Source organism: Oenanthe melanoleuca, chromosome 1A (genome assembly GCF_029582105.1).
Source record: "Oenanthe melanoleuca isolate GR-GAL-2019-014 chromosome 1A, OMel1.0, whole genome shotgun sequence".
NCBI classification, from domain to species: domain Eukaryota; kingdom Metazoa; phylum Chordata; class Aves; order Passeriformes; family Muscicapidae; genus Oenanthe; species Oenanthe melanoleuca.
The window spans coordinates 7,427,379-7,548,748 of record NC_079334.1 but is presented as its reverse complement, the minus strand read 5'-3'; the positions used below and the strand labels follow the sequence as shown (position 1 = coordinate 7,548,748).

Below are 121,370 nucleotides of genomic sequence, written 5' to 3'. Positions count from 1 at the left end.
GCAATTTTGGTTTTGATTTTGGCTTACAGAAACCGAAGAGGTTGTATGTGTTTGTGAGCAATTGGTTGGATTGAAAGAATAAGTGACCATTTCACAACACCTCTGAGGAGGCATTGGCATGACCCCAGGCCAGCAACAGAGATCATTTCCAATCAAGCAACTAGATCAAAAAAGCTCAAGCTTCCCTGTAAAGCTTTGACTGAGCAGGCTTAAAGCTTAGTTTCAATGGTGAAATGCCTTCAGCAGAATAAATAATGTATTTCAAGTCAAATAATGTTCTGACAAAAAAGGCCTAGATCCAAATTTTAAAAACAGCTCTCCAAATACCTAATTATATGATGGAAATTATGGCAATTTGTGAACACAAGGCTGATTGAATAATGAAGCATCTTCAGTAGAAAGACTATGTTGTCAATGTCTTTGCATAATCAGGTTGGTTTTATTTGTGAGGGTGTTTTTAAATCTAGCAAAGGAGAACAGAAAATCTTGAAAAAGGAACATTGCTAAACCAGGCAAGCCAGCAGATGAGTTAGGGAAAACAAAAGGATCTGAAATTTACTTCTAGTTAGTTCAATTAGATTTGCTGTAAACAGATTTTAAGACAGATACAATGATTCTTTAGTATGATCCACTGAATGCATTAATTATAGTTTCTATATTATCCTTATGTATTCTACAACTTATCAATGCAGTTTATGTGCACTTTGTCGTATGTATACAATCTTACATATTTTATGCAGCTGTGACACAGTAAAGCTATAAATAATAACAATATATGATTTACTATGCTTTAAAACTGGTTATGAAAACAGAAAACCACTACTGATTATCTAATTCCAGTGTTCAGGCTCAAGACTCCCAGCACCTGCTTACATAAATATGGAATGACAGACAGGACCCTCGTCCTTTACCCCCACAGTATCAAAGCCTATCTCAAACTGCTTCAGATTCTACCAGCTGCCCATGCAAACTAAATTTAAATGAAAAACAAATAAAGGCTTGGTTGTTTGCATATATATCTTCAATCCATAGCCACCTCTTTCAAAACATGACATCATCCTCACTGCTGCAAGCACAAATCTCTGTGCCATTTTACAAGGACAAGTCTTTGACATAGTGACCGAACATCAAGAGCTAGTTAAGGTTTCAGAGAAACAGGAATATTTGGTAATATATATATATATTATATATATTTTGTATATATACAATATATTTAAAATATCAGGCATTTTTTTGTTTGGTTTTCTTTAGGCTCTCTATGACCTCTGTCAATGAACAGCAGTTGCCTTCTGGCCCTCTTCCCTTGCAGGTCAGATGCTGCAAGCCATGGGCAGCACACAGCCTGTGGGCACCTGCCCCTTCCCTCACAGCTCATGGAACCACCACAGCTCATGGCAAAATGTTGCAGGGTAACCATCAGCAATCTGAGTTTCTCTTTGAAAGATGAGAGGTTCAGTCATCATTACTCACTCTGTGCAGGTTAGTTAACCCCAGGTGCTAGATGAACTCTTAAAGCAGCACCAGGCCAAGGAGCAAAGATAAATTAATTCTTTGTCTCCTACCATGTTCTCAGTCAGCTTAACATCAATGACCTTGGAGACTGTTTACACAAAACACTTCTTAATATTGCCTCAAACAGCCATTAAGGGACACTTGGTAAATCTAAAAAATACATGCTGTAGTTCTTATATTTTACTTCATTTCTGTTTTGATGCTCAGTAAGTTAGTATGACAACATGGCTCCACTGGGAATGTAACAGAGGTTTTCTTACCTCAGAACTTAATAGGAATATTAAAAATTCGATTATATTTAAACATAAAAAATGTGTTCCTTAAGCAAGTTCTGTAACCTCGGCAGCAAAAGAAGCGCATACAGCAGACCTTAAATGGAGGAAACCTTTTACAGCAAAGAGCACATACAGATGTTTTGTGTTTCAGTCTCTACTGAAAATGTTTGAGGGGCTCTGATTGAGTCAAGACTTCAATAATCTCAAGTTTTTTATGTGTCATCAGCATTTCCATGTTGTCTGTTAGAGCACTCAGAGAGCATCAGAACTTACTGTGTCAGAGAACTGTGACTGTAGAGAACAAGAGATTTCCACCTTAAAAAGCAGGTGGCATAGTTATGTCTGCATCAAAAAGCCATCATTTGATAAGCCTGAAAAGTATAATTTTCCTTTAAGTGTCTAGTGATTGCTTCAGTGCTCACAAACCTATTTTAATGGCTTCTAAACTGAAAAAGAAACAAGGGGTGTCTCCTTTTACCAAAATGAACCCACTCAGTTCCCAAGAGGTGTCACAGGAAGAACTAAGAGCATTGAAGAGAAAAATATATTGATACCACAGTGAAACTGTTTCTATTTTAAAAAACCCAAAACCACACACACATTCTGCCAGGTTCTGTTCTGTTTGGGTTTTTTTGTTTGTTTGTTTGTTTGTTTTTGTGACAGCACCACCTATCTCAAGGATATTGCCTTTGCTCTACTTGTTTATAACAAGTTAAGGTTTAGATTGAGTCAGATTCTGCTCTAACATTTACATTTCCTTTTCAAAACATCTTCTGCCCTTTGTACTTCTCTGTCTCACCAAAAGGTCAAGATTCTTACATAATAAATAAGAACTTGCTTAAAATTGATTATTGAATTGCATGGCCAAGTTGTTGGAGGTAAGTATGACAATATATATGGTTCAATAATCTAATGGAAAATATGGAATATTTTGTATGGAAAAATGTTTCTTTGTTCACATTTATTCCAAAATTTTGTGTCTTAGATTTTTGTATTTTTGAAAACTCCTAAAGTATATTATGCAGACAGAAAAGTTACTGGTGTTCAAAAAGTTTGTGCAAAGCTCACGATTATTAATACAGTTACATAGTAAAATAAAAATTCTTAATTTTAGGATGTGTCCCAAAAAATAAAAAATATTAAAATCTGATTTACTTAAGAGACCTTTTTTGACCACCCCATCCACTTGGAGGGTAAAGTACCTGCAGAGAACCTGCTGGCATCCTCAGCAGGCAGATGATGGGATGCATGCCTTGATATCAAAAGTAGAATTCAAGGATGCTGGTCACCAAGGTCATAACCTATAAAAACTCTGAGGCAGATGCTGAGCTTCAGTGGACCAAATAACATTTTAAATTTAAACCTGATAATTCCTGATATTTAAAAGCTGGCACACCTGGGAGAGCTATGGACTGTGTTTTCCCTCACCTGGTCCCCTTGGCACAGCACAGCACCCACACTGTCACCTTGCACCTCCAGCCTGTCCCATTTATTCACTGGACTTATGGTCAAAAAACCTCATCTTCTGTGACCTTTGGTGGCATCTTCTACAGCTGCCTCTGGAATCTGTTACTGCTGCCACATTGGGAAGGTGAGAGAAACAATATGCAAGAACAGCATGACTGTGAGTCAAAGAACTCAAATTTACCTCGGTGTTGATGCTGTCCTTGTTCTGAACATCAGTATAGAGAATTAAAATGTCACACTGTTTGCAGTTTTACTTAGATTTCCTGTATTGGGTCAAGCTCACAGTTCCTATTCTACTCCCACCAGCTCTTGCTTTGCCCAGCAGGCTGTTAACCCTGCAGAACCTGAGTGCATTCAATTGTTTTTAGTCTGATCTAAATGATCTTATAATCAATGGCCTATTGATACAGAAATAATTAAAAAGACTACCACAGACACCTACCAAACAGGAGAAGTAGACAATTTTGTTAAATTTCTTCTTTCAGAGAGACCGTGTCTCTATAAAGGTGACATTTTTACACCAGAAGATATCAAACGCCTCGCATAAACACTGATTTTCTTCATTATACTCAGTGCTGACATGCATTAAATGACAAAAGAAATTAATGTGCCCACAATACTTTAATTCAAAATAACTTTGTCCATGTACCTGTGACAGAAAATGACAATGGAGTCTTCTCTATTTTCCTGTTATACACGTGTCTGCCTTTCTGCTGTGGGCTTGAGAAACAATCTCAGGCTAATGCTTTCCACTTAAACACCTCGAAATTTGTTTAATCACAGAACTCACCACGCTGATGAAATCACTCCCTGCGAAATGACTTAAACATTACGGAGTATACGCTGCTGTGCAGATTTCTGTATCTATCTCTGCTGTTGCAGATCATTCCTGTTATCAACAGCAGAGATGGATACAGCATCATTTGCAAACGACTTATTCAGGGATTTTTTTTTAACTCTGGCACATTTTGCTACATATCTTGGACTGATTTTGAGGGCTTATTTCCTGCTTTGCTAAGAGTGAAATTACACGCACTCCGCTCCTCCTTTGCTTAAGAGTCCCGTAGCTGAGTACGAAGCGCACGGGTGCTCGCAGCATCCTTCGGAAGGGCACGGGTCCCTGCCGGGGCTGAGCAGCCGGACGCTCCGGGCGTTCACCCCCGCCCGCCGCCTTGTTCCAGGACATCAATCCCGCCTCCCGAAGCCGAATTCGACGGCGGTGCTGCCCGTGAAGCGTCCCGGGACACGCCGCGGGGCCGGCGCGCAGGTGAGGCGGCGGGTCCCGGCAGCGCCAGCAGCGCTCGGCGCTCCGCAGCGCCCCGGCGGCGCCGCCTGCGTCTGCCCGCAGAGCCCGGCCGGGTTCGCCCCGCTCCCCCCGGGACCCCGCCGCTCACCTGGGCCCGGAGTCGCCGCCAGGTCACGGGCGCTCGGCAGCGTCAGCAGAGGGGGCTCCCCGCGCCCCCCGCGCCGGCCACTCACGGCGGCGATCCCGCCCGACTGCCCCTTTTGTCCGCCCGCGCCCCGCCCCGGCCCGGCCGCGCCGCCCCGCCCCGCCGGGGACACCGCCGGAACCGCGGCCACCGCCACCGGCACCTCCGGCACCTCCGCCCGCCCGCCCGGGCGCTGCCGCCACCGCGGGGGGAGCCGCTGGGCGGGATGGCCCCGGGCGTGGACCACCCCTCGGTGGGACAGCAGCCGTGGAGGGATGGAACCTTGCGTGGCCACCACGGCACTTGGTCACCCTGGCACTTTGGTCACCCTGGCACTTTGGTCACCACAGCACTTGGTCACCACAGCACCCCGGTCACCACAGCGTGGTGTTGCGTTGTCAGAGATGGAGATGCCAAGTGACGTGAGCAAGCCCTGCGGACCCCTTTTGGGCTGCCCTTGTCTCTCAGTGGGCCCATGTGGTTTTTTAAGCATGCTGAGCGTGCTGGAGCCCACGCTAGGCTTTGGTTTGGAAATGTGGTAGTGCTGTTCACTTATAAACAGGGAGGAGCAGGCTTTCCTCTTAATTCAGCTTAGCAACAAAAATACACCTGCACCCCCAACTGTCTCCAGGGTATGCGGGGAAAAAGTGTGTGGAGCAGAGAGCAGGAGCAGCCCTGGCAGCAGAGCCAATGCAGAGTTACTGAGGGGTTAAAGAGATCTGCTGAAACGCTGCTGACACCTCGCCCAAAAGGTCTAGTGAGGTCATGGGACTTTCGGTGTTTTTCTTTTGTGCTGGTGATAGCAGTGTTGTGATTCAGTCGGTATCACCCATCACTAGAGAGCACAGTGTACTGCAAAAGAGCTCTAGAGAACCAAACCCGCCTATTGCTCCACACTTTATTGTCATGTCAAACAGGAGACTTCAGCAGGTAATGCTTGAGAGCGGACTTTGCCCTCTATTTATAGTATGATTTCATCTCTCTGAGTGAAGGTAAACACCAGGAGAAGCAGAACAGCAGCATAGCTACAGCACTTCACCTGGAGCTGGGATGTCCTCGAGACTTTCACGGCAAAGTTTTTAAATGTATAAAAGTGTTTGCCTGTTTGTGTGTGTGTGTGTGTCTTATGCAAACCACTTCTTTCAGCACTGTGCAGTACAACCTCCCTTGTCACACCTTTAAGCTCCATACAAGAGGTTTACTCATCTGCAAAATGAACATGGCAAAGCTTATCTTCCAACTCATACCAAGGACTGTGCTGTGTTTACATTTGCACATGCTAGAAGAAAATTGCCTTGAAGGTACAATATAATGAAAGGTAAATTAACCTCTGCAATATCACTGCTTGCCGTGGCTTTCTTCTATTCACCAGTTCTGATATTTCAATTCTTGTATTTACCATTTAAAATCAATAATAGTTCCTCTCCTGAAACCAAGCTGAATTTTGCACATACAGGTAACCTTGTGAGTTGCCTCAAGCTTAAAATAAAATACCCAAATGTCATCATAGGGTCATTTCTGTCACAAAGCACACCAGGGCTGCCACTGCATTTCCTGACACAATAATAGTAAGCATCACCGAGCTGCTCTCAAATTACACCCCACTTCCCCTTTTTTAACAATAATGTTAAAAAGTGGAGATACCTTAATATTGAAAAGTACAGCATCTATTATTAGCTGTGATGTAATACTGTCAATGTAAATTTCAGAGAGACAGCAAAACAACTTTTTATACTATGGAACTGTAGCATCAATTAAGAACTGTTGAATTAAGCTAAAAGACACTTTTATTACAAACAAAACAAAACAAAACAAAACAAAAAACAAAACCAAAATCAAACCAACTATTTCTGTCCTTAATGAAATATTTAATACATTTAAAAAGTGAACTTCCTTTCAGCTTTCCTCTGAGGCATGATGGATGCAGGAACAAAAAAGGATTGACAAGCATGAAGACTCAGGCTCACTTTTCCTGCTGTCAGACATATCTTCTCCACCGAAAGAAGGCTGTGAAGGCTGCTCTCTTCTGCTGCCAGAGGTATTGTTGTTCTAGGAAATTTCCACTGCACGTGGCCACACACGTGACGCTGCATTTTGCAGCTGCTTTCATAGCTAAACTAGGGAATATTTAATAGCCCGGTTATATGAATTATTAAATTAACTCTTTTCTTGCAGTTGCATCCTTGAAACAGCCTATTACTGCACCATCACCCAGCAAGTCATAATGCATACTTATTGTACTCAGATTATTTGGGGAATTAAGGCTCTTAGGAATTTGCTGTACTCCAACATACTGCAAACTGCTTATTTCAGCTACTGTCTTAATGTATCTATTTTTTTGTAATTTATCTTACAGAGACAAAATAAGTATTAGATGTAATTTGTCTTACAGTCTTCCCTCAGAGACTCCTCAGATCTCTGGAGTCCGCTATATATAATCTTATTGTTTTGCATCAAGCCTATCACAGAATGTCAGTGACCTTAATATGGGGCTGGTGTCTTAATAATATTTTATGGAAGGATTTTTGTATGTGTAAATCAGGCTTCCCTGCACAGGAACCAAAACGGTAACTTTTTATGTACTATTCTTCTCACTCAGCTCTCACCATGAATCAGTTGTTGACCACGTTGTTATTATTATCAGCACAGGGTGCCCAGAGCAGCTGTGGCTGCCCCATCCCTGGCAGTGTTCCAGGCCAGGTTGGATGGGACTGGGAGCAACCCGGGATAGCGGAAGGGGTTTTATATTCTGGTAGCATGCAGGAAGGTTTTGTCACGCGAGGGCCTTTCACAAACCCAGCACTCATGGACTGATGTTTATTAGCGCTTGTTTCCCGCCATGCGGCAGGCCCAGACGCACACACTTGAGACCGAAACGTGCCCAGACAGCAGGGACAAGGCTGAGGCGGCTGGGCGGGGTTCGGGGCTTTCCCGTCGCGACTGCAGCGCGTTCGGATCCCTCAGGGAGCTCCAGCCCGGCCCCGCACACAACATGGCCGGCGGCGGCCCCTCAGCCCCGCCCCGGCGGCGGCCGGAACGGGCGGGGCCATGGCGGCGGCCGGCGGGGACGGCCGGCGCTGAGGGGAGCAGGTGAGCGCGGGCCGCGGGGCGGGTCCGGGGTGTCCGTTCCCTCCCCGACATCCTCTCCACACACCCGCAGCCCCAACCCCTTCCCCTTCCTCCGCAGCCCCGTGCCTGTCCCACATACACCCCGTCATACACACCCCATACACCCATACACGCACAGACACACCCCACACATGCATCCACACACAGACACCCCACACATGCATCCACACACAGACCCCACACATTCATCCACACACAGACATCCCACACATTCATCCACACACACACACCCCACACATACATCCACACACAGACACCCCACACATTCATCCACACACAGACATCCCACACATTCATCCACACACAGACACCCCACACATACATCCACACACACACACCCCACACATACATCCACACACACACACCCCACACATACATCCACACACAGACATCCCACACATTCATCCACACACACACACCCCACACATACGTCCACGCATACACACACCCCACACATTCATCCACACACACACACCCCACACATACATCCACACACACACACACCCCACACATACATCCGCACACACACACACCCCACACATACATCCACACACAGACATCCCACACATTCATCCACACACATTCATCCACACACACACACCCCACACATACATCCACACACACACACCCCACACATTCATCCACACACACACACCCCACACATACATCCACACACACACACCCCACACATTCATCCACACACACACACCCCACACATACATCCACACACACAGACACACCTCACACATACATCCACCACACATACCCACCTCACACATACATCCAACACACAGACACACCTCACACATACATCCAACACACATACCCACCTCACACATACATCCAACACACAGACACACCTCACACATACATCCGCACACACACACATCCCACACATACATCCACACACACACACACCCCACACATACATCCACACACACACACCTCACACATACATCCACACACACAGACACACCTCACACATACATCCGCACACACACACCCCACACATACATCCACACACACACACACCCCACACATACATCCACACACAGACACCCCACACATGCATCCACACACAGACACCCCACACATGCATCCACACACACACACCCCACACATACATCCACACACACAGACACACCCCACACATACATACGCACACACACACACCCCACACATACATCCACACACACACACCCCACACATACATACACACACACACACCCCACACATACATCCACACACACACACACCCCACACATACATCCACACACACAGACACACCCCACACATACATCCACACACAGACACCCCACACATGCATCCACACACAGACACCCCACACATTCATCCACACACAGACAAACCCCACACATACATCCACACACACACACCCCACACATACATCCACACACAGACACACCCCACACATACATCCACACACACACACCCCACACATACATCCACACACACACACCCCACACATACATCCACACACACACACCCCACACATACATCCACACATATACAAATCCCACACATGCACACAGACACATCCCACACATGCATCCCTAAACACAGACTCCCCACATATACAAATCCCACACATGCACACAGACACTCCACCCACACATTCCCACACATGCACACAGACACACCCCACACATGCATCCCCACAGACCCCACAACAGACACGCACCATATGGACATCCCCACACAGACACCCATACGCAGACACACCCTTTATATACATCCACACACACACATCCTCACACATAATGCCTCCACACACAGACACACCCACAAATACACACCCTACACACAGAAATAGACACCCCTCCATCACCCACGCACACACAGCCATGTGTCTCTTTCAGCCTTGGGCTCCTTCCCCTCCCTAACGCTTCGGGAATCTCGCAGCAGGCCCTCCTGGCCTCCTGGTGGCACAGCCCAACTGGAGTTTCCAGTAGTAAACTTAATAACGAAGCACAGTTACATCTCGTACTGTTAGAAGGAGGTAGAGGCTGCTGGGTTGGGTGCTGGAAGTTTGAATGTGTAGCTGTCTTGTGCAATCTCATCAGGTTATCTAGAATACCTATTTGCAGATTAAATGATTCCTCTAGAAAATTACATTGTATTACAATTATACTATTTTTTGCACATTCTTGTTTGTGGGTTTCAGCAATCAATTTATACAAAATTGGAAGATTTTGTTTACAGGCTGCTTAAACATCATCTGAGATTGATCAAACTCTGCAAAAACCAAGGAGGAATTTTCAGTTTGTTGTCGTATTAGTATCCTTTTAATCCTTCTGTAGCAGGAGGGATCTCTAAGCACCAAGTTCCTAAAAAAGAAAAAGAATTGCACTCTTTTATTTTTTTATTTTTTTTTTAAATTTCTGGTAGAAGCTATCTCCATTGTTTAGCTCTGGCTTAATTTTAGCTCAACTTCCTGCATGTGAATTGATCAAGGAGTCAGAGAAACAGATATAATGTCAGGTTTGAATTTTGGTGAATCTCTTGAGGTAGTTTGGAGATGAGAAGAATGTTGGTTTAATGCCTTTTGAAAAGTTTACTTTGTGGTTGGTTAATACTACTGTAGCCTTTAATGCATTTCCTTTTGAAGGGACAATCATATAGCAAGCAGACTAATCCCTGAATTTTTAAAACCACAACAAGGTGGTGTGTGGTATTAGTGAGTCACTGATGGTGAGTCATTCAAACTTCAACACAAATAAATTAATTGTTTCATTTACTTTTGTTCTGGTAATATCTGGAAGGCCCAGAGAAAGATCATGACCTTGTAGAACTAGGGATTGTATAAAAGCACACACAAGAAGACAGACCCTGAGCCTTTGTATACTCTTTTCTATGTAAGCTTGATTTCAGATTGCTTTACCAGCATGAATAAAAATATGTGTGTTACACTTTCTAAAATTGAAGTGCATAAGTGCATTGGCTTTGTAGGATTTGACAGGATAAATAGTCTGTGTGAGATTATATGGGTTATACCTCCCAGAAAGAAACATTTGCTTGGTGGCAAATGTACATCTCCATATCTAGTCCTGGAAAATGAAAATCCCTCCCTTGAATCCCAGTCCAACATGTTGCTTGCAGAAATTGCATTAACATTACATTGAATGCACATTCATTAATTACATTACTACATTTACTAAAGGTGACTTTCTGTTTTAATTTACCTTTTAATGGAAAATTGTATGTAGAAGGGGCAGTAGATGGTGTTGCTTGTGGGTGTGTGGTAACCCAACTCTCCCCCACTCCTCTGCACGGTGAGTTATGTTTTTGGCAAAGTAATGTAAGTAACAATAACAAATGTAGGGAAAATAATAAAAATATAGGGAGAACCACCCCTACCACTACCCCCATTAGGTCAGTGAGGTAGTGGGATGGGGTGGGTTGGGGTGGGATGGGATGGGATGGGATGGGATGGGATGGGATGGGATGGGATGGGATGGGATGGGATGGGATGGGATGGGATGGGATGGGATGGGATGGGATGGGATGCCCAGAGAAGCTGTGCTGTCTGTGTCTTCAGGGCTTTTCAAAACATAAATAGGTAAAGCTCTGAGCAAAATGTCCAGACCTCATAGTCTAACCCTGCACTGAGCAGGAGGCTGGACAGAGGCACTTGCTGAGGTCCCTTCCTGCCAGCATGGTCGAGTGATCCTAACAAAAGGCTGACCTGGGCAAGTGAGAGATCTAATGCAGAAGGTGACATCTGGTGTCAGGAGCTGAAATGCAGTTTGTAAGCACTCTTCTAACAGCTTGACCTTTGGGGAAATCCTCCTGTAGGGGTTTAATGACATCAGTTGCTGGGTCAGTAACTTCAGTTCCCTCCCCTGAGGTCCTGCAAATCTTGATTGTTGATAGAGCATGTAAGGGATTTCTCTTGGAATCATGGGGTTTTATTCTACAGGCACCACATGAACCAGATGAACTTTCCTGCTTCAAAACAAAGCAAAAATACATGTTCATAAATTAGAAACAATACAATGTCTTTATTGGTTCTTTAAACATTACCCAGTGTGGAATAGGGAGGTTCTGTCAGTAGTATATTTAAGGGAAGGTTGCATGCCTATTTATTAAAGGTGGGGAGTTTGAAAACTCTCCCTGTAACCAGTGTCCTTGTGTGCAGTTGTCCAGCTGAGAAATGCAGGGTTTCAGTCTGAGCCTAGATGTCATTTCCTTGGGTTTTAAACTAATATACTTATGTGAAAGCATTTTCTAGGTGCCACTTTACTTCTGCTTTTACTTCCCTGTATCCTCCCCTGTTTTCAACTTCAAACTTTTCTGTGCAAACAGGTTGATTCCACTTTAGGATAATGGCAGGAAAAGTGAAGTGGGTAACTGACATAGAAAAATCTGTTCTAATAAACAACTTTGAAAAAAGAGGATGGATTCAGGTGGCAGAAAATGAAGACTGGAATTTTTATTGGTAAGTACCCTACAATTACCAGTTTCTTCTATCAATGTTATGGAAGCTTGCCCTATTTCCAGAGTCCAGACTTCAGTAATACACTGTATTTTCCTTCTCTTCATGATAGTAATTTTTTTTCAGCCTTATTTTCAACATTTCAGTACTGAGAGTGAATGAAAAATTAGATCAAGGTTGTGGTAAAAGTAGGAGAGTTAATAATCTTCTCATTTGGTGTTTGTGTAATATAAGACCATGAAATGCTGTCCTAGAATGCAGTAATCTATTAACTGGCAGAAACAGTACTCTTTCAGTAAACTAAACAATTTATGATGTTCCTTTCAAATACATCAGAGTGGCAATTTGTGCTGCCAAATGTACCCTTTGTGACCCACTTATTGAAATGGACAGGAATCTAAATGGGCAGGAATCTAGTAATCTCCTCATGCTTTTGGAATGCAGTTGGGAGAGTGGGGAAACAGTCATGGAAGTTGCTGTGTGACTGGTTTTATTGTTTTGGGTTAGTCTTTTTTTTCTTCCTGAAATGATAATATAGCAGATTGGTGGCTTTCAAGAAATATTCTTATATTTTCACATTGAGACATCTAATATGGAAAATTCTTTGCATTTTTACTCTTCTGTGAAAAGCATAGTTGGTAATTGACTTGATGACTCTGCAGCACTTTCATCTGGTATATAACTAAACGTCACAGGTGTTTTTAGCAAGACCTCTTAGCCAGTTTTCAAGTCATATGTTTGAATTCCTTTGTAACCCAAGTAGCAAGGCAATCAGCAGGAGGTTGGATTTGTGGCTTTTTTGAAGAGGAAGGGTGAGTTTCAAGTGTGTGACATAACAGATTTAAGAAGAGGATTCTGTAGCATTTGGGTGCACTTCAGTCATTTTTAGGCCCTGCTGGGGATTAACCTATCACCAAGCCAGAGTCGAGTAGGACCCATTTGTCATCTTTCTGTCCTCACTTCCTGCACCAATTTCAGCAGTAGTAGAGGGACTGATTAACCTTCAGCAGGATTTCATTTGCTTTGTTAATAGAACTTCAGGATATGTTGGATTGCTACTGCAGCAAAATATTAAATATAAAGAGAAATGAGAGGGAGAAAAGATGAAGAATTTGGAGGGAAAAGATCTCTAACTTGTTGTCCTGAAGTGTGTTTCTTGAGAGAAATCATTTGGTGTCTGTCTTTGGTTTCAGGATGAGCGTCCAAACAATCAGAAATGTGTTCAGTGTGGAAACCGGTTACCGCCTCTCTGATGACCAAATTGTCAATCATTTCCCAAACCACTATGAACTGACCAGAAAAGATTTGATGGTAAAGAATATCAAGAGATACAGAAAAGAACTTGAGAAAGAAGGAAGTCCTCTTGCAGAAAAGGATGAAAATGGGAAATATATTTATTTGGGTATGTTGTTCTTATTATCAGCATTCAGTTTTTTTTTAGGGAGTCAACTGGAATCAAAGCAGCTTTTTTGTGCATGAAGCACTGAAACTCTGGAGTGTTATGACATTAAAGTGGCTACCTTGAAGTGCTCTGTTCCTCTTTTGGGTTTGATTCATTTGGGGTTTCTCAAAAATTATTTTGGAGAGGGAAAATTGTGAGTTTGAGATACTTTGCAATTAGGTTAGTGATGAAACCAAAGGGATCTGCTAGTTCATATGAGAAAGGGTTGTAGTTTCTTTAATTCAAAAGTGAAAAACCATTATGTGAAAATCTTACAGTGGAGCAAAAGCTAATACTTTTTGCAGAAAGGCTCTAGGTAGAACTGAATGAAGAAACACTTCAGAGGGGAAATTTGGGAGAAGTTGGGGAACTAATAATAAAAAGCAAACCAGACAAAAAAAAGTTACCCAACAAACCCAAACCCCAAAACTAAGCCAAGAATAGATCAGGAATGAGGAAATCAGAGTTGGTTTGGAGGTCAGAAAGCATTGAAATGAAACAGAGTGGGATATGTGGAGTTGAATTTCATCTTGGAAGAGTGAAATGAAAGCACTTCATCCATGTAAGAAGGCTGTTCTTTAAGGATGGAAGTGAAGATAATTTAATAGCAAAAAATGAAAAATGTTTTTCTGTAGGTTCCAGTAATGGTAAAGCTGAGTGTGGGAGCAAAGAAGAATAATAGTTCAGAATAAGATATAATAAGAATAATGGGAGTTACATGGAAATAAAAATTACACAGCCAAAGGGGGTTTTTGCCTGCACAGAGCATGATCAAGAATGCTGAAAGTTGATACAGGAAATCGAGACATTTTAATTGTTTAGTTGGCATGGTATTTAATGCTCTAATTGCACAGCATATAAATGGGAGAAGAAAACTATTCACATTAGTTAGAATCTATTAGTATGAAGTTAGCATTGTGCAACATTTTGCCATTGTTTTAGTAAAAACTAGAATGTAAATGAGATAAAAAGCAACATGAGTCTTAATGAAGATGGATCTTGCCAGGCTAGAAAACTGAAAATACAGACCTTTTCTTTTTCAGTGTTTATGTGTCAATCACCTTACCAGAGTGTCTTCAATTATGCACCTTTTTTTCCTCCCTTAATTCAGATTTTGTTCCTGTGACTTTTATGCTTCCTGCCGATTATAATCTCTTTGTTGAAGAGTTCAGAAAGAATCCCTCCAGCACATGGATTATGAAACCTTGTGGCAAAGCTCAAGGAAAAGGAATATTTCTAATCAATAAACTCTCCCAAATAAAAAAATGGTCTCGAGACAGCAAAACATCTTCGTGAGTTCTTAAAGCCTGACCCCTTATTGTTCTTTCTATAATTAGGTGAACTACATCATCATGCTGATTGTCTGGGAAAAGTATTCAATTATTATTATTATTATTGCCTTTTCATTTTATAGTTAGGTTTGCATTTAATCTCAGTTGTTATCTGGTTTCCTCCTTCAACAGGTTATAATACTTGTTTTGGTATGAGGAAGTACCGGGAACTGTTCAATTAATATTCTTTATAAAATTGCCTTCAGTGTTTTTGGGGAAAAACTTGCACAGAAAGAAATTGTTCTGCTTCACAGTATTAAATAACAGGAAGCAAAAGAAAAATCTTCCCCTCGGCAATTTCAATAATTGTTTAATATATATTAAATCTCTTTTTAAATTAGTACAAAGGAAGAAAGCATTTCTGTGAAATAAATGTATTTTCCTTTTACAACATAAAATAATACATGTCATGTTGATGATCTTCCAACTGGATGAAATAGGTTAGCAATTTTGTGTTTTTCTCTAACTAGAAGTTTTGATCACACTACTAATGTTTTTTTCCTGTGATCAAGTGACTGGCTGAATATCACTTGAGTATTTTCCCCGCTGTTTGATTTGGAATCTGGAGAATGTCACAATCTGAAAGTTATATTAACTTTTCACAGTGGTTTGCAATTGCACACCAAGCAGAAATGCAAATATTCCAGTGGTACAAGACCTTGAATAATGAAGGTAGTGCACTACATTCTTTGTGCTTGTCTGGACCTTGCCAAGCTCTAAATTCTCTTCAAGGGAAAAAGGCTGAATTGTAGAGCTGCATTCTGAATGGCTTGGTCAGCTATTGTGTGAATTTAAATGAGTAATTGATTTTGGTCATCTGTACAGTATTTCCAGGTTTTTTTGGTATATAAGGCCTGATTCCAAGTGTGTATTATTGGCCATCACAACTTTATAAGTTGTCCTGGCAAAAGAGGCAAATTTCAGTCAACTCAAGATTTACAGAAGTAAAAGACTTCAGCGATTTTGCTGTTGCAAATATCGTATTGTGAGGCATGGTTTGTGTTTTTCAGGTTTGTGTCTCAGTCTTCCAAAGAAGCCTATGTGATTTCTCTCTACATCAACAATCCCTTACTAATTGGTGGAAAGAAATTCGATCTTCGTCTCTATGTTTTGGTGTCTACCTACCGTCCACTGAGATGTTACATGTAAGGCTGCATGTCTTTGTATTTTGTTTAGAGATAATGTCCAGTGTAGTCAAAATAATGCTGTGCATGTTGCACAAAGAAGCATGACCTGCAAATGGTATCCTAGGATGATCACTTCCTTGCTTCTTACAGGATTTAACACATTTTAATGGCTTTTTGCATTTAAGGTACAAGCTTGGATTTTGCCGGTTTTGCACAGTGAAATACACACCAAGTACAAGTGAACTGGATAACATGTTTGTACATCTAACAAATGTTGCCATTCAGAAACATGGGGTAAGTGTACTGAGTTCTTAGATGCTCTTTTGTAGCAAGAATGATTTTCTTAAATTGTCCCAAAAAATGGGAATCAAAAGGTTTTGTCATACTCTTCATCATCCTGCAATTAAAACACTTCACCTTCCACTCACAAATAAATACATTTTAGAATTTAGAAATTTTAGAAAACCACAAATTAAAAGTCAGGATAATGAGTTGCAGCTCTGTAATAGAGTGTGATATTTTCAGTATTGACTCACAGTAGTTGAGAGCAGGGGTTTCCTTTCATTTAAGAGCCAATATGCTCACTTATGCATTGAACAATGAAATTGATGAGCTTGGATCATGTGGATATGTACTTTATAATAGTGGCTTAATATCTCCTTCCTCATTCTCCATTCCCTCTCTCTCTGGCAGTTAATTCAATTTCTTCTTTCCAGCACTTATTCATTACAGGACTTTCCAGCTTCTTCCAATGTTCCCCCAGCCTCCTGTCCCCTGCCTTCCTTCTGTGGGAAACAAAGGGAATGTGCAGATGCAAACATGAGATAAATAAATGCTGCCTGGCCACCTGGTGGCTTCCTCTTGCATGGACAAAACTGGAGCTCTGCCTGCAGGACAGTTCTGTCCTGTAATTTGCCACTGATGCTCATGTGGAAACATGAGAGCTTTCCCAGCCCTTCCTTATGTCCAAGTAGGCTGAAATTCAGCAGTGAGGAGGGAAGGTTAGTGGGGCAAGGGTGACATAGATGGTCATCAAGTGTCACTTGCCAAGCCTTGTTCCTTCAGAGAATGACTTGATAATGATTGTCCCTTTGGTGTTTTTAGCGGATGTCTGTGATTTACAAACCATGCCTCTGGTACAGTCATTAAAACTCTATTGTTGCACTTCCTAATGCCAGAAGCTTTATTTTAGTGGTATGGAAAATAATATGTATGGACACACACACAAACACATGCTCCTGGTTATATTAATGTAGGTATACATGTGCACTCATACACAAGATATATTCAATGTATCTTAAATTGAAACCTTGTGCCTTCCCTGCTACTGTTCCATAAGAAATGCAGCATAGCAGAGCTGCTTTTGGATATTACTGTAATAACAATGTGAGTGATAATGTTGGTAGTTCTAAACGAGGGTAAGTGGTCAAATATGGCATTTTTCAGTACTACAGACATTTTATTGCTCAGGTGCTGATTTTTGAAGTGCCTCAAACATGTTTGGGTTTGACAGAGCACACTGAGAATTACTTATGATAAAAGCAGGTCCCATAGAACTTAGAGAAAAAATCCTGGTGCTGTTGCCATAGCAGTGAAGATGTGAGACACATTGCCTGCCTTGTTATTATGAACCTTTCCATCTTCTATACAAGTTAAAGAATGGCCTTCAAGATTTTTCCCAAATAAAAGAAGTGACTGTGGTGGTGAGGTCACTTAGAATAAAGGACAACAGAAATGGATGTAGAAGTAGTTGCCTAAGAATGTGGAAGCATTACTAGAATATTTGAAAAGCTTTTTATAAATTGTAAACCACTGATACCTGTTCAGTCTTGCAGAAAGGCAGAAGAGAAGTTTAATGTAAAGCTGTGCTATCCTATTTGTAATGTTTTAAATGTGCCTGTAACTTCAGAGGCATTTAGACTGTACAGTTTTAGTCTTCTAAAACTGTACCTAATTTGAGCTGCCAGTAATTTGTAAAAACGATGATGAGGTGTTGTGTAATATATGTATAATACAAACAGAACAACAATATTTCTTATACATAATTATTTTCACTTTGTTGTAATGTCTTTAATTAAATAACAGTGCTGTGTAAAGCTCTACCCAGGTGCAATCTATTTTGATTTGAGTACTACTTCTGAAGGGCAAAGAGGACTGAAACTTTGATCTGTGTTCCCTTGCTGGAATCTGGTCTCAAGACATTTTTTCCATGGAGCAAATCCTGAGAAACATGTTTCAGGTCTTTATTTGTCCAGTCCAGTTTTCCAAATTTACTAATGGGAGAACTGTAGGAGAAAGCCTAATAATAACACAGATGCTTCTCTGACCTTGTCCTAGAGGACGACAGAATTTGTTCTTCTGAGAACCTTTTTCTACTCTATGCCTTCTGTGTTTTGTAATTTAGCAGGCATACAATTCTCAGAAATGCTCTGAGAAGAATACTTTATAAAGGGACAAAGCATTTGTCCTGAGAGTGCCTTGAGGGCTGAACATGTTTCTTTCCATCACTATGAGCAACCCTCACTTTGCTCTTGTCTTTCCATTTAAAGAGAAATAATTCAGAGCCTTGATGGCCTCTGAAAAGACAACATAAGGTAACCTCCTGTTTCCCCCTGTTCAGTTTCAGTAACACTTGGTGGGGTTTTGTACTGAATTACTTGAAAAATTTAACTTTTGAAAACAATTCAGGTGTCATTTCACTATGTTCTTGAATGTAATGAATGTTATCAGTAGCACCATTAAGAAGATAGCAGGGAACAGACAAGTTGTACTTTAAATAAATAAACACAGACAAACACTTTCAAGGGCTGCATTTTACAAGAGGTACCTACAGTGGAATTCTGCTATTGCTCATTAAATGTTTTTTCCTTATCCCCAAAGGAGCAAAGCATTCAGTTCTTTCACATTTTAAAACTTCTATTTCAAAATCATAACTCATACTTTACTGTAAAACTGTCAAAGTACCCGTTGTTTTTTTCTAAGAAAGATTTATTACTTGATTTGCAATGTGTGATACAAGCATATTAGAACTATAATAAAAGCAGTTGTTTATGTAGAGGGCAGTTCAAAGCTGAGATCTTTATAAACTTGCAAGAGCAATTAGCCAGGTTTGTTTTTAGAGCAGTACTTGTAAGTATAAGGGGACTTTTTGTGGGGATGAAAAAACCTGCTGAACAACTTCAAAATCTTAGACTGAGTGAACTCCTTAACTCTTCAGGATGATTATAACCATATCCATGGAGGCAAGTGGACAGTGAGTAACTTACGCCTGTATCTGGAGAGCACCCGTGGAAAGGAAGTCACCAACAAATTATTTGATGAAATCCACTGGATAATTGTGCAGTCCCTGAAGGCTGTGGCGGTGAGTGCTGCCAGCAATAGCATTTCAGCTGCAGGCTTCCCATAACCATGGATGTGAGCTTGCCATTCAAACCCCTACATCTGTTTTCTGCTCTTTGAAGTGATGGTGTTGATGCTGATTTCTGCAGCTCCCTTATCTCTTGATTTCCTGATACTTCTTGAGATGAAGGAACTGAATCTTGGTTGAGTGAGTGGGTTGAGCTGTCTGTGGGATATTTGAAGGAGCGAATTCCCTCCTTCCTTGGGGGATTTGTGAGCTATTTAATATGACTTGACAGTGCCCTTGTGAATAGTGTTAAGTTCTGCCAGCATGTGTGACGTCATTCCAGCAATAACAAATGTGTCAAAGAAAAAAAAATCTCTGGAGGACAATTTATCAAAGGAAACCTAAGGCTATTAGTTCAGCAGAGTTACATAACGTACTTTCACCACTTTTATACACAAGGCACAGAGTTAACATGAATTTATTTTAGAAAAAAAAGCAACAGCAGCCAGTTCTCTGCTTGAGTGACTTTCTAGTGTGTAGATAATGTTCTCTGATCACATTACAGGGCAGGTATCACTCTGGGACTCAGCAGGGGTAACTGAGGGTCTCGCTGTTGCCAAGGACTTTCCTGGTCCCAAGTACATTGTCTTGTCATCTCTCTTGGGTTGGTCCTGGCACCATTTAGAGCTGAATCAGCTCACTTGTGCACTGACAATTACCTTGCTTTATTGATGGCTTGGTGTTCTGCCAGGGGAATAAGATGAGTCACGGAAGGAGCAGATGAACACCAGAATCAGCACAAGAAACAGGGACAAGGTCGTGCAGCTAGGATCAGTGAGAGCTGGGGAAGCATGGCTTAACCTGGCCTCTGCTGTGCAGTCATATCTGAAGGTACTTGGGAGAAGAAAAGGGATATAATCAAATGTTATCAGAACCTTAGAAAAGTGGTGAGAATGATGGAGCATGAAATTTGTTGTTCCTCTGTCCTGACAATGGCATATGTAATTAGATTCTTTTTCTTCCTTCCCCCTTTTGGTCCCTGAAGAAAGAAAAGCTTCATTATTAGTCATGAGGAAAACATCTCAGAAGCCTTTACAAAATTTTCTCTGAAAGATCTAAGGACATTCATTCACACAGAAGAAAGTATTATACCATGCATATTGCAGATGTTTAGCAGATGCTGGAAAGTTCCTGGTTCTCTAGAGGATGTCCATCTAAGCACAACTTGATTCTTGGTCTCTCTTGGCTTTGGGGTTATAGTTACCTTGAGTAATTATAATTTTAAAATGTATTCTGTAATTGACCTAAAATATCTGCATAGTTAGAGCAGCAGAATAAATGTCTTTGAATTGCTTTTCTAAAGTTTAAAGAATTCACAATTATAAGAAGCTGTAAATTTTCAAACTTCCTGTTTTCTCCTGATGCATGCAGGCTTTAAATATAGTTATTACTTTTGCAAAGTATAAAAACACTTTCACTATGGAAACGTAATGGGAAATTAACATAACTTAATACTTAACATCAATGCAATCATTAGTACTGAAATATTTACAGTCTCAAAAAAAGAAGCAGTGCTGAATCTACTAATTAGCAAGCTTATATTTGAGTTACAACACTGAAAAGTATTGTAGAAGATTCATAATGCCATCACATGGGATTTCTAGCAAAGAAAGTGTGTAATTGGGTTACTTACTGAAGAGTAGATTTTAATAAGTATTACTGTCTTTTCTTTTTCCCCAGCCTGTAATGAATAATGATAAACACTGCTTTGAGTGTTATGGATATGACATTATCATTGATGACAAGCTTAAACCCTGGCTAATTGAGGTAAAGTTTTATAAAATACAGGAAAAAACTGCCTTCTTATTTCACAGAATAAAACTAAGTAGATTTCAATGTAGTCTTTCCTCTTTTTAAACTATACTTTCTATCAGGTAAGTGGATTAAGAAAAAATATTGGAAAGTTCAGATAGGTCATGTGAGCTATCATGTGCTAACTATCAAGCTAGCATGTGCTTTTCTTTCCTATTATTTTGGTGTTTCTATTTGTTTGTGGCTTTCTGTTTTGGTTTCTAAATGCAGTGCATCCATACAACTGCACTTGAGAGTCAGTCTGAATGTTAGTAGCCCTTTTAAATACTGGATCAGTACCTGGAAAATGGGCATTGACTTCATGGAGCGTAATATCAAATTTAATTTTTAAGTGCTGTCGTGGCCTTAATACAGGTTTGAGAGGAAACAAAAGGAGCATACAAAGAATAGTTAGATAGGGGTTAAATAGGGGTTTTTTTGACATAAATTTCTCTTTGGTGTATTAACTTTAGATCTGTATGTTAACACAAATTTTATTCATCCTTCTCCCTTCTCAATCTAATTTAAAGTGAACTTCATTAAAAAAGAAATCATCTGTTTACCGTTCTGATACTACTTCTCCAAAATAAATGTTGAACAAAGTTATGTTAAATGAATGACAGGTTTAATTAAACAAGATGCAATATAGTGCTTTGGATAGAGAGCACTCTCCAGCTCACAATATAATAGGGAAGCTCAGATAAGAACTTTGAGAAAAGTTGTTTACCCAGAATAGAGCCACAGATTTCTGTGTGTAACAGTGGTTCATGTGAACTGGGCAAATTTTAAGTACTCAAATGTATGGGGTTTGTAACCATGTAAAGAGAAAATGAAACAAAAATTCTGTCTTGTATGATTCACCCTGGTGGATCTCATCTCAACAGAAATCTTCAGGCTGACACTGCAGACACTTAACAGAGTGGTACTTTCCTGTCTAACTAAAGAGAAGAATGCCCAGTGGGGAATTCCTTCCAGTGCCTGAGGAACTGAAAGATGTGCTTTGAAGCCACCAAGGCTCAATTTCCCATATGGCACACACAGGCATCACACATGCTGTTTGGAGAACACTCCAAAAACTGATACTGACTGGGATTTTTTTCTCCTTTTGTAGGTTAATGCTTCCCCTTCTCTTACTTCCAGCACCGCTAATGATCGCATCTTGAAATATAATCTTATTAATGACACACTTAACATTGCTGTGCCTAACGGGGAAATTCCTGACTGCAAATGGAATAAATCTCCACCAAAAGAGGTTCTGGGCAATTATGAAGTCTTGTAAGTTTTATCAATGTTTCATATAAAGGCTAATGTTTTTCTGTCACCTTGCTTTTTTTGATGTGTAATGTAGACCAAAAAGATAAGGTGAGCTTCATTCTGATGTGAAAAATGGGCACAAAGTACCACTTCATTTCATTGGAGCTGCATTGGAGTTGGGAGTGTATTAAAGCAGAGTTCCCTTGCCTCATGTCCAGAGAGGATGTTGTCTGAAATGCCCCTCCTTGCACCTTCTGAGCTTCCATCAGAGAGACAGAAGCAATGAGAATGTTTGTCTTCTACATGTGCAGAAGTTTAATTGTATGGAGGCTAATATATACATGATACTTAAACAAGTTAAAATAGTTGATTTTGGTTTAAAAATTATTTGATGCAAATTTTCTCTCAGTTCATAGCAATAATGCCTCTTGAGTCCTGTAATTCATGAATGTAATAATAAATAATAAAATTGTCAGATATTTTTTAAATTCCTTGATCTGTATTATAATGAGAGAAATTAAGGAAACTTAGACTTTTATGTTTGAATATCTACAAGATTTATCTAGGATTGATTGGTTTTATGCAGAAGAGAAGTGATTTGAATACCATATTGCTGACACAGTTTCTCATCTTTTTTGAGAAAATGTGTGGATAAGTTCTGTAGCACTAGAGAATTGCTAGAATTGCTCAGTATGTCAGCAATGCACTTTATGTACATAGCTGATCCACTAGCTCATACTCATGTTAAATACTTTTTACCTATACTAGTAAAAGCAGTTAAATATAAGTGGTCTGAATTAGGATTTAAGATTTAATGAATGTTATATAAATGGTAGCCATGAATATTTATAAAATAGTATAACTAAGTATATATTATGATTTTTCTACAATTTTTTTGGTATTATCTCTTGCTAATTACAATTACCCATCTATAACTAAGTTCTGCTTGGAATTTGCTCAGCAGCTGTAATGTCAGTGTATGCTGAGGTTCTCTGAGGCTATAATGGATTTAGATATTTACAGAACCACTCATCACTGTGGTTAGGTGTTGCCAAATACTGAAGTCGCCAAATGCATTTTGTTTGATCACATGAATGTTTAGTTCACCTCATTCTTTCCCTTCTCTCTCTGTGATGCAATAGGGGAGTTTTAACACTGCAGCTAACAATCCTCCCTTTGAAGCAATAGCTCAGGAGTTATTTAAACTGGCAGCAGTCTGATGTTCTGCTTAACCACAGACCTGCAGAAGTACATGGGGAATTTCACAAGCACAAAATTTCACAAACTCAGAAGTTTAACCAAAGCTGCTGTATGACTTGGTTATTTCAAACAGGAGCTGAAGATATTTCAGATTATCTGTATTGTAAAATTACAGATTCGTAGAATCATAGCTGCATGTCATGCTATGCCTGCATGAAGCTGTGTGTAGAACAGCTTGTATCAAACTCCAGTTCTAGCTAGTAAGCAGAATAGAATGTAGAAGTAGAAAGTGCAGGACCCACTGCTGTTTGTGTAGCAGGACAAGGCACTGAAGGGGTTTTCCTCCCTGCAGGTACGATGAGGAGATGGCGCAGAGCGATGGCACCGACCGCGACCTGCGGGGCCGTCCTGGGCAGCCCACGGGGGTCAAAGGAAGCCGTGCAAGGGATTCAGGAAAGCCTGTCCTCACCACCTGGAAGTGAGGACAGAAAAAACAGCTGCACTCTTGGTAGGAAGACATCAAGAATAACTTGAAGTTTTGGAACAGATTCCTATGTTTTGCTACATTGCATGTAGGAAATACTTACAGAGACAAAACAGCCTTTAAAAAGTGAAACAAACACTCAAAACCCAGGAACTGTACTAGACATATACTGACCTGGTAATTATTACAACAATACATATAGAGTGTGTATGTATATGCAATTATGTTTATATAATTTGTATAAGCTAATTCTCAATAATATCAGGAACTTTATTTATAAAGATGGCAACTCTAAGTTGTATTCTGAAAGAAACTCCTTGCTGTTCTGAATAGTATTTATTTCCTCTAGTAGCCTATCCCTTCCTGCCTATAATAAATGAACTGTGGATTCTATAAAAGGGTGATAGTGGTAAGTATTAATATTTTCACAGTGATAGTTCAGATTCTTTTGGTAAAAGAAGGGCATCTAGAAAAAATTAGCAGTACATGTAATTGAGGCTGTTGTCAGTTAATGCAGCTTTTGATTTATAACCAGTATTAACAAGTTGAAAAGCAAGTCTTTATATGCTGAGGGTTGGGGGTTTTTATTTCCTTTAAGTATTCTGAGCTGGTAATTCTTTAAAGAAGTTTTATGGGAAGTCTTTAGGAAGTTTAATGGACTGAGGGAGTGTTTCAATTGTATATTGATGGACTGTTTCACTAGCCATTAATTTTTATTTTGAGATAGTGCATGTCTGTGAAAAACAGACAGAACAACCAGATACTATGATAAATCTCATTGCTTGAAGCTGATGATAAATTTTTATTTGCACAAGAATCTCTCCATGTATCTATGCATGTATATAAGTCAAATATCTGTATATTTTTGTATATTTTATTTAACAAAAATATTGTTGGACATGGCAAGCTATTTCTGGTAGCTATGATAAGAGCAGTTGTGATGATACCAAAACTAAGATGCAAAACTTAGCTACCAAAACTAAGGAGCAAAAGATAAAAATGGGTATTTCAGTCTTTGAACAGCAAAGCTTATAAATAAACTAGTGGGGTCTGGGACTGGCTGTTGCTTCCACCTTGACTTTCCACCACATATTGGGTGGTTATTCGTAAGTGGTAACATGCATTGGTTGTTTTTATTATCCTTCCCCCTCCTTTCCTCCTTCCTTCTGTTTTTTTTTTTTTAATGTTTACCTTAACTCTCCCAAAAGTCTTTAGTTTCTTGAACACCTAAACCAGATCACCTGCAACTGCACCACTTCACCTGCTTTGGAAGGTCCCCCTAGAAGAGGGCAGCAAACCATGGTCTCTGGGACAGTTGAATACAGTCTGGCAAGAGCAGCATGTGTTGGGGAGAGGGGGCAGATGAGGGCTGGGCTGACCAATACCCTTACACAGAATCTGGTGTAAAGAATGAAATGTGAAGGCTGAGTCATTCCAAGCATAATTCCCCTAAAATGACTGATTCTCTCTCCATCAGACTTGAATCTTCTCACTGGCTTCTACAAAAGCATACTCTAGTTGACTCTTGGAATAAATAAGGCAAAAGCAAGAGGATCACTGCAGGATGGTAAAGCTCACCTAAATTCCAGGTCTCATGTTGGGGTTTTCTGTTTGGGTTTTTTCATGTGGGGTAAATTAGTGGTAGTGGTGGTGGAGGGTTGATTTGGTTTTCCTCACTTTCTAACTGTAAGTCTTGCTTGCATATTTGAGCCTTGAAAGGCAAGCTGCTCTTAAGTAGAGGTGTAGTCAGATGTGTTAATCATGAGTAGTGTTGTTTTAATTACATTATATTTAGTGGGCAGATGTTTCCAGTTTTCCCCCCAACTGCCTGTTAGGGATAAAGTGGGAAGCAGTCACAGCCCTGGGGACTGTGGGCCTGTAGTAAATAGTATTTTGTAGTATGATTATATTTGTGACAGACAGGTAACATAACAAGGGTACTGTGATAGAAGGAAAATTAAGCTTTCTGTCACTGCTTGTGATTAATTTCTGTAGTGGCTGGGACAGAGGATGTGTTGTTGTGGCATTCTTGTAGTGCAACAGTAGTGCTTCTTTCTGGGAAGGCTTAACATGACAACAAAACCAGGTCTGGGTTTTTAGGATTTATTGCTGTGGTAGGCTATGAAGACTGAATGCAGGGGATACTTGCAGGTGTAATTTCACAATGACTCAATACTGAGAGTAGTATCTAAATAATCTTGGTTTTCCAAAGTAGTTTGTTGGTGATATTCTGTGTTGGCAGTGGTGTTATTACAGGTAGGCTATGAGTTGAATCAGAGCCTCCAGAGCATAGGCATTAACAACACAAAATAGTAATGGCACTATCTGTAATAGTACTAATGCTGAATATTCTTATTTAATTGTTTTGGGGTTTTCTGCTGGCTTGGAAAGGGTCAGCTCATTTAAGATTTCATCCTCAGAATTCAGTATTTCAAAAGTCTGGACTGGAAATCTTGCTGTTGCTTTCAAAGATTTCTGTCCCAGTGTATAGCAGATACATTAAGTAAAATAAAGTATTTATAAAGAATTATTTTGTATGTAAGATATTCTTGTAGCAGACCTATCAGTTCTAAACCTGCAAATCCTTCTCTCTGGCCCAGTGTAGTATTGGGAAAGCATATTTCAAACCCTTGAGGATGAAACATCTTTGTAAACTATCTAGTGAATTATCAGTACTTCCTCAAAATAAAAACATTGAAATATTACTTACTAGGGGGAAAAAAGGAAAAAAAAACCTAATGGGAATCTTACACAGCAAATAATCTCAGAACTAGAATTAAGATTGATACCACATTTTAGTTGTATCTCCAACCAATGCATTACTAGTAATTTATCTTGCTGACCCAGACATGAATTTAGTCATGCAATGTTCTCTTAAAAGAGCAAGAATTCAAAGGCACTGCAAGTGCAGTGACCCTCTCTTCCTGATCTCATTCCATTTTCTTTTTGAAAACAATAGTCTAGTGATTATATACATCAGACTGCTTTCTCCTCATTTCCTTTTCTTGACAGGCTTTTTGCAGAGGTTGAAGTTTGAAGGTCTAATTATATTTTCACTTCTAACATATGAAAAACCTATGTATGTAAAGGGAGTTTTAAGGAACAAAAACTGAAATAACATGGAATTCTAATATACTAAGATTGCTTTTCTGATTATCAGTACTAAGCTGTCCTGGTTTCAACTGGGACAGAGTTAATTTCTTCTCTGTACCTGTTGCAGTGCTGTGTTTTGGATTTGGAATAAGAATGATGTTGATAACTCACTGATGTTTTGGTTTTTTACTAAGTTGTGTTTATCCTAAGTCCAAGTCTATTATTTTGTCTTGCCTCATGTTCTGCCAGTGAGGAAGTGCTCAAAAGGAAGAGAGAGGGAGGACAGTTGGGACAGGTGACCTGAACTGGCCATGATATTGCACACCATGTGATGTAATGGCCAGTCTTTCAACTGGGAGAGTTACACAACAGGGATCATTTGGGTTTGGAAAGGGGGATCTACAGGTGGTGAGCAGTTGTATTGTGCATCACTTGTGATTTTTTTCCTATTATCATTATCATTATTATTATTATTATTATTATTGTTGTTGTTGTTGTTGTTGTTGTTGTTGTTGTTGTTGTTGTTGTTGTTGTTGTTGTTATTATTATTATTACTACTACTACTACTACTACTACTGCTGCTGCTGCTACCCATTATTATTGCATTTTATTTTACTTCCAATTATTAAACTATTCTTATCTCAACATACAAGCTCTACTTCAGTTCTCCTCCACACTCCACCAGTGTGGGAAGGGGAAGAGAGGGAGCTAAGCGAGCAGCTGGGTGATGTTTCATCTCCAGCTGGGCTTAAAACCACAACACAAACCCCAGGAAAAGAATCTAAGTGAGCAGCAATTCTTCCTTTTCTATGCAGAACTTGAGGCCTTGTGCACGTAGTGAAATGTTCTCGAGAAACTCAAAATTAGGAAGCTCTGTTGCTACGTAATGTCTGTGTTTAAGACTCTTGAAAAGTTCTCTGAAGGAATTTAAGGAAAGAGTCTGTGTTAGCTAGAATGAATGTGCTTAAAGCAGCTTTTCTGCAGATTTGGAGGGTGCCAAGGAAACAAAAGCAATTATAGCTAAGTTCTAAGGGAGAAGAAAGAGGGTGATATGTGGATATTATGCTGTGAGATGCTGGATGCTGGTTTGTGCCAGGTCTTGAAAGGTAAAGGTAAAGATCAAGTTAGGAGGAAGAGAAACTGAAAAGCAAAACTTTATTTGCTTACTCTGAGATAAAATCTTCACCTTTTCACTTCTGTATCTTTGACTAAATCTCTTGCTGTACTAGGACAGAACTAATGGTATCAAGTGGTGCCCAGGCTGGTGAGAGCTTGGGGCATGCTCTGCTGAGAGCTGGAACTGAGGTAGAGGGAAATGTGTTCCCCACTTGAGGCAGGTATCTGCTGCAGGAGTTAAGGGGAATTTACTACAGGAGTGATGCTGACACACAGAGATCATAAACCTCATGTGGATGCTCTCATTCAGAGGTAAGGTCGCTCTTTTTGCTGGAGTCTGATTCTCCAAAAGGTTAAAGCCTGTTTCAGCTCTGACTGAGAGGGCTTAAATCCCTGTGACTGTGAGCAGACAAGCTCTTAGTTCTGAGTAACTAACTGTGGCTTTGGGCCAGTCATCCTCCAAATGTATCTCACAAAGAAACTGTTTGGCTTTCAGGGGAGCAAAATAAATCAGAAATAACAGTTCTCAAAAGTTCTGACTTTGGCTAGTATAATAACTTACCAGGCAGAGCTGATATAAATATGTGTCTCAGGCCTAAAATACTGTTCTTCATATGCTCCAGTGCTCCCTGGCATAAGGACAGTATTGTATGAAGAATTAAATGGGCAGGCTCTAAACAGCTACAGGAATTGTTATAATGGCATCAGTGTAGAAGAGGTTTATTGTTGGAGTTGAATAGTGGAGCTTGCTTCCTGGGCACTAACCTTTCTCCCTATTAATTCTTTGACATGGAAGGAATTAATAAGATTCCCAGAGAATAGCTTCTGTACATGGCTTGAGGAACTTAATTAGTATAAAAGAAACAGTATTATTCCTAAAGCTACTTCATTGCTGTTGGCTTTACAATAGGACTTTTGCCTAAAATGTCCCTGTCTCCTGATCCACTTCCTGCTATAAACTCTGCAAAACAATAGACATTTCACAGAAGATATATAGCCCTGCATTTCATCAGCAGAACATGTCAGGCAGAGCTCATTTGTCTGTGGTAAAGGAAGGGCTTTACTCTGTCACTATAAACTGGTGCTGTTGCTCAAGCAGTTGCTGTTCAGTTGACTTGGATAGAAATTACAGAAGGGAGCTGACATTCTGTGCCTGCTTTATGACAAGAGTTCACTCCAGCCTTTGGGTCAGTGGGAAGGACTCTGTGCCCTGTGGTGCAGAGGTATCCATTTATGCTGACCTGTAGAGCTTCTTAAAAAAAAAAAAAACAAAAAAAAAGACAAAGAGAAACTTTATTCCTGTCTTCTCTGCAGAAAACAAATGTGGATAGGTGGAAAAAGCTGGCTTTAGGCATAATTTTGTTAAAATTTTTATTATTAAGAGAAAATACGAACATAAATGAGTATCTTGGAAAAACTGGTTGTTTTATACTGAATTGTAGGAAGTTGTGTGGGCTAGACTCTATTTTTTTCCACCTTTTTTAAGTTGCCATCAAAGTCTAGGCAAGTTCCATACTTGAACTATTCCAGTAATGATGCCTTTGCTATTGACAGAAAGTCTGCAATGCCTTAATTGTTCTGCAGTTTTGTACCTGTTAAAAATGAATCATTCACATCTGAGGTAGTCATAGACAACTGCTGTAAAATAGAAAAGTTTGGACAGTATGAAACAGTAATTAAATACACTTGTGAAAAACAAGAAGACAACAAAAATATTTCACACATGGCTTTTATTTGAAAAGTTCTTTCCCAGTCAAAGTTGGGCAGTGAAGCAGTGCAATTGATTGATTTGAGTGGAATTAAATTTAATAATCTGAAATTCCTTGTCATTGGTCGGCATATATAGTCACTAACAGCATTACATTTGCAATGAAAATATGGTTCTTAAATTTACATTCCAAGTGTAAATAAAGATTATAACACATGGAGTTTCTTAGCAAGAGAGAAGGAGTTTGAAGAGAATTCTGAAATGTTATGGCAGCAGTCAAGAAACACAAAATTTGTTCTGAGTGAAGGCAAGAGACAGAATTTCTTTACAGGGAAAGTACTAGTGCCTAAAAGTACACATGGAATTTCTGAGGACAGCAGAAGAACCAAGAAGCATATTTAAAAATAGATTGTGTTAAAAGTAAAAATAACCGTGGGATACTTATCTAAAATGAGAGGATTTATTTTTCCCCACAAACTTCCTGTCCTGTTCCTAACAGTCTGAATCAGATGCTCACCAGGATAGACTGTCAGCTGTTCTTCTAAGGAAAAAGATTATGTTTTGCTGGATGTCACATTTTTAATATAAATGAAAATGTACAGAGAAAACTGCTTTTTAATTCTTGGGAAAAAATATCAAAATGCTAAAATCAAACTAATTAATATGGTAAAGTGTAATTCTCTATGTAAGTAAATTATTTATGGCATCATAATAGTGTCATCTTGCTGAGATCTTGCATCACTTGCATCACTGATGATAATATCTTTGAATTCATTACATGAAAAACTTAATCTTTGAATATACATAAAGTTAATTTACACTTGATAAATTGAAAGGAACAGTACTTTATTAACACTGAGGTGTATTTCCCCAAGCAGTTCTCTGAGTGCATATATGTATTTATTCAGTGCATGTAGCCTCCAGGCCTGTATCTATTTATACAGACATTAAAGTGTGTTACTGTAAGTAATGCAGTCAAATTACTGTACCTGCATATGTATTAACCCCAATTCAGACTAATTCTGCTTTCTTCACAGAAAGAGCAATAGTGTGGATTCCAAAAGTACACTAAGGTGACTCTAATAATGTTGCTTCCAAATTGTTTCTAATGCTGCACTTGGAATGAGGTAAACACTTGGCAGTTAAAAATGTATTTTCAAAACTCTGATAATAGTTATTGTCTTTCTGGCTTCCAAAGGTGTCCAGGCATTTTTCATTTAAGTATCAAAAGGATAGAAAACATCTTGTAACCAGAAAAGAATATTCAGCAGCTCAAAAATATTATTCCCTAAAGTGGCGTCTTGAGAAACCTCCAAATATTAAGTTGTTCATAAAAATTGCCTTTTGGTAAGCTTTATTTTTTCCAGCTAACAGTCCTGCTTTTGTTCTCTTCAAAATTATGATTTCCTAGCATTTATAAATATGTTTCAATGCAGTTATAAATATGCTAGTTGAATTATAAAGATGTTTAAGTGAAACATTAGAAAACAGACTTGTTATTTCTCAGGTTGTACTAAAATCTGAGTCCAGTTGTTTGTACAAAAATGTTGTGTAAATTCCCCATTTCTGATTAATCTCCATTCCCTTGGAAGCCAGAACCAGTTCAAATTCCATATGAAGATAACTCCAAAAATAACACACTGCCTTTCTACTATGACACAACAGCTAAATTTATTGTACCTATATGTCTGTTTGGAGGGGGGGTATTATATATATAAAAAGTATAGTAAGTGTATATATGGAAATTAAGTAAAAATATATGTAAATAGAGTAATAAATAGTATACAATTTGCATATACATATTATAATGTAATATATATATATAATTACATGTTATATATATATATATAAATATATAATGTATAAGCAGTACATCTGCCTAACAAAGTGAATGCATGGGAATAGCTGATTTGAAGAGTATTTTCTTCATTGTCAAAATACTGTCTGATAGTTTGTGCCACCAGACTCAGGAATTGCAGATAAATTTCTTAATCCTTTCACAGCCATTGTCTCCAAACTGGCTTAAGATAAGAACATGGGCCTTGGTTTTCACAGGGAGTGGTGTAGATGCAATCAGCACTGGGTTTGTGCACAGTGGAGTGATTTTGGGGTACAAGGTGGTGGCATTCAAGGATCTCTGTGTGGAATAGTTGGGGATTTTCTGTGTCAGTCCACCCCAGGCTGCAGGTTCTGTCCTCTGCCAAACTGGAATTCCCTTTCATCACAGTATGAACTCTTCTACCGGGGACTGCTGTGATTTACGCTGAATTCCTGTTCTGTTTCTTCCATCTTTGAACAAGTTTGAGCATTATTTGAGCAAACAAAGAGATGAATGACTGTTTTGATGTTAGATTGAAGAAAGTCTAAGTGTTCTGGCATGGAGAATTCCCAGCTTTGACAATGCTCTAGGCAAAACGGAAGCTTAATTCCTTACAGAAAGAGCTGTGTTTATGATTGTATCTGTCCCTTGTAGTGTGCTGTAAAGAAAGCTTGGTCTCACATTAATGAGGCTGTAGAAAACTAAATTGCAGCTCTGGTTAGAAGTGTAAGAAACAATAATTTACGAGATTTCTCCTCTCAAACATGAACTGTTAACTTTCAACAGAGGAGAGTGAAGAAAGGGAGACTAGGGAAGGGAGAAATGTTCAGTCTTAGGAAGCTTACCAACCTGACCAAATTTCACAGTAATGTTAATAGCAATTAATTTAAAATCCATTTGTCAAGGACATTCAGAAGATAAATTTTGTCCCAGTGCTGTGGTCTTACAATCCTCCTGAACTAATCTAAGCCAAGTTAAAACTTAAGTTAATGAGTCACAGACTGAGTGAAAGAGTACAGGAAGACTTGGCGTCCATCTGATTATATGCCGACTTGCATAAGAAACACGGCCAAGAGGAAAATACTCTCAGGACTGTTTTGCAGCCCTACCCAGTGATCCAAGAGCTCTTGCTGTCCTCAAACCGGGCTGTCCCCGGGGACAGCGCTGGAGGCACAGCAGTGATGAGAAGGGCAGATGGGAGGGAAATGCAGAAAACTAGCGGCAGAGAAGGCGAAGGCTGAAGGGACGAAAGAAGGTCACCGTGGTGGCTGCTGCTTGGAACTTGAAATAGTTCTCTGTCTAAAACAAATAAACCCGAAAGATAGGCGAAGGCGAGAGTAACAGATACTGGGTGAGAACCGCGGAGAGCGGTGTAACCAACCGAGCAGTGCCGTGTCAGAGGTGGCTCTGTCCTTGAGCCCGTGCCCGGGGCAGCTGCGAGCCCAGCCCGGCCCGGTCCGGCCCGGATCGGGCGCTCCCGGTGCCGCAGTGCCGGAGGGGTCAGCGCCCGCTCCGCTGCCGGGCGCGGAAAACTCCCCGACACTTCCCGGCATCTGTCAACTCGCTCGCATTTCGCTTCGGGAAACAACATCTGCTTATTCACGGTGTCCCGCAGTGGAAACGGGACACGGACGCGGCGTTACTCCCGCCGCGCCCTGCCACGTTCCGCAGTGCTCGTGTCACCATTTCCTACACTCGGACACCTGGCTGACGCTGCGGCCGGGCGGGCCGGGCAGCCGCTGCCCCCGGGGTGAGCCTGGGGGCGGCCGGAGCCCCTCGGGGTGAGCCGGGTCTAGGTCTAGGTCTAGGTCTAGGTCTAGGTCTAGGTCTGGGTCTAGGTCTGGGTCTGGGTCTGGGTCTGGGTGCGGGGAGCGGCGCCGCGCGCGTGGCTCCGGCATTCCCCGACGGCCGCCCCGGGGAGCGCGCGCCGGCCGCGGGCGCGCGCACCGCCCCTCACCGCCCCCCGACGAGGAAGCGGCGCTGATTGACAGGCTCGGAGAGCCAATGGGCGGCGGCGGAGCGGGAGGTTGCCCGCGCTCCCGGCCAATGGGAGGCGGCTGGGCGGGCGCCAGGGGGCGGCGGCGCCGAGCGGAGCGGAGCGGAGCGCTCGGGTCGGTTCCGCCGCGCTCTCGCCGTCTCGTCACCCTCACCCCCGCCGGGCACGGGCGACGGGCAGGTCCCGGCGCTGCAGGTGAGGGCTGTTCCACGCCCCGGCGCCTTTCCTTCGGGAGAGGCTCGAGCTGGGGGCCGCGTTGGGATCCCCGTCGGAGCCGTTGGGCAATGGCGGGCGGTGGGTCCGGGCGGGGGAGCCGCTGGTGCCGCGCTGGGGTCGGGCCGAGCGGGCCGGGCCGGGCCGGGCCGGGGGGCGCCCCCCGGGGTCCCCGCTGGCTGCGGGCCGCGCACCCCCCGGCGCTGCGGGGCTGCCGCTGCGGCGGGCGCGGGGAAGGTGAAGCTCTCCTTGCACGGCGCCAGGCGGGGAAGGGCAGGGCTGGGGCTTGCGAGGGATGACGACACTGGCTCGGTTCCTGTAGGAGGGGAGAGCTCCCTGCTCGGGGAAGTTTAGTGACCCGCTCCGTGGTGGTGGCGGCTTTGGTTTGGGGAGGAAAAGAAGGTGAGGATGGAGTCCTAAACTTGAGCAGCTGGATTTTTCCTCCCGGCTTTGAAATCCAGGTGATGGCAGGTAACGATGCTGATTTGGTGGGGGGAGGTGTTTCTACGGGGGAGAGTGAGGTTTTACACAGCTCAGGGCCTCCTGAGTACTCGTAATGACCCAGCTCAGTCGAGCTGCTTGGCTTTGCCTTTGCCGCCTTCTATCTTGACTTTCCCTTTTTTGGCTGTGGAAAGAATCTCCTCCTGTCCCAGAGCGAAACGTGTGTGAGAGAGACAGACATCTCTTTATGCACTCTGAGGCTACCTGGATAGGGAAGAGCAGGGTTTGTACAGTGTCTGCCTGGCTCGCTCTGTCTTTCTCAGCTGTCTCTGCTTGGGGTGACTCAGAAGCTGATAGATTCAGCCTTCTGAGCCGTCATCCTTTTGCCTGAGCACTGAAGGAAGCCAGAAAGACGCAAGTGCCATATGTTGTCCTTTGTAAACTGAACAGTTTGAAAACTGAATGCAGTCTTGCAATTTTAAACGCTTGGATTACTTGATTAAAATCATAGCTTAGCCAGGATAGCTTAAAACTAGTACACCACTGCTCACATTTCCTGTACCTGTTTGTGTAAGTTTGATCATTTGACACAGACTGGGGTAAAAAAATGAGCCATGGATGTGCTGAACGCTTTTGTTTCTGTTGTGCTTCACAACCTGCTGCTTAAAAGGCTGCCGCAAGACTGTTCTCTCTTGCTAGTGGGGAGTAGGTGAGGGATTCCCTTCTGCTAACTTGGATTTAATGCCAGCATCTGTTCAGCTCTTCTTTAAAGCCAAAAACCTTTCCCGTGCTTTTAAAAGTTTGAACAATACCAGTGCATTGTTATAAGAGCCATAGTGAAGGCTGCATTATGTAAGCAACTGAGTTTTCATTCTGGTTTTAGTGCAAGAGAAGGATCATTCTCATATGTCTGTGATGAGACCAGCACCACTTCATTGCTTTCTTGGGCAGGGTGGGCACACATGACATTATGGCTTTTATTTCTGCTTAAAGGTGAGCAGTAACTAAGGGAGTTTGCCAGCTGTGTTTCAGATGGTCAAAACTTGTTAATTGCATTCTTTACTCATGTGTGCTCATGTGCTCACTATTATATACTTGCACCTGCCTGAAATTATATTTTGTCAAACTTGCAATTTGAATTCAAAGATAGTAGTTAGAGCCTCCCAATTATGACTGAATCAGCTTAATCAGGAGCACGTATTAGCATAAGCAGCATGTCTGTTGAGCACAGTGTAGCATCATTTTAGAGATCCCTGATCTCTGTACACCACAGCTTCAGTGTGGTGAGCAGGAGAGGTGTGCAGGTGCCCCCTTGCTGTGACTGTTCTGTGCTGAAGTGCTCCAAACTCCCTGTGGAAAGTAGTTTACAAATCTGGATCAATTGTCTCTTTTTTTTTTCTTTATTTATTTATTTTTTTTTCTTTCCCCATGCCTTTGAAATACCATCATAATAAAATGGCTTTTTCATTGCGTTCTAGATAATTGTGATCTATGAATGTTTTTAAACAGTGCCTTCAGAAAATACCTAGGAGATACATCTTTCTAGTGGGTGGATGTCTGCTGTCTTTTCTTGTGACAAGCCACTTGAATATTGGTCTGAAATCAGTGAACTTGTTATTTTTACCAGGTGACACATTTGGATGATTTAGTGTCAGGAATGAGATTTTTGTTCTCATGGTCTGTCTGTGAAGCTTATAGGCACATTTTCCTGCTGTAGAGCTGAGTGAGCTACGTGCTTAAAGATGTCCATATGTCAATTCTGTGCTTCCCTGATTGTGGTTAAAATGAGCCTGAAGGTGACTGTGGGTTAATGGGTAGCTGTAAATGCAGGCCAAGAAAATTCCATGCTTATTGCAGGAATTGGATGAAATTCTTAGCAATACTGCCGGTAAAAAGTTGCCTGTGCTTGTACAAATCTGTGTTGTAATACAAAGTAGCTAAAAGGTAGTTTTCTGTTTCTGAGTTGGTGCCTGGTTTTCTTAGTGCAGCAGTTCCTGGAAAAACTGCATTTTGTTTTACATTAAGCCAGGAGTAGAGTAAATGCAGATTGAAAGTGGTTTTTGGTTTGGCTTGGTTTGTTTGTTTTTTTTTTTTTTTTTTAATATATAGTTTTTAAACATCCATATCAACTAATACATGAGTGCCTTTTTGGTTCTTAGAATCTCTGGTTTTTTAATGTATTTTTATGACTTTCTTGTTACCTGAGACCTGGAATTGAGTGTCTAATGCATGAATTTAGTCTGTGAGATTAACAACTTGCTTGTAACGTGGGGTTTAATTCAAACTTTGTCATAATCCCCAGAACTTCAAGAAATGACATTGTTCTTTCAACTAAACCCAGTTGCTGATTTTTGACTTAATGTAAGGATGAGCTATTCCCAGGAGATGAAAAGGAAGAAGAAGGAACTAAGAGTGATGTAACTGTGCTGAGATAAACCAAGCCAAGTATTGTGATTGAATAGAATGCTGTATTTAATATGAATGTTATGTGGCTGGTTGGCTCACTGGAGTTGAGAAGAATAACCTGAAGTTGACAATATAACAGCTGCTGTGTTCTGAGATTGCTTTACAGTCTCCATAGTCCAATTTGCCACAAGGCTTGAATGTTGGTCCTTTATGTGTTATCCTTTAAGGTGCCTTGCTTAGGGGAGGGGAATAATCCAAATTTCTCTAATGGTGTTGGTCTAGAATCTGCCTTGATGAATGCTCCATGGTGTGTGAGGGACTCTACTTGAGCCACTGCTGCACTTGCTTAGAGTCCTGTGGCTCTTGGTGGACAGGATGTGTCAATATTTGAGGAGGTTCCCAGCCCTAATTGGTAAATAGGGGTAGAACTAACATGGCTGTTGTAACACTGCACAGTTATGAGCTCCAAGGCGAAAATAAAATGTCTCTCAGGCTTTAAGTAAGGTGGTTTGGTTCAGATTTTTAGATCATGCAAATATTTAAAGGCTGTTCTGGCTTACACAAGGTGTTGTAAATATTTTGATAGTGTTGGAAACGTGTATCTCAAACTACTTGGCTTTGCCCCAGTGCATATTTTTAACCCTTTTTTGCTTGTGTAGGACTCTGCTTTAAGAACTAATTTCAAGGCATCTATGGACCAAACATTTTAAACAACCTTCTTTGCCTTTTATCACATACCCTAGAGCATTAAATGACAAACTGGACTAGAATATAAACAGCAGAAATGGTGAGAATGAGAAGTCTGTATGATATTATTAAATCTTTCTTTGACAAAATTTTACTGAAAGCAGAAAGGCTGGGTTTTATGTCATCTTTTGATATAAACTTGTAAATGTATCATAGTATATGCCCTGAAAATGGGCACCACTCAGACTTAAGTGACACTGTGAATGTGAAAGTGTGTTCTAAGTATCTTCTTATGCCTCTTGTGATTAATGTATCACGGAATCCTGCTGTACTTGCAAGCTCTTAGCTTTTGATATAAAGTAATGTGTAATTTGCTACTAATAAAACTGGCTGACCTTGGTGTTACTGGACTGTTCCTCCTGAAGTCCTTGTTGCAGAAGTGTGATATTCTTTCTGTCTTATTTTATTGTGTCTTTGTGCATGGCTAGCACAAACAGGGCTCATAAATCTGACTTGCATGTATGATTGTACATTAATCTCTCCCACATACCAGGTATTGCTGATGATTGTAGCAACAAAACGTGTATGTTGGCGGGGCCCTGAAAGGCCTGGCAGAGTTTTTGTGCTTGGCCTCTCACAGAGTTTTGGGTTACAAAACCAGCTAGCACAGAACTTCTTAGCTGGGATGGTAATACTAGCTGAATATCGAAATGAGGGTTTTTTAAAATTTTTTTTTTTAATTCTCCATAGCAGATGCTCAGCCATACCTGATTAACTTTAAAATAGTATGACAGGGAATATAATGAGCTGAGTTTCTTCCTAATTTCTGACTTAATAGGTTAAATAAAAGGTGCAGGGTAAATGTGCCCTTTTTAAAAGGGGCAATGTGAAGTACAGATTTCAATAAATAATCTGCAGTGAGTCATAGGACAAACGGGCCATGGTTTTGGTTTGACTTACACCTCTCATCCTCTCCCTTTATTGAGGCTTTCTTGGCAATTTGACAGATACCTACCTCCCTGCTGAGTGAACAATGCTGCTTTCTTTTTAGGAGAAATGATAAATGGATAATAAACAGCTACAGATCTGTTAAATGAACTCTCTGTATTTAATGGAACCACAAGTATGCAACATCAGCTTGTAGGTATGCTTACTTTAGAGTCCTTGAATAATATTCTTAAAAACATTTTTTCCAAAGTCTTCAGGTTCTCTTTGTCCCTTAATAGTTAAAAGCTTCAAAACTAATTTTTCAGTTACCTGAAATAATCTAAGCACTCAAAGTAATCTGATATCTGGTCAACATATAATTGTGTTTAACTTGTTGGGGCTGCTGAGCAGCTTGCTTTAAGGTCTAGAGGGAATTCATTTGAAGGAAATGATTCCTAAGTTCTTGCTGTGTTAAGTGAGGTTACAGTTCCATTCCAAAATGTGAACACGCTTTTATATAGGTGAAACTGGGTAACCATTCCCTTTACACAACTTTTCTTTAGTTTCTGTGTTAGAGAGCTTTATATAAAGAATGCTGTCAGTCTATTGTCATTCAGACACAGACAGAAATAGATTGAGTGGTTAGCTTTTCTCTTTCGGGCAATTAAATTCTTAGAAACTGTCACACCCACGCCTGGGAGTATTGCCTTCTCACTGATTATTAGGGCTCTGAGACTTGAGGTTTTTGTCATTTTTGAAAGCTGGTGCAACTGAAAGTAGTAACAACCAGCACATATGGATAAAGTATCATCAACCAATAACTTTTGATTGATAGTGCCACTTCCCAAAGCACACTTCCATGCTGTCTTAAGCAAACAGAGTTCTAAATGGAAAGTTAAGTGAAAAAAAGTTTTATTCTCTTACTGTGTCATTGCTGGCCTGTGGTGAGATGACCATAGTTGGATGACCAAGCAAGTCTTATCACTCTGCTCAGCTGGATGGGGCAGAGGAACTACAACAAAGACTCTCAAGTGTAGGTAAGGACAGAGATCACACCCCAGTTTTGATCATGGGCAAAACGTACTCAATTCAGGGAAATTAATTTAATTTATTGCAAATCAAGTCAGACTAGGATAGTGAAAAATAAACCCAAATTTTCAAACATCTTCAACCAACCCTTCCCTTTTCACAGGCTCAACTTCACTCCTGATTTTTCTGCCTGCGTGGCACAGGGGGACAAGGAACGGGGGTTGCAATCAGTTCTTCACACATTTATCTCAGCTGCTCTTTGCTCCTCATGCTCTTTCTCTGCTCCAGAGTCTTTCCTCCCACAGGAGACAGCTCTCCACAAACTTCTCCAACATGAGTCCTCCTCTCAGGCTGCAGTTCCTCACAAACTGCTCTGGTGTGGGTCCTTTCCAGGGGGTCTGTCCTTCAGGAACAGCTTGCTCCAGTGTGGATCCCCCACAGGGTCACAGGTCCTGCCAGGAGCCTGCACCAGCCTGGGCTTCCCATGGTGGGGTCACAGTCTCCCTTGGGTTTTCATGGCTCCACTGTGGGGTCTTCCATGGGCTACAAATTTGGCTGTATCCTCAGGAGCATGTGTTGGAGGTGGCTTTAATGAATAGGCAGTTTTGGTATGTGGATCATGATTAGTATTCTATAGACATTTTAAGATATTATCATTTGATTATACAGATTTTAATTGCTGCTGCTCTTAAAATATGTAATTAGGTTGATTATCCAGTTGCTAACAGTATGCAGAAGAAATGCAAAAGAATGTTTAATAGATTTTAATCCAGGAAATAACCATTTGTAATCATCTGATCTTTTCTGAAAAAAGACCACGCATATGATTTGTGTGAATATATCCCTGTTGCAATTTGATACATCCACAAAAAAAATTTCCCATTTAGATAAAATGGATGTAGAGTGTACCACAACCCTGTTAGGTACCCAGTTAGCTAATTAGTCCTGCTGCCTCTAACAGGATAATCTCTCTGATGTATAGTCAGATAATACATACTTCTAGCTGCCTACCTAACTTTATTTATACCTACAATTCACTGAGCATAGTCATCTGAGTGTTCTGCTCCATTTCAGAATTCCTCAAACTTGATGCTTAAAATATTAGTTCATATTTATGAGATAGGGAAATTAAACTTCATCTTGGTACACTCCAATGTGAATGGCAAATTGGGATTTTTAGGTGTGCTCATTTCAGCAAACAGTCCAGATAGTTATATCAGCACTGATTTTGGTCTTATTTTATATTTCCTCAGGCTTTTTTTGAACTTGTCTGGGCAGTAGATCAGTCATTATTCCTGATCTCTCCGCAGATCACCAGTAATAATGGTAAATAGCTTAGCAGTAGCTTGGTGAACACATCCAGCTTTGTAGTATTTCTTGACTGTTTTTTTCAGTGCTTAAAATAAATGTAACATCAGACTGAGCTTGTATTATTCTGTATCTTGATCAGAGTACCTTGTGAAAGCAAGTTCAGTACTGTGTTGAAATGTAGATCCTCAGCAGTCACCATCACTCAGGATGGTGTCCTCATATAAAGAAAATGATGCTAAGAATTTGGTCATATAGTATCCTTCTTTTTACTATGTAATAGTAATACTAAAAAATAGTAATTATCAACTGGATGTGCTCAGATAGAATCTCACTTGCTATGTTTTAATTGACTTGTCCTGTTGCTGGCCAGAACATGTTAATTTGTGCAGTAGGCAGGAGGGGCATGGCCAGGACTTAGAGATTATTCTGTACCACCTCAGCTAATTTTCCAGGGATGGGGGATAGGGGTCCCCTCAGGAGCATGAAGGAGGGAGTGCCTGGCCATGGCCAGGGTGTTTCTTTCTAGCCTGCTAGAGAATCCCAAATGATATTTTAAAATTAATGAACAAAAGCTGGTTTGGGGTCCTAAGTCCTTTTAATTTCTAATTTGAAGGCTGATAATCATATCACACAAATAAGATTATTTGTCAGCATTCATCTTCTACCTTTGTTACTACATTAGAGTGATAGCATTGTTTCAAAGGTTGTTAAAAGTAAAGATAATAAAGGAGCTCTAAATATATTTAAAGTCTACCAATACAACTATTTCTGTGTTCATTCTGCTAACTTCACAATGTGCTGTTTGAGTTAGGACACTGTCACCTATAAATCCCATACGAATTTTGAAGCTGGAAAGATGTGACATGAACATCCATGGATGGGACCAAAGCCCCCCCAGTAATGTGGCAGCTTTTGCAGAGGGAGCTGTGTTTGCTGTGTTGTTTAGTGTGCATTAGTGGTGTCTGGTAGACACCACTTAGTGCTCGTGTGGTGCAGAATCTCTGTGCAGTGTTAAGTGTTCTTTAAAGTTGCTGATATTTCAAATGATTAATGAGTATTATTGCAGAAGTGTCACCACTCCTCTTGAGCAGTCCTCTCTCCCTACATAACCACATACAAACTCTTGAGCTGTGTGACATATGCAGTGACATTTCAGTGTTATTAAATGATTTATGTTCCCAAGGGCACTAACATAATCTCTTGCTTGTATGCCTACTGCTTACACATAAGCAATAAAAAAATCTTTTTGCCTTTCTTTCAGGATGCCAGCCTTTTTCTGAAGGGTATCTTGTGTGTGGTCTGTGTACTTGCCTATTCTTTGTGTTAGCATAAGCTCTTGTAGCTTGTTAAACTGGCTCCAAAGTTTGTTGATGCTTCTACTCCCAGTGATAAGTTACTTCAAAGCCAGTGATAGTCTTTGTTGTGACTAAAACAGGAAATCAGGGTTTTTCTGTGGTGCTCAGCCATTTATTCTTGCTGTGTCCTCCATGGAGATTGTTTATCTGGCTATGCTGTGTCTAGGGTCAATTATCTGGTCCAGCAAGAAACTTTTTATTTCTGCAGAGTCATTTTCAGCTGGATGAAGCTTAGCACCTGACTTCCCAAACAGAATCGATGGCAGAGGGATGGGTCAGGAGGGATGACTGGGGATGTGGCACAAACAATACCAATCACTGTCAGTGGAATGAATTTGTGCCATAACAGTGATCAGGCTCCCTGTTGAGCTAAGGAGTGCAGTGGATAATGTCTGTAAAGTGAATGTTGAATGCAAACAAGTCTCTGCATAAGTGCTTTTATAATCAGATGCATGCCAAAGATGGTCAGGTGTAATAAAGGAAGGGAAATTGAATGGATATAAATGCCACATTGCTGTTTGCCCTGGCAGCTGAAGCTGTGCTACCTGAGCTGCTGAAATAAAACCAAGAAAGATGTGACACTTCTTCACCCAGACTCTACCCTTACACTGTCTTTAGTTAAGGGAATTGTAGATATATTTGAACTTGTTTCTTGATTTTTACCAATTTTAAGTGTGTGGGAGAATAGAAATTAAGTATAAAATTATATTAAATTTATAAATTTAAAGGTAAACTTATGGGTGTTTTCTTGAGTTTTTTTTTGCTTAAAATATTTCGGAGTGGGAGTACCAGAAGACAATTGAAATACCTTTTGAGGTTAAACAAGTACCAAGTAGAAAGGAGCCAGAAGTCTTTGCCTTTTTACTTTTAGAGTATTCATTTGTAAATAATGTAGGTGTTTCTAAGGTTTAATGCTGATATTTTATTCTTATGTAATGAAATACATTTTTTATAGAAGTAAAAGTGAATGCTAAGTAATTGTTTTGAAACTCCTTGCAGATGATTTAGATTAATCTGTTAGCACATGTTAAACCAAGTATCAAAGAAGTAGCTTTGAATTTCAATTCAATATTTAATTCCCAAAATAGATGCAAATTTTTGGAAAGAATCAAGTGTGTTTTTAGTATCTTCTTTCCTTTTTTCTTTTTCTTTCTCCTGGAGTAAACTCTAGGTGTGCAAAAACCCCATGCTATTGCTATATTGCTATACTTTCCTAGACTTGTGTTTGTGTTTTTGGGTGTTAATTTTTTGTGCTTTTTGGTTTTGTGAGGGTTTTTTTGTTCTTTGTTTGGGTTTGTTTGGTTTTTGTTGGTTTTTTTGTTTTTTTGGTTTTTTGTTTTTTTTTTTTTGGTTTTGTGGTTTCATTGTTGTTTGTTGGTTGGTTTGGTTTGGGTTTTTTTTAGAATTATTGGAATTTGAGAAGTAGATTTAGTTGAATTCCTGTTTTGTTTTGTGATACTGTCTAATCTGCTTTCTTGGCTATTCTGAGTGAACTACTATTCTACCAGATTTATTTTTCTTTAGGCAGGTGCTTAGATTGGCAGCAGAGAACACCTTAGAATAATATTGCAGAACACTTTGTGATTTTCTTTGTTTAATTGTTGTCTGCACTGGGAAAGGTGCCTGGGATATCATGAATGTCTTGTCTGTTCTTTGAGCTAAGACCCAATTTATTATTTATGTTCATACACACAAATTGGAGGAGGTTAAAGGACAATCCACATGGTTTAAAGCAATCTGTATGTGAACCTTCAGTTGTATTTTAAATGAGATTTGATCTTAACATTGGTTTGAATTTGGCTTAGAAATTCTTTGTCCAAAGCAATGTATGAGCAGCTGGTTCTGCTTTGGCTTGTTGCATCCCTATATCAGAGAGCAACATGTGGGTTTAGTCTGTGTCAAATTACTGTATTTCAGCTCTTGGTTTAGCATAGGCTATTCCATAGTTTGTGGTAGAATATAAGTCCTGTGGTATGTGGTGTCATGAGTAAAATCTGTGCTGTGCAATGTTAATCATTGTCAGGTCAGTCCCAAACAGTTCTGTTACTGATAAACACAAATTAGTGAAACAAGTATCATACAGGACTCTGAATTTATTTTGTGCTGTGCAAGATAACCTATAGTTTCTATGCTTTAGACTTTGATTAGTCTGATAAAATGTGATGATCTTTCTCTTTCTACAGAGGCCCACTTAGCTGGGGTTTTTTACTAACCCTGTACAGAAACTAAAACTGTGATTGGAGATCTCCCCTTTATCCCTCCTCCCCTTTCTTGCAAAAGAGGCTGGATAGGCAGCACCTTTGTTTCTACTTGTTGTTAGGCATTGCAGAAACACTTCGTGTAATTAAGGAAAAGCAGTGCTAAATTTAGCATGTAATTAATGTGTTGCTGAACAAGATTACTAGTTTTACAGTAATAATTCTGGAATTTTTTATGTTGCTGCAAAGGTATCTTATTGCACAGCAGGAAAGACATGAACAGGTTTCAAAGTTTTCAAGTATATCTAAAGGTATTTAATTTGGTTTATGTGTTTTACTTTTTGCACTTGCAGTATTTATTTCCCATAGGGAGTATTTCTTACATACAGATAAAATACTATATTTTCTGAGTGAATATTGCTATCCCAGTATAATATCTTTTGATATGATTTGTCTGAGTTGTGAATGATTTAGTATTAGTATTTCAGTTAGTATTTCAGTTTTGAAGTTTATAGTGTGTTTGGGTTTGTTTTTTTTTTAATTTTCAGGGTTGCATCTAATTTATCTAGCATACTCACTGAAATACAGTTTATTAGGTAGGAAAAATACTATAAAAATCTATTGTACAAATTGGCTTTTTAAAACTGAAGATTTTATAAACATGCTTCGCAAAATATGTTTTGAATTTGCCAAGGAAAAAATGTATCACATGAATCCTTCCATTTTTTTATCACACTGAATAATTAGAGAACAAAGTTATGTAATCTCATTTCAGGAAAAAAAAAAGCTTTTATGAAAATCTTGTGAAACACTCTTTGTAATGCAATAACAATTAACTTGTGCAGTGTTCAACCCTGCAAATGGGGAGAAATAAGCAATGTAGAACCTACAGCTCTTGTTAAATTGCTTTGTCAACTGTTGTTGCAATCCTCCAGGAATCTCTGTATTGCTTCCCAGAATGAATTAAATTTGAGCTACTTTCTCTAGTTATGCAGCTGAAGCAGCTCATGAGAATTATTGGAATGTGCAAAGAATAGCATATTGCACCTAGGCTTTGACATTAGAATTTATGTAGCTGTGGATACTGAAAGGGTTGCTGGAAGACCAACTACCTAAACTTAAAAGGACATTTATATCTTGTTTCCAATTGTTTTTTTGTCTTAAGGGAGAAGAAAAAAATCATCTCAGGTGAAAGACAAGTGCAAGTAGGGATTTGGCATATATATGTCAAATATGTAAAATGAAAATGCATCAGCTTGGAGTTTTGTCTAAAGCTAGGCTGCTGAAACTTAAATATTAAAGCAATAAGTTAGGTATTTGAAAATCCATTTAACAATTCGTTATTTGATTTCTTCTGATTTTGTCTATAATTTAGAACTTGATACAGAATTATTGATTATTGGATGTATATTGCCTCCAAATTCTGAAGTCATTGAATATATTCTGGAATATTATTGTTGAAATGCCCTAACTAGAGGACTGTGAAATTTGAATTTCGAGGTTTTCAAAATTTGGATAAGTTTTCAGTGCCTTTATCTTATAGGCAAAGGTGCTGCCTTTGTATGCCCTTGGTTACATTGGATCCCTTGAGCCAGAAGTTTCTCCCATAGCTAAAAGAACCCTTTCTGTATCATTGTGTCCTGATTACTTTGTGTCAGTGACATTAGGAAGAACTTTTTTCAACCTGTGTTGGTGCTGTTATTCCATTCACCATTCCAGACACAAGAAAATGGGCAGTGGTGATGTATTTTGATTGTCAATTGGATCCATGGGGGAGTTAGTAAAAGCAATTTTAAGGCTATTTTGCTAGAACTTAGTCACACCTGCAAGTCAGCACTAAACCTGTTCAAATGGCCTTCTTCATTACTGCACTATTTTTAGGTTTGAAAAGGCTATCTTTAGAAACTTCTTTATTTGGTGAACATTGTAGGGATATAGTTCACATATTCTCGAACAAACATCCAGGGAGAACTCTGAAAAAACCTCAGGACTCTTCTGATGTTGCATAACAGTTATGCAGCAGTTCTAAATTGTTCCAGTTGGTACCAGGCTTCAGAGTGAAGACCAGCAGAAGATTTGTGTGGCAGCTACCATGTCTTGTTTTAGAAAAAGTTCTTAAAGCTGAATGGCAGGTGGATGTTAGTTCTAACAAAATGTTGGCTAGGCTGGCTTGGTGTTAAAATTCTTATTAATTTAAAATTCTTCGATTTGTGTATCAATAAGAATAGGCACACAAATATTTCTGAAAGAATAGCTGCCTTCCTTTGAAAGGAGTTTTAGGTGTCAGTGGTCGAAATGCAAGTCTGAAATAGTTTGGGTTTAGAGCTTTATCTCATGCCAGTGGATGTTACTATAAAAATACATTCATATGATAATGAAGAGATAGTTATACCAGGAAGTACCATGGCCAGGACAGACTAATTGAGTATGTGTGTACCAAATGAGCTTAATTACTTTAGTATCTGCAATTTATGTGATACAAAATGGACCATGGTGAAAAATCTGTCATTACATGAATTAGTGAATAATAGTGAAAAATCTGTCATTACATGAATTAAGCATAGTGTGAACTTTTTGTGTTGTACCAATACTGTGAAATTTTTCTTCATATATTAGAATTTATAGTTAAAGGATTAGTGAATGGCTTTGGCTGCAAGGTTCAAGCGTGTAGCCTTGCACTCCAGCATAAGGAAAAAAGAAAAATGGACTACAGTTGTGTGTGTGCAGAAGGTAAAGAAGCAAGTGAAATGTAACTGGCCATGAGAATGGCACTCTAGCTTTTGACTTCCAGAAGTGAAGTGATGTCTTGTGAATTGGTAGATAATTGATTGTAGAGTCCTCCCCATTGAACACTTTGAAGCTGTGACTGGACAGGGTACTGAATAATCTCAGCAAGACTCCCTTTCCCAAGAAAGAGGAGATTGGAGAGGTCAGGCTGTTGCACGGTTCTGTGATCATTATAACTTGACAAATACTCAGCTGAAGTATTTCTTCTGGGATCTGATTACTGTAGCAAAGTGTGGCTGTTGAACACTCTTTGAAGAGATATTAAGTAGTCTAGTCTCATCTGTTCCCAGGACTTGTTTTCAGGATCTTGTGACCCTCACCATAATCCTCATCTTTTCCCAATTTAATCAGTCATCGTGTCAACTTCCCAATTAAAATCTGGCACTAAAAAATGCAAACAGATCTAACATTTATCTTCTGTGGAGCTGAAAAGTAATGGATTTTTTCCTGATGAAAACAAAGTCTGCTAGACTGTCCTCTGTCACAGTTAACTAGATCATCAATTGTTAGACTCAAATGAGCAGGATTTTCAATGCTCAAGTGTCACTGGTTCATGACAGGATCAATAGACATTAGCCTTCCTTGCTTTGAAATTGGCATTTTCAGCTGGAATTATGGCTACAGGCTTTTTAAGATAGTGTGACAAATATAAAGTAGGTAATCAAGTGTTTTCTCTTCCCATGAAATATACTGGATATTCAAATTCTTTGCAGCTCTTATAAGGGGAAAAGGTAGGCAATTTGTTGGAAGGTTCCAAGGCTTGGATATTTCATTTTCAGTTTCATAAATCACAAGGTAGAAAATACATGTATATTGTGTAATGAATCAAGGTTATTAAGCTCTTAAATACTCTATATAGCATATTCTTTACTAATGATATTTTTAGATGTAAAAAATAGCTGTTTTTTAAGTGTATTATCTTTTTTTATAATTTTGGATGACTGATGCATCAACTAGATATTTTGCCTCTTAAGCTTTAGGAGTAAGGACAAAACAACTTTAGAGCAGCTGTGGTCTGAGACATGATTGTGTGAAGGTTCCTTGTGACCCTGAATCTTCAGCTGTTGAGCTGCCTTTATTAGGAGCAAGTGTGAATGAGCTCGTGGCTGGAGTTACTGCAGGGATTCTCTTTGTGGGTTAGAGAAACTTCTCACCTTCTCCAGAAAGCTTGAAATGACCAAAGAGCTACCATGGGTACTGTTTGTTACTAGAGGTAGCATTAGCTTTGTGGGTTTAGGAGATTTTCTAGAGGTGGGCCTATTTTTTCTCATAATGTTTATATTAAGGCTTTAAGCCTTCAGAACCAGAAGTGAGAAATGTCTGTACTTAAGTTTCACAGGTGTTCTCAGCTGAAATGCTCTTGGCTTGAACTGTGATGCTAAAGGGTGTGATTATGAAAAGTATCATGTGTTGCTTGTAAAATATTATAAATAGTATCTTTCTATATGCAATTTCTGTCATGTTTTCTTCATTGTCTAATGTTTTTTTCTGTAGTATTTCAAAATCTTATATATCTATTTTATTTTATCTATTCTATTCTTTATTCTATTCTATACCATATGATAAAGATAGTTCAATATGAAATTTATTATTCATTGAGTAAGCACATCATTTGGTTTCCTTATTCTTGGGGAATTAGAAATCTTGGAAGGTATTTCTTTATAACTGAAGCTTTCATCTTGCAGCTGTTTCAGCTGTTGAACCATTTAATCCTTTTTTTTTTTTTTTATTCCTTTGCTGCTCAGCCTCTTAACTGACGAGCCATATGGAGATACGGCTTTACAATGGCAGTCATATGTAGACAGGTGATTCATTTCAGTAACCACAAACTATTGTAGAGCACTGGCTGAGGTATTATTGTGAGCAGGGACACAGAGCCCTGCCTGCAGTCATGGTGCACTTCTGTGTTCATTATCACCCTGCCCTGGCCTTGGACAGGACTGTGGGGATATCCCAGCTGTCAGCTCAAACAGACCTTGGGAGACAAATGTGGGATGGAATCTAGACAGACATTCAAGCTGAACTCAGAAGCACGAGATCACTTGCTAGGTAGTAAAATCCCATGGATGTGGGCCCTGGTAGTGGCTTTTATAAGATGGCTGAAAATCTCAACGTGTTAAACACAGCTCTAGGCTAATACTCTAGTTTATATATGGGTATATATATTTGTATGCATATAGACCATTATATATATGGTTTAGGCATAAGGTCCATGTTAGAAATCCAGGTCAGCCTGTTCCTTTTGAGCGTGTGCAAGTTGGATGTTGTAATTCCAGAATCATTTTATTCCATGATACTAACTTTGTCATATTGAGATTGCTTCGTGTTATTATGCATCATGCAAAAATACCAACTGAATTCTATTTTCACTTAAAATATGATGTTGCATTTGAATATAATGGCTCCAGACTTTCTGGAGTCTTAACATTAAGCATTAGAATGATTTGCAGTAAAATAAATAGCTTAAAGAAATCTGATCACTGTATTCTGCAGCTATTTGTGCCTGTTTTCTCAGCTGTTGTGACTATCATACTGCTATTTTGTGACTGTAGGGGTTACTGATATATGAGTTAAATTCAAAAACAAAAAAGATGTGTTATTGTACCTTTAATATGATTGAGAATCCTTGTGTAACCATTTAAAATGCTGATGTTAGCAGCCTATATGACAAGAAAGGCAGTTGTGTAATTCCTGTTTTTTATTAAGACTTAGTTTCAATACCATGATCAACTTTGGTTTTACTTGATATTAGTTTTGCGTGCTTGGATTTTCAACAGCAGGGATTTTTAGACTCTGCCTTGAGACAGCACTAAATTGAACTTGCTTGGGGTTATCTACCTTTCTTTTTTCTGTCTCCTGATTGTTCCCCATATGCAGGTTGCATGCTGCTGTTTCAGTGCTCCAGAGTCAGTGATGGCACAGCTTTATTAACTGCAAAAACACAGTGGTGATGGGGAGTGCAAGAGCTGTCAGCTCATGGGGCCTCTTGTCCCACTTTCCTTGAACTTCAGTCCAATTTAGGTTGCAGAGTAGATGGCTGACCTACTTGTACTTTGGTCAAGCATTAATTTAAAATGGCATAAAAAGCTTTCCTTTTCCTAAAAAGCAGCAGCAGGGTAGAAAAGACTACTCTTTGTGAGGTTAGTTGGGCAAATTTAAGCATTTATTTTGCATTATTATGTTCAGGGATTCTACATTTGAGTGATTTGTGTGTTTGAGAGCTGTATAAGGTCACATAACATGTATTCAGATCACTAAAAATCATGGGGAAGACTGGCTGCTCTGCTGTGCTTTCTTTTCTAAACCCTTAATAAGATTAGTGAAACCTTTGTGAACCAAAGAAAAACTTTCACCTTCTCTCTTGCCTAACCTGGGTCTCATGTGCCTCTTTTAGAGCAGCACCTTGTTTTGCACACTGAAAACTCTTGACTTTTCAGTTGCAGTAGGATTAAAGTTGGTGTAAGTGTACCCTATGTGTTTAAAAAAAAACCCCAAACAAACCAAAACCAACAACCCCTCCCCACATACACTTCCATCTTTGCTTGTCAAATTACATGTACAGGGAAGGCCATAAAATATGATCTCTAATCCTGATATTTTTAATACTTCCAGGTAGCTTAGACCAATGGTAAGGAGCCAGTTCATTATATTTATTGCCAAAAAAAAAAAAATTACATGTTTTACATGTTTTTAGGGAATGTTTAATTCTACTAAGTAACCTATACAACATAAGTTGCTGACTAAGTTGTAAATAGAGGTCTTCTGACCTTGTTGCAGTAATTACCATTTCAGGACCAGAAAATTTAATTTCCTAGGAACACGAAAAGTCCTGGCTAAAGTTTACCTCAGATTCACTGAGCTGAAAATCTGTTTAAATGGAATTCAAGCATTTCTTTTTTCAGTGACCATCTAAATGAAGCTAAGTATCAAGTAACCTTCTCTCCAACTTTAACACAAGAAAGCGATTTAAATTCTCCTAATAGTTCTTTAGAAGCTGCATTCAGTTTGCTTTAAAATCTGAATTAATCTTATTTAATCTTAAATATGAAATACAGTCACATGCTCTTCTGTACTGTTACAGTATAGCATTGATTTTGAAACACTTGAACAGATCTTTTATTGTTCCTAAATGGATAATTACTTATTTAACTTACTGTGAAGAAGGGTAGTTGAAGTTAAATGTGTCTGTGGTTGTTTTCTTTCTGCATTTATGAATTGTATTCTGCAGAGGTCTGTACATTCTGTATCAGTTCCAGAAATGAAACTGATGAAATGGTACATAATCTGATGACTATCACTGCTAAAAATGTTGCTTTTAAGTTGTAAGGCTGTCTTCCTTAGCAGTTTTTACATTGATAGTGTTTTCTCCAAGTACTGAGCTACCCTTTAATGTATTTTGAGAGTTGAGGAATGTTGCATGATGATTTGACCTGCTTTTTGTCAGCAGGGCTATAGCAGTGAGGGGGTAATGCCTGCAGAAAGAATTGGTAATTATGGAAACTACTGTTTAAAGCCTTTTCACAGCTTTGATCTAAGCCAGCAATTATGGAAGTGGTCATTTAATTGCTGCTTTAGGGTACAAGTCCTGGGATACAGTTCTTTGCTAGCAGAAAGCTCTACTAGCACATAATTTCTGGTGTTACAGACTACTTGTGTTGAGGATCTGGCCTAAAAAATTGCTGTGTTTGCTTACTAGAGAACAATCTCTTTATCCATGGTAAGGAAATCATCACTTCTCCTTTCCTTTTTATTTATATCTCCAAAACGTGACAGAGACATTCACTAGTACTTGAAGAGTGCACAGATTTTCCTGGGCTCACCCATGCAGCTTCCGCTGCCCCAATCAGCCTTCCTATTTTTGCCAAGCATAGTTATCTGTATCTCTCTAAGATAAGCAGAAAATAGAGTATTCTGACATGTAGATTTAGTTTCTAACAGTGATTTAAGCTTTGAAAGAAAATCTGTATTAAAGACCAGGCTGAATATGGTTCAAGTGAGGTATCTGAATTGGTTCTCTCCTGAAGTAAAGAACAGTAGCTCTTCAGTGCAGCCTTCAGATTCAGGAAGGCTGCCCTGTTTCACCTTCACTTAAGGGTTTAAATCTACTTCTATTCAATGCATGTCAGTATTTCATTAATTACTATTACAGCCCTGTATTTCCTGAGATGGAAAAGTACAGCTTTTGAATATGGAACATTGAAACAACACATCTGTTTCCTAAGTGACGCATCTGCGAAGTGTGCCTACGTGTTTCACAGAAATATTTAAAAACACTCTCCTCCACTGAAGCCAGTTGTATGATTAAAAATACCTTCCTTTAAAATGGGCTACCCATGGTCTTTCCTAAGGGTTACAGTGCACCAAATATTCAGCTTTGCAGCTATACAGAATCATACCATGACTGAAAACCCTGTGTTATTTTGAATGCTGCATTGAGGAGGGGGGGAAAAAGACATTGGTTTGAGCTACAAGGTTTTCATCAGCTCACAGGAAGTGCTAAAGTACACGCTGATGAGAGAATTGTGTTTGTGGAAATGAAGGTCAGACAGTGCTGTGCAGGTACTCTGGTTATCTGTGCAGTTATGCTGGAACAAATGCAAGTGGGTTAAGGCACGCCTTTTCAGATTAATAGCTTGTAAACAGAATGTGGAATGAGTTTCCAAACTGTCATAGTTAATTTTTCTTACCAAAATGGAGACTACTGTATCACAGCTGATACAAAAGTATTTTTGCCTGGGTGTGATATTTTGGAATGCTTGTTTGAATGTAAGGGAGTGTGTTTTATCATGTTTGAGCTGGTGATTCTGAGCTCATACAGCCTGCTGTCCACAACATGCATCTATTTCTAGAATGGTTATTATATTGCTTTTTATTAATGTCCTTTTTGGGGTTTCTGTTTTGAAGTAGAGCAGTGTTTAGCTGGGTGATAACATAAGTAAGTTTTGATGTCTGAAGCAGTGCTTCTAATAATGTCCTATTTTACTTCTTAATTATATGCCAATTTAGAACTGTTGTGTACATGTTACTTCTCTCTGCAACTGTTTTGTCAGTGCAGCTGTAAATGCTGTTTCATGGTTTCTCTCCTGGAGAATCCATCAGTATCACTCCTCTGCACTGTCCTTGTTTTTGTAGTGTTGTAAAATTCTACTGAAATTAAATACCAAGTGTATATGCTTTAGATATTTCTCTTGGCATTTTATGAAAATAAGTTTTTATTATGAGTGTATAACAAGCCATCTAATTCCACTAGATAAAGGGTCAATCATTTATTTTTAAAGTGTCTGAACACTTAAAAGATTTCTTGCTAACTAAATGATTACAAAGTGTAATTTGCAAGTTAAAAATATGTGTTCTTTTACCCCTTTCATGCTTTTTTTTGAAACAAACCTAAAAGCATATTTATCTCAGTTTTATTTATTTAGGAAGGATGCCAAGATATTATGGTTAATTTCATTTTGGAAGACTTGACAGGACATGTGAATTAGTGTGTGATGTCACAGGCATTGCAAAAGTGAACATTCGGAAGGAGTGAACACTTGTAATTAATTAAAGTTCTTCCTGCACTTCATAATTTTAATTACTAGATCCTAAACAGTAGAAAATCTCTGATTTGAAAAATCAAAGAATATTTTTAAAAGCTATTTTAATTGACAAATAATCCTGAATTCTCAGCTGGTTTTCTGGCAAAATTTACTCAAAGCCAAATTTTATACACTTTTTTCCTTGTAGTACAGAAAACATGAATATAGATTTCTTTTCCCTCATATCACCAGATTAAAGAAAAGTATAGCCTGAAAATGTTCATGCTTGTTTTAAATAGATGCAAATATTTTAAAGCTCCCCTACATTACTTCATCATCTTTGCAGGTATATCTATGCCATTTAAAGCATGTATTTTACAGTGTTAATAGTTTCTGTGGTCAGTGTCTATTTAACTTTAAACAGAAACCTCTGCAAAGGCTCTGAAGGCAATTAATAGCTTCCCTGGTTAGAACAAAAATTGCACAATTTAAATAATACACCTACACACATTGGCTTGTCAAGCTGAGAACAAACAATAATTTTTCCCCAAAGTCGTGTTGCTATTTCAGGTATCTCCTGGTTAGTTGGGAAAATGCAGAGGGAGGCTATGCTGGCAGCGTGTGGGAGCTGATGGGGATGGTTAGGTCATGAATGTGCAAAAAGCAGCATGTGTAACAGCAACATGTCTAACCAGCATGTCTGGCCACTAATTATGGGGAAGGAGGACAGCAGATAAGAGCTGCTAACTCCAGGGCTCTGCCAGTCTTCTTTGGAGTGTGAGAGCAAGGTTTTCTTTTACATGGATGAAACAAAACATGCAGGCTGAGAGTCTTTTTGAGAATATTGGGTTGTCTCGTGTTTCAGGTATGCTTCTGTGCTGTGTGTTATTCAAATTGTTTGATCAGTAATTTGAAGTTTCATTTATTTAATAAAATAATCAGTAATGGCCAAAATGGTTGTTCTTAATCCTTTTGTTATGCATTGTGAAATGTATCTGCTGTAAGATTGCATCACACAGTGTTAATGTGCTCGAAGAGTTTAATTTTAGAGACTGTCTCCTCACTGGAGTTGTTGGGATTTTTTACATGTGGTAATTATCACAGAAATTTAATCTCTTTAGTGATCTTCTGATGTGTGCTGAAGCTGGCTTGAATGTGTGTTCATGACTTGTATATTAAGGGCAGTGAATGAGTGCTACTTTGAGTGGTTTCACATTCAGCATTTAACAAACGTGGGCATGGGCAAATATAATCCAGTACCAAGGAGGTTGTTGTGGACCAAGCAACCCTGAACTCAGGGGCTTTCCTTAGTTGGCAGAAGGGCAAAGAGTCTCTTGTTACCCAGGGTTATGAATGACTACTGTGAACTGATAGCTTTTTATTATTTAATGTCACTTAGTTATTTGCTAACTGAAAAATGTCTAGGTGGCAAATTATTCGGTTATCCAAACTAGAAAATCTAGGAATAAACATTGCTCTCAGTCTCAGAGGAGTGTGCCTGGTAGGAAATAAGCTTGCAGAGTCTGTAACAGCATGCATTTCCTAGATTCCTTCCTTTAGTGCTCACAGTTCACCAAATAGGTTGCTGTCAACTTCTTTCCAAAAATCATTTGGTACATGGTTCTGCCAACTATAACATAGAGGCTGAATTCCCCAAGAAATAGCAATTCAGTTTCCTTTTACGGACTTTTCTCTGGTGTTTGTTGCTGTAGTTGTTTTCTTGATGGAGACTAAGGGATTATCTCAAATCCCTGTGGAGGAGGGTGCTATTTGCTATTCTCCCTATTTTAGAGATTGGAAATGAGGCCCAAGCCATCACTTTGAGACTACCTTTGAAAATCTGTTAATAAAATGCAGTCATGTCTACTGATTTCATTTACAAGACTTCACAGCACTGAATAGCAGTGATTAATTATGGTTGGATGCATTCCTTCCCTGACTCAGGGGTTGGAATTCTTTGGTGTGATTTGAGTGTGTAAACCAAAGCATTCTTTTTTCCTGTATTTATTTTTCATATTAATTTATGGACTTTGGAGTGTCAGTAGCTGTGATTCTTAACAGCTTTTGTTACATGATTTCACAATATTGCTGAAGAACTTATGTCACTTTTTTCCATGTCAACAGTAAACAGATTGCAAGTCTGAAGAAACTGGAAACTCGTATAGAGCAAGTTCTTTGGGCAAAATAGAAAAGAAAGTAATATCAAAATTGCTTTATTTTACCAGAGAATATGAGATTGAGCATATTTGTGGCAGGTACACTTTGTAGCAAACCACAGTAGTTCACACTTAAAGCATAGATTGTATTTGTTTCTGTACAAGGAAGTCTTGTTTCCTTCCTATTCTGTGTGGAACAAAACCTGAGACTTCAGTGAATAATAAGGAAAAAAAATTAAAGCTGAAAATCTTAGGAGCAGCTAATTGAAGTTGAGTCATGTCCTTATACATCAGTAATTCACTCGTCTTAGTCATGGAACTTGGAATCTTGACGAGTCAGATCCATGGTGACAAATGCTGTCATTCCAAAAATAGGTTTAAAAGGTAATGAGACCAGGTGCTTCTCTCTTCCAGAGGCTGATAGACTGTCTCTGTCTCAGCTTGCATCTGGAGAGTCCTTGGAGACAGCGCATGGCAACGCCATTTGCTTTTCTAAATATGGATTCATTTTTTTTCCCTCTGTATCTCATCTTGAGGATTGTTAATGACTGGAATAGGTTGCACAGAGAGGCTATGCCATCTCCATCCCTGGTGGTTTTCAAGATCCAGCTATATTAAAACCTTGAATAATCTGGGGTGCTCATACTTGTAAGGTTCTGTCACTCTGTGATTCTGAGATATTTTTCTATTGTGGATCAGTTTGTCACCTAGGGCCACAGTTTAGTGATTGCCATGCTTTAAAGCAGCCCATTGTACATGGGACTGTAATTAGATTTTTTTTTTCCATGTCATCTTTTTGAGTATAGTGAAATATATTTTCAAAATAAACACAGTCTTCCAAAAGAAATCAGAATGTTAAAATCTCACTTTTAACAACCCTACCTGTTTCACAGTAAGAGTTCATCAAAGTTATTTGTTATTAAAAGCCTGAGGGGATTTAACTGAAGGATTTCTTTAAAATCTTTTCCCCATCTTCATGTTGAAAAATGCCTTAAGAGAAATTTTGGGATTCACTGGATTATTTTAGCTTCTTGATAGTCTGCATTTGTTGCACAGGAAAAAAAAAAAAAAAAACAAAAAACCAACTATTTCAACATGAACAAAGCAAGGAATTTTGCAAATTGCTTTCAAAGTAATATCAAAGCCAACTTCCTGAGAGAAGAGGCAGCATCTTTTGTGTGTAGTATCTGAAGGTCTGCTTGCTCTTTATTAGTTAATATTTTCTAAAATCCTTGTGTGTTAAGCCTTCAGGATGTTTATAGCACTTCTTTTCACACAGTGAGGCACTAGCAGTGAGGAAGAAATTCAAGGTCTTTAGCTTAAAGCATGGCTAGAATGTTCCTTAAGAGGAAGCTTTAAATAAAAAAAAAAGAAGAAGCCACAGTTATTTATTAAGATCCATTTCCTTGTGTCAAAGATCAATGTATCCTAATTTACAAGAATTGCTTAAAAGGCAGGGCCAAGAACCTGGAGCCTTGTTAGTTTGCATCATTTCCGTGGCTGTTACAGTATGTACTGTTTAGGATGGAGTTACTTTCTGCACTTGGACTTCGTGGTTTATTTTTAGCCTCTATAAGCTCTTGTGGCTAAAGTGTGCTTGTGACAAAAGGCAGCAGGGGCTCTGAACTGGTAAGGCTTTCTCTGGGCTGCTTTTTTTGGTGACTCCAGCACTGTGTTACTGTTTGCTTAGCAGCTGGGGGTCAAGAAAAAGGTGCTAAAGAGATGGGCCTGGAGTTGTGGAATGAGAAGAAAAAGAGTGGATGAAGCCAAACTATTGTGAGAATATAGGAAGTGGGTGTGGGCACTGTGCTTTCCTATGGAGTTATTGATTCTGCTGCAATCCAGCTCTGTGAGATGCAGGTGATCATTTGTGGGGAATCTGTGCAGAGCTCATCTTTCTTGTTGTATCCATTTAAATTTTCTAGATTTTACCTGACGGCTGTAGTTGTTCGTAGGTTTGCTTTTATAGTGAAATGGAAGACCCTGCAAAACGAAAAAAAAAAAAAAAGTGCAATGAACTTTACTTGTGAAACCTCTGGAAATTCACTTGGAGGATGGGAGGACCAAACCCTGACAAAAAATGTGCTAAAGGCCTGGCTTCTGTAATAATTCTATTTTGTGAGGGTAGCATGACTCACACCACTTAATGTTCCTATCTCAGTATACAGTTTATTTTTAAGTAGGGCTGTAAAAATAGTGTTTTTCTGTACCAGTTGTTGCTATGACTTCACAATATTTCCCTAAATACGCTTGCTCATACTTTCTCACAGCATAGTATTTGGCATATTCAAACCTTAATTCCATCAGTATTTCCTGAGTGCTGATCGCTTTCATGCTTCTATGGAAAAAAAGGATAACTCCATGTATTATGTAGTTCTAGTTGAGGAGGAATAAAAGGGTTTTTTAAAAACCCAGTCACCACAACCTGTTCCTTCATTTAAGAAAATGTTCCTGTGTTTGAGCTTTTTCAGTCTTTCCATGTAACTTTTCAGATTAAATTTGCAGCAATGACATAGTTTAAGCTATTTTGTGAAAGGTAAGTGGATGCTATATTATTACTTCAGAACACTTTCTTTGTCTTTTTTATCTTAATTGGAGGGTGAAAATATTGCTAGTATGGTTTGGGAGAGTGGGATGGATGCCTGGATGGGAGGGACTGAAACTTTCCTTTAAGTTTATACTTCAGGTTTCTTTTTCCAAGATGCTGAACTCTACAGCTGTCTGCCAGATCTCTTCCAAATGGCAGTGAGCACTTTGGTTGTAAGATCTTGGTGTAGTGAAGAAAAACTGCACTAACCCTTCCTGACGACCTTCAGAACCTCATTCCTCCCTTGTTCTGCATGGCATGCCTGGCTGTTTAATTTTAAACTAGTCCTATGAATTGGTTCAGCTAGTTGCAAGCTTATTGCACTTTGGTTTCCTCCTTATGCTGCTTATAGCTGTCTAAAAAAGGATATGAAAAATTACAAATATGATCTTTGCTTAACTTAGTGTATTGTAAAAATTGCAAGGGACAAAATTTATCTGGAAAGACCACATTCTGTGTAAAGGTGCTGCTAGAGAAGCTGGCAATTGAATAGTGTTTAAACTTTTCCCTCTTGGCTCAGTAAAAGCACAGGTGGAAAAGCTGGGGTTTTTTGATTATTATTTTTAACACAATTTGAAGATTGTTACACTAACATGTAAAAATAATTCACCTCTATGTGATTTTCCTTTCTAGTTTGCCATTTTGCAGAACCCTTCTTATATTTTGGCTGTCTTTTAAAAATAAAATTCTAACAATTGATGTTCTTGTTGCGATTTTTAGTTTAATATTCAGTGTTAAGGTTATGTAAGCTTTTTGTGAATTGCATTACGTAAATGAAGAATTGGATAAAAACTGATAAGGAGAAACATCTTGTCTTCCCAGCCAGAGTAACTTTATCTCTGTGCTGCAACTGTCCAAAGAACTGTTTTGTTTCAGTAGCTGGGTTTTGTTATGAACAAGTGCCTACCCTTATGGCACTGTTATTTTCAGTGTATCCCAGAAATGCTAATTAGTGTTGAATTCTCCTTGCCTGGGAGGCTTTCAATGCCATTTCTCTCGGCAGCTTGTCATAACCATGGGCAGCAAGGTCAGGTTTGGAGATGTTTTCTGCTCCATTTTGAAGGGACCATGGTACTTTAAGGCAAACAAGATTGACAAGGCAAAAAAATGAAAGGGAGCTTCAACTTACAGTCTACTGATAAAAGTATTCATTCCACAAGTGGGGGTAAAATCTGTTTACCTGTATGTATCCCTGGTAGTAGTTAGAGATAAACTTGGCAGGAGAAATCCAAACAGGAGAACCTGGTAAAATATCTGCAGAGATTGGACAGGGATTTGTGTGTGTGTGTTTTGGGAGGCAGCTGTTTCCTTTCTCTCCTACCTCTTGGTCTCCAGCCCACAAACTGCATTTGTGGATGCAAATGCCTGGATTTTTGTCTCAGTAATGTTTTTGATGTTAATCTTGCATGTTAGCTTAGGGTAAGCCTAACTTTTTTCATACCCAGTGATTCATAAAGTCATCTGCTTTGATGAGGAGAGATTTCTTCCTTCCAGCTGTGTCTATAAAAGTGAAAATGCCTGAATTGTTAAAAGTAATGACTTATTTCTAATAAAGCTCAGAATTTGGAGCTGATGGGTTCTCTGTTTGTTTGTTTTGCTAAAGTAGAACAATGACAAGAAGACATATTTTTCTTTAAATTAACAAATTTTGGCCTTAAATATTTCTGATTTCATTGCATAACACAGATTTCCAGTGGAAAAGGAATAGGAATCAGTGCAGGTTATTGTTGCAGAAGCGAAGTTCAGCTGATTGTCTCTTAGGAATGCTTTGAAAGTGGAGTAGTTAATGAGTAAGCATCTTGCTGCTCAATCTTTTCTTTTGGTTGTGATAGGAAGTTTTATCATTAAATAAACTCAAGACTCTAGTGAAATGTGATATGAGCAGATGCATTGAGTGTTTTCTGGACAACTATGTCATGATAAGAGCCACAAAATGTGTGGTAGAAGTTTTCTGTTTTAAAATGCCCTCCTTTGGTTTCCTTTTGTTTTTATCTGGCATCTCTAAGTATCGAAATACTGAATGAAGTTGCTTAACATAATTTTTTTTCATGACTAGATAACTCCATTAATAATGCTCATAAATGTTTTTTTTTTCTGTTTTTACAGATTCTGAAGGTGTTTAAGCTCTGAATACTTATAAGCTCTTCATACGTAGCAATGTCTGGCTCATATGATGATTCCGTTGGAGTAGAAGTTTCTAGTGATAGCTTCTGGGAGGTAATCCAAATGTTTTAATCAATATTTTGATTTTATTTTTTACTCATATTGTAGAAAATCTGATTTTTGTGTACTGTAAATTGTGGAGAGACTTGCAATACAAGACACATTGGTTATTGTGATCTGCAGAAACATCCTTCAGGGTAGAAGTTACCTTTTGAATTTTGACCTGTTTCTGTCAAGGGCTGTAATGAACTTGAGGATCATCCACTTGGGCAGGGTATAGAATTCAGAATTTAACCTTTGTCAGTTTTTATTGTCAAGGAAGGCCATGTATAAGTAGCTTTTAAAATGATCAATATTAAATCTGAAGTAACTGTTCCAAGCTACTGTAAGTGTACATAAATTACAAAAGTAAAATACTGTGTGTATGTACTGCCTGTCTCCTGTTTATATCTGGATATAAGTATAAACATTTTTGAGACAAGTTATTCTTGTCTCCTTGTAAAAGCATACATACAGAAAGATAATAGAAAGCACTTTGTAATATCAGTAATTTGTGCTGCCCTAGTCTGACAGACACTTTCAGATGCTGTGATAATTTAAGCTTTAAAGAAAGGAAACTTCATAAAGCAGAAATACTTTTACAAAAACAAGTCTTTTGCTTTGAGTAAAAAGAAAGGTTTGGCAGTGTCAATGCTGACACATTTGGAGGTAAGTACACTGTCCAAATTAGCTATATTCTGTAGGACAAACTTCTGTCATTTGAGAAGGAGCTCTTTTGAGTTTGAACAGCAAACATGAAAATGGCTTAGAGGAACCTGTTTGAATTTACCAGAGACCTATGTTAGACAGCTTGATTTTGGTGACCTGATATTGTACTTTCTTTGAAATGTAAGCTTTTCTAGACAATTAAACTGTGCTGTGGTGGCAGTATATTGCATTTTGATGCAGATCTCCCATGTTTTTTCAATATGTTTTCTAAAAGACCTAATACTAGTGAGGTTCTGGTTGAGTAGATAGGTACAGTTTCTTGAGGAGACATATTTACTTAAATAAATATGTCTGTCTTATTTATATAGGAGTTCTTTTAAAATCACTCTACTCTAAGCCTTGACCCCTTTTTGTTGTAGGAGTACTCTATAGGATGACTGCAGACAGGCTGTGGGACCATTTGATGTATAACCACAAAGCTTGTTCTTTGTTGTTAAAATGATACTTGGAGAGCCAAGGCAATCAGGTGAAATTCCAGGTGACAGGAAAGGGTGAAACATTGTGCCTGTCTTTAAAAGGGGTAGAAAGGAGGACCTTGGGAACTACTGCTCTTGGAGGTGTCTCTCAACTGGCTGTGATCCTGAGCAATCTGAGCTATCACACCTGCTTTGAGCAGGGGATTGGGCTACCTGATCTCCAGAGGATCCTTCCTGTGGTTTGTTTTATGCTGAGGCAACTTCTGAGCAGGCTTCCTTGCTAGAAGTATTTCAAAATAAAATAAGGAGGCAGTCAGGAGAAAAGAATTCTGGACCAAAAGGGATATTTTGATTTGTGTTGGGCATCGTATACTTGGCAGCAGAACATGATTTCTGGCTGGCTGTTCTGTACCAAGCTGTTGTCTTCCATCAAATTATCATGACTGGAAGCATAAAAGCTGAGTGAATAAAAATGAAATTTTCTGTAAACTAAGATGATTATGTTTGGACAAATTTGAGCTCAAAGAATTAAATCCAATAAAGGATGATCAGAAATGGCAATTACCTTAAATGGGGGCCTTCATGAAAGTTTGTCTAAATGTATTTTATGCTTATTATAGGTGGCTTATTTGTGTTTGTGCTATCGGTGACTTATTTTGCATCATTTTGTAAACATTGCTACTTAAGTCTGTTTCCTTGGAATTATCTGTGTATTCTTTCCAAAAGGTCAGGACTGCAGTCAGTTTCATAAGCAATGTGAGTAGACTCATGTATAATGCATGAGCATACCTTTCTTTATCCTTGGATAAGGAAATGTTAGACTTCTGTACAGCAATCAATTGATTTCCTTATAGGGTTTTCTATGCTTACTCTTTTTTGATTTATAACCACAAAGATTGTTCATTGTTGTTAAAATGATGCTTTGGAAAGCCATGGCAATTCCAGGTGACAGGAAAGAGTGAAACATTGTACCTGTCTTTAAAAGGGGTAGGAGGGAGGACCCTGGGAGCTACTGACCTGTCAAACTCATCTCTGTGCTTGGGAAGGTCATAGGACAGACTCTCTTAGAAGCTCTGATAAGGCACAAGGAGGACAGAGAGGTGATTTGAGACAACCAAGGAAAAATCTTGTGTGACCAACCTTGTACCTTTTTCAGTGGAGTGGCACCATCAGTGGACAAGAGAAAGGCACAAGGTGTCATTTATGTGGATTGCTGTAAAGCCTTTGACACAACAGCCTTCTCTCCACACTGGGGAGATGTGAATTTTCTGGGTGGATTGCTGGATGGAAAAGGCATTACTTGGGTGGTTGCATCCAGGGGGAAGCAGTCAGTGACTCAGAATCCCAATGGATGTCACTTACAAGTGGTGTCCCTCAGGGGTCCCTACTGGGACCAGTGTTATTTTATATCTTCTTTAATGGCAGAAAGAGATCGAGGGTGCCCTCAGCAGCTTTGCAGATGACACCAAGCTGAGGGTGCAGTGACAATCCAAAGGGACCTGGACAAACTCTAGCAGTGGCCCATGGGAATCTCATGAGGTATAACCAGACCAGGAGCTGGTGCCCCTGTGTTGGGCACATCCCTGTGTGTGATGGATCCAGGCTGGGGATGAGCAGAGGGAGCAGCCCTGGCAGAAGGACTTGGGGATGCTGTGGGTGAGAGCTGGCCCTGCCCCAAGCCAGAGCCCAGGGCAGCAGGGGAGGGGGGATTCTGCCCCTCTGCCCCCTCTGCTGAGACCCCCCTGCAGGGCTGCACCCAGCCTGGGACAGCACAGGAAGGACAGGGAGCTGCTGGAGCCAGGGGACACCAAGGGATCAGAGGGATGGAGCAGCTCTGCTGGGAGGAAAGGCTGAGGGAATTGGGATTGTTCAGCCTGGAGAGGAGAAGCTTTGGGGTGACCTTACTGTGGCCTTGCAGTGCCTGAAGGGAGCCACAGGGAACATGGAGAGAGACTCTTGACAAGGGCCTGGAGTGACAGGACAAGGGGCAATGGCTTCACCCTGACACAGAGCAGGGTTAGATTGGATATTGGGAAGGAATTGTTCCCTGTGAGGGTGGTGAGTCCCTGGCACAGGTTTCCCAGAGCAGCTGTGGCTGCCCCATCCCTGGCAGTGTCCAAGGCCAGGCTGGATGGGGCTGTGAGCAACCTGGGATAGTGGAAGGTGTCCCTGCCCATGGCAGGGGGCTGGAATGAGGTAATCTTTAAGGTCTCTTTCAACCCAAACCATTCCATGATACTTTTGGTTTGGAGTATTCTATCCAAACTAAATTTGACTGCTATTTAGTCTAAAACCCATCTTTTTTAATATGTCTGTATGATTGTTTTCTTTATGAAGACTGCAATTTTGAGTTCTGGTCTTAATCTTTCTCAGAAGGGTTAAACAGCTTAGATAAATGTGTTTTGTTTGATTTGATTAGAAAAGATGTGCTGCCTCTGGAATGCCAGCTGTGTGCTTCATGCCTCAGGTCACAGCAAGTAAAGAATTCCTAATCAATTTGGAACATTTTTTGTTACTACGGATTCTGACATTTATGCTCTTGTTAGAGATTTTTCAAGATTTTTGACACAGTAAGTTTTTTCTTTGTTTTTAAAGTCAGCTTGCAGTTTGTTAAAAGCCACCTTGGTATGTTTTACTGCCTCAGCTGAATGCAGTGCATGTATTTGTACTTGGCTGTGGCACAGAAGTGACAATTTGGCAGGGTGAGCTTTCGAGTTTTTTTCCTTTGCACTCCGAAATAGCTCAGATTTATTTACCTTTGAACTGTGCTGCAAAGCCCATCCTTTTCTTAAAGGCATTTAGGAAAGAGTGAGGTAGGTGGCTGGCTGTGGCACCTAAGTGAAAAACTGACTGTGAAAGCTGTTTTTTGCTCACTGTATACCTATTGAAACTAAACCACTTTTAGTTGTTGAAAGTTGGTTGTTCTGATGAGCTGATGAGAACTGTACCTAATAAAATGTTGATAAGTGATTTCAAAGCTTTTGCCATTGCTGTTGACAAAAATTTACTTGTCTTTAGGACATTAAACACATCGTTTTCTATCAGTTTTCTGACTCTAGAAGGCTCTGGTTTCTTTTGGAACTGTCACTGTCTTTGCTATGGTTTCTTACTAAAAAATGTGAATCTAGACTTTGTAGTTGCCTGGTAGTAGATTTACTGCTCTAACCTTATCTAGTTGCATATGCTCAGACTGTCCATGGAGCAGTTCAATGCAGATTACTTCATCTGTTAAGCTGTTTTTTTATTCAGTTGCTATTTCAATACTGTTCATGGAAATTTCCAGCCCCAGCACTGAGAGTTAAGCTCAGTGCTGGAAATACAATACGAATAGTAACTTGTTTCCTGTAAAGGTTAGTATTTTTTATTACAACACAGATATGTTATCAGGCTCTGATTTGTGGTTGGGAAATTGCTGTCTTGTTGAAAGGGAATTGGAGAAGTTGCTGTTTGGACTTGTGTTCATGGTGATGGCCTACTCTAGATCTGGGAGTCAAAAAATGTGGGTAGGTCAAGGCTTAGGCAGAAGTCATATCTTGTAACAGAACAGCTGATATGACTGAAAAAAAACAGGCTTTCAGAATTATACTGGTTATTAAGCATGCCAAAGAAATAGCAGCACCTTTCATACCTAAATTGAAGGAGTTTTTTTTAAATTTGGTAAACCCAAGATATTACTGTAAGGCATTTTTTTCTAGCAGAATGACAAATCCTTTTCAGTAGAACAAATCTTTTTCCTTTCCTCTAGTTTCTTCGGGTGTTTAGTCAATAAAAGTACTTTAGGAGTCAGAGAATTTTGTACATGTTTTAATACAGGTTGCTTAGAGAACAAAGAGCTGCAATATATTGAGAAAAGACTTCCTGAAGGGTAATTCCCACAATAGCAGTGGAGGATTTCATCAAAGCTTCAGTTGTAGCAGTGTCTTAAATTACTTAAGAAATTGAAGTTCCACTCTCCTAATTTATTTTTCTGTCAAGTCTCAATGTACCTTGATGTGTTTGGTTAAACTCATAACTCACTCTGGGTGCAGAAATCCTAGAGACTGAGGAATCTTGTTTATATGCTCCAAGAAGGAATTCCTTCATCTGTGTTACTTAGCTGACAAGGATGATGTGCTTTGGGTAATCACAGGTTGTTGCTGATAGCCTGAAGCAGGGTGGCAGCAGGTTTTCCAAGGGAAAGTGGAAAATGTAGAATTTTAAAGCCTTTCTGTTTCTTTCTCATGGATCATATGGATGAGCATTTGCATGATTGCTTTAAATGCATCATGATCATTTAGGGCACTTTCTGTATCCAGAAATGGACTGTAGCAAAACTGGTTAGTTCCAATGTTGTGTTGCTTTAGTTAAACACAGGAAGTGGGCATGAGACCTATTGGCCTTGCCCTGCTGGAGTAGTTTTGGAATGCCCATGAAGGAATTTGTTATATTAATAATTAACAAAATGCATCATAAAGTTAGCTTTCTGTTCATTAAGCTCCAGCCTTATGCTTGGCAATCACTATCAGGGATATATTAAAAGAAAAATGCCTTGGGCAAGAGGAGACCAATGCTCTTGTTACATACCTGTGAAGGTAAGAAAGCCAGTGAGTGTTCCTAGAGATCAAAGTGAAAGTGTATGCATATCTTGCAAGGTAAGACATCAAAAGGAGCAGCTACCCTGCCTGTGGAGTCAATTTTAAATGAGCTCTTGGTCCCTCAGAGACTGTGCTCCTGATACCCTAGATGTACTTCCTTATCTCCCTGACTTTCTGCTAACATCAGCAATATGGAGCCCATTTATTGCAGGGTTGTTTCAAACACCTACTTACCCAAACAGAAATAGTCACTCTGAACAGCTGCTAATCCTGCAGCTGGGATTATTTCAGCCCTGTGAGTGATTCCCTTGGAGGACAGGACCTGGTGTGCATTTTGAAGTGCTGAACACAGGGCTTTTGTTGCATTCTGAAGGATTTGCTGAGGATCATTAGCAATGTAAGACCTCACCAAGTGGAAGTTGATCCCCTGTGTAGTATGGATGAATCAAATTTGGCCTCTGTTTGCATTGCCATTGTCCCCTGCCCCCTCCTAACCATATTATAAAAAACAACAAAACCAACCACTAAAAAACCCCTACCCAAAACAAAAACCCCAACCAACCAAAGCAAAGCCCAAATGCAACACTCTAGATAAAAAAATATATAGACTCTGCAATAGTAGATTCCTGTCACATATTCGTTTTTTAAATCTCCTCCTAACTTTAAGCAATGGAATATTTTTCATTTATATTGCCAGTGTTTGCTTTACTGGTGTATTTGGCTTAAGATTTTGTGTGTTTAAGAGCTTCCTCAGGACTTTTCTTGTAACCAGGGGTGAATTTATGTATATAAACTTACTCAGAGCTAGTACTCATAAGTACTTGGACTGTATGTGCTAATTATGCACCAAGATAATTATTCTTATTTATAAAAACCACATAGTGCTTGTAGATGTTAATGCTGGTTGAAATGTTTGGAAACTTCCCGTTTGACGTAGCTGGAAAGAAATTTTTCTCATGGTTAAATGGAATGCTGGAAATAGTGTGTGTCCCCATGTTGGCCATTGGTATGTGTGGGTTTGACTATGAACCTTTAAAGCTTCTTATTCTGTGTTGTGCCTAGGAGTATTTGCTCCTAAAAATACCCTTGTTGACTTTCTTTTGAATGGTTCCAGTTCATAAAGGCTGACTTGCTATGAATAAGCTCTGCAAGCCTGGAAAAAGAGTTGACATCAAATCTATCTTCAGGCATTTGAAACTCCTGAAGTATTTGTGGTCTAATGTTTATCGTGGTGTGCTGAAATTACCTAACAGGAGTTTAGCAATAGTTGAATCTTTGCCACCTTCTGGGCTGCTAACAAATGAAAATACTCTTTTCTCTCAGTGTACCAGAAAAACCTGCAAAGTGTGTTTAACACTCTAGGCTTTTGTAATGCTCAATGAATGTGCCTTAAAATTAAAAAAAAAAAAAAAAAAAAAAAAAAAAGAGCCTAACAGTTGAGGTAAAGGAGCCTACATAATTTAAGATTCTTCTTTTATGTTTAGTGCTGTGAAACTGTAGAATAATGAGGTTGATACCCCCACTAAAGATCCTATCAGTGACAGTGCTTGGCTCCCTTGCTATAAGGAGAGCTGCCTGCACTGCCAGCTATAGGATGATTAATGCCTGATCAGAGGGTGCCTCTGTGGATTTTTCTGGATGTTACAAATTCCCTAAGTCTTAGATTTGGCAGAGGATTTGGGGTGACATTGCTGTGCTCATGCCTGAGAGGAAGTTATAAAATCAGGAATGCTGTCTTGGTTAAGCTAGATGGAGACCTGAAAGCATCTATAATGCCTGTAAGAGAGAAATGGAGCAAAATAGGATCAACTGAGGTTTATTAGTAGGAAAGCTCAGTATTTTTTGCAGTGGAAAAGGGTTAAAACTGATGGTTAGTTCAAATTTGAACAGGTAGGGAGAGTGACACAAAACTATGAATCACAATTTTCCCAGAATGAACTGATTGCATCCAAAAAGTGACTATTATAGTGGTATTTTTAAGAATTATATTTGGTTATTTCCTTTTGAAGTGTTTCTGGTAACTAAGGGTAAACAGAAACTGAATTTGATGTCATGTAATAAACTCTCAGATGGATGTAGTGTCGATGCTAAAATGAAAGTGGGATATAGTCTTTAAATATCTATTTTTCTTCTTGAAATGGTGAGAAAATTACAATTTACTTTTATGAAACTAATATTTTATTTCTAGGAAATGAAAACTTAAACTTCATGTCTTAACTTCATTCATGTCTGTTTAACAGGAAATAGCCCAATTCTCAGAATAATCAGGAAATTATTCTAACTAGCAAAATCATATATGTTCATGTACTGTACAGGACTAATTGAGAAATCTGAAAATTGCCAGATATTATGTAAAATAGTTCCGACTGAAACAAGGATGCACAGCATTTTTTTGCTTGTGTTGTTCCTGGTCAGTTGCTACAAATAAAAGAACTCTTCATTTTTAATTTGCTCAAATACTTATTGTGAAGGGGAAAGGGGGAAGTTTTGCAGAGGGTTTGCCATTTACCTCAGAAATTGGTGAAAAGAGTCTTGAATAAACAATGTATAACCTGTTTTTCAGAGTTCAGGGTGTCTTCAGTGTGTTGCTATGTTTTTCATTTATTTTTTTAACCTATCTGCAGTTAATCTAGTAGTTCCTTGGCCACATAAAGACTGAAATTCTTTTCCCTTTACTTGGCTCTGTGGCCTAAGGACTTTGTGTCTTAAATCTCGTGTCCTACAGTGACAGGCTGCACATTCCACATCTCTAAAATGTGTCATTGCATTGTCCCTAACTTAAAATGCAAGTTTTTAGAGAAACCAGTAGGTTTAAAAATGTTACATCCCAAGTTATATAACTTATGGAACACAGAAAAAATGCTTTATTTCCAAAATTCTAGCATTCCTCATAGGGCAAATTTCAGTGTAAAAGTGTATTTCTTTGCAGAATATACCAGGTTATTTTCTAGCATTGTAGGCCTGGTGATTCCTCTTTATACTGATTCTAAACTGTGATGCTGAGTTCCTTCAGTCCTCCTGAGGAGGAGGAGGCAGTGTGGGTGAATTATCTGTGGTGTGCATGCAGCCCTTTAAAAGTGCCCTTATGTGATAACAATGAATGGACCATCAAAGGTAAGCTCAGTTCAGCCACCTGAATACCTGCCTGGAATTTGGCAGCTGCTAGATATTACCATGAGGTTAGAGTTTGCTCAGAATGAAAAGATTAAATACACCACAAGGCAGCCAGCTCTCATTCAATATTAGCATTTAAAATGCTAATTTCATAGTGAAAATATATGAAAGGAAATGTTCGTGCTACAGACATAAATCCCTGGGCACATAACTGGAGACATAAATTGATGCTAATATAAGGCTTCAGTAGTTGTGCCAAGCTAACATAACCTGTTTTCAAAGTCTGCTTGACTGTGAACCTACAGCTGGAGTAATTCTGAGCAGGTGAATGATTTGTTTTCCATTACAAAGAATGTAGATAGTCTTGGAGGTATTTAATTCCCTTAATACTTTGACTGTGTATGTATAACTGCCTACTTCTCCATTTCTCCTGAAAATAGAAGGTTATTTTTCATGCTTTCTTGGTAATAGATGCAATCAGTTGACATGGATGCATTGACTCTGGTGGCTTCTTATCTTCAGTTATGTTGTGGCTTATGTTTAAATGTGCAGGGGGTGCGTGTATGCATTTGTTTACATGATTTAGACAAATCAGTGACTGCTAACTAATGCCTTACTTAGATGCTAACTAAATTCCTTTGATCTGTTGAAGTGAATCTAGTCCAAACTAAAAAACATGCTCAAATGAATTCTTTGAAGCCACTAAGAGAAATGGTTTTGTCATGCCATTGATGGTTTTGATTTTATTTTTTCCCAGATTTAATGAGAAGACCTAGCATATGTGTACATATGCCTATATTTATCAATATAGTCATTTATTCCTCCAATATTTACTATAGGGATTTTTTTCCCCTTTTAAGAGTGTTTCTCTGTATACTATTTTTCTCAAGCAAATGGCTTGTATGTACATCTGCTGACAAAATTCTGAATAAATGTGAATCTAAAAGTTGGATGTTTTTCTCTAGGTCAGATGTGAAGCAGATACGATTCAAATGTAAGAATGACTAATGCTCTTTGAGAATTTGAATATTTAATCTGCCATGCTGCTAATCTTTGTTTTTCAGTCAGGTGGTTAGGGCAGATAAGAAACTGGCTGTGATATTTAATAGGCTGTGCAAGTTCTCCTAACAGAGTTCTTAGGTCTTGTTTAATGTTTACAAAGGCCAACCTGACTGACCTTGAATTCAGTGGAAATGTTACTCTGGAGCAGTATAAGGCATTTCTTCCTTTCAGACATTTAGATTTGTTATTCCATGTTGGTGTGTGCACAAGAGTGAAAGAGGAGTGTTAATTATATAATGGAGGTTCATTATATAGTGTGCATTTTGCTCCATGTCCTTATTTTATTGTAGCTTGTACATTGAGCAGCTGTGGGGTTTTTTTTCTTTAGTATTTACAATTTCAAGTCATGCAGTTTCTATCAGTATCTTTCCACATTAAGTTCTAGAGTATCCTTTTGAAATAGTTGTTATCTGGTTTGTCAGCAGTGACTGCATCCTTAAAAACTATTAGTATGGTTGATAGAGGTGTTGCAATGCTCCTTTGTATGTCTCTGCAGCATTAAATTAATGTATTAGGTACTTGATAATAAACATTGAAAAGGGAAAGAAATACTCTATTATTTCTCTTGATTTTCTCCACTATCTAGAACATTACCAAGAAATAATAATGCAGAACAATTGTGGTGACTGCCAATAATTACATTGCAGACTTAATAAAATATAATAAAGCTTTCACTTTTAAATTAACAACTTTTTTTTACAGGGGAACTTCTAGCCTTTGTTATATTGTTGCAGTTAGGTTTTGTGATTAATTGATTTAAGACTAATGACTCTGATCCCATAATTGATTATTTCCTACTGTATTATCTTACTCTTGGTTTACAGTATTTATGTTAATTAGAGATTTGTCTTGTTTTCGGAGCTTTCAAGCAGAAATTAAGTCTTTGTCTCTTGGTAGGTTGGAAATTACAAGAGGACAGTAAAACGAATTGATGATGGCCACAGACTTTGCAATGATCTTATGAATTGTATTCATGAACGGGCACGGATAGAGAAGGGCTATGCTCAGCAGCTCACAGAATGGGCTAAAAGGTGGAAGCAGCTTGTGGAGAAAGGTAATGCTGAGTTTGAACTCTGACAGCTTTCTCAAATGGAAAAAGATGTTTGTGTGTATCTTTGCTTTGGTAAGTACAAAGTAGAAATACTGTATGTTTTAGCCAATAATGGAGTCTTTGCAAGAGGCTCAGTAATGAGACAAATGACCAAGTGTTTTTTTTATGAAAACCCAACCAAGCAAAGCCCTGTTGTTTTGCAAGTTTGCTTGTTTCTTGCTGAAGCAGATGAATCTTGCCTCCAGTATGGAGTCATGTTCTCGAGAACTGTCTGTTTCTGGATAATTTCCAGTACAATTTGAAAAGGGATTCTGAATAACAAGGGGACAGTGACGTGGGGAAAGACTAGTAATTAAAGACCCAGGCATTGCTCTAATGGAAGGCTAAGCTGATACTGTTTAATATATTCTGTAATAGTTTGTCCTTCCATGGTTATTCACCCTTCAAAAAGTACATTGAAAAACTGAAGGCAGTTCAAAGGGGAGCTCACATGTGGAATACTGAGAATTGTGGTATAGGGGTAAGGACTCCAGACTAAATGAATATTATTTTTTCTGGGTTAAAAGTTTGTAATACTCTATATGAAAAGAAATTGTTCCCTTTTCTAGGTTTGCATCAACATTACTGTTTACAAGTGAATATAAGTCAATAGTTTCAGGTAGTTTCTTGGGAATATAAGTTCCATGTGGGTGATGGTTACTGAGAATGACACTTTTTGTTGTGTTTAGGCCCACAGTATGGAACAGTAGAAAGGGCTTGGTGTGCTTTTATGTCAGAAGCTGAAAAAGTGAGTGAACTACATCTAGAAGTAAAAGGTTCACTGATGAATGAAGATTTTGAAAAAATCAAGAACTGGCAGAAGGAAGCCTTTCATAAGCAAATGATGGGAGGATTTAAGGAAACCAAAGAAGCAGAAGATGGATTTAGGAAAGCTCAGAAACCCTGGGCAAAAAAGCTGAAAGAGGTACAGCAGTAGATTATGTATTAGATATCCTGTGTTATAATATACTAATGTTTCAAATCTCTATAAGGGAGTAAACTCCCTATTCTTTCTGCTGGACCCTCCTTTCTCTTAAAGATCTCTTGCTTTCTGTCCTCTTCTGAAAATAAATATTTTTCTCTTGGTCTCTTCTAATCTTGGTGAGTTCAGTGAAAATCTGGAAAAAGTGGAATTTAAGCTATCATTTTAACAGTATCTGATTTCATGCAATTAAAAGTTACAAATTGCTCAAATAAATGAGGGGAAAATGTGTTTGTGGGGATTTTTCCCTCTCATATAACATAATTCTTAAATAACAGGTTGGTAGAAGAAGGGGGAGCAGGTAACATGGGCATGAGGGAAAAGTGTTTAGTTGGGGACTTCTGTAACCCTTTTGTTGAGTCTGTTCAATACTTCTCTGAGCTGTATGAGTGACATTTCTTGTATGGTGAAAGAATGCTCTAATAATTTCCTTATTTTGATTCTTATGTGTTGTTCATTCTTTGACCTAAATGAAAACAATTTCCCACCCCACCCACACCCCCAAAAAAAAAAAAAAAAAATTGGTAAAAAAAAAAAAGTGGAAAAAAGAAAAATCATCCTGAAAAAACAAAACCTGACCATTTCTTCATTGCAATGTGATTTTATGGCTAAGATTTTATGATTGCTGTAAGCTGTTCCAGATGCAAAAACTCAAATCTCATTTGTAGGTGGAAGCTGCAAAGAAAGCTTACCATGCTGCTTGCAAGGAGGAGAAACTGGCTATATCCAGAGAAACAAACAGCAAAGCTGACCCAGCACTGAATCCTGAACAACTCAAGAAATTACAAGACAAAGTGGAGAGGAGCAAACAAGATGTACTAAAGGTATACTGGTGGTTTTTTTTAACCTATAGCTTGTGCATATTTAAGTTTTTTTCCTCCTGAGTGTGCTGTGAACACCAGTTCACATAGCCAGTTACAGTCCTATAACAAAGTTTAGTTTTCTCCCAAGAATATGTTCTTGCCAAATTTTTAGTCTCTGAAGATGAATAATGCATGGCCTCTATTTCATTTAAGTACTTTCAGCAGGGAACTAAGCACAAGTAAGCCAGCAAACTTCTAGGGCAGAGTTCTACTTATTTACTAGTGAGGACTGAGCTATTTCACTTAAGAATCTGACAGATGGATGCCTAAAACTTGCTGACAACTAAGTATGTCATTATTCTTGACTGCAGAATGCATTTTTTAAAAAATTAAGCTGATACAATCCACTTAAATAAATGCTATTCTGTTGCTCAATTTGCTTTATCTCTTCCGTGGGTTGCTACTGAGAGGTTTTTAATGTGTGATTCCTCAGGGATGTCTTTTTCCTTTGAGAATGCTGTTCTGGGATCTGGAATGTTATGTTCCGTCAGTTGGGATCTTTTAATTCCTGCCTGTGGACTACTTCTGTAAATGAGTGCAGAGTCTGAGGTTGTATCTGTTAGCTGAGCTCACAGTGTATGCAATTTATGTTCACAAGGATGTACACAGTGTTTGAGGTTTTGGTCATAACTCACAGTGCAATATGTAAACTACTAAAGGAGAAAAGACAGCACTTTAAAAGATCTTAAAATACCTTCAGTAACTTGAAAGACTTCCTGCTCTGATTTACTCTGTAGCTCCTTTGGTTTTTATCTTTAGTGTTACATTAACATTTGTCATGGTTTCTGTTTAAAAGCCAGAGAAGAGGCTTGGAGGTTAATTGTAACTGTTTCTGCAGTTTACTTAGGGCACTCTCATCGTGCCCTAAGGTGGTACAGAGATTGCAGTTTGGCAACTTCTGGTCTAAACCTTGGCCATTACTGCTTTGATAAGTCTGTATTGTAGGGCAGTAATAAAATATATTGCTAACAGTTTGGTTTTGTACCCCCCAGACAAAAGAAAAGTATGAAAAATCACTGAAAGAACTAGATAATGCCACTCCTCAGTATATGGAGAACATGGAGCAGGTATTTGAGCAGTGCCAGCAGTTTGAGGAAAAGCGGTTGCGTTTCTTCCGGGAAGTGTTACTGGAAGTTCAGAAACACCTTGACTTGTCCAACGTTGCAAGGTAAAACTGTAAGACATCAAAATCAATGCTTAGTATTCTTTTCCTTAAAAATTATTTTTTAAGCTTAAAATTATGTTTCTGGTGAAAAGTAATAAATGCTTCAAGTAGATCAAAGTTCAGTGTTCTGATTTCTTTCTAATGTGTTACTTCAGTTTGAATGTGTAAGTGAAAGAGATTAATTTTTTGTTTTGTCTAAAATCTATCTCTAGCATTTGCCAGAAACAGCAAACCTTCATTTTTGTGATATTTTATAAACAAATATGTTCCAATTAGAAAGGATTCAGTGCTTAGAATCAAAAAATGCTGGATCAAAGATGGGGAAAAGAGGAGTTTGGTGTATTATGTGTCCTGCATGTTTATTGGAGAACAAATTAGAATTTATTAGTGCAGGACAGCATGAAATTTGTAGTCAATACATTTATTGTTAAAATGTTAGAGCTCAGTAATGAGATTACCTTTATCTGGGGATAAATTTGAGATCCATCAGTTAACCACTGCTGAACTCTTGTCCATCTTAATCTCAGAGTCTGCTCTTTATACTGTCATATGTATCAATCATGTCTTGTATTTTTTTCTTTCTGCCTGAGCCCTCACTGTTTTCCAAGAAAGCTAAACTTTTGGTAGGGAGCTCCAGACACAGGAGTACTTGCAGTGAGTGCTATAACCATGGTGGTATTTTACATCCCACTTCTAACAGCAGAGGTCATGTGCACTCTGGTTAGCACTTCAAGTACAAGGAGAAATTTGCTTTTAATCTGAGCAGTGTCCCAAAGTGCCTTGCTATGCTGTCACACAAATGTTAATACTGGCATGAGGGAAGGGGGTGGTACAGAGGCAAGAACAAAAACAGAGCAAGCAATAGATAAGGGCAAAACCACTTATTTTGGCATCATTACCATTTTGGGTTGCTTCAAATTCCTATGGAACTGCTGTGGGAGATAGGTTCTTTTTTACTCTCAGAGTAGATAGATGGTAGAATTGCTGCCCATTTGATTCAGTTTCATCAAGGTAAAGAAAATTACAAAACAGAAATAAATGACCACTAGTTGACCTAGTGGACAAGGTGGGTGGAAGACCATAGAAAATGACTGAGTGGAGAGGCAGTGATTTCCTTTTAAGATACTTTAAGAATTCCAGGAGTAGTCATAATAATAAGCATCAAACAAAGAATAGAACCATTAGGGTGAAACAAGGGAAAAAGCAGCTGTAACTGTTTGTCTGTTTCCTTATCTCTGCCTCTTTTAGTACAGAGATAAAAAATGTATAATTAGTCCTGAAAAGAAAGTTTGATTTTTAACTTCAGTGATACTAAAGAGCACAGTTCAGAAAATAGCCTGCCATGTTTTCTACAGATGTAGACCTAAAGTTTGTTAATTTAACTGATGGCTACTAATGATGTATTCTCTTTCTCAAAACACATGGCTCTTTATTGCTTAAATACATTGAAATGACTGTGTATATGTATATGTTAAAGCAATCAAGTCTTATATAGAAATTGAGAAATGTGGAAATGTATTTTGAGAAAGTTTAGCTCCTTGACAATGTAGTACTAATGAATTCTAGTTCTAAATCTTGTGTGATTTAGTCTGGAAGGATTTTCACAAATTCTCTGCCTTGAGTATAATAGCATCTTAACTATATAATAATATAATGGCTGTTCTGTGTCTAATTTTAAGCCTTGTGTTGAGATTTTTTTTTTTATACTCTGAGTTCCATACTGCACCATATTGGTGGCTTTGATATAAATATATTGTCATGCACATTACCATGTGCATGGTCTGGTATCAAGGGATCAGAGCTGTATCTGCAATATGGCTTCTATTCTGTTAATGAAAAACAACTACAATAAGAGAGAAAAAAAAAAGTAGTATGGTTCTTTTTCACAGTTCTTGATATAAATAGTATAAGAGTACCCAGACCAGTAAAAGCAGTTGGCAGATGTTATACCTGCATAGGAGAATGTTTCTCATTTACCTCTGCTTGAAGTTGGGGGGTGTATTTTTATAATTGCTTACAATTCTCACTGGATTACAACAGAAGTTTTCACGGAGTCCTATGGACTTAGCACAAAACCAGTTTCCACTGTCTTGTAGATAAGCTTTGAAATTCAAGAAACTTCAAGACTGCTGCTCAGTAGTTTAAATACAGTCCTATGTATATATTTTTTTAATGACAGCCAATTAAATTACAAGAGAGTAATAGTTTTAAAATCTGGTAAACAAGGATTTTATGGTGTGGTAAACTTTCAGCAAGTTTACTTGTTGAACCACTCTTCCCTTTTTACAGGCAGTTAACATGTCTGTCAGTTTTTAAAAGTCTTATCTTCCTAGAAGTTTTTTCAATACTATTGTGAACTTTAACATATATTTTTAATAAACCATCTAGGGATTTGCCATGATTCTAAATGTTATACTAAATTAAAAGACCTATTTGCTTTGCAGTTACAAAAATATCTACCGTGAGCTGGAACAGAATATCAAAACAGCAGATGCTGTTGAAGACTTGCGGTGGTTTAGAGCTAATCAAGGTCCAGGGATGTCAATGAATTGGCCTCAGTTTGAGGTAAGGTCACAGTACTTAAACCCCAGAATTGTTTTGTCTTTTTTTTTTTCCTCTTTACTTTTTGTAATATTTCTTTCTGGTGTAATTCTTAACTTTAAGCTTCCAACACTGAATCTTTTTGTGTTACAAGTCACAGTAGTTTTCTTATCTCAATTTTCATTGAGCTCTTCGTATCCCACAACTTTTGGAGGTGATTATATTGACCATCTAGTTAACGAAAAAACAGGCAAACCAGAAAAGTACAGTCACTTTTTTTAAGCTTAAGTCATTAGTGAAATTGTTAGTCATAGTTTAGTTGATACATCTCTGACACTTGCATGTGTTCTCCTTTGTTTTACTTCTCCCCTTTGGTATCAGACTTCAATTTGAATCTCACTGCTAGTAGCAGATAGTTGTAGTGTATGCTGCAAAGACTCTGAAAAAGTCTGAACCAAACAGTTTTTTGAAAATTGGTATTTAAAACTCAATACTGCTATATTAAAAAAATTCACCTTTACCCAGCCAGTCATTTTATTGCTGGATGCCATTTTCAAAAGGAATGAGTTTTTCTAAGTAGTGCTCTGTTAACATAACCTACAAAAAATAAGTACAAAATGTGTCAGTGCAGATCATACTACTTGTGTATGATAGCTGGAAGTGGAAAGAGTTGGACCAGAATCATGGGTTTAGCTGAAATAAGTTCTAGACATGAAATTAATGGAGTGGAAGCATAAACTCTGGCATGTTCTCTGATTAACCATAAAAGAAAATAGCACTTGTTTTTAAAATACCGAGTAACTTTAGATTAGAGGTTTGAGGAAAAAATTCATCACAGTAATGCAGAATTTCTTTGCCTGAAACACTGAAGTGCAGTTACTTCTGTGTGAAGAAATTATTATCCTTTTTCTTAAACATTATAATTAACAAATGAAATGCTCCTGTTACTGTTTTCCTAATCAAGTTTTTTCTCGTTTACATGCTACAAGGATGACGTAAGTAAAAAAAGTCATAATCAAATGACTATGACATTGCATTGTAAACTGCAAATATGCATAGGTCAGTGGTCTTTAAACTGTGATAACTCAGAAATCCAATATGTATTTTACAAAGTTAAAATAATGAAGTATTTGAAGAACTGTGCAGAAAGCACTGCAGTGACTGTGCTACATAGGAATAATAGCAACTCTGAAAACTTCCATTTCCATAGGATATTTGCTTGCATCCAGTTTGTTTTCTGTTGGTTCCTGCTTTGTATCAGTGTAGTGTATATAATATAACAAGGTATCAAAGCTTAACTTTGACTTGATGCAGGAGTTGTGTTTAGGTGTCACCATGCCTGTCCCATCTGCCTCTGAATGGTTCAAAACATCAAGGAGGGTGTACAAGTGACATCATTACTCTTGTCAATACTCGTGTTGATTTGAGCCTTAACTCCTATAGATGGTTTTTTAGGAGAATGAATTTCACTAAATCCAGAATGCAGTACCTGAAAGGCTTAAATCTTAGACACAGATTTAAATCAGCTTCTTCTTTGTAAGTCATCTGAGAGGGAAAAGTAAGCCCTGTCTTACAATACCTTTTTTAATTGAATATTATAATTACCTTTTAAAGCCAGATGTCTTGGCATTATTTGAAACTGTGAGCCCTCATGGTGCATCTTTTAAATATCTGTACTGGCCAGCTCTTCTGATTTCTCCAGTTGAGTGCCACATGTCTAGTATTTTAAGTCTTTTCAAGGGGTTCAGGATACTAAACAGGGAAGTACAGGTAACCTTGGGATTTTGTGAGTAGCACAGGTACCTGTTTGCATTGCTGGAGTAGGAACTAGATGAGACTTGTAAATGAAACCTTTAGAGTGACTTGTCTTTAATAATTAGTAGTGTTGTCTATATAGATGTATGTTCCATAACTCAGTTTGAAAATTAAATGTGATGATTACTTGTTCAATTTCTCAATCACATTTTGCATTCATTGGTAGGAGTGGTCTGCAGACCTGAATCGCACTCTGAGTAGAAGAGAAAAAAAGAAAGCTTCTGACGGAGTGACTCTGACCGGTATTAACCAGACGGGAGACCAAGTTTCACAGCCTAACAAACACAGCAGGTAGCTTTTTTATGCCTAAGAACAGTAATTGGAAAAGATTGTTGCCTTCAAATACACTAAGCTCTCAAGCATCAAAAAGTCACTTTTAAATCAAATGATAACTATCTGTGAGCATTTTTAGTGATGTCTCTGCATTTCATAAATTAATTTGGGAATTATTCTTGATTTTATAGCTCTCTTTCAATTGGGAGCTGAAAGAAGCCAAGCTTCATGAGAAACTTGAACTTTCAGTACCTGATCTGATGGTCTCTTCCTGCCTTCCCATCTCTAGAAATGACAGTAATACTTTGAGATCTTAGTTTGCAAAACATTTAGTCACATCAGAATTCTGGATGTGATACAAAATGCAAATAATGTGAAACTGTTAATATCAAGTGCTTTAAAAAGTTATTAAGTTGCCAGAAAAATTGCATTGCCTTTTATTGCAGGCAGTAGAAAAAAAGAAATTGTGGTCCACAAAGGATATTCTAATATCCTTTGTATTGTGGAATATTGTGGAGGAATACTCCATATGTGAGACTTTCCAAGCTTTCTTGAGCCTTATGCTGCATTTGATAGATGTTTTGGTTTTGTTTAGTTGTTTATTTAAATGTTTTTGGATGAAGGAGGGGTCTGCTAAGAAACTGCTTAGTGGGACACCAGTGACAGTGTTCCCTTATACAGATAGGGTCACCATAATGCTTTTTCTTTTCCAAATTAGCAGTGTTAGTGTCCAGAGTAACACAGTGCAGTCAGTACAATCAAGTTACAATCCCTTTGAAGATGAAGAAGATACTGGGAGTACTGTCAGTGAAAAGGAGGACAATAAGATCAAAAAGTTGGTGAAATGTTGTTTTTTAATTGTTTCCACATTTGCACTTTCTCTATCCAGGGTTTCTATTTTCGGTTTCTATAACACTACGCTGGTCAGTGCATGAAGTGTTTTTAAGCAGTTGTGTAAGCAACACTGTAACCTAACTTGTCTTTCCTAACAGATGCCATATCTGTTGCTTGATCTTTGGTTTTAAACTACTGTGGTTATTGGCAGTTGCTAACAGAACTGCTGTTGCTTTTTTTCTTTCTTTTCCCAGTCCTATAAAATGTTCAAACTGTTGTGTTTTTCTAGTGAAACTGTTCCTGGAGCTTTACTGCTCTGTGTTTTCTCACTGAATAAATCCTTTTAAGATGCTTTCTTTTTTTGTTTAGGACCTTCTCGAGCAGCTGCCTGTTGCTTCAGTGTACACTCTAGGGATATTCCACTCTCTTAACTGGCATGTGCATGCTGAACAGTGAACTTCTCTTTAAGTGATCAAGCTGTTGCAGTATAATGTAGTTTTTTATTGGTGGATTGCAATATAGAAAAAGTATTGGAAGCTATTGTAGAGATGCATAGAGATTTGGGATGAAGGTTCTGCAAAGCAATTTAAATGTTTTACCTGCACCAGATAATCCCTCTCATCGACTACGACATTCTTTTGCCTTTGCAGAGTAAATTATCCCATGGATTATGTGGATTTCTTAATAGAGAAGTTTTTTGTGTTTGTGGGGAGATTGATATGTGTTGGCTTTGCATTTTTCTAACTTTGTAGATGCATTGCAAAGATGTTTTTATTTTTTAGTGAGGTATTGCCAGTTAAAGATAGATAAGAAGATACCAGAAAGAAGGTTTCAAAATTGGATCTTAGAGTGGAGTTTAAGCATATTTAGGGTATCTTAATAGTATTTCTGGTCTCCTATTTTAAAAGCAGAAAAGAATAATTTCAAAATTGATTTTTCAGTGTTAGCAGCTATGAGAAGAACCAAAGCTACCCTACAGATTGGTCTGATGAAGAGTCCAACAACCCCTTCTCTTCCACTGATGCAAATGGAGACACCAATCCCTTTGATGAAGACACCCCTCCCACCATGGAGGTGAGAGTACGTGCACTCTATGACTATGAGGGCCAGGAGCAGGATGAGCTCAGCTTTAAAGCTGGTAAGTTTGTAATGTTTACTTAAAATATTTGTCAAAGGGGAAAAAGATTTTTTTTTTCTCTTCAGCTTTTATTTTCTGAAGACACCTGTTTCTCTGGATGTGTAACTCCACATACAGGATCCTGTCTAACCATCATCCCTCCTAATAATGCTTTTTGATATCCCCTGTTTGGCAGCACTGACTCCTTGCTCTTTGGAATGTATTGGGTTGCCTCTGAAATATTACTTTCTTACCATCTTAAGTGAAACAAAATGACCTGCAGAACTGAAAGGCTTCTCTCTCCCTTTTCTTCCTTGGTGACAGTAATAGCTGCTGGTTTCTAGCTGTCTGGAAATGCCAACCCTACAAGAGATGTTACTTAAAAGAAAATACTACAGCATCTATTCTTGAACCTGTATTTAATCAATTGATAGTGTCACTGTTTAAATGGAAAGCATCCAGTTTTGAACATCCAACTTTCTGCACTGCTTTTTAGGGTTGAGAATTTAGCCACGGACAGGCACTTTTTAAAACTTTTTAAAATACCCCTCTTCAGTGTATGTTAAGCACAGGAATTGTCTACCTGTTGTTTTTTTTTTAGTCTTGTGTTATATTAGGGTACACTTAGTACACCTTTTTCTTCTTAAGGTGTTGTATCTCCCTTGAGCTCTAAACCCTTTTTTCCCCTCATTGTTACAGGAGTTGAGAGAACAGAATATATGCAGCTGGGGGAAACCCATCACACAGTTTCCACTCACATCAGGGTGTGATGGCTGCACACCACAGGTGCTGCTGCCTCCAGCTGAAATCTGCCCCCTGTTCATGACTTTCAAGCCAATGGTTCAACTGTCTTGCCCAGAATTGCAGGAGATATTTTCCAACCAGGAATTCCAGAACAAGATTGAAGGAGTAGTTTAGGAAAAGCAAACAGAACTGCACTTTGTGCAAATGAGAGAGACAGACCCTCTGAGTTTGTCTCTTTTCCCATTTGCTTATCATTTATTCCCATCTCCTGTAACAACCAGATGAATTGTAATAGAAAAACAGGATTTAAGTGTTGAAAAGAAACTCCAGAAGGCTTTTGGTTCTGCCTGCCTTTCAGGGATTAGTACCTGGGGTTAGTAAGAAGGGTGCTATGTCTATACCACCTGCTGTGGTTCTTAGGTGGATGTTAGGGCTGAAAGTTAGAACACCAGTCCATGTTGTAGCAGGATGTCTGCTCTGCTGAGGGAGATGGGTGGTGCTCAGAACAGTGTGTCCCCAAGTCATACTCTAAATGCAGTTTGTGCTTTCTGAACCAAAACACCCCCCAGCTCAAGTGGTGGTGCTCTGCCTTTAACTCACCTCCTTTCTTTTTTATTAGTGAAACCACTGAATATCTGACTTTTCTTCTTTGTAGACAAGTGTTGTAGGCTTCCAGAGTGGAGGAATGGGTTACTTGTCCATGAACTTTGCTGAATTGTGCCCTGGCAGAAGTACAGTAGTAACAAAACATCTGTTACTTTCTGTGGAATGCACACAAGCCAAAACTTACTTTTCATTCTATAGACTTTAACTGCTCCTTTTTATCTCAGCTGGGGATGGAAGCATGCTAATCCCCTTGAAATATATCTATGGTTCCTGTGAAGCAGCAAGGGTTTACAGTAATGAGTCTTTCCTTGGCAAAACTATGCAATGTTTATATACACAGATGTAATGGTTAAATGCAAAGTTAGGTGTTCTGTGCTGGAGTACCAGCTGTGTCACTTGCATTAAACCATTGAACCAAGTGGCTCTCAATGTGGGAGGTCTGTAGAAATAAAATAGAGGAGGTATGAACTGTGAGAGATATGCAGACTTCACTTAAAAAGAGTTCAGTACTTTGAAGGAAGAGCACTGAATAATGTTACACCACCACATTATGGGATTGATACAATTGTAGGAGAGGGAAGATGTGATAGACCATGAATCCTCTTACAGATGATGAATTATAGGATGGGTACTTAGTTTTTAGGGAGAAGTTTAGTGTGACTAGCTTTACACTGAACATACAAAAAACTAAGGAAAAGAACTCACTAGGTCAGGTGGGAGCCAATTTAAAATGTACTCAATCCTGTGTCCCTTTGTAGATATCCCTATGCTCCTAAGCAGCTGTCAACAGTGGATTAATGCATTTTAAGGATTTGTTCAAATGTACATGGATATTCTCAGATGGGATTTCCTTGGGTATTCAAATAATTTACTTACAAAATGCTTCTAAATACATGTTACAGAATATATACTCTGGACAGTGTCCATTAAATGTATTTTAATATATGAAACTCACTTTTTTAGTAGAGTACCTTTACCTCTGGTGCTTTTTGACTTTTTTTTTCTCTTGGCAAACAGCTGTGGGAGGCTTCCAAACAGCAAGAATAACTTTATTCATATCTTATGAGAGGTTTTATAAGCATGTAAAAGGATGGAACATAATTATTTATGTCTGTCTCGCCCTCCTGTGGCCCTCTGTGGCTGAGAATTGTGGCAGGAAATGTTGTCTCTGCGATAGTGTGAGAATATAGTGTGTGTTCTGCTTTTATCATCACAGTGGTTTCATTGTAACTGTTATGCAGATGACACTTGAAAGTGTTAATATTTTCTGAGACCTCCAGGATCACCGGGTTTCCAAGCTCAAGCTTTGATACAAATGCATTTGTTAGGCCATACTGTCATTGAAATGTGAATTTTTGGTAGTCTTTGTTTCCACTCTTTATTAACACACGCTTCATGAAAGGTTTGAAATTATATTCTCTCATTCTGTTGCACTGGAAAAAGTGTAACATGTAATATAAACCAAGTAGAGTCTGAAGTGCCAAACATTTGTTCATAATGGCCATTAGTTTTCTGATAAACTTTAAAACTAGAAGATATAAAGCTATAAACTTTTTATCTAAGAGGAAAAGCTATAAAGATAAGTGTCTGGAGAAGATTTTGTATGAGGCTTGTCCATTTCTACCAAAGAATTTAATAGTCCTTAGGCTAGTTTATATTCTCTTAAATGACATCAAGATTCTCTGTTATTTGGTACTGTAATAAGTGATTAATATTTTCATCATCTATTTCCTACTGCTATGATAAAACACAAATTAGTTTTCTCTAGTGAAATCATTTGACATAAATAAGTTGCAAGTCGTTAACAAATAAGTTGTAATAATTGTTACTCAATGTGGCCTTTCTTGCCTGGCTGAGGTGGAGCTTCCTTTGCTCCCATGGAGCATCTTGGAGTTTGCAGGCTCTCAAAAGTCAAAGTATTCCCTGAGGATATGGAATATCAGATGTGTGTTGTAGTCAAAATGAAGTTATCCTGTAGTTCATGAATGTCTGAATGGATAGTCTGGAAGTTAGCAAGCAAATTCTGAGTTACTTAATCTTTGTAGCATTTTCTTCCATGTTTTCCATAAAACCTTAAGACAATAAGCCTAATGAAACATTTTTTTGATTTGCACTAAGTTGGGGAAAATGTTCCTTCTTTTCTTCAGGGGATGAGTTAACCAAAATGGAGAATGAGGATGAGCAGGGCTGGTGCAAAGGACGCCTGGACAATGGACAAGTTGGTTTATACCCAGCAAACTATGTGGAACCAATCCAGTGACAAAGGACAGAATAATAAACAGAAGTGTCACAAGAGCTCTGTAGGCCTGTACAGTGTATTTAGGTGAAGTGAGAAGAAACTGAATGGATGTATAGAGTGTAAATATTTTAATGAAAAGGTGAGAGCTTGATACCAAAATAAGGGTGAATGAAAGACAAAAGCTCAACATTGTTTTCACAACTTGTACACAATGCAAAGGAAAGGAGTTAGGTTGAAAAAATAGTATGATAGGAAAAATACTTTTTAAACTTTTTCTTCCCACATGGTCTGTTATTGTGGATCCTAAACATTTTTGCATTTTCTATGCTTATGCCTCATCCTATCCCAGGTATGTGGCTTATGCTCACTTTTGTTTAATCAGTTATTTTAAGTGACCTTCAGTAACTTGCAACTTGAATTTTGAAGATTATTATGGTTAATTTTTTTATTTGTTCTTATCAATGTCTGAAAGATGCAGTATTTTTTTATTTAAATGCTATGTAGTTAAGCACCTTTTTATATGCTTCATCAATTAATACTTAAATTATGACATAGATTTAGTCACCACTTGACTGAATGAAAGCTCTTTCCATGTTGTAGTAATCTTTCTGTCTTGTCAGCATGGCTTGAAGTTGTAAATGGAGTTGTAAAACAAAATACTGTATTTAATAAATATCTGTTACAGAAGATTATTTGTAGCAGAGATATCTGCAGGTGTCATGGGTTGGGATTTATTACAAATGTTCTTTATGTGGGTTGACACTTGAACTAAGAGTTTTCCATCTAGATCTTAAGTGGCATTCAAAAGAAATATAAATTATTCATAAGCCCCAGAAGAGTGGCTATTTCCAGCACATGTTTGCAGGAAAAAAAAAAAATCTCCTTCTAATTGCCAATGATTTTTGGGTGATTTGAAATGTTCAATCTGTGAAGGCTGATTATCTTGAACAGAGAAGACTGTAAAATAGACTAAATGCTTTTATTAAGAGCCTATCTATGTTGTGTATATGTATATATAATTTGATATTCCAAAATATGAAGAGCATGGCTATTAGTTATCAAGCCTTTTGGTGTCAATAAGATTTAGACTATTTTAAGAGTTTAAATTATAGGTATATTTAAATCTGCTTTCCTGCCATATTCATTACTGTACCATAGACAAAGTATTCTGTGATTAGATTTTTCAGAAGTACAGTAAATACACTAATATACTCAAAATCAGTATTTGTGGATAAATTAATGAGTCAAAATAAACTAGCTTTAGTCCAAACATGGATTATTGTAGCAGAACACTGTAAAATCTACATTTGTTTGCAGTTACAACTTGGCCAGCTGTAATTGTGTCAAATATGCATTTGTGACATTGAAAACTGGGTTGTAAAACTACAGCAGATCTGTGTTAAAACTAAGTATCAGGTAAGTAGATATGCCATGTTAGGAAGCTACACTGTAATGAATTTAACAAATCTTTTTCAAGGCAACTATAAAACACTGTTGGTAATCTTGGACTTTATCATTTGCTTTTTGAGCTTATAGATATATTTAGTCATCATTTTCAGTGAATCCAAATGTGCAAGCTTAGAAAGTGGATGTATGTATATGTCTGTCAACAAAAACTTACCAACATATTTGTTCATCCACAGGACAGTTGCTAAAATTGTCAGGAATTACTGGTTTGGGTCTCTGTATTGTAAAATATTTTAGAAAACAATAAAAGCTGGTAATCTCTTAAATACACAGAATGCACCTTTTACTATTTCAATGTATGTGAAAATAGTCTTATGAAACAAATAATCTGTGCATTTCATTGCAATTCATGGTGAAAAAACCTGCATTGTGTAAAAGAACCACAAACAGGAGTGTGACATGGGTGGCATTGTGCCATTACCAAAAAAGGAAGGTGCCATGCACAGGAATTCTTGGCAAAACATTCCAGCAAAATCTTCATGGAAGAAGAGGCATGATTTCATGATTTGCAGAGTCTGCTGTGATGCTGCTTTCTGTGGTGTTGTCAATCTCAGATAGCATGGGTGAGCTGCTAAGCTTTTTATTTCTTTTTTAATATAGTATCTGAGTGTTTTCTGCCTTTGAGCTTTCCTGTTGAGTGGCTGTGATTAATGCAGTGCTGTTTGTGACAGCTGGCTGAAGGTTTTATTTCATCTCCCCCATCAGCACCTGCTGAACAGCAGATCCCAGAGGTTCATAATCAGTGGCACAGGGTCTGGTTGGGGCCTGTCACCAGTGGTGTCCCCCAGTAGGAATTGTTTAATATGTTCATCAGTGCCTTGGGTGAAGGGTCAGTGGTGACACAGAGCTGGGGGGAGCAGCCAGTCCCCCTGGGGGCTGCACAGCCCTTCCCAAGGACCTCAGCAGGGTGGAGAGATGGGCAGAGGAGCTGTCTGAAATCCAGAAAAGGCAAATGCAGAGTCCTGCACCTGGGGAAGAATAACCCTGGGCCCCAGGACAGGCTGGGGGTCACCTGCTGGAGAACAGCCCTGGTGGGCAGTGAGCTGTCCCTGAGGGCAAGGAGATCCATCAGAACTCTGTAAGGTACTTTTGCAGCTGCTTTACACTTCTGTGATCATAAGTAACTTATTAAATAATCAACTGCCATCCTTCTACTTAAGCTTTTAATAAATCCACATGTCCAAACAGGAATCCCTCTGGAGGGCGCAAGGTATCCTCCCACTTTTATTACTGTAGTCAGTAACTGATTAAATGTTCATTTATTTCATAGCAGTTCAGCTTTTATGAGGGACATTAGCAAGAGCTCTTTGAACATCCAAGTCACTGGTTATCTCAGCTAGATCATCTTGACACGTGAAATCAAGCAAGCAAGGTAAAAAACCAGATCAATTGTGAAGTACTGTGGTGACAGACACTTCTAGAATCCATATGCAGAAAACACTGAAATCTGACTGCCTTGGCAGAGATAAAACATTGTGGCAAATGCAGGTGGGTTTTGCTGTGGGATGCTAAATGCAGCTGGAGCTCTGCAAGTCCCCTGCATTGCTGGTGCAAACAGCATCCTCTCACTACTGAGTGTTGCTGCTTGTAAATCATAGTATATAGCAAGAACTTGGCTTTGCACTGGACAATGGTGTTAGGATGTAGACACTTCCAAGAGTGGAGAGCTCCATGAAACCTCATATTTGAAGTGGTTATACTTCATGATATTATCAGGACAAACACTGCATTAGTACTGAAATAAAAAAGTTTAACTGATTTCATCAACTGGTTTTTAATGTTGATCGTAAACTTCACATCCATGTGCTGGCAGAAGCATTTGAATGATTTTTCTCTTCTTTTTCTGTATGAATTATATATGCTGCAGTGATACATCTGTGACTGTGCTGTGCCTTTGAGGTCACCATTTGCAGAGGGCTGGCCTGAAACCCGATGAACTTGAGGCAAGGTATTTACAACATAGCTGTGAGCAGAGACAAACTGCTTTCCAAAGGGCATCAAACAGAATTTTTACTTACCTGAGGGACCCTTTGGCACTGAAAAGCAGTGAAGATGTAGCTGGCATGACCTGGGATTGTACCTATATCCACCATTTCTCAGCAGCACCATGAGGAGAAACCAAACAAGGAAGGAGGCTTGATAATAACTGGCAAACGGCACTGATAGAATTTTACAGAAATAAAAGCTTTAAGTATTGGAAATGGCAGCAAGTTTCTTGGATCTTCGAAAAAGTAGGTGTCCACTGAAGCTGTAATACCACACAATTCCAGGCAGATGCAAATGCAAGTGCCAATTTATGGTTATCAAATCAGCCAAAGAACAGACTGTTCTCAGGAGATAATCCGAAATGGTTCTCCTTGTATTTATATGCCCTGGCACAGCTGTCTGGCCAGCTGCAGGAGCCCAAGACTTGCTGTGGCAGTTGGATAGGTGAGAGTAGGAGAAAGTTACTTTGCCTGTGCTTCATCAGGTCACAGAGCAATCCTTGTGCCCAAGAAATGTGTATCCACTAAATTATACAGGAAGAACCCTTCCATTTCAGAATGGCTGTGCAGAAAATGGGCAATTAGCATAGGATCAATCAGGGAGGAAGGGCCTCCAAATGTCTTCAGTCCCATCTCTAGATCAACATTGAACTTGGAACAGGTTGCTGAGTTTTGCTGACAGCCTCCCAGGACAGAGTTCCCATAGCTGCTGTGAGCAAACTGCTCCAATATCTGATTGTCCTTATCATGAAATCTTCTTCTCTTCATCTCAAATTGGAGCTGTGTTCTGGATTAGAGCAAATTAAGAGCCTTTGGTTTTTAATTTGCAAACCAGCAACCCCCAGCATCATATCTGGCAGTGATTGCTCTCATTTTAGAGAGCTCCTAATGCAGGGCAGACTGCACTTCCCAGGTGTTTGTTTCTGAGCATACACATCACAGTGTTCCTCCACGTATTTGTCAGACCAGCTGGCATGGAAGCAATTCTCAAGGGGTTCCCTGTGCTCTGGGAGTACAAATACGTGTTCTGGCCATTCTTGGAAACCACCAGCAGAATGTGATATTGCCACACTGAGGTACAATTGGCAAAGTAGCACTTGTGGGCCACTTTCTCACCAATGCTGCTGTTCTCTCTGGGCCTTCCCTCTTTCTGTACTCCTCTCAAATCACAAACTTGCTGAAGAATGAGACACCCACCTCTATTCCCTGGAAAAATTCATTGCTTTTCACAGTTTATTCTGATGGGTTCCATTATTTATTCTGCCCTGAGCCTGGGGAATTACCATTAGGAGAAAAATAGGATATGGGGGATATTTCCAAAATTTCTTGGACAAATTGGTGTTCATTCTCATGGCAAAGAAAATGACAGCTCAATACACCATGGATAGTGGTACCAGGGAAGGAATCTGTGGACTTTGATAGATTTTTGTCAAGATGGAACTCTGCTGAGAGTTTAGGACATGAACAGTGTCAGGCCAGAGGAGTCAGTGTTGCTCTCAGTGCTGGTCTGCTGCTGGGTCTGAGTAAGGACCTGCATCGTTCACCAAAGCAAGGAACACTCAGGGCCTAATCCACAGCCACCCTTGAAGGTAAGTTCAAGGTTGAACTTAGTTTGGGAGGCTTTTTGTGTTTCAGTTGTTTGGGTTTACTTTGAGCTTTTTTTCTATTTACTCAATGTGCAGAGCAGCCAGTGAATTATAAGTACTACCTTTTCCTTGCTGGAAATGGATCAGCTCATCCCTTCCTTCATGTTCTCCATTCTCTGTATTACCTGTCTTCCACAACCTAGAGGCTGCTCTGTGATTGCAGGAGCTGCTGACCTCCTTCCAGTTCACAGACAGAAATGCTTTTATTCCATCTTGTCCAGAACTCACCTCCTGGCAATCAGCTGCAGTCAGCAGCAGGAATCTGTCCAGCACGCACAGCCACAGAGAGAATTGCAAGGTGTGGCCTTAGGACAGAGGTGCTGTGTATTTCTGAGCACTGCCATGGGCTCATTCCCCTCTGCTGCCTGGATGGAGACCTGTGGGCTGCCTGCACAACGTGGCTTTGAACAGCAGCAGCTTTTTGATATCCCAGCTTGGGACAGAGAGGTACCATTTCCTGAGACAGGTCAGCAAAGACAGAGGAACCAGCCCCCCTGTGGTGTTACTTGCCTGTGACTCCCAGAGATGCATTTTTGTGGTCTCAGGATGCTGCAGTGGCAGCACCTTGTTTTTCTGATGTTAAAAGTCCCAGTTAAATAACAAGATTGTACCACTCTTTATTTTTTTTCTTTTTTTGTGTTTTGTTGTTGTTTGTTTGTTTGATTAGTTGGTCTTGGCTTTGGTTTTTGTTAATTCTTTTTTAAATCCTTGCCAAGATAACTAGTGTCTGACTCCTGTGGATAAGCCAGGAGCTCCAGGGTCAGGGCACACCTCTGGGTTGCCAGGCTGAGCGCTCAGTGTGGGGACAGCACTTGGCACACACTCCAGCAGAGATCCCTGTCCCAGTGCTCAGGTCTGTGCTCCTCTGTGGCTGCCTCAGGCAGTGTGGCCAGGACTGGCAGTGATGTGTGTCACCGCCCCAAACTACTTCCCCAGAGACTGGTAAGAACTGGAGCTTCTGAGTTGCTGGGGGAGACCAGGAATCTGCTGGATTTAAGGCACGGAAGGTGGTGCAAAGTGGAGGCTGAGGGAAAAGCTTTGGAATTGATTATTTAGAAGCTGAATGATCCAGTCTGTGGAGGGGAAACTAAAACTTGTGCTTCCAAAGGGGTAAAAGGTGTACCAAGGAAAGGGCCTGTCACAGGGAAGATATTTTGCAAGCTCCTGAAATTCACTGGCACTGTGTCTAAGAGACCAGGGAGTTCTGTAGGGCCACTGTGATGCTTTCACTGTATTGGTGAAGAAGAGAAGTAGAAAGTACTGCCCACACCTGGTAAGGGTGGAAAGCCTGAGGATGGAGTGCCTGAGACAGTTCCCCTGCACTGAGCTCACCCCCAGGCAAGGCTCTCTAAGGTGGGCTGGTACCTGTGGTCACTCACCAGACCTGTCTCTCCTTATAGTCACAGCAGATGCCAGCAGGAATTCAGTGCTGATATCAACAAAGCCTCATCAACACACTGTGTGCTGCCACTCTCAGGGGTTGGTGGGACAGAACCAGCTCAGGCACAAGAGCTCCCTAACACTGCAGGGAAGCCTTGTTAACCTGCAAAGACAGAGAGGAAGGAGAGTCAGAAATACCAGCAGCTTTGATCACACAACTTCCTCATGAATTAATTAATTTTATATTATTCGTGGTATATACAATATAGCTCATATCACCAACTTCAGAGAATATTTCTTTTTACTGGTTAAACATCTTTAAAGGTAAGACACATCTAAGTAAATATAATATACCGCGTGCATTTAAGCTGATGGTAAGTTGCCCAAATGACACTTTGAAGAACTGCGATTATCTTGCCTCAGTTACAGATTCTATCCAATTTTTGATATGGATTGTCTATTTATTACTTTAAAATTTTAGTAAAGATACAATTTTAATTACATGCTGCAAGCTTAAGTGGTTATATGGTATCTAAATTGCTGAATTAAATTATTCTGCTAATTGGATTTAGTACCAACCATCCCCTCTCCTGTAACATGTTAAACAATTCCTTGCCTAATTTAATGATAGTGTTGATTCCTGAACGAAGATGTGAGCTTGTAACCTTTTTGATAGAGTTCATAACTTTTGGGTGTTAGTAGGAAAAGCCTTGACAGATTATTTGCCTCAGAGTAATCTTGGAGAGCAGGTTATAGTCCTGTCCGGCACAGTGGTGAGTCCTCTGTGGCACTGCCACCCACCCTCCCTAAGAGCAGGCACTGCAAGCCTCATAGCCCAGCCCCACAAGGATCTCCTGTAATCCACACCTTAGCCTGGTATTCACTTTCAACACTCCTGCAGAGCCCTGCTGATCCCCAAACTTCAGAAAGCACCTGGCAAACAAAGCACCTCCCCAGCAGAGAGCAAACAACTTGTGTCAGGAAACAAGACACTGCAGGTATTAAATACCTGTCTGGATACCCCAGTGCATTCCTGCTTTATACACTGCAATTTATGTTTTAAACAAGAACAATGCAAAGTGCAGGTCAGACATAACATGGGCAGCAAATACAGGATTTTTACTGAGCTGTGATGGGCACAGAACTGTGTGAGTGATGGTGTCAATTAATGGCAATTAAGCGCTGCCATGACTGAGACTTTCCTTGCCATTCAAGAGCTTTTTGGATGCCCCAGTTACAGGATTTTATCAGATTTCTCAGCCCTAAAAGAAAATCTGAGTGACTTTATGCAAGTTTGAAGTTAGCTCTGCTCTAAGCAGGCAGTGGGACTTGTTGACTTTCCCATGCAAATTTTTCTGAGGCTCTCAAGTGATGATGGTTATGAAAAGGAGAGGAAAGGGACTAACAGGATATATTTAGACTCTTAATGTATTTTAATTGTAGTAACTATATTTATTCTTCATTTATTATATAATAATTGTGTTCATTTTTCTTGCACTTTATAAAACTATGATCTATGCCATAGCTGGAGCATGATACTACATGTGATTGATAATCAGAGGGTGTTTATGAGATGAAAAGTGAGGAGAACAAACCAGAGAGTTCTGCTCCCCAAGATTTGGCTTTGTATCAAGGTGCACAGTTCAGGCTTTGACCACCACACTGGCTCAAGGTCCCAGAATGATTTTCTCTGTAAAATTCAATTTATTAATCCAAATGCTGCCCAGACATTACTGGGGACGAGTAGGTTCCCAGTTCCTTAGCTGTCTGTGCACATTCCACTCTTCCCTTTCTCCATCAGCTGTTGTGCAGCTTCTGGATCACTCCCAACAATTGTTGAGGAGAAGTTGACCTCCAGCAGCTCATGTGTGATCCTGTGGATTGGGTACTGGGCTTGCCACTCCTCTTTAGGGAATCTTTTTTCTGGGGTTAAATAATGAAATTTTGAATTTGCTGGGCAGATTATGCTGGTGTTTCCTGTATGTCTAAAGCACCCAGGGGAAAAGACAAAAATGGCTCTCCAAGAAACCATTCCTTTGTGCATGGAAACAGGGCACGGCACCAGCTTGGAGAAGCCTCTGAAGTGAAAGGAGAACCCACCTGCTGTTTCCCAATTACAGGTTTGATTTTTTTCCTTATTCCCCATCTTTTACTGCCATCTGCTGGCTCTGACTGAATGGCTTCTTCATTGGCCCTGGAGTACTTTGATATACTCTATTCACTTAAGAGCTACAAGTTTTGACAAGGGACCCTCAGAAAGGACTTTGGGGATGGATTAACTGAGAAACATAATTAACTGAGAAACATAACACTTGTGGAATGGTAAGCTCAGACCATAACTGGGAAGAAATAATGGATAAAGAAAGGAGAAGACAATTCTGAAAAGTCAGCCCTTAAGTATTGCATTTCAACATTTTGAAAACAAGTAATTTTGGGGGTTTCTGTTAATTTATTTTGAAGAAGAGGTTTTGTTTGTAAAACAACCCCCCAGAACCCTCCCAATGTTTAATTTTAAACAGGTCTATATAAAAGGTGACAATATGCATCTGGGGAATCAGTTACATTTTTGTGGCCTTACCTGCAGCCAGGACTAGCAAAATGGCTCCAATAAGCACCTCAAAGCTCTCTCAGGTGAGGAAAGCATCTGCTTGCTTGGACAAGAGTATCCTGCAGTTTGTTTCTCTCTGAATGTGCTGTCAGGAAATAGCATCCTGCAGGTATTGGCTGTTTGGCTGTTTCATGGCTCCAGGAAACTGCAGGTAATATTATAACTATCAGTGTCTTGTGAATGATCAGATGGACAATGAGTCAGGAAAAAATCATTCAGAAAAGATCAATGCTTTGTTTTTGCTGTTGATAAAGGGGGGCAACATTAGAAGGATCTTTATTTTGGTTGGGCTCTGCTCTTACACACAGCTTCTGGGTAAACCCACCTGCTCCTGCTCTCAGAACAGGAAAGGAGAGAAGGCTTCAAATCCAGTTCTTCCATGTTGCTGCAACACAACCAAGTGTTGAACCACTTAGCTGTCAGCAGGTCTCCTGCCAGGAACAGAGTTGTGACCTCCCTGTGGGCCAAGATTATATTTTTTATTCTTGTACATCCTTTCCTAAGGAAAGCCCTGGAGCTGAGCACTGGCTCACACAATTCCCCTCTTCATTTGTAACTTCCAACTTTTAAAACATCTTTAATGACTTGCTGCAAATCCTTGAACTGACTCAGGCCTATGTATTTCCCCACTCATTTTCCCTGTAGGATGTGCTACATTTCAGGTGGTTGGGAACAGGCTCAGGGGAAAAGGAGAAAGCTCCTTTCAGAAGGGCTTCAGATTTAGGAATTGAATCACAGTGTCCAAGTCTGCTTTGACGCAAACCTCCTCCATGAAGCTCACCAAGGACAAGAAAGAAAAAACCTGATGGCATACTCAGGAGCAGAGGAGAAACTTCTTAACTCTGGTCTCTAATCACCACAGGCAGCAAGAGGAGAACCCAGTGCCACAGGGAGATGTCAGAACATCCTTAATCCTGGTATAGTACTTACAGAAAATTCACTTTCTACAACATTCAGGGGTAGAGGACACTCCTCAGAAACAAACACCCTTCTGAGTGCATTATTTACACTGTCAGAGACTAGTTTGCACTCCTTTTACACTTTTCTACACAGAATAATAGTGAACAAGATGTGATTATTCAGCCCATGGCAGGGTAGCAGTTATTGACATTGCTAGTTTTAAAAACAATTGTGAAAAGAGGAGGTCCACCTCAAGTCACTCCTGCTGGTGGAGATAAAGAATTTGGATCCACCAGTGTTAATAATGGAGCCAAAGGCCAAATGGCCTTCCCAAACCAGCTGAAGTCCTAGCTCCAGGGAAAGACAACAGCGTCTTAATCGTGGAACCTGGACAAGAAAAATGGGAATATGGCCCTGCAACCAGGTGTTCTGTGCAGGACTAACTTGATGTTATAGATTCTTGTGTTACAGATGCAGCACAACTAAATCTACCTGATTGTTCCAATAATCCATTTGGAAGCAGATATTACCAATGTGAGGGGAATGCACCATGGAGCAGCGCTGGTGACCATCCAGAGGGTCCCACCAGCCCATCCCTGCTGCCCAGGTTTGGATGAGCAGGCTGCTGACTGTCCCTGTGCTTGCTCTGCAGGATGAGGAAGCCAAGTGTGCTGAGGAGGAAGATGAGGAGCTGTGGGAGGATGGAGACAGCAGCCAGCAAAGGCTGGGGAAGGCACAGGGCCAGGTAGGAGACCTTGCCTTCCAGGGAGAGGGACTTGTCTGTCCTGGTGGAATTTGGGGTGTGAGGCCAATGGAACAAAGGAGTTCATTTTCTTACTCAGGTTATAATGTGCCTTAAAAGAGATTTGTGCGAATTTCCTGATGGAATATCTAAAAACCCAGGGATTGAAGCCTTCTGAAGTGGCCCAAGCCTGCCTGCATGGATCCAAATGCAGCCCAATCCCAGTTTTTGTGTGCAGCTGGGATGAGACCTCAGCTGCTGTTACTTGCCAGCTCCCAAGCTGTGCAGCTCAGAGTCTGCAGCCCTGAAGGGCCAGGCTGTGGTTAAACAGCCTGAGGTACCAGAGAGCTGGAGTCATTTCCTAGCAGGGAGCTTGACTTGGAAGAAGCATTCCAAACTTTTGTCCATATTTATTTTATCTCCTGCATGGAGACACCTAAAGAAGCAGGGGTGGGGTGTTCCTAACAAAAAGACATCCAAATGTATCAGTAGTAGAGGACTTAAAATTCAAGTATGAGAAGAGGTGCCTTTAGGACACTTCCAATTCCTTAGTATGAATGGAATTTATATGAAGTATCCAAATCCTGACAAGCTTGTATGAGCTCCAAAGTGTTTTATAGCCAGGGAGGGAGACAGGAGTCTGGAGTCTCTCCCCTAAAACTGGCTGCTGGTTTGTTTGACCAGGCACAGGAATAATTATGTATTCCCTGGGGCTGTCCTTATGGAGAAAGGTTTATTCAGTGTATCTCCAAAATGATGGAACCTGATGTCATTGAAATGCCAGGGGTGCCAAATGATTTCCCCAGCCAGAGCTCAGAGCTCCCCTGTGGGAAGGGGTCTTGTGCCCATTTTCCAAATCCCTCAAGGCAGCAGCACTGGAGCACCTGCACCCAAATATGGCCAAGGTGCTGAGTGCTGGCAGGAGGCAAATCCAGGGAGTTTGCACTGCTCCTGGAATCCCAGACTGGAGCTGTGCTTTACAACACCCAGCAGATGCTGCCTCACTCAAACCCCATTTAAAGCTCAGCATCCCTCCTGCTTCCTTGGAATTATTGCCCCTGTTGCTCTTTCTCAACACAGTTATGATTATTATTGTAAATTCCCACTCCATTTCTTCCACAGTCCTTTGCTTCCCAGAGGTGGTGCTTTAGGAAAATCCCTCCAGCCTTGGGAAGGTGCTTTTGGCTCCAGACACATTCCCAGTCCCCAGGAGCAGCTGGACCTGTGAGCCCCAGCAGGTGAGGCAGAAGTTTCCTTCCTTCCTTCCTGTACTTTGGCTTCTCGAGGTGAGGAGCAGTTCTTCATCATTTCAGGGCAGAATAAGCCCTGGTCCCACTAAAAGCAGGAGGAATAATTTTACCCTTGTTTTTGAAAACACAGTTTGTTGTTTTCTCTCTTTTGCTGACACCAGGTGGTCAAGCAGCAGCTGCTCCCTGGAATAGTTTCTGTTTGTAAAACAATGAATTCCCTGCTGGAATCCCAGTCACAGCCCCCTAGTCAATGTGCAGTTTAAGGTCTTTCATCCTGACAGAACAACTTTCTGTCTCTAGACATCGAAATAGGGGAAAACTTAGACTGGGCTGGGGCCAGAATCCAGGCTGGGGGAAAGTGAGGGAGCTTGCTCAGCCCAGGCTGGGCTTGGCACAGGGGCTGTGCCTCTTTGGATGACACCCACATGGAACAGATCCTTCCCCTCCTTTGTCCAAAGGCCAATGGCAAAGCATGGAAAAGCTCACAAGTGGGGCCTGGAATGAAAATGGTTCTCTTAAAATTAGGCAAAGAATGCAATAAGAAAAAATGGCCATCCTTTTCATGAAAAAGTGTAGGGGAAAACTGTTGACAAAGGGCACTTTTATTTGGTGCCACCCCTCATTTCTTATGGATAAAACCCTACAGTGAGCAATCAGAGCAGAAGTGGGAAATCCAGGAGCCTTTGCCTTCCACTGTGGACTTAATCTCTGTTTTCTCTTCTCTTTCAGGACAAGAAAACCCACTTAGCTTGTCCCATCTTTGCCAAGAGCTTTGATGTTTGAACAGCCAAACCCAACAGGCTCCAGCCCTGCTGGCCTGCACTGGAGGGCCCTGGTCCTGCCTGTGGTGTGGGGTGAGTCCCCAGCTGTCCCCAGAGTGTCCCAAACCCACAGGGACCTGCCCTGGTTTCAGGCTGTCCTTGCCCTGGTCCCTGCAGTCCCCAAAGCCTGGGACACAGAGAGAGCCCTGTCCAAAGGGCCCTTTGGCCCCTGGTCAGGAATGTGGTGGCAGCCCTGGGAGCAGCTGGAGCTGAGAACTGGGGCAGTGTCAGACTGATCCAGGCCAGGACAGTGTTTATCTGGGGGGTTTGGCCCCACACACTGAGTTTAAGCAGGATCAGGGTGATCAGTCCCTGAAAGGGAGAAGGACAAGGAGGTTGGTCAGAGTGGTGCTGCCAGACCCCACCTGACAGTCTCTGCTTTGTGTGTGAGGTTGTTGTGAATTTGCACTGCAGGGAATGAATGTCCCCTTCCCAATTCAGCCCAGCAGGTCCCAAGGGATCTTAGAGGAGTATTTATCCTTTACTTCTCTTTGTGATAACTTAACCTCCTCCCTGCCATGAGCAGTTCCTTGATTTCTCCTGGAGAAAACCTCAGGCAGAGGCAGTTTGCAAAGGAGCCCAGAGCTGTGCTTGGAGCAGAGGGTGCTGAGAGCTCCTTCTGCCTGTGCTGCCCCAGCCTAGCAATACCCACATGGAACAGACTGGGAAAATGGGATTAGATGGAGCAAAATCCCTTCATGGAAGAGGTTTTCTCCTGTGCAGATCAGGCATGGGGCAGGAAGTGAGCTTTGAAATCAGCTGATTTCCCCCAGAAAGCATCACTCACATCAGCATCAATGACATGACCTGTGCCACTCGTGATTCACCCAACCAAAATCAAGAACAAATGTTGGTTTGGGTTTGAGAACTCAAAATAACTTTGAAACAGAATAAATCACCTTTTTTCTTCTTCTTTCTTTCAGATGCTGGACTTGCCTCTGTGGATGTCTGCTGAGCTCTCACTGCAGGGGACTGCCAGGCTGTGAGTTCATATTCTTCTCACTGGGGAATTGGAAATAATTATTAATTAATTGCAGAAAAGTGGAAGAGTTTTCAGAAACCTTCCCCCTTTTGTGCCCTGCCATGTGGGACAAGGGAGGAGAGGGGCAGCAGAAAGGCACTGGGGGCACAGGGACCTCCCTGTGTCACCAGGGCAGCTGTGGGGACACAATGGACACCCTGAGGGAAAGTGGAGGTGAGGAGGGGACAGTCTGGGGCAAAATCCAAGTTCATCTGCAGGGAAATAAGTAGGGGATGTTTTGGAGGGAAAAGCTGAGGGGATGAGTTCACCCAGCTTGGCCCAAGCTGTGTTTGCACAAAGTGGGACCAGAGATGAAGATCAATCCAAAGCCAACCCTGCTCCACACCTAAGTCCCAGAATAAATTCTACAGGCTGCCCACTGAGGGACTAAAAATACACAAAAAATGGAACCAAGAGCACTAAGAAGGCTCCTGGGACCCCCATTACAGTGATGTCAGAGCATTTTAAACAGATCTTTGAGTTTTTTATGACAACACTGCATTTCCTGTTGGGATCATTCACTCTCTGGGGGTTATTTGGATTTGAACTCCCTCACAGTGGCCCTGGCACTGCTCAGGAGCTGGGAGGAAAAGCAGAGGCAGAGCTCCTGGTAGGGGCAGGGTGTTTCCCCCAGAGTGGATCCAGCTGCTGCCCACCAGCCCGGCCAGGAGGGATGTTCTGGGTCGGGTCAGGTGCGGTTCCAGCAGCCTCATCTCCGCCCAGCCCGGGCGGCCGCTCCCCTCCCGCCCCTCTGCTCCCAGCGGATCTGTCCTGCAGCAGCGGGGAAGGACACGAGCTGCACCTGGGGCTGGGACTGGCCTGTGGGGGCTGTGGGAGCTGGGATTTACAGCATTCCATGCATCTGCCTGCTGCAATTCCCAGCCCAGGGCCTTTAGCTGACAGGGCAGCACAAAGATTGTTCTTGGTGTGGTGCTCAGATCTGGAGTTCAGTATCAGCTTTGCTGATTCAGATGAACTATACCCACATTCCCTGCTGAGTTCCTGCTGGAACTACCTGGCAGTGCCTCGTGGAGCCTGGATATTCCCATGCAGAGCTGCCACTTTAGCACCAGCTGTGTCAGGAACCAGCACAGGTTCCAGGGAAGCTCAGTGGGACTGGGACAAGGACAGGTTTATATTCCACAGAATTTGCTATTTATAACCCTCATCCCCCAGCCCCACCGATGCCCCTGGGGGACATTCAACAGAGTTCCCTGGAATTCAGCCAGTTTCCCTCCTCCCAGCTCGGGCTCCAGTTGATACTTTAAAGCAGGAGAAGGAGGTGGCCGGACACACTCCCAGCCGTGCTGAGGCAGCTCCTGTGCCCAGGGGAGGACATCTCTCCCTGCAGGAGCTAAGTTCATTCCAGAGCCTCAGGAGTGGCCTCTGGAAGTTCTTCTCCCTGAGCAAAAGGACACACATCCCTGCTTTCAGCACACCTTCAGTGGGACCCTCCTGGGAAAGCTTTCCATCAGTTCTGTGGTACCAGCTGGCTCCCAAACAAAACTTTATCCAACTCTAACCTTTTATTTTAAGGCGCCTCTGAGGGCTGTTGCTTGGGGTTTAATTTCTGTGAGGGAAGATTCCCTTGGCTTTAACACTGCTGATGGATGATGTCTCCAGGCTGGAAGGGATTTGGGGTGGGTGGGACATACCTGGGGGTGTGCAGGAGCTCCAGGAGGTCAGCGCCAGGAATTGCTGTCTGAGCCCCTCTGCAAACACACCCTGCCCACATTCCCAGGTACTGCCAGCTCTACTTGGGGTCTTTTTGGGGGGTCAGTGGGATCTGTCTGGGCTGAAGCACCTCCAGGTCCTGTTCAGGGCAGCCCCTGGCCCAGGAGCTGTGGGCAGCCCTTTATCCACATCCATCCCAGCACTGCCCAGGAATCCCAGTGCCCATCCCTGGGATGTGTGCCTGGCACACTGTGCCACGGGCAGGACACTGCAGCACAGCTCCTCCCCTGCCAATACCGAGGGACAGGAGGGGCTGGGTCCCTTCCTGGGGCTCCCACCTCCTCCTGCCCCCATTCCCAGCCAGCTGGGACACCTGGGGAACACCAAGGAACGTTCCTGGCAGGGAGTGGGAGTCACTGAGGGCTCCGTGCAGCTCTGGGCCAGAAAAGCAGCTCCAGCCTCAGCAGCTGCTGTGATTTTGGGCTGTGAACACTCACCTGCAGGAAACGCCCCTCTGCAGGCTGGACAGCCCTGACACTCTCCAGAACTTTGGCCACGGACCAAGTGAGCCCTCAGGACTTGTCCTGCTCAGTTCTTCCGGAAAGAGACATGGAACCTTTACAGTTGCTGAGTAAATCCTGGAAAGGACAGGAAACCAGAGTTATGGGAACAGTTTTTGCCATCATGCCAGATGCTGGTGTACAAAGCAACAGCAGCAAGAAAGAAGGAGCTGCATTTACATAGGAATTCCCTTACTGGCAGCAGCCATTCCCACCCCAGGCAGGACCTTTCTCATGACCCTGAGATCAGCTCAGGTGCTTGGAGCAGGGACCTAAGGCCAAGACTCTGAATTCAATCCCTACGTGGGCCAATCACTTATCACCATCTAACTTGATGATCCTTATGACTCTTTCCAATTCAGAATGTTGTGTAGAAATAAAGAATAAACAGTTTTTGCGGGCTTTTTAAACCCACGGATTTTTCCTTTAGAGACGGCAAGCCACAGAAAGTTGGGTAGAGGAGGGAGAGGATCAAGTCCCACCCGGCAGGTGTCGGAGAAGCGGCGGGAGCGACTCCGAGCCCCGGTCCCGCCCCGGGCACGGCCGGAGCAGGAGCGGCAGCGCCGGAGCGGCTCCTCCCGCCCGCGGCGACCCAGCGCCGCTCGTTCCGCGGGGCGGCGGGACCGGGGCTGCGGAACGGGGAGGGGGAGGCGGCACTGCCGGAACCGGGGGTTCGGTGCCCTCTCGGGGGTCCCGGGTTCGGGTCGGGTCGGTGCGTGCCCTCTCGGGGGTCCCGGGTTCGGTTCTGTTCGTGCCCTCTCGAGGGTCCCGGTTCGGTTCGGTTCGCTGCCCTCTCCGGGGTCCCGGTTCGGTTCGGTTCGCTGCCCTCTCGGGATTCCCGGGTTCGGTTCGGTTCGCTGCCCTCTCGGGGGTCCCAGGTTCGGTTCGGTTCGCTGCCCTCTCGGGGGTCCCAGGTTCGGTTCGGCTCGCTGCCCTCTCGGCGGTCCCGGGTTCGGTTCGGTTCGCTGCCCTCTCGGGGGTCCCAGGTTCGGTTCGGCTCGCTGCCCTCTCGCGGTTCCCGGGTTCGGTTCGGTTCGCTGCCCTCTCGGGGGTCCCGGGTTCGGTTCGGTTCGGTGCCGGCCCTGCCCGGCAGGGGGCGCTGCGCTCGCTGCACTCGCGCCGCCGCTCCGTGTCCGCCAGGGGGCGCCCCGCGGGCGGGCGGCGCTGAGGGAGCGGCGGCGCCGGGCGGTCCCGGGGCGGTTCGGGCGCTCCCCGCGCCCCGCCCGCCTCAGCCGCGACCCAGCGCCCGCTCGGGGAACCGCCGCCCTCCTCCGGCACCGGCACAGCCCCGGCTCCCCGGACGGGACCGGGCCTGGAGCCCCGGCCGGACCTCGGCCCCGCACTGGCCGAAGCGGAGCGGCAGCGCCGGGCTCGACCCCAGTGCCCGTCCCGGAGCGGCTCCTCCGCCCGCGGCCATCCCGGACCAATCCCGGTCCAAACCCCCATCCTGCCCACCGAGAAAAAAGCCGCTCCGCCCGGGACCCCCAGCACACACCGGCAGGACCCAGACCCGAATTCCCGGGCCCGGATCCCGGTACCGGCCCCACCTCAACGCCTCGGGCTCCACGCAGCGCTCCGAGCGCCGGTCCGGCCGCACCCGGGACGAGCATCCCCCACAGTGAGCGGAGCGGCGCGGATCCGCCGGCATTTATGGGCGGGGCCGCACAGGTGTGAGGGGCGGGGCCGCACAGGTGTGAGGGGCGGGGCCGCACAGGTGTGAGGGGCGGGGCCGCACAGGTGTGAGGGGCGGGGCCGCACAGGTGTGAGGGGCGGGGCCGCGCAGGTGTGAGGGGCGGGGCCGCACAGGTGCGCGGGGCCCCAGCGCGGCTGCGCGGGGCGGGGCCGAGCGAATTTAAACCCCGGGAATGGCCTGTGGAGCCATTTGCCCGTCGGCGCTCGGAGCGGGAGGCTGCTCCGGCCCGAGCTCCATACTTCTTTCTCATTTTTTTTCTTTTACTTTTTTTTTTTTTTTTTTCTTCTGTACCTCTCCTTTCTCCCCTCCCTTCCTCCCCTCCCCCACCCCCTACACCCTCCCCCCCCCCAAACCCCCCCCCCTCCCTCTCCCCCCTAGCCCTCCCCTCCCTCCCCCCCCCGGCCCGGTCCCCCGCCGGCCTCTCTCCCTATTCCCCTACACACCCCAACCCTGCCCTATTCCTCCATCCTCTTGCTCCTTCTTCCATCCTTCCTTCCCCCCGCCCCCCGGCTCCCCTCGTCTCCTCTCCCTGCTTCCCTTTCCCCCCCCCCACCCCAAACCCTCCACACCTGCTTTCAATCCTCTCTCTCTTCTTTCCACTCTTCCTTCCCCCCCCATCCCGGCTCCTCCAGCCCCCTCTCCACGATACCTTCCCCCCACACCTTCCTCCTCCTTCCCCCCAACCTGCCTTCAATCCTTCCCCTCCTTCCCCCCAGCCCCTCCCCGCTGCCCGCACACCCCGACCCCCCCCGCCCTCTGTCCCTGTCACCCTTCCCCGACCACTCCCTCTGTCTCCCCATTCCCGTTCTCCATCCCCCGCTCTCCTTCTTTCTCCGCAGCCGCGGGGCTCGGGGTGCCGGCGAATAAAGCCCAGAGGGCCGGAGCCCGGCGCCCCTGCCCTCGCTGGGGCCCCCACACGGGGCGGGACCCGCTCGGCGGGACCCCCCATTCCGGTGCAACACACGGCCCGACACCGCCGGGGTTCCGGCTTTCCCTACATCACACTGGGGGCCGGGGAGGGGGAGGGAAGGGGGGTAGGTTGGGGGGACCCCCTCCTCAGGAGGGGGTTCCGGGGGGGGTGGGAGGGGGGTTAGGGAGGGCCCCCTCCGGAGGAGGGGGTCCCTGGGGGGGTGTTGGGCCCCCTCCGGAGGGGGGGGTCCGGGGAGGGGGCGGGGCGGAGGGGGGCGTTCCCCCTCCAGGCCCCGCCCCCTCCTCGGGACCCCCTGCTCCGGACGGGGCCCGGGGGAGGGAGGGGCGGGTGGGGAGGGGACTGGATGGGAGGGGGCCGCTCGTTTGTGTGACGTTTTTTTCTGTCTCTTCACGCTGCAGAGTGACGTGACCCCCTCTGCTTCCCTCCCCACCCGCCCCTCCCTCCCCCCGGGCCCCGTCCGGAGCAGGGGGTCCCGAGGAGGGGGCGGGGCCTGGAGGGGGAACGCCCCCCTCCGCCCCGCCCCCTCCCCGGACCCCCCCCTCCGGAGGGGGCCCAACACCCCCCCAGGGACCCCCTCCTCCGGAGGGGGCCCTCCCTAACCCCCCTCCCACCCCCCGGAACCCCCTCCTGAGGAGGGGGTCCCCCCAACCTACCCCCCTTCCCTCCCCCTCCCCGGCCCCCAGTGTGATGTAGGGAAAGCCGGAACCCCGGCGGTGTCGGGCCGTGTGTTGCACCGGAATGGGGGGTCCCGCCGAGCGGGTCCCGCCCCGTGTGGGGGCCCCAGCGAGGGCAGGGGCGCCGGGCTCCGGCCCTCTGGGCTTTATTCGCCGGCACCCCGAGCCCCGCGGCTGCGGAGAAAGGAGAGGGGAGGACGGGAAGAGAGGAGAGACTGGGGTGAAGAGGGGTAGGGAGGAGGTCGGGGTGGGAAGGGAAGGGAATGAAGGGAATGGAGGGAAGGGAAGGTCCAGGTCGGGGGAAGAGGGACGGTGGACAGAGGAGGGGGAGAGGGAACAGAAGGGATTAGCGGGATAAGGACAGGAGAGGAAGGAGTGGGGGGGGGCGGGTTTGGGGGGAGAGAAGGGCTTCGGGGCGAGAGGGAAGGGGGAAAAGGGAGAGAAAGAAGGAGAATACGGAGAGAAGGAAGGAGAGGTAGAAGGGGAGACAGGGGGGAGGCCGAAGCCCCCGCGCCTCACCTGCGGAGCCCGCACAGGAGCTGCCGCCCGCACCGCGCTCTGAGAGCAAATGGCGGCTGAGGCGAGTTCCGGGTATTAAATCACCTCGGCCCCGCCCCGCGCAGCCGCCCTGGGGCCCCGCGCACCTGAGCCGGGCCCGCCCCGCGCACCTGAGCCGGGCCCGGGCCCCGCCCCGCGCAGCCGCGGTCCCGGTACGGCCCGGCCCCGCCTCGGCTCCACCCCGGCCCCGCCTCACGGAGCCCCGGCCCCATCCCGGTACCGCCTCACGGAGCCCCGGCTCCACTCCGGTACCGCCTCACGGAGCCCCGGCCCCGCCTCACGGAGCCCTGGCCCCGTCCCGGTACCGCCCCGGCTCCATCCCGGCCCCGCCTCACGGAGCCCCGGCTCCACCCCGCGCTCCCCCCGAGCCCCGCCCCGTCCTGCCCGGGCCGGTGCCGGTGCCGGTGCCGGTGCCGGTGCCGTCGCTCGCGGCCCCGCCCGTCACAGCTGTGCCGAACCCCGGGCCCGGCGCTGGGCCCGGCGCTCCGGGTGCGGGCGCTGCCGTGTGCGCTGGGCCCCGGGCCCCGGGCCCGGAGGAGCGGGGCGGGGCTGGCGCCGGGATGGGAGCGGGCTCGGCGCGGGCGGAGGAGCCGCTCCGGGACGGGCGCTGGGCCGAGCCCGGCGCTGCCGCTGCCGCTCCGGGACCCCCCAGACCCCGCCGGTCCCCGCACAGCCCGGGACTTTGTTATCCAGCGTAGGCAGGTAATTCTCATGGTGAAACCCCAAAAGTAAAGGATATGGTGTCGGGGTGAGTGGTCGGGGCACGGGCAGTGTTCTGCTTTAAATTAAAAACCCATTGCGAAAAATAAACTGTGGAACAACTCATTTCCAATCGTGGACCGGCTTCTGTGTGATTGGCTGTGATTCCAGCTGCTCCCGTGGGATGTTCAGCCTGTGCGTCTCTAATGAAGTGGCAGGTGCTAAGCACGACAGAAAATAATGGGGAAACTCTCTGGATCAGGGAGTGTCCCAAAGAGCTGCAGTGCCCAGCATTCCTGGCTGGAATGTGGCAACCCAGCAGAGCCCTGCCATAGTGTTCTGTGGAGCTGGCAGTGCCCAGCATTCCTGGCTGGAATGTGGGAACCCAGCAGAGCCCCTTCCAGTGTTCTGTGGAGCTGGCAGTGCCCAGCATTCCTGGCTGGAATGTGGGAACCCAGCAGAGCCCCTTCCACAGTGTTCTGTGGAGCTGGCAGTGCCCAGCATTCCTGGCTGGAGTTTGGAGGGGACAGCACAACCCCTCCGTACTGTTCCTGCACTGCTCACCATCCCTGCCCAGGGTTTGGGGGTTCCAGCACAGCCCCCCCAGCACATCCCTCTGCTCCCCCAAGTCCCCTTTAACCAGGATCCTTTTCTGGGGTAGGGGCACCCCAACCCACCAGCGTTGGCTGTAACCAGTTTTGGTTCATCTCCCCTCTCCCCTCCTCACTGAATTCCCGCTGCCAAAACCCAGCCTGAGGCTCAGCTCCCCATCCCCTCAGTCTCCCCAGGGAACTGCACTTGGATTTCCCAATCCAGCAGGGCAGCAATGCTGTTCTCCTCACTGTGCATCTTGATTGCAGCAGCTTCTTAAGAAAGAATTCAAAGAAATTCAGAGAATGAAGAGACAATAAGGAAGAGCTGCCAGCTCCACCAAGGGCTGCTCAAACCCCTTCTCAGTGATTTGCTTTAATTAACCAATGCAAATGAACCAATCCAAACAAAATTGATAGAGTTTTATTCTTTTTGATGGAGTTCCAGAGAAATATTGCAGATTATAAAAGAACATTTTTAACCCCAAAACTCTTCTAAGAGATACACAGGGCAGGGCTGCACTGCACCCCCAATCTGAGAATTGGGAGAAAAGACAAATCCAGACTGACATTCCTGGGAGATTGGTGCAGCTTCTGCCAGCCAGAACAATCCTTGGTCTGAGCGCACACCTGTGAATCCCAGGAACCTGGGATGTCACCAATATCCTCCTGGGCATTTTCATTAAAAACAGATTTCCAGAGAATTACTGAAATGCAGAAAATCAGATAGAAATGGAAGCCACAGCTTCCTCTACCCACTGCCCTGGGGAGCATCCCTGAGGTGCCACAGGAAAGGAGCCTCTCAAAGACACAGAGCATCCCTGGGGATGCAGGGGAGGAAAAGGAGTTTCAGTCTTTAGCCTGATCCAGCAGCTGGGCCTGGTGGTCACTGTTAAAGCCCTGGCAGAGACCATTCCTGCAAAATCAGGGGGGAAAAAGGGATGAACCTTGGAGCTCCTGGAATTAGCCAGGAACTTTGCCAAAAGACTGAACAAAAACTCACATCCCCAGCAGAAGCAAAAACAGAGGGGGAAAAATGCAACCCATGGTGACAAAAAGGGAAGGGAATGATTGGAACCATTTGAAATGGATAAGAGGAAATGGCCTCAGCGATCCCAGGGGAGTTTAGGCTGGACATTGGGAAGTCTCTTAGAGGAAAGGCTGTCCAGCCCTGGCACAGCTGCCCAGGGCAGTGGCAGAGCCCCATCCCTGGAGGGATTTAAAGCTGTGTGGATGTGGCACTTGGGGACATGGGACAGCCAGGAACAGCTGGGCACCGTGATCTCAGAGGGCTCCTCCAGCCTGAAGGATTCCATGATTCCAAGGACACCCTGTACAGGGCCAGCACGGACACACCTGTGCCTGCTGCAAGCACCACTGCACTGCCTCTCCTTCACTTGGCTACCAAATATTCCCTGGTGACAGGGAACACGGGAGCAGTCCTTGCTGTGAGAGGAGCCAGCAGGGTTAGGTCAAATTCCCTTCAGGAAGAGCTGACAGGATGCAGCCAGTTCTGTCCCCAGCTGCTTGGGAAGCTCCCAGTCCCTCCCACTAGCAAGAGAGGGAAATCACCTCGTGCTGAGGGACAATGACACCAGAGCTGTGGGGAGAGAGTGGCAGAGATGGGAAAGGAATGGCAACACCAGAACTTTCCAAAGGGAACACCTGCCAGACCAACCTCCGGGACCTGTGGAAAACGATTTCCAGCTGAGCTGTGAGTCCAGCTACTCCTGTGTTCCCCTCACTGACCCAGCAGCCATGGAGCCGCTCTGGGTGGAAGGTCCCCTCTGTGCCCACGGATGTGGCTTTTCCCTCGCTGCTCCCATGGTGTATGGGGAGCTAAAGGAGAAGGAAAGGAATGAACAGGGAATAAAATATCCATAAATACAGCAGATATGGCCACATGCCCTCACTGAGCTCATACAACAAATAATATCCCAAGTTATTATGATCAAATTCCCATTTAGCTGGGAAAACCAAGAGGGAAGATTCTGGGTCCCCATCTCTGACTCCTTCCCTTTGCAGCAGCTGTCACCCTGGAATGCCAGGACAAGGGGGAATGGCTTCCCACTGACACAGGGCAGGGATAGATCAGATATTGGGAAGAAATTCCTCCCTGTGAGGGTGCTGAGGCCCTGGCACAGGGTGCCCAGAGAAGCTGTGGCTGTCCCTGGATCCCTGGAAGTGTCCAAGGCCAAGGGGCTTGGGGCAACCTGGGATAATGGAAGGTGTCCCTGCCCATGGAACTGGATGGGCTTTAAGGTCCCTTCCCACCCAAACCACTCCAGGATTCCATGATTCTACACAAGATGACAGATGCTCAACTTTGGGCTGAGAAGCTGGGAAGTTTAGGGAGTCAACTAAATGATCAAATTAAGTTCAAGCCACTAATATTTTATGGAATGGCAACCTCTAGACAGTAAAAGACACTTAGAAAAAAGAAAGTCAAGGGAGGTGCTCAAGTTAGCAAAGAGCCCAAGGCTGTAATGTCTGAATACTGGGCTGTAATGAGGTGAACCACCCACCTGACCAGTGACTGCCAGGCTGGGACACAGCTGCTTCTTCCCAGGATGGAATTCCCAAATAACTCCATTATGGATCCTGTTTCTGTTTCTCCTGGAGGGAAATGACAATAATAATTATTAATAAAAATTATAAGATCATATGTTATAAACATATCTATGCATGTATCTATCCCATATATAAAATATTACATGTATAGAGACTCAGTTAAACACTGAATTTGGCTGAAAGTTTCAAAACCAAGAGGGAAAACTTCTTGTCATCATTAGATTTGTTCATGCCTTGGATAAGAAGTCCAGGTGTGTTCCTGAATATGCTTAAGAAATTAAATTACTTTTTTTTCATTTTTGGATTACCAGAGGAATGGGGAGATGGTGATGCCTGATTTTGTTTTCCCTAAACAATCATGGATTTAAATAAACCAGAAACATTCAAAAATGGACAGCTCTGAGTCTTGCATCATGACTAAAAGGGTTAAAAACTATTTCTGCAGCAATAAAAGCAATTATTAAAGAGCAGTCGTAGAGGTCTTTCATCCAACCAAGACTTTTGTGGCTCCATACAAAGATCAAACTCATGGGAAACTCCCACCCCAATAAATGAGCTTAAGCAGGAAAAAGAAATAATAAAATGTTGACCTTGAAGCAGCTTGTCCAGCTCTTTGGAGCCAGTGGTGATCTGGATAATCTCTGATCATTGCTGGTGGAATTCTGTGGCTGTGGTGAAGCCCATGGGAACAGTTTGGCTGCCTCAGCCTGAGGGAAAACCCAACTGAGCAGTGTCAGGAGAGCTCATTCATTAACCCCCAGTAATTAATATTTCCTGCCTCATGGAGAGGTGCCTGTATTATTCCATGCACATTTCACAGTTGATACCTCTGCACAGAACTGAAATTCTGCTCCAAGAAAAAGCTCCAACATCCCTTTTTTGTGTTTTATGGAAATATCCTCCTCTTCAGTTCAGTCAGCATTTTGCCTTTTCCCATCACACGTCACACCTCCAATCACCTTTACTGCCCTTTGGAGACCTTCCAAATTCACCATAACATTTTCAGCCATCAGAGATAAACCAGTGGAATATCTTGGGTTAAAGTTCCAGAACATCCTTACTGGGATTTTGTCAGCTTTGGTTTCACTTTTCACTGATGCCTTTCATGTTCAGCAGCTCCTTCTCTGGTGCATAATCCATGGCCTCCATTATGTGAAATCCAGCTTCTTCCAGCCTCTTCCCATCACTGGAATTTGTGCCACATTGCTGGGAGAGAAGAGGAAAAAGGACACCTGTTAGTATTATTTGGTTTGTTTTAGGGTTTATTTTGACAGAACACAAGTAAGAATTTAGCAAATAAGTTTGCAGACTCATCTTGTTTTGAAGGAGAAGAGTTTAAGTTGGATATTAGGAAGAAATTCTTCCCTGTGAGGGTGCTGAGGCCCCGGCACAGGGTGCCCAGAGAAGCTGTGGCTGTCCCTGGGTCCCTGGCAGTGTCCAAGGCCAGGCTGGATGAGCAAGCTGGGACAATGGAAGGTGTCCCTGCCCGAGGCAGGGGGTGGAGCAGGATGAGCTTTTAAGGTCCCTTCCCCCCCAAACCATTCCAGCATTCCCCAGCTCCGGTTTGGCAGGGCCCTGCAGAGCCAGCAGCACCTCCCGGGTTCCCTGCCCGGGGTCCCCTCCCGGTGCCCAATTCCAGCCCTTTGTTCCATGTCCCTCCCAGCCCTGGACGTGTCAGGCTCCTTGGCCAGAGCTGCTCCCCAGCTCTCCCCTGGGCAGATCCTGCTGTGCCAGCTCCTTCTGAGCCCCTGCCCTGAGCTGGCAGCTTTGCTTTGCACCAGGGGCCACCCCAGCGACTGTTCCCGCTGGAATATCGCCCCAGGCTGGGACTGGGGCTGCTGGAAGCCGGGAGGTGCCTCGGGGTTGGGTTTTTGGAGGGATGATGGATTTAGCACCTGCTGCAAGCCCCTGAGGGACTGCACACGTTTGTACAAAAATGCTGATTTGTGCCCAGGCCTGCCTGAGCACCATCATGCAGAATTCCAAGGCTTGTTCCTTCTTTCCCAGCTACCATTCAGTTAAATAGGAACCTCTGGGAGATGAAGGCTTCCATGGAGAGCTGGAGGTTTGCAGGGAGAGCAGAGCTCATCTAATCCCACTTGACCTCTGGTTCCTCAGCTGCTCGCTGTAGATCCACCCAAGGCACAGGAGCACCTGGAGCAGCTGGAGCTGGGGCTGGCAGATCCCTGCTGGCTGATCCTCCTGATCCAGCCCTGGCTGCTCCTGATCCATCCTGGCTGCTCCTCCTGATCCAGCCCTGGCTGCTCCTCCTGATCCATCCTGGCTGCTCCTCCTGATCCATCCCTGCCTGCTCCTCCTGATCCATCCCTGCCTGCTCCTCCTGATCCATCCCTGCCTGCTCCTCCTGATCCATCCTGGCTGCTCCTCCTGATCCATCCCTGGCTGCTCCTCCTGATCCATCCTGGCTGCTCCTCCTGATCCAGCCCTGGCTGCTCCTCCTGATCCAGCCCTGGCTACTCCTCCTGATCCATCCTGGCTGCTCCTCCTGATCCAGCCCTGCCTGCTCCTCCTGATCCAGCCCTGGCTGCTCCTCCTGATCCATCCTGGCTGCTCCTCCTGATCCAGCCCTGCCTGCTCCTCCTGATCCATCCCTGGCTGCTCCTCCTGATCCATCCTGGCTGCTCCTCCTGATCCATCCCTGCCTGCTCCTCCTGATCCAGCCCTGGCTGCTCCTCCTGATCCATCCCTGGCTGTTCCTCCTGATCCATCCCTGGCTGTTCCTCCTGATCCAGCCCAGGCTGCTCCTGATCCAGCCCAGGCTGCTCCTCCTGATCCAGCCCTGGCTGCTCCTGATCCATCCTGGCTGCTCCTCCTGATCCTACTGATCCATCCCTGGCTGCTCCTCCTGATCCAGCCCTGGCTGCTCCTCCTGATCCAGCCCTGGCTGTAGTTGGGAGCAGGCAGGGATGGACATGGGGCTGTGCCCTCACAGCTCAGAACACACACCCAAGCCGGGAGCTACCATTCCATGGATCCCATGGATCCCTGCCTTTTGGGGAGCAGACACAGCCACGGACCCGGACACAGCCACGGGTCCAGGCACAGCCATGGATCCAGGCACAGCCACGGGTCCAGGCACAGCCACGGGTCCAGGCAGGTCTCATGAGGAGAAGCAGCTTGAAGCAAACACAGGAACCCCAGCAAATCTGAATCTTTTCCAATCAATAAAGCCTTACTGTGAATATCAAAACCTGGGCCTCCAGAGTTTTTATCATTAATTACATCCCTGGATTTGTTAATTTCCCAATATTATCTCTTTTCAATAAGACATCCAAACGGATGTGCTAACCACTGGTTACTCCTCTGGGATGTCAGAGCTTGGAAAAATGGGCAGTTGGGGATTTTCTTGGTGGTACCCATGATGTGTATTTTACCTAAGAGCCCCTTCCCACATCTTACCCTGTATCCACCAAAAAGCCACCTGTTCATTCCCCAGCTGCTTCCTCCCTGTTTTCCTTTATCCAAGAGAATTTTAACAGGTGAATATTCCCCTCTGGAATAGCACCTTTCATTCCAAACATAGCAAACAAATAATTTCCTTTGACCTCCATTATTAGGATTTCACCAAGAGCTGGTGGATGGAAAATGATCCTCTCCTGGCCCCTGCTGGATTCCTGGAGCAGGGATTTTCTCCCTCTTTTCCCTGCCCCCTTTCAGGCTTTGCTCCACAGCTTTTGCTTCCAATCCTTGGATACTATCCCTGACTCCAGGATCTCCCAGCAGTTCTACACCCTCTTTTCTCCTGTCCTGATCATTTCTCCAGGAATGGATCTGTGCATTTCAATTCCCTTCTCTTTCCTCCAACAATTCCCACCATTCCAGACCTAAAGCTGACACAAGGAGCACTCAGTGCCCAGAAATCCAAATCCAGATCTTGCCATTCCTAAACCAAGAACTCCAAACACACAATCTTGGAAAATTTGCATTAATTCAAACCTAACATTTAGGACACATGGCTCAGGCTGCAGCACAAAGTCAGTGCAGACAGGTGATCCACAGGAGCCATGGGATTTTCTGCTCTTCCTGCAATGGCATTTCTGGCTGAGCAGTTCAGGACAAGGCCTGAGCAGACAGGACTGGAGAATCAACACCAAACAATGACCCCTGTGCTTGGCAGGGGCCTGGGGAACCCCAGTCCAGGCTCTGGGCTTCTTTTCCCTTTTTTCACTGCAATTAACCTGGCATTGGGACTTTGGAATCCATCCAGACACTGAGACATTTCCTGAAACTGATCATCCATATACATTTAGGGGAGTACAGAAAAGCTCACTGCCACATTTAGAAACCCTTCAGCAAAGCACTTGGAAAAGCAAAGGCAGTGTGGGATTACCTGGAGTGCCAGGGAACCAAAGCCAAGGTGGGAAAGCAGCACAAAGCAAACAGCTGCCACTGCTTCTCTCCCCAGTCCTACAGCAGGCACAGCTTCCACGGAATCTCACACTCAGCATCTCTTCCAAGCTCAGCAGGTGGACAAACAGGAACTCCAACATCTCCTTCCTCTGTACTTTGGGCAGCACAGATCCATGAGGAGGATCTGGAATCCAAGGGTGGATCCAGACACAGCACTCCCACCTGCCACTCTCCACCTTTTATCCAGCTTTGCCTGGGCTGGGAAACAAAAGACAACAAACATTTCAAAAACATCCCTGAGGTGTTTTGAGGATGCTCAGGCCTGGGACAAAGCCCTTTCCACCACCCTCTAGGCTTTTTCCCACTCTGAGAAACTGTGGAAATGCACATCCAGACCCGAGTCAGACAGCCTGGGATGCTTTCTGCACATCAAACACCACAGCCCGGGCACCAGGAGCCTCACAATGCTCTGGGTGCAATTCCCAGCCTCAGTGAACCCTAGGAAGTTTAACCCAGCAGAGGAGAAGAGGAGCCCTGTGTGCCTCTGACTGACCCCACAGCACAGGCAGGACCAGGGGCAGACCAGCAGGGTCAGGAGCTTTGGGTTTGGCTGCTGAAATATCAAAACTTTCAGCACTGCTGGGGCAACTTTGGTGATTTTTTCTGTCCTAAAAGAGAGGAAAAAAATTGAGCCCACTGTGGAAGTCACAGTCTCCTGGCTCACTGTCTGAGCACACAGATGCTCATTCTCTGCAGGACCTGGAAAAAAACTTGGAAAAAGCAAAATGGTGTTTCCTGTCAGAAATTGAGGGTCTACAAGCACCAATTTTTTGACAAATTTAGTAAGACCACTTTCCTAGAAAAAGCCCAGGCCATGGAGGTCTCTCCAGAAGAACTACAGTGAGTGCAGGGAGATGCAGTCAGGGACTGGCACTTCCTAAAGACCCCTAAAGAGCACCTGGATGCTCTTTGCCCTTCACTTGTGAAGAAGGGGGTGGCAGCTGCCCAGAAATGCTGCTCAGAGACACATGGGGGAAGTTGTGAGGAGAGAGATGGAGAGAGAAAAGAAATAGAGCCTGTTGTCCTTGTTTCTGTTCCTTAGTCATGGGAACCCTGGAAACAGGGACATATCCAGGCTGTGAGCAGTGCACTGGCTTTGGTGGATCATTTTTGCTCAGGGCCCTCAGCTCCAGCCTCTCCTGAGAGCAGCAGAGAACTGCTGCAGGAGAAGAGTGAGTTAGTCACAATCCAGGGATGCAGCCATTCCAGAGGGGAAGCAGTTGAGAGTAGACAGGGACTTTTATCACACACAAAAATCCCACACAATAAACACTGAACTGCACTTCACTGAGCTGCAGCACAAAGCTGCTCCCACCAGGCAAAGGGAAGAAGCACACAGCACCACTGAAACAGCACCTGGGCTTGGAGGAACACAATCCTGTCAAGTCAAGGGATGGCATTTGGGAACAATCCTGGCTGCCTGGAGTTAATTCAGGTCCCACAGCTCAGGCTGCAGCACAAAGTCAGTGCAGACAGGTGATCCACAGGAGCCATGGGATTTTCTGCTCTTCCTGCAATGGCATTTCTGGCTGAGCAGTTCAGGACAAGGCCTGAGCAGACAAAACTGGAGAATCAACACCAAGACACGACCCCTGTGCTTGGCAGGGGCCTGGGGAATCCCAGTCCAGGCTCTGGGCTTCTTTTCCCTTTTTTCACTGCAATTAACCTGGCACTGGGACTGATAAATCACAAACCAGGCACTGAGACACTTCCTGAAATTCAAATAACATCCAGCTGCAGCAAAGCCCAGGGCCACATTTAGAAACTCTCCAGAAAAAAAAAACAACCTTGGAAAAGCAAAGGTGATGTGTGGTGACCTGGAGCTCCAGGGGACTGAGGGGAAGGTGGCAACAAGCAGCCCCTTCCACTGCTTCTCACTCCAGGCTCTGCAGCTTCCCGGAATTTCACACCCAGCGTCTCCTCCAAGCTCAACAAGCCAACGAAATGCACTCCAAGGTTTACTTCAGACTTCTCTAGTGCTGCACTTGCCACGATACTTTGGGCACAAGGAACCTTCCAGACTGTCCCACACCTTCACATCCCACTGGCTCTTTTTGGCACACTGGGACCAGTTCACTGTTCCTTCCCAAAGGATCTTTCTGAAGTCTCTTTCTGAAGCCAGAATACCTCCAGCTTTGCTTTCCTCTTAAATGTTCTGTTCCCTGCACAGCTAAGGCTTGGCAAGCGGCAGCTGAGGAATCTAAGCTAAGAGGAAGGAAGAGCACCCCGTGCCTATCCCTGCCGTCTCTTCGCTGCTCGCCACGGCTCCGATGGCACCAGAAGCGTCCCTGCAGGCAGAACAGCATGAGCTGTCTCCGAGGCACCACTGGGCTGTGAGAAGCAGAGACCAACCAGGGAAATCGGGGGCACCTGCTGAGCCAACAGCAGCTGCGAGAAAGGCACGGAGGCAGCACCTCACCAAAACTGTACTAAAAGCAATGCCAACACCTCGACACTCACTTCAGTGTTGGATTCCTAAAGCAAAACCAAAAAGGATTTTTATCTTTAGATGGTTGGGAGAAGTCCAACCCATTTTTACCCACTTCTGTGGCTTGTTTCCAGCACGCTGATATTCATTTCCCAGAGCTGGTTCCACACACACACAGACACACGAGGCTGCTGCCAGCCGCCAATTCAGCAGCTCGGGGACACGAACACCACCCACACCTCCCTCCTCATCCCGGAGTCCGTCCAGCACTCCCAGAGAGCTGCTGGAGCTGGAGCTCTCCCCGCAGCCCCTGCCTCCAGCTCCGGCCCGCACCTCTCACCTCCTGCGGAAGAGGAGCCGCATCCTGCTGGCTGCTCCCGGCTCCGGGCAGATGCCGCCGCCTCAGGCAGCTCCGGTGCCCGTCCTTCCCCCATGATTTTGTGTTTTCCCTCATGGCCCCGGGCCGTGGTGAGGGGGAGCCCGGTCCGTCCCCGCCGGGCGTCGGGGGGTCCTCGCAGGCGCGGCGAGGCGTGGCCGCGATAGAGGAGTCTCCGCCGCTGCCCGCGCTGTTCCCGCCGCTCCCGGCGCCGCTGACCCCACGGCGCGTGTCCCCACACGCCGCTGACCCCGCAGCCCCTGTGCCCACACGGGAAACACCGCGGGAAATCGCGCTGAAAGCGCGGGGTCAGCGTCGGAGACGGGGAGATTCAGGCAGCCGTTCAGACACCCTTGAGAAGCACGGGTCCTTCTGGGCATCAAGGCGCATGGTCAAAATGCCGCCATTTCTGGAAGGTCAAATAAGGTCGGTGCCGTCCAGCCATCTTCGGTGTGGTACTGCGTAACTTCCGGCGTTCTCCGCCACATTGGGTGCTGGCAGAAGCCACTTCGTGTTAAGACGCCATCTTTGGTGTGGCAGGACAGCGGGTTATCCCGCCATCTTTGATACTGGCAGAAGACACTGCCGTTTTAGGCGCCATCTTTGGTGTGGTACCACCAAGGCCCTTGCTCCTTACAAAGGTGTCTACTCGGCTGCCTGAAGCCGACCCGCCCCGGTTGCCATTCTGCCCGTGCCCCTTCCGGCATCATACCTCCCACAGTAACACACAGACTGTCACTTTAGAAAAGATTGCAGAGCCAGGCAATGGCTTCCACCACAACCATGAAATCCAAGGGAAAGGCCATTTCCAAGAGATGCTGAGTGGCGAAAGAGGCGCGTGCGGCTCTGGGCTGAGCTGCTCAGGCCAAGCCTCTGCCTGGGGTTTGATCTGCAGCTCCCAGCTCGGACCCGCAGGTCTCTGTCAGCTCAGCCTTGTCTGCCCTGACCAAGCAGGGAGGTGACGGGGTTCTGCCGGTCTCAGTTTTTGTTTTGTAGTGCAGGCAAACCCTGTTCAGTGCAGCTGTGTGTGCTCTCTGTGCTGTTGGTAAAGATGTGCTTTGCAGTCAGTGTGAGCGGCTGAGGAAGGGATTTCTGAGGCCAAATTTAGGTACCCTGGACTACACTTGTTCGTGACTATCCCATAAATTACCACTTGCAAAGCCCTTTGCAAACACACTCATCCCATTCCTTTGCCTCCTCACAGAGCCAGCAGCATTTGGCATCCAGTCTGTTTAAAATGGGAAATAAACAAAGATCCGGGAGCAAGCCAGTGTGACTCTCACCACACAGCTCAGTGCTCTGGGGAGTGAATTCTTATTTTTATCAGGTCCTTCCAGCTGTGCCTTACACTCTGCTAGAACAGCTACTGCAAACTGCATTTGCCTTATGTCACCTTAACCCTCAGATGACACCAGGAGCCTTGGCAGGAGCAGGGACACAAAGGACCAGGCAGGGAATGGGATCATCGTCATCATCATCTTTTTTTCCAGTTTCATGTCTTTCAGCTCTGGCCTGGAATCAGGTTTTTCATGTACTCAACATTAATTAGCTTCTAAGTTTTTCTTGCAACACGCAAATCCTTGTGGCTGTCCTTTAAATCCTTCAATCTGGAAGGATCCAAAATTGCTTCTGGACAATAATTCTTGGGTCAAGTTTGAAACACATCCTCTGTGTGGTACAGTGAATTCAATCCAACAATTCCCAGGTTAATGCCAAGCTCTGGGTCATTTTGGGATGGATTGCTCTTCATTCCCCACAGTGGAGCAGATGTTTGTAGACCACCTTATACCACTTAACATATCCAGATTTTGAAGTATTTTCTTAATTTATTCTGCCTAAAATTCTTGAGAGCGTAATCTCGGTTCACAGAATTCTCTCATAAATGTCACTGCACATTTTATTTCCCAGGCTCACCTTGGTGTTTCTCAGAGTGGGCTGGGAGGTGCTTGCAGAACAAGGTGGAAACCAAGAACAGTGACAGCAGCTGCCAGTTCCTGTGACAGTAACTTTGTTACCTTTTCCCAGATCACCTGCCATGGATTTAATGGGAAGCATGTCCTTTACCTGCCTCTCATGCCCGACTCTGAAGCATGTGGTTGGTTGATTTTGCATTTGACTGCTGGGCCATGCAGGTATTTAATCCAAAAACCATTTTGATTCCTTTTAGATTAAAGAATTCACAATAGTTCCCATTAAAGTCAGTGTCAGGTTTGGGGGTTTCCCCCTTAATGAAAGTCTTCAAAAAAACCCAACCCTTAAAACAACTCAGCAGATTTTGTAAAACTGTCTTCATTCCAATATTAAAAGATATTCCTTGAGAAGTAGCTCTTGACAATACAAAATGTAATATATATTACATAGTATACTGTTTACTGTAAAGAAAAGAAAAAAAAATCAGCATTATTTTTGTATTAGGTGAAATAATTTCAGTACATGAAATTATTTGGAACTGCTGTGATGAAATGTTAGTCTTTGCAATTGTTGAAATTGAACCTTTCTTCTTTATTGAAAGGTGGTATCTCTTTTTTTTCCTCCTAAGACATACAATTACATAAATCGATTTGTATCTGCAAAATGTTTTTGTTTTGATGAACACCACACTGTGTAATTACAAAATCTGGGAGTTCAACCTGTCTTTGCATTACCTTGTGGGATCAGTGTCCTGCTCCAGACCTGCAGACACCTTGCATATCCCCTACCACGTAAAACTTTCAGGAATTCTGTTTTTCCCTTCAGATTTCTCAGCAGAGCCTGAGTCCCCTGAAGAGGCACCTTATAAATAGAAAAAAGTTATTAATATCCATAAATCACCAAATAAACTCTACCTATGGGATCCAGAAATCTTATGGGATGCTTTTGCCAGTTCTCAGCACTCCAGATTCACTGGGGTTGGTTCAATCCCCACAGGATCCCAGAGAAAGAAGGGAATGAATAATTGTGGATCCAGTCTGAGGGCTACATACTATGTTGAATAATTGCACACCAAGGGAGGAGGATGAAAGGGATACTGCAAACCAGCTCATTTGCTGAAAAAATAAGGCAGCATCCTGTGAGAGGAGGAATTTGTGACCATCTAATTAAGAAATATGTATGGAGCAACTAATCCTGGATTTCCAGACAGATGAGGGACAAGCCAATCTCAACCAATCTGTGATTCTGTATTGTTCTAAGTTCTAAAAAATAGCAATTTATAAAAGTTGATGGGACGTATTCAGAGAATGTAGAGAGGCAGAAATTACTTTCCCTATGCAAAAATTTTTGTTACCTCAGTTGGTGGATTGATTTCTTCCAATATAATTCATGAAACGACTTTGAATACTGAAGCAGGGGAAATATATTATAAAATGGCATCAAGAAAAGGAAAAATGAGATTACTCTATAATTATTATTTTTTTCATATTAAAATAAAAGAAAAAATCCAGGAGAAAACATTGCCAATTTTCTGTCACAGTACATTTCACAGCTTGTATACTGTATTTTTTTTTGTTGAATTGGTTTTTCAGTAAACTCTAAAATTAACTTGTGGAAGAAAAAATTAACTAACAACTTCACTGAAAATAAATCTGATATATCAAATGCATGTCAGTGTCCTGATTATACATTTGCCATAACATAATTAAGCTATCCTCTTGAAATTAATTCCAATGAGCACCCTCTTAGAAATTTTCATGTACCCTGAAAAATGAAAAAGGAATCAGAGTGACATATTCTTAAAGTAATGTAATGAACATAGCATTTAGGATTAAAAGCTATGGGATAAAATAATATTTTTTGGTTTTTATGTGTACAGTGGGATGCAATGAGGAGAACTGTAATAGTAGCTGGCTTTGCTGTCTCAGGGATGTCCAGCAAAGGATGCTCTCCAAAGACCTTCACTTTAGCTGTAAGAACTGCCAAGGAATTGTTGAGAAGTGGAGATCAGGAGGGCAGATAAAAGAAAAAACAAGTAGGGACTGCTCTTGAGTGTTCGGGTACACAGAGAAGTAAGGCAAAACTCTTTGTGCGTGTAGAAATACTTTTTTTCCTTGTCTGTGGTGAAAGTGGAGAAGGACCTGTCCCTGATGCTCCAGTTCAGGCATCCATCTGGGAGAAAATGATGGACACAAGCAGAAAGAGATATGGGGAGAATGTGGAATAAAGATGGGGTGTTGGTATGTGACAACTGCAAAAGAGTAGAAACATCGCCAAAACTACACTTCTGGAGGCTGTACAAAAACTGGGAGAAGGACAGGGAAAAGAAGACACAGGCAAGAAGCTGAGAAAGATATACGGGCAGTGGCAGTGAAAGGAGGCAGCAGGGGAGTAGCAGGGGTGAAAACTAAATGGGAACTGGAGGGCATTCATTCGGCGGGAATGAAATGCCGACGGGAGAAAAGTGGGAAGAAATAGGAGCGACCGCGCCAATGCACGCACCCCGTACCCCTTCAGCGACACCCGCAGACCCCCAGTGACACCCGCAGACCCCCAGTGACACCCACAGCCCTTCAGCGACACCCGCATCCACTCAGTGACACCCACAGACCCCCAGTGACACCCACAGCCCTTCAGCGACACCCGCATCCACTCAGTGACACCCACAGACCCCCAGTGACACCCGCAGACCCTCAGGGACACCCGCAGACCCCCAGTGACACCCACAGCCCTTCAGCGACACCCGCATCACCTCAGTGACACCCACAGTCCCTCAGTGACACCCACAGCCCCCCAGTGACACCCGCATCACCTCAGCGACACCCGCATCACCTCAGCGACACTCGCACCCCCTCAGTGACACTCACAGCCCCTCAGCGCCACTCACAGACCCCCAGCGACACCATCTCCTCAGCGATATCCCACAGCCCCTCAGTGATACCCGCACCCTCTCAGTGACACCCGCACCCCCTCAGCGCCCCACAGCCCCTCAGGAACACCCGCTCCCCTCAGGAACACCCGCACCCCTCAGTGACACCCGCTCCCCTCAGCGCCCCACAGCCCCTCAGGAACACCCGCACCCTCTCAGTGACACCCGCTCCCCTCAGCGCCCCACAGCCCCTCAGGAACACCCGCTCCCCTCAGGAACACCCGCCCCCCTCAGCCCCGCGTTCCCGCCTCGCACGGAGCACCCGGACCCCAAAGGCCCTCAGGCGGACCCGCCCGCCTGCGCGCGCCCCCGCGCGCGCTCCCTCCAGCGCCCCTCGGGACCGCGCGGGGCCGCGCACACAGACAGACACACGGACACAGACACGCAAACCTGTGTGCACCTGAGGCCATGTGTGCCTGCACTGACAGGCACGGACAAGCGGCTGGAGTGCGCCAACCCAATGCCATGCTCCCGAATTTACGGGATATGCCCTGAGCTGGGACTCA

General features: G+C 42.5%; 2 protein-coding genes and 1 long non-coding RNA gene across 17 annotated transcripts; 2 read left to right on the top strand and 1 right to left on the bottom strand.

Annotated features, from left to right (window-relative positions):
* The first annotated feature begins 5,801 nt into the window (after window positions 1-5,801).
* On the top strand, window positions 5,802-29,797 carry TTLL1 (TTL family tubulin polyglutamylase complex subunit L1). Of its 2 annotated transcripts, XM_056482633.1 has the most exons (11): window positions 5,802-6,002; window positions 6,585-6,722; window positions 12,140-12,272; window positions 13,463-13,671; window positions 14,822-15,002; window positions 16,052-16,186; window positions 16,354-16,462; window positions 19,386-19,529; window positions 21,255-21,341; window positions 22,477-22,640; window positions 24,172-29,797. In XM_056482633.1, exons 3-11 carry the CDS (start codon window positions 12,160-12,162, stop codon window positions 24,299-24,301), a joined length of 1,272 nt encoding a protein of 423 aa, XP_056338608.1. In that variant the 5' UTR covers window positions 5,802-6,002; window positions 6,585-6,722; window positions 12,140-12,159; the 3' UTR covers window positions 24,302-29,797. The 2 variants fall into 2 exon arrangements, with proteins under 2 accessions (XP_056338608.1, XP_056338607.1); XM_056482632.1 differs by lacking the exons at window positions 5,802-6,002; window positions 6,585-6,722 and adding an exon at window positions 7,691-7,774.
* Window positions 29,798-33,416: 3,619 nt separating this feature from the next.
* PACSIN2 (protein kinase C and casein kinase substrate in neurons 2) lies at window positions 33,417-86,761 on the top strand. Of its 9 annotated transcripts, none has more exons than XM_056482625.1 (11): window positions 33,417-33,820; window positions 60,760-60,870; window positions 71,648-71,804; window positions 72,530-72,765; window positions 73,491-73,646; window positions 74,678-74,853; window positions 77,295-77,415; window positions 79,373-79,497; window positions 80,198-80,314; window positions 81,255-81,451; window positions 84,928-86,761. In XM_056482625.1, exons 2-11 carry the CDS (start codon window positions 60,811-60,813, stop codon window positions 85,038-85,040), a joined length of 1,458 nt encoding a protein of 485 aa, XP_056338600.1. In that variant the 5' UTR covers window positions 33,417-33,820; window positions 60,760-60,810; the 3' UTR covers window positions 85,041-86,761. The 9 variants fall into 9 exon arrangements, with proteins under 9 accessions (XP_056338600.1, XP_056338602.1, XP_056338596.1 ...); XM_056482627.1 differs by lacking the exon at window positions 33,417-33,820 and adding an exon at window positions 34,090-34,230 and having other exon boundaries at window positions 80,201-80,314; XM_056482621.1 differs by lacking the exon at window positions 33,417-33,820 and adding an exon at window positions 34,090-34,230.
* Window positions 86,762-87,635: 874 nt separating this feature from the next.
* Window positions 87,636-102,835, bottom strand: LOC130248690 (uncharacterized). 6 transcript variants are annotated; one of them, XR_008839686.1, is made up of 6 exons: window positions 102,621-102,708; window positions 101,011-101,107; window positions 98,718-98,820; window positions 94,076-94,250; window positions 90,395-91,660; window positions 87,636-90,345 (listed from the first exon to the last, which is right to left on the bottom strand). It is a non-coding gene; the product is annotated as an uncharacterized LOC130248690 (long non-coding RNA). The 6 variants fall into 6 exon arrangements; XR_008839683.1 differs by having other exon boundaries at window positions 87,636-91,660; window positions 101,011-101,151; window positions 102,621-102,835; XR_008839682.1 differs by having other exon boundaries at window positions 87,636-91,660.
* Between the last annotated feature and the right edge of the window lie 18,535 nt (window positions 102,836-121,370).

Bases quoted from the DNA above. Each gene is read 5' to 3' on its own strand.
- PACSIN2 (XM_056482625.1), top strand. From the start codon at position 60,811: ATGTCTGGCTCATATGATGATTCCGTTGGAGTAGAAGTTTCTAGTGAT. The intron at 60,871-71,647 runs GTAATCCAAATG...GTCTCTTGGTAG, and splicing joins CTAGTGATAGCTTCTGGGAG to GTTGGAAATTACAAGAGGAC. The intron at 80,315-81,254 runs GTTGGTGAAATG...TTGATTTTTCAG, and splicing joins GAGGACAATAAGATCAAAAA to TGTTAGCAGCTATGAGAAGA.
- TTLL1 (XM_056482633.1), top strand. From the start codon at position 12,160: ATGGCAGGAAAAGTGAAGTGGGTAACTGACATAGAAAAATCTGTTCTA. The intron at 16,187-16,353 runs GTAAGGCTGCAT...TTTGCATTTAAG, and splicing joins CGTCCACTGAGATGTTACAT to GTACAAGCTTGGATTTTGCC. The intron at 19,530-21,254 runs GTGAGTGCTGCC...CTTTTTCCCCAG, and splicing joins AGTCCCTGAAGGCTGTGGCG to CCTGTAATGAATAATGATAA.